Source organism: Macaca nemestrina, chromosome 6 (genome assembly GCF_043159975.1).
Source record: "Macaca nemestrina isolate mMacNem1 chromosome 6, mMacNem.hap1, whole genome shotgun sequence".
Lineage (NCBI taxonomy): Eukaryota > Metazoa > Chordata > Mammalia > Primates > Cercopithecidae > Macaca > Macaca nemestrina.
Genome location: NC_092130.1, coordinates 137,711,644 through 137,829,215, shown reverse-complemented (window position 1 = coordinate 137,829,215; position 117,572 = coordinate 137,711,644). Strand labels below are relative to the sequence as shown.

Here is a 117,572-nt window from a genome sequence, read left to right as displayed (position 1 = left end):
AAGGCAAAGGTACATCAAAGTGTTAAAATTATTTGAGTTTTCACATTTGTCAAGACCTTTCGAGACAGATTTGAGGTGCAGATATAGTTCATTTTTCTTTTCCCAAAAGGTATAGAAGCTATCAGTGTGCTTAGAATGCCAGTGAATTTGCTTGTAAAAGTAGAGGAAAACTATCTACTGGTGATAAACCGTATGTTGAATAACACTTTGTAGTTGGAAAGCATTTTATGTAGAACATAAAACAGCTATTAACAACTGATGTATATTTGCTTCCAAGTACTGAAGCAAACAATATTTAGTCCTCCAGTGTTCTTCTCTATTTCTACTGGAGTTTTAAGATAAGTCTACGGTATGAGCTACCAAGTTGGACAGTAGAGTGTGCAGTGATCACATAGAAATAAGTTCCAAGTGCACTGAGAATGAGAGGCTTTTCTATCTCCTCTACTCCACTGTTTCAACAATGATTCTCAGACATCAATTGGGTGTCCAACAATTCAATCTGACACCACCCAGATTTAGAGCAAGTTAAGTGCTCAGTACCACAAAATCGCCCGCACTTCAGACACCAGCCACAAATGCGATCAATAGGCTAACCGCGCCTCTGCCCAGCCAACTGTAAATTTGGGGTTCTTAGGCCTTCCCATCCCCTCGAGTTCAATAATGCGTTGAAACAACTCAGGAAGGCACTATACTTGGGACTACGGTAAGTATACAATTCAAGAACAGCCAAATGGAAGAGATGCACAGGGTAAGGTGGAAGGAGGGGGTTGTGGAGGAGAATAGTAGAGGTTTCTCTGCCCTCTCTTGGCATGCCACTTTCCCAGCATGTTGATGTGTTCAACTCAGAAGCTCCCTTACTGAGATTTTATAACCTCGACTGATTGAATTATTGGCGACCAGACTCAATCTTCAGCCCATTCTCTCCCTGGAGGTCTCAGGTGAGGGTAATAGTTGTAGCCCTTTAATATGGTTTAACAGTGTATTTTTTATTTGAAATTGGAAAATACCGATACTACAATTAAATTATATCCCAGTGAATTTTCAGTTTGCCTTAGGATGCCAATGTTCCTGAGTTGTTCAAGAAAAAAAAAAACTCTTAACAGATAGTGGTCTCAAATATGTAAATTGCTAGTTAGTGTCTAGTGAATTTTGAATGCTGAAAATAGCGCATACTGTGCCCTTAAGCCAAGGTATGAAACAAGGATTTTAAAACGAGTTTTGACCACAAGGTAAAGATCAAGGACAAAGGTACATTACCTTTCCTAGGGTTCCTCTAGTGACCCACGCCCATCTTGAAACTCTCTAGGGGCCCCTCTGCCAATAGTCATCTCATTAGCATAAACTGGTAAGGTCAAAAGGGGCTTGTAATGAATAACAAGACATTCTGGAAATTCCAAGAATTTTTGGAGCTGTGTGCAAGGAACCAGGTAGAAAAACCCAAATCCATTTTTTTGTTTTGTTTTTAGACAGCTTCACTCTTGTTGCCCAGGCTGGAGTGCAGTGGTGCAATCTCTGCTCACCGCAACCTCCGCCTCCCAGGTTCAAGCGATTCTCATGCCTTAGCCTCTTGAGTAGCTGGGATTACAGGCATGCGCCACCATGCCCGGCTAATTTTTGTATTTTCAGTAGAGATGGGGTTTCACCACATTGGTCAGGTAGGTCTCGAACTCTCAACTTAAGGTGATCCACCCACCTCAGCCTCCCAAAGTGCTGATATTACAGGCGTGAGCCACCGCTCTTGGCCTATTTTTTTTTTTTATTATATCACACCTATCATTTGAGATTGAAAAACTAAACTGAATACATTAGCAATGCGTTTAAAAACTAGACATCTTTTGGATATGTACAAAACCAGAAGGCTCTTGTAGTCTTACCAGTTTAAAAAGGCTGCCTGGCTGGGTGCAGTTGCTCACGGCTGTAATCCCAACACTTCGGGAGGCCAAGGCAGGCAGATCACCAGGTCAGGAGTTCGAGGCCAGCCTGGGCCAACATGATGAAACCCCATCTCTACTAAAACTACGAAATGAACCAGGCATGGTGGTGGACACCTGTAATCCCAGCCACTCAGGAGGCTGAGGCAGGAGAATCGCTTGAACCAAGAGATGGAGGTTGCAGTGAGCCGAGATGGTGCCACTGCACTCCAGCCTAGGCAACACAGCAAGACTCCATCTCAAAATAAATAAATAAAAATAAAAAGGCTACCATACTCAGATAATACTGAATATAGGAACCTTTTCATGAGAATTTGAATGCTTCTGCTCCCACTAGTTTGAACTTGGAATTAAAGATTTCATTGTTGGAAGGGTCCATGAAAGTTCTCTAACTACCCATTTCATAGTTTGAATAAGCCAACAGGCTTATTAAGCCATAGAGTAAGGCCTAAATGTAGATAACCTTTACCAATCAAGTGGATTTTAATTCACATTTTCAATTTAACATGGGTTGATTGTTTTAAACAAGTGATCCTATGATCATTAAACTAGTCACATAAAAAGTATTTTATAACTCTTACATGCAAAATTACAAACAACTGCCTGACCTACAAAGTTTAGCCTGATTTTGTTGGAGAAAACTTAATAGCTTTGAATTCATTAGGTTAACACTGACCTTTGTGTTAATTACATCAGGAGAGGGACGTCTAGACTGTTTCTCTTGTGTAATCTGCTGAGCTGTGCTATACCTCTTACAGGATTTGTCATAAAGGATTCAAATGAGAAGTAGGAATTAAAACAAACCCTTATCACCCCACCAGTTAATAAAATCCTTCATAGTTAGAAGCCTAGACATTTCTTACTTTAAAACCCATAAATACAGAGGCTGTCATAATAGTCTGAACTTAAAACTCTACTCCCTGACCTACAAATGTAACTTCATTAATTCCATCGACATGGTAAAGAAGGCAGCACATGAATTCAATCTTTTTCTCTTCGCCCTTCCTGCAATTCAATCTTTTTCTCTTTGCCCTTCCTGCAACCCAACATGTCCCTATAAATACTTTCTTTTTTTTTTTTTTAGACAGGGTCTCGTTGTGTCACCCAGGCTACAGTGCAGTGGCGCAATCTCGGCTTACTGCAGCCTTCACCTTCTGGGCTCAAGCAGTCCTCCCACTTCAGCCTCTTGAGTAGCTCTGACTACAGGTGCATGTACCACACTCAGCTCCTTTTTGCATTTTTTGTAGAAATAGTCTTTCTGTGTTGCCCATGCTGATTTAAATCTCCTGGGCTCAAGCACTCTACCCGCCTCGGCCTCCCAAAGTGCTGAGATTACAGGCAGGACCCCGGTGGCCAGCCAAATATGACTCTTAACTATTCAACTGAAGCAATATCCTCACCTTTACATTTGTATCAAAATGCAGTCTGGGAAAGAAAAAAATTATTGTAACATAATAGCTATCCTTTATGGTTTTGAATACATTTAGTTATCTCAATATCCTCATTGAAGTGACTGTATTATTAGCTATCAGTTTACAAACAGAGGAAAGGAAGAGAAGGAGAAGCTGAGAAACAGCTTGTTGGAAGTGGAGCCAATACTTGAATTGAGCAAGCCTGACTTCACAGACTACACTCTTGGTCACTAAAATAACTCTCTATGAGATTTCTTTGTAGTTGACTACATTGGATTACACAAAGCATAGGATAATCAGCTGCATTCTTTTTTGGAATCCATACCAGTTCTTGATGGAGTTGGAAGTGCAGGGGACAAGAGATCAGAAAAGCCGACAAGATACATGCAGCCAATTGCCTTTTAGTATCTTCTTGCCCTGAGACTACATCATTTAGGGAATGGTTCTCTAACTTTAGCAAACATCAGAATCTTGTTGAAACATGCATTGTTGGACCACACACCTGTTTCCGGGAGAGGGTGTCCAGGTTCTTGGCATCTTGAACAAAGAATTGGACAAAATGCACAAACAAAGCAAGGAAAGAATGAAGCAACAAAAGCAGAGATTTATTGAAAATAAAAATACACCCCACAGTGTGCGAGCAGGCCCAAGCATAGGGGCTCAAGAGCCCCGTTACAGAATTTCGGAGAATTTAAATACCCTTTAGAGGATTCCATTGTTTACTTGATGTATGCCTTATGTGAATGAAGAGGATGCAGTAAAGTTACAAAGTCATTTACTCAGCATATGCCCTATGAAGAGGATATTTCCTGTCATAGCTGACGTGTGAATTGGCCTTAGGTTCCCTGCCTCTAGACCCTATTTTCCTGTCTCATCTCCCCACTGAGAGATGTGATCCTCATAAGTCTTTATGGGAGGAGGAGGGACCTATGGTCTTTCTCCTGTAACTGCTACATGCTGGCTTGGGGTGTAGTCTCTACCTACTGGGGATAACGGAACTCTCGCTTTGCTCTGTCTAGTGGAGGCAGGGTAGCTTCTTTTTTTTTTTTTTTTGAGACGGAGTCTCACGCTGTTGCCCAGGCTGGAGGGCAGTGGCGCGATCTCGGCTCACTGCAAGCTCCGCCTCCCGGGTTCCCGCCATTCTCCTGCCTCAGCCTCCTGAGTAGCTGGGACTACAGGCGCCCGCCACCGCGCCCGGCTAATTTTTTGTATTTTAAGTAGAGACGGGGTTTCACTGTGGTCTCGATCTCCTGACCTTGTGATCCGCCCGCCTCGGCCTCCCAAAGTGCTGGGATTACAGGCTTGAGCCACCGCGCCCGGCCCAGGGTAGCTTCTTGATGGCCAGCGGTGGTTTCTTCACCTGGCACTGGCTGGAACCTTTGTTGTGTGATCAACTAAAGCTTCATAGTCGCTAGGCAAGAGGAAATGAATTTAATTAAAAGATTTAGGTGGGGCGCAGTGACTCACACCTGTAATCCCAGCACTTTGGGAGGCCAAGGCGGGTGGATCGCCTGAGGTCAGGAGTTCGAGACCAGCCTGACCAACATGGTGAAACCCCGTCTCTACTAAAAATACAAAAATTAGCTGGGCGTGGTGGCGCACACGCCTGTAATCCCAGCTACTCCGGAAGCTGAGGCAGGAGAATCATTTGAACCTGGGAGACAGAGGTTGTAGTAAGTCAAGATCGTGCCACTGCACTCCGGCCTGAGTGACAGAGTGAGACTCTGTCTCAAAAAAATAAAATAAAATAAAATATAAAAGGAGAGATTTGCAGGAAAAAAACCCCAAAACCTGGCTTGTTCTAGAATCTATGTGTTTCTTTAAAGTCTTAGCACAAGCAACTCCATTTTGATTTGGTTTGGTCTACTGGGGCCTAATATATGAGCTTAGTCCAAAACAATGGCCTCCCAGAATTTTGTTTAAAAAACCCCTTTTGGGGCAGGTTCTCACTTTGGTGAGAGTGTGACCAAAACTTAGGGCCTAGTGCCACTCTCAGTTACCATCATCTTGGGTTTCCAGTCTTAGAGCGTCATTTATAGGTTATGATGTCTTCCTGGTGGTACATATTTTTTCTTTTTTTTTTTTTCTTTCTTGAGGAGTCTTGCTCTGTCTCCCCAGGCTGGAGTGCAGTGGTGTGATCTTGGCTTACTGCAACCTCTGTCTCTCCGGTTCCCGCAATTCTCCTGCCTCAGCCTCCCAAGTAGCTGGGATTACAGGCGCTCACCACCACGCCCGGGTAATTTTTGCATTTTTAGTAGAGGATGGGGTTTTGTCATGTTGGCCAGGCTGGTCACAAACTCCTGACCTCAGGTAATCCGCCCGCCTCGGCCTCACAAAGTGCTGGGATTACAGGCATGAGCCACCACACCCATCCGGTTGCATATTTCTTTCAGCTCCTGTCATTCCAGTTGAAGAGCGATCATATGATGCTCTAGAGATGGCTGCATACAAGCATTTAAAACCTTTGAGAGAATACAGCACCCCAGGGAGACTATTATTATGACCATTGGGAGGATAATAGCAAGAGTTTGAAGTGTGCCCCTTACCTGAGGTTCCCATAAACCAAACCTAAAATCAAATTGATCAAACAATGACTTAACTAAGCAGTTTCTTCATTAATCTGCTACAACTGAATTTTTTTTTCTTTTTTTGAGATGGAGTCTTGCTCTGTCGCCCAGGCTGGAGTGCAGTGGCGCGACCTCCACTCACTGCAAGGTCCACCTCCCGGGTTCACGCCATTCTCCTGCCTCAGCCTCCCAAGTGGCTGGGACTACAGGCACTCACCACCAAGTCCAGCTGCCCAACTAATTTTTTTTGTATTTTTTTTAGTAGAGATGGGGTTTCACTGTGTCAGCCAGGATGGTCTCAATCTCCTGACCTCGTGATCCGCCCGCCTCCACCTCCCAAAGCGCTGGGATTACAGGCATAAACCACTGCGCCCGGCCTACAACTGAATTTCTATAATACTTAATGTTTTCTCCAAAGGCCATGAGTGGAGCAGCTGCACAGATACTTCTCTGTTCAGCTAATTCTATCATAACTTTCACAAGAGAATACAAAGTCTGTTGTGTAACTGTAACCTTTACAGTAGAATCTGCGTAGGCTGGGCGCGGTGGCTCACGCTTGTAATCCCAGCACTTTGGGAGGTGGACACGGGCAGATTACCTCAGGTCAGGAGTTCAATACCTGCCTGGTCAACATGGTGAAACCCTGTCTCTACTAAAAAAATACAAAATTAGCCGGGTGTGATGGTACGTGCCTGTAATCCCAGCTGGTCGGGAGGCTGAGGCAGGCGAATCACCTGAATCTGGGAGGCAGAGGTTGCAGTGAGCCGATAGTGCACCCATTGCACTCCAGCCTGGGCAAAAAGAGTGAAATTCCACTCAGGAAAAAAAAAAAAAAATTCTGCTATAGAGCCTATTATGGGGGATACATTTCTAATCATTGCCTTCTTGAGACAGAGTCTTGCTCTGTCACCCAGGCTGGAGTGCAGTGGCGACATCTTGGTTCACTGCAACCTCCACCTCCCAGATTCAAGTCATTCTCCTGCTTCAGCCTCCCTAGGAGCTAGGATTACAGGCGCCCGCCACCATGCCTGGCTGATTTCCATATTTTTAGTACAGACAGGGTTTCACCATGTTGGCCAGGCTAGACTGGTCTCAAACTCCTGACCTCAAGTGATATGCCTGCCTCAGCCTCCCAAAGCGCTGGGATTACAGGCAAGAGCCGTCATGCTTAGCCTTGGGCCTACTATTTTTTATCTATCAAAGTATAAGGTTATTCATTTATAAGGATGGCTGTAGACTTCTTCACAAATAAAAGTATACCCCATAAGTGCACATAACAGACCCCTTTCCACTTTTATTGTTCATAGAGGCATAAGCAATAAAAAAATATTCAGAGTTTCATGATAGAAGTCTTAATCTGTGAACTTGGGAAAAGTTGTTCACATCAAGGATGGCTTCTTCTTCTGAGGAGAAACTTCCCTGGTTAGTCTTATCCCAAGGGTTCCAAGGATGTACAGCTCCAAGAGCGTGGAGGGACCCTTCTTAGTTGTGAGATTATGAATCCACAGTTCAAGGTTCCAAGGTTTTGTTGTAGTATGGATGGCAAGAATAGTTTTTCTTTAATGTTCTCAGAAGGTTCAAACCATAAAAAGCTTTCTTTCCTGTTGAAAATACACTGTAGCATAATAATTTACCATTCAGCCTTCTTGCATGGGAGAGCTTGTATACCACCAGAAAACATACATTGAAAATAATAATTGAATGAAATCCCTTTATAAAATGTGTAAGGCCGGACGCGGTGGCTTGCGCCTGTAATCCCAGCACTTTGGGAGGCCGAGGTGGGTGGATCACGAGGTTAGGAGATCGAGACCATCTTGGCTAACATGGTGAAACCTCGTCTCTACTAAAAATACAAAAATTAGCCGGGCATGGTGGTGGGCACCTGTAGTCCCAGCTACTTGGGAGGCTTAGGCAGGAGAATGGCGTGAACCTGGGAGGCCGAGCTTGCAGTGAGCAGAGATTGTGCCACTGTACTCCAGCCTGGGTGACAGAGCAAGACTCCGTCTCAAAAAAAAAAAAAAATTTAAAAGGCCCATCAGGTGACCAAATATATCCTGAAGCTTTGTTTTTTCTATGAATATGGGATCACACGTTGGTTATAAACTATTTTAGTAACTTATAAGTCACAACACCAATGTATTCAAATTGGATCATTTTATCTTTTCCATGATGAGTCATACAATGCAGAACTATTAATAATAAAAGCATTAAGGACTCAGGAACTACAAGGTGTCCATCCTGGTTCTCCATTAATCCATGCTTAATTAACATTAGACTTGTATCCTCTTGAATACTACTAGTTTTTCCAAATTAGGTGCATAGCACTGATAACTGATGGATTATCATGGGTGATTTGACTTAGACCATGGAGTTTATCAAACTATTTGTTTGTTTATTTTCGAGACAGAGTCTTGCTCTGTTGCTCCGACTGGAATGCAGTGGTGTGATCTCAGCTCACTGCAACCTCCACCTCCTGAGTTCAAGCAATTCTCCTGCCTCAGGCTCCCGAATAGCTGGGATTACAGGCCTGCACCACCATGCCCAGCTAATTTTTGTATTTTTAGTAGAGACGGGCTTTCACCACATTGGTCAGGATGGTCTCGAACTGCTGACCTTGTGATCCACCTGCCTCAGCCTCGCAAAGTGCTGGGATTACAGGTATGAGCCACTGCACCCAGCCTAAATTGTATATTTAAACAATTTTAGTATCAGCTGGTTTAACATGAAAATCTGACAAAGTATTTCCTTGGTATTTAATTAATTTTTTTGTTCTACTTGGGTTAGTAGATTTATGCAAGGAAATTTGGTTATTTCTGTGGTTTACAATAACTTAACATAAAAACCATAATTATAATTGATAGCATATACTTAGACATTAGAATTTTAGAAATCCCATACATATTGAGTATACTTAATGTCAGTCCTCTGAGCCCAAGCTAAGCCATTGCATCCCCTGTGACTTGCACGTATATTGCCCAGATGGCCTGAAGTAACTGAAGAATCACAAAATAAGTGAAAATGCCCTGCCCCTGCCTTAACTGATGACATTCCACCACAAAAGAAGTGAAAATGGCCGGTCCTTGCCTTAAGTGATGACATTACCTTGCGAAATTCCTTTTCCTGGCTCATCCTGGCTCAAAAAGCTCCCCCACTGAGCACCTTGTGACCCCCACTCCTGCCTGCCAGAGAACAACCCCCCTTTGACTGTAATTTTCCTTTACCTACCCAAATCCTACTCACCCCATCTCCCTTCACTGACTCTCTTTTCAGACTCAGTCCGCCTGCACTGAGGTGATTAAAAAGCTTTATTGCTCACACAAAGCCTGTTTGGTGGTCTTTTCACACGGACACACATGACATTTTGGTGCCTTGACTCGGATCGGGGGACCTCACTTGGGAAATCAATCCTCTGTCCTCCTGCTCTTTGCTCCGTGAGAAAGATCCACCTACGACGTCTGGTCCTCAGACCAACCAGCCCAAGGAACATCTCACCAATTTTAAATCCGGTAAGCGGCCTCTTTTTACTGTCTTCTCCAACCTTTCTCACTATCCTTCAACCTCTTTCTCCTTTCAATCTTGACGCCACACTTCAATCTTTCCCTTCTCTTAATTTCAGTTCCTTTCCTTTTCTGGTAGAGATAAAGGAGATGCATTTTATCCACGGACTAGACTCAGGAAGACAGTCTTCCCTTGGTGTTTAATCATGCGGGGATGCCCACCTGATTATTCACTCACGTTTCAGAGGTGTCTTCCCACGCAGGGAAGCCTGCCTTGGTCCTTCACCCTTAGTGGCAAGTACTGCTTTTCTGGGTGGGGACAAGCACCCCCAACCCCTTCTCTCACTGTCTCTACCCCTTCTCTGCTTTTCTGGTGTGGGGCAAGAACCCCCAACCCCTTCTCGGCTTTTCTGGGGAGCAAGAATCCCCCGACCCCTTATCTCCATGCCCCGACCCCTTATCTTCACGTCCCGACCCCTTTCTCGCTTTTCTGGAGGGCAAGAACCCCCCAACCCCTTCTCTCCGTGTCTCTACTCTCTCTTTTCTCTGGACTTGCCTCCTTCACTATAGGCAACTTTCCACCCTCCATTCCTCCCTCTTCTCCCTTAGCCCGTGTTCTCAAAAACTTAAAACCTCTTCAACTCACACCTGACCTAAAATCTAAAAGCCTTATTTTCTTCTACAATGCCGCTCGACCTCAATACAAACTCGACAGTAGATCCAAATAGCCAGAAAACGGCACTTTCTCGATTTTCCATCCTACAAGATCTAAATAATTATTGTCGTAAAATGGGCAAACGGTCTGAGGTGCCTGACGTCCAGGAATTCTTTTATATATCAGTCCCTCCCTAGTCTCTGTTCCCAATGCAACTCGTCCCAAATCTTCCTTCTTTCCCTCCCGCCTGTCCCCTCAGTCCCAACCACAGGCGTCGCTGAGTCTTTCTAATCTTCCTTTTCCACAGACCCATCTGACCTCTCCCCTCCTCACCAGGCCGAACTAGGTCCCAATTTTTCCTCAGCCTCCACTCCCCCACCCTATAATCCTTTTATCACCTCCCCTCCTCACACCAGGTCTGGCTTACAGTTTAGTTCTGCAACTAGCTCTTCCCCATCTGCCCAACAATTTCCTCTTAGAGAAAGTGGCTGGAGCTGAAGGCATAGTCAGGGTACATGCTCCTTTTTCTTTATCTGACCTCTCCCAAATCAGTTAGTGTTTAGGCTCTTTTTCATTAAGTATGAAAAAACCAGCCCAGTTCATGGCTTGTTTGGCAGCAACCCTGAGATGCTTTACCTAAAAGGTCAAAAGGCCGTCTTATTCTCAGTATACATTTTATTACCCAATCTGCTCCCGAAATTAAATAAAGCCCCCAAAATTAAATTCCAGCCCTCAAACTGCACAACAGGACTTAAATTAACCTTGCCTCCAAAGTGTACAATAATAAAGTAGAGGCAGCCAAGTAGCAATGTATTTCTGAGTTGCAATTCCTTGCCTCCACTGTGAGAGAAACCCCAGCCACATCTCCAGCACACAAGAACTCCAAACGCCTGAACCACAGCAACCAGGCTTTCCTCCAGGACCGCCTCCCCCAGGAGCTTGCTACAAGTGCTGAAAATCTGGCCACTAGGCCAAGGAATGTCCGCAGCCCAGGATTCCTCCTAAGCCATGTCCCATCTGTGCAGGACCCCACTGAAAATCAGACTGTTCAACTTACCTGGCAGTCACTTCCAGAGCCCCTGGAACTCTGGTCCAAGGCTCTCTGACTGACTCCTTCCCAGATCTTCTCGGCTTAGCAGCTGAAGACTGACACTGCCGAGCACCTCAGAAGCCTACAGGACCATCACAGATACTCTAGGTAACTCTCACAGTGAAAGGTAAGTCCGTCCCCTTCTTAATCAATACAGAGGCTACCCACTCCACATTACCTTCTTTTCAAAGGCCCGTTTCCCTTGTCTCCATAACTATTGCGGGTATTGATGGCCGGGTTTCTAAACCTCTTAAAACTCCCCAATTCTCGTGCCAACTTTGACAACATTCTTTAATGCACTCCTTTTTAGTTATCCCCACCTGCCCAGTTCCCTTTAGGCCAAGACATTTTAACTAAATTATCTGCTTCCCTGACTATTCCTGGGCTACAGACACACCTCATTGCCGCCTTTTCCCCCAGTTCAAAGTCTCCCTTGCATCCTCTCCTTGTATCTCCCCACCTTAACCCACAAGTATAGGATACCTCTACTCCCTCCTTGGCGACCGATCATGCACCCCTTACCATCTCATTAAAACTTAATCACCCTTACCCTGCTCAACGCCAATATCCCATCCCACAGCACGCTTTAAAAGGATTAAAGCCTGTTATCCCTCACCTGTTACAGCATAGCCTTTTAAAGCCTATAAACTCTCCTTACAATTCCCCCATTTTACCTGTCCTAAAACCAGTCAAGCCTTACAAGTTAGTTCAGGATCTGCGCCTTATTAACCAAATTGTTTTGCCTATCCACCCTATGGTGCCAAACCCATCCTCAATACCTCCCTCCACAACCCATTATTCTGTTCCGGATCTCAAACATGCTTTCTTTACTATTCCTTTGCACCCTTCATCCCAGCCTCTCTTCGCTTTCACTTGGACTGACCCTGACACCCATCAGGCTCAGCAAATTACCTGGGCTGTACTGCCGCAAGGCTTCACAGACAGCCCCCATTACTTCAGTCAAGCCCAAATTTCTTCCTTATCTGTTACCTATCTCAGCATAATTCTCAAGAAAACACACATGCTCTCCCTGCTGATTGTGTCTGGCTAATCTCCCAAACCCCAATCCCTTCTACAAAACAACAACTCCTTTCCTTCCTAGGCATGGTTAGTGTGGTCAGAATTCTTACAAAAGAGCCAGAACTGTGTCCTGTAGCCTTTCTGTCCAAACAACTTGACCTTACTGTTTTAGCCTAGCCTTCATGTCTGCGTGCAGCGGCTGCCACTGTCTTAATACTTTCAGAGGCCCTAAAAATCACAAACTATGCTCAACTCACTCTCTGCAGTTCTCATAACTTTCAAAATCTATTTTCCTCGCCCCACCATCGCTCAAGACAACTCTTACGCTGATAAGGCAGCTAAAAAAGCAGCCATCAAAAGGCATCAGATCCCATCGCTCAGGACAATGCTTATGCTGATAAGTCAGCTAAAAAAGGCAGCTAGTGTTCCAACTTCTACCCCTCACAGCAGTTTTCCTCCTTCACATTGGTCACTCCCACCTACTCCCCCACTGAGACTTCCACCTATCAATCTCTTCCCACACAAGGCAAATGGTTCTTAGACCAAGGAAAATATCTCCTTCCAGCCTCACAGGCCCATTCTATTCTGTCGTCATTTCATAACCTCTTCCATCTAGGTTACAAGCCGTTAGCCTGTCTCTTAGAACCTCTCATTTCCTTTCCATCCTAGAAATCTATCCTTAAGGAAATCACTTCTCAGTGTTCCATCTGCTATTCTACTACTCCTCAGAAATTTCTCAGGCCCTCTCCCTTCCCTACACATCAGGCTCAGGGATTTGCCCCCGCCCGGGACGGGCAAATTGACTTTACTCACATGCCTCAAGTCAGGAAACTAAAATACCTCTTGGTCTAGGTAGACACTTTCACTGGATAGGTAGAGGCCTTTCCTACAGGGTCTGAGAAGGCCACCGTGGTCATTTCTTCCCTTCTGTCAGACATAATTCCTCGGTTTGGCCTTCCCACCTCTATACAGTCTGATAATGGACCAGCCTTTACTAGTCAAATCACTCAAGCAGTTTTTCAGGCTCTTGGTATTCAGTCAAAGCTTCATACCCCTTTCGGTCCTCAATGCTCAAGAAAGGTAGAACGGACTAATAGTCTTTTAAAAACACCTCACCAAGCTCAGCCACCAACTTAAAAAGGACTGGACTATACTTTTACCACTTGCCCTCTCAGAATTCAGGCCTGTACTCGGAATGCTACAGGGTACAGCCCATTTAAGCTCCTGTATAGACGGTCCTTTTTATTTTTTTATTTTATTTTATTTATTTATTTATTTTTGAGACGGAGTCTCACTCTGTTGCCCAGGATGGAGTGCAGTGGCCGGATCTCGGCTCACTGCAAGCTCCGCCTCCCGGGTTCACGCCATTCTCCTGCCTCAGCCTCCCGAGTAGCTGGGACTACAGGCGCCCGCCACCTCACCCGGCTAGTTTTTTGTATTTTTTAGTAGAGATGGGGTTTCACCATGTTAGCCAGGATGGTCTCGATCTCCTGACCTCGTGATCCACCCGTCTCGGCCTCCCAAAGTGCTGGGATTACAGGCTTGAGGCGGTCCTTTTTATTAAGCCCCAGTCTCATTCCAGACACCAGACCAACTTGGACTGTGACCCAAAAACCTTGTCATCCCCACTATCTTCTGTCTAATCATACTCCTATTCACCGTTCTCAACTACTCATAAATGCTCTGCTCTTATTTATACTGCTGGTTTACACTGTTTCTCCAAGCCGTCACAGCTGATATCTCCTAGTGCTATCCCCAAACTGCTACTCTTAACTCCCTCTTAAAGGTTAAAAGTCTAGTGTGCTCCATTAATTGCTGTGGGCCCCACAAAGGTATCTTAGGAATTCTAGATAAATGGAACAAATGATGGCTTGCTAGAAATGCATAGGAAACAAAATACCTATCCACAGAACCAAATTAGAGCCTTAACTATATTTTTTAAAAAGTTGTCAAACTGCTGATGCATTTCTCTATACTTCTTACTTTACTGTAATCAAGACTAAGAGCTTTAACTGTGAAAATGTTAATTAGCCAAATGTCTCCAATTCTCTATTAGGTTTTAAAGAACATTTTATTACATAAACGTTTCCTATAGTTTTCTTCCCTACTTAATGATTCCTTGCTACATTGTTTCATAAATAACCTTTTCACATCTGTAATTTGAACTAACTTTTGGATAACTTCTGAATTAGACAAAATGATTCTTTTTCTCACTAGTAACCCTTTCTGGCACATTTTGTAAACAGAATTATGTGTTAAGGAGAACTCTCATCCTTGGTAAGTTAAAACTTTTGTAAGACTCTAAAAAGCAAGAAATCCTGAACTATCAGATATAGGCATTTATACATAAGAACAATTCCACAATTTTAGAAACGTATGTCCCCATATCACAACCTTTTCTTTTTTTTTTATTTGAGATGGAGTCTCGCTCTGTTGCCCAGGCTGGAGTGCAGTGGGCAATCTCAACCCACTGCAAGCTCCGCCTCCCAGGTTCACACCATTCTCCTGTCTCAGCCTCCGGAGTAGCTGGGACTACAGGTGCCCACCACCACGCCCGGCTAATTTTTTTGTGTTTTTAGTAGAGACGGGGTTTCACCACGTTGGTGAGGATAGTTTTGATCTCCTGACCTCGTGATCCACCCACCTAGGCCTCCCAAATTGTTAGGATTACAGGCCTGAGCCACCACGCCCGTCCACAACCCTTTCATAATTGGAAATGACCTAGATATTAAATGAGCGTCAGAAATAACTCTAAGATTTTAATTTATGCAAAAAGTTTACCTAAAACATTTATTCCATTCACTGTACTCAATTCTTTCACCTTTTTTTTTTTTTTTTTTGAGATGGAGTCTCACTCTTGTCGCCAGGCTGGAGGGCAGTGGTGCCATCTCGGCTCACTGCAACCTCCGCCTCTCAGGTTCAAGCTATTCTCCTATCTTAGCCTCCCGAGTAGCTGGGACTACAGATGCGCGCCACCACGCCCAGCTAATTTTTTTGTATTTTTAGTAGAGACGGGATTTCACCATGTTGACCAGGATGGTCCCAATGTCTTGGCTTCGTGATTTGCCTGCTTCGGCCTCCCAAAGTACTGGGATTACAGGCGTAAACCACCGTGCCCAGCCAATTCTTTCACTTTTAACAAGGAAGCCAGGAGATATCAATTAACATGTAAAATGAACATTGGTTAGGTCAGAAAGGCAGGGGATGGGGCTTGGGGCTTCCAGGTCACAAGTAGGCGTGAAAGGAACGGTTGCATTCTTCTGAGTTTCTGATTAGCCTTTCCAAAGGAGGGAATTAGATATGCATTTATCTCAGTGAAATTGAACAGAATATGAGGCAGGCTTTCCCCAAGCAGCTCCCAGCCCAAATCTTCTCTTCAGCCTAGTAATTTTTGGGGGACCCAAGATATTTTCCTTTTATAAATTACTCTCATTCATCAAAAGAAAGCACACAAACCAAGATTATTTTGTTTTGGCTGGGTTTATAGTTTTATAACCTTCCATACCAAACACTGACATCTCAAAATATCTAGCAAAGACAAACATTACATTCAGACAAAATGTATGCTGGCAATTCTGAAGGCATTTTGTTTTTATTCCACCAATAATTTTAAAGCTAGCTTATATACACCATGGAATATTATGCAGCCATATAAAAGGATGAGTTCATGTCCTTTGCAGGGACATGGATGAAGCTGGAAACCATCATTCTCAGCAAACTATCGCAAAGACAGAAAACCAAACACCGCATGTTCTCTCTCATGGGTGGGAATTGAACAATGAGAACACTTGGACACAGGGTGAGGAATATTACACACTGGGGCCTGTCATGGGGTGGAGGAAAGGGGGAGAGATAGCATTAGGAGATATATCTAATGTAAATGATGAGTTAAGGGGTGCAGCACACCAACATGGCACATGTATACATATGTAACAAACCTGCACATTGTGCACATGTACCCTAGAACTTAAAGTATATATATATAAAAGAGCTAGCTGGTTTAGTTAAGTTATACTTAAGTCATGTGAACTTTAAAATTGCTTAGGCTTATTTACTTAATTTATGAGTACTCTTTTACTTATAAGCCACTTTTGGTAGATACAACATGTAACAATAAGTGTATATACAAATAAACACATCTAAACATGTATATGTACACACAAATGAAGATCCAATAGCTTGGAATCTTAGACATCAGCTATCATGCCTGTTGTCATGCCTTTAAGCCCAGCACTTTGGGAGGCTGAGACAGGTGGATCACCTGAGGTCAGGAGTTTGAGACCAGCCTGATCAATATGGCGAAACCCCTTCTCTACTAAAAATACAAAAATTAGGCAGGGCGCAGTGGCTCACGCCTGTAATCCCAGCACTTTGGGAGGCCAAGGCAGGTGAATCACGAGGTCAGGATATCGAGACCATCCTGGCTAACACGGTGAAACCCCGTCTCTACTAAAAATACAAAAAATTAGCTGGGCATAGTGGCGGGCGCCTGGAGTCCCAGCTACTCTGGAGGCTGAGGCAGGAGAATGAAGTGAAACTGGAAGGCAGAGCTTGCAGTGAGCCAAGATCGCGCCACTGCACTCCAGCCTGGGAGACTGAGCAAGACTCCGTCTCAAAAAACAAACAAACAAAAAGAAATTAGTTGGGTATGGTGGCATGCATCTGTAGTCCCAGCTACTCGGGAGGCTGAGATAGGAGAGTAGCTTGAACCTGGGAGGTGGAGGTTGCAGTGAGCCGAGATCAAGCCACTGCACTCCAGCCAGGGTGACAGAGTGAGAGTCCATCTCAAAATATATATATATAAAAATAAGTAAAAATAAAAACAGGGTCACTATGCTAGTTTTAATTCTTTCAGTTTAATTTTTATTGGATTTAACAGAAATAAGAAGGAAAGCAGAATACATTGCTAAACCTCAGAAGAAAGTTTTTCACCACAAGAAATATTAGTTCTTACAAGTTTCCTATAAACTTAAGGAAAAAGGGATTTTGATAATACTAGTTGTTGTAAATAAGTGATTCAATTTTAAACTATAAATTCACCCCCTGCTGTGAAAGATGCTGAAATCGGCACTCTCAAACTTCTACCTCTTGATTTAATTATATTTGCATTATCATAAAGTCAGTGTGCAGGTTAAACAGTTGATTAGATATAGTGCAAGAGAAAATTCATGAACAGAGGATAGATCTGAGGAAATTACCTAGAATGTAGCACAAAATGTAAAAATCTAGAGAATATGAGAAAAGACATGAAGTAGAATGAGAAGGTCTGACACGAATAGTATCAATTAGAGATTCCTGAAAGAAAGATAAAAGTTGGGAAGGGTTCTGTTGTTGGGAAGGGTTCTGTTATGGACTAAATTTTTTTTTTTTTTTTTTTTTTTTTTTTTTTTTTTTTTTTTTTGAGACGGAGTCTCGCTCCGTCACCCAGGCTGGAGTGCAGTGGCCGGATCTCAGCTCACTGCAAACTCCGCCTCCCGGGTTCACGCCATTCTCCTGCCTCAGCCTCCCGAGTAGCTGGGACTACAGGTGCCTGCCACCTCGCCCGGCTAAGTTTTTGTATTTTTAGTAGAGATGGGGTTTCACTGTGTTAGCCAGGATGGTCTCGATCTCCTGACCTCGTGATCAGCCCGTCTCGGCCTCCCAAAGTGCTGGGATTACAGGCTTGAGCCACCGCGCCCGGCCATGGACTAAATTTTTGTATCTCCCAATTCATATGTTGAAATCCTAACTCCCAATGTGATGGTATTAGCCTAAAGTCTTCAGTAACCTTGGGCTACTAGAACCTAGCATCAACTCTGCCTTGTGCATGCTCTTTCGGGTGTGATGGTGAGGCTCTATGTCACAGACAGCCTCTGTCAGATTGGGTGTTTGAGGCTCTTGGTTTCTAGGCAATTTCTCTATGAAATTTTATTCTGTGTATTGTCATGTTAATGCATTCAAGGGGTCTTTTATATCTTTAAAAATATGTAGAGTTTCACCCTGCATTCTATTGCTTTAGAAAGAAAATAGACTGATGGCGTGTACTGTTTTAAAGACTACTCTTAAAAAAGAACAAAGACAAAAACAAAACCTCTTGTCTTTTAAGGAGGGCATGTCTCTTTAAAAACAAATTTTCTCAAGAGAACCCTTGTTCTACATAAGTAGATGACCACTCTCAGAAGCCAAGGAAGCAATTGTTTTAGGTTTTTTCAATTTTCTTTCCAATCTCAACGGTCGGTGCATGGAGCTGTCCAAGGTTTTTATTTCTTCCCCTTCCCGTTCCTGACCCCTTTAATCATCACACAAACAGGCAGCAGAGAGAGTAATAATAAAGAACATCAACTCTGGAGTCAAACAAACTGGGTTAGAGTCCCAGAGCCAGCATTCAACAGTTGTGTGATCTTGATCAAATCCTATAACCTCTCTGGGCTTCAGTTTCTCCATCTATCAAAACAAGGATGACAGTAACAGTACCTAACCCATAGATTATCATGAGGATTTAGTCAGTTACTCTTTGTAAAAGTGTTTATTACAATGCCTGGCAAATAGCAAAAAAGGAAATTTGGGGTTCCCTAATTTCTACCATAAAAGAATTGTAGACATGGGTTGTTTTGCTACTTAACACTTTTGCTCTTGTAAATGTTGCTCTGGCAATCAATACAGGATGGGGAGCAGGAGGAAGTAGAAAGAATGCTCACAGAACTATGGCTTAGGGTGTCCAGTCCTGGCTCTGCCATTAATCAGCTGTGTGACCCTTGCTAAGTTAACTGACCCCTCTGAACTCTTTTTTTTTCTCTCTCTCTGTAAAAGGAAGGGCTTAAACTTCAGTAACTATAACCTGTATGTTTTAGTATTTTGCGAATCCCATTTCCAACTCTACATTCAATCCAGTGGCAGTATTTCTAGTTTGTAAACTAGAAAAACAATCTTTGGCATTTGAAGGTCACAACCGAGAGTATCTCCATAGCAGGAGATTAAGGAGCCACTGACAAAGTGGCACCAGGAGAACCTGATGTATGCCAGGAATCCAGGCAGAGGGTGGCATTAGCACTTCTTTCTGCAGAACCTAAACCCTGCCCGACTCACCCGGAGGAGCTGTCACAGTGGTTTGCTGGAAACCCCCTTTCTGTTGGGAGGATTACTGGGTCACCGTCTCCCAAGGACAAGGAAACCCTTGCTGAAGTGCTGGAACGGCTCGGCACGAGGCGTATGTTGGTGGGAGCTGTGTCAGCCCGCTTTCGGCCATGTAGCTGCTCCCATCCAGGCTCTAGAAGGGGTCCTGTTTGCGTCAGGCCCAACCACCCCCCTCCCCGAGCGACTGCACTGGGTGTCCCTGCGCCGCGCGTCCCCTCCCTCTTGCCCCTCCCTCCTGGCTGCCATAGAAGCCAGCCTACGAGGTCCAGGCCAGAGTCCGGGTGTCCTACCGGTCCCCCTGTCCCTCCTTCCCCAGGCCAGTCCCCTGCTCCGGATTGGTCCTTCAGGAAACGCTGCGGGGCGTCTCGGTCCCCGCTGCGGAGCCGGCCTAGGCCAGAGGGCGGGGTTTGCTCTGGGCCTCTGCAGGTCAGGTCGGCCGCCCCTGACAGCTCCGGGAGCCTCAGGCGCGACAGCGGCGCCCTCACCTCTGGACATCCACACACCGACCGCTCCTGCTCCAGCGGCAACCACCCCGCGCGCCTGGCCTGGGGCCGTGCAGCGAAGCCCAAGAGCTGGCCTCGCCACGAAGGTAAGCGAGGGGCTGGGGGGCTCGCCGCCAGCACCCCCACCCCGCCACCCTTCCTCTGATAGGCTGTAAACCTAGGTGGCTGAGGAGGAGGCGCCTCTCCTCCCCGCGACCCAAGGGAGAAAGGGAGCCCTGCCGGGGGGTGTCTGCGAAGTGGGGTCAGAAGAAGGTTAGGCGCTTTCTGGGGCGTCCCCCCACACCGGCCCAGGCCGATCCACGCGCGAGAGGAGGGGGCATTAGAGCCAGGGCAAGGGCGTGCTCGCTCGTGTGTGCCCGTGTCAAGTGCGGCGCCCATGTCTATGTGCGCGCGTGTGGGCACCCATGTCTCTGTATGGTGTCTGCGTGCCCGTCCACACGTGAGCCAAGGAAGGCATCTTAGCGCCTAGCAGTGCACACAGCGGGTGCGCTGGACCAGAGCCCTAAGGCACCAGCCCAAATCTGCAGTTTGTTACAAGGGCAGAGGACCTGCGTGACCTCCCCACGCGCGCCGGCCGGTGCTGGTGGTGGAGGGAACTGACAGCTAACGCCTGTGGCCCAGGAGAACAAAACCTCCCATTGCACTCCACGCCGCGACGCTCCCCAGCGAAAGGTGCTTCTTTTGGAAGACCGCACGAAGTAAGGAAGAGCCTCTTTTCCTCTTCCTGGATATCCCTCCAGGAATATTAGAAGCTCCAGGACTTCTTGATACGTCCAGGAAAAGATCGCAACCGGGTCATTAAAATATCGAATCCAACCAGCTTCCACGTGCCTGACACATCTGGGCAGATGGAGAAGTCAAGGCAATAAAGGTGCTTTTATCCCTAACATGGGCAGCGAAGATTCTGCTATCGGCACTTTTTTCCTTTCCGTTTTTTCCTTCCCTCCTTTTCCTTCTTCTCCCTCCCTCCTTTCCTCCTCCTTCTCCTCTCCCCTTCTTTTCTCCTCCTCTCTCCCTTTCTCCTCTCTTTTTCCCTTCCCTCCCCTGTTTTCGTCCTCCTGAGTAGACAAGAGGGCTCTCTGTCTACCCACCCTCCCCCACCCCATTCCTCATCCCTTTTCAAAATAAGAGCGAATGAATCACATTCTAAGCTCTTACCCGTGCAGTTCTGACAAGTTTGGAAAGTACACAAATCGCGTTTGCAATGGAGGCCGCGGGAATCCAAAAGGGAAACAAACAAAACCAGACGAAAAAAAATGATTCCAAAAAAGTGATTTCAAATTGGAATCTAAGGTGATTATTTGTTTATGGTAATAAGATTTTTTTTAATGTTTGAAAAGTATGTATCACACTAGCTTGCATCATCAGTATTCAATGTGATTCATAGAATCGCTTCAAAAGATGGTTTCTGCTAGTGTTGCAACGGCACTTCTAATTCTGGTTGTCATGGTTACTGAAGAAGTCGCCCTGCACTATTGAGAGGCTGTCTAGCTAGAACCAGGAACTGTTCTCCAGAGGACCTTCTCTTGTACCCTCGTGTAACCATGGTAATAACCGAGTTTATGAAAATGTACTTACTTTTTCCCTTAAAGTACTAAAATCCCATTGCATGTTGTTGTGTTTTTTTTTAATTTTATTTTTTTCAGAGTTTGCAGTCTGTGCAACACAGCTTTCTGCTCAGACAAATGAGAGTAAACACTGCCCTCCAGCAAGTTAAATGGCCCCAAATAGTCATGCGGCCCAGCTCTCTTCCCACAGCTCACTGCAGGAACAGAGGACAGAGCAGGGTGTTAGATGTTCCAGGAATCCTGGCCTGAGCCCAGATCGCCCTCTCCATTTAGCATTTACATTTGGAAGCCTAATTAGCTTTCTAATTATGAGATGGGAGAATGTAGGTGGGGGTCCTGGGAGAGGCTGGTGGGGAAAAAGCTGAATCCAACGCCCCATGGACTAGTGTTTGGTTTGCCATTGAATTTGCCTAGTAAACCCTCATGGGTTTATTTTTAGCTGGACCACTGTTAAATGGTAAACCTGGAAAAACCTTCAAAGAAGCCTCCTTCTGTGTTAGGAAAAAATGTGGATTGGATATTTGGTTTGAGGTGTGTGCTTTTTTTCTAAGTACATTTAAAATAAAGACAGGTTTATATGAAATCTAAATTCCCCAGTAATAACTACAGATAGGTTATAGAGCCCTTTATATTCTTGGTTTAACCCTAGGTTTTTAACCCTAGGTTTTTAGTTGAGAAGGCTTTATTTGGGGCAAACAGTGGTGCCATTTCAAATACTTTTATCCGCAAATGTTGGTTTCTTTAAGGAACCATAACTCATTACACATCCACAATTTCTGAGCTTCAAATTCTAACATTGATAGCATGTGATGGGACAGTTTGAAGCCCTCAGACTTACAGTTTTATTTTCTTTTTCTTTTAGAGACTGGGTCTTGCCATGTTGCCCAGTCATGTCTCAAACTCCTGGGCTCAAGAGATCTTTCCGCCTCAGACTCCTGAGGAACTGGGACTACAGGTGCATGCCAGACTTATTATACATTTTTTAAAAAAGAAAAGCAAAGATTTTTGTCTTAGTAGGTTAATGTTTTTAGTCACATATATAGTTTCATTTTGAGAAACTTAAAAATTAAAATATAACGTTAAATCCAACTTCATTCTTTGAATCTGATCACTGTATTTCTCTAGGGATTAAAGAGCTTTAATTCATTGGTTGATTTTCTTTCACTTGTTGAAGGGACAAACTGTTGATAAAATTTGTTTCATTCTGTATTTTGACATTTCCTATTGTCATTCTACAAAGAGGTCTCTAGAATTGAAGTTTTAATTTTCAGGAGAAGAAGAAAATATTCAAATTGCATATGAAGATAATAGTCTACAACTTGAATTAACCACATCATAGTTCTTAAATTACTTTCTCTCAAGAACTTCAAGGTTAGCTTAGCCATTATTATGCAGCATCCTGAGGAATATTAACCAGTTTTACAGATGGACAAGTTATGTTCAAAAGCCAAGTGATCATGCCTGTAATCCCAGCACTTTGGGAGGCCAAGGCAGGTGGATCACCTGAGGTTGGTAGTTCGAGACCAGCCTGACCAACATGGAGAAACCCCGTCTCTACTAAAAAAAATACAGAATTAGCCTTGCATGGTGGCACATGCCTGTAATCCCAGCTACTTGGGAGGCTGAGGCAGGAGAATCCCTTGAACCCGGGAGGTGGAGGTTGTGGTGAGCCGAGATCACGCCATTGCACTCCAGCCTGGGCAACAAGAGTGAAACTCCATTTCAAGGAGAAGAAAAACAAAAAAGCCAAGTGATAGCTCAGCGCCGTAGCTCAGGCCTGTAATCCCAATACTTTAGGAGGCTGAGGCAGAAGGACTGCTTGAGCCCAGGAGTTCGAGACCAACCTGGGCAACATGGTGAGACCCTATCTCTATAAAAAATTTGTAAAAATTAGCTGGGTGTGGTGGCGCATGCCTGTAGTCCCAGCTACTGGGTAGACTGAGGTAGCAGAATTGCTTGCGCCTGGGAGGTTCAAGGCTGCAGTGAGCTGTGATTATGCCACTGCATTCCATCCTGGGAGACAGAGAAAGACTCTGAATTAAAAAAAAAAAAAGGGGATTTCAGCTAACCACCTGGAAAATCGAGACAAAAATCTAAATTGCCTGACATGAGCATTATGAATATGAGCATTAGCCAAGACTTAGAGAAATGCAGGGTGTGGATAGCGGGAAGAATTTAAGATTAGAGAGCAAAATAAAACTGTTAAGGGGAAAAAACTAAAGAGAAAGCAGATTAATAGAAAGAAAGTAAAAGCGAAAACATCAAGTGTAAAGAGGGTTGCACAGAAGAAAAACCAAATTGCAGAAGAGGAAACTAAAAAGAACTCCACTCTTCATCTTCCACAGAGAACATTGATAGTTTTCCAGAAAGCAGTAAATACCCTATTTAGCAAAATCGTGTGACTTGGGAGGCCTTAGTGGCAGATCTTAATTTGTTCTGACTCCCTGCCACCCGTCCAAGTGGTGTGGGCTGAGGCAGCTTTCTTTTCAGGTCTCCCGAACTAGCTGCTCATTAGACCTTTTCTCCCTAATTCTAAGGCCACCAAGAAGCTTTCTGCATCTCTATTTGTTGGAATTATCTAGTTGGGATAATATATGGATACATTTGATTACATAATTGCATTGGAAATTTTTCTTTTTACTTTAAAAAGTATTTAAATTGTTATCGTCATAATGCTTTCACCTAATTTTATGAGAGTATATTAAAAGCTTATAACTAAAACCACAGTCCCAGTCTCCAGAGGCAATCATTTTGAACTCTTGGCTGTTTGATCACTTACCTCCCTATGTCTGAATAATTAGCTTATGTTGCTGTTTTTTGTTGTTGTTGTTTTGTTTTGTTTTTGTTTTTGTTTTTCTTGAGACAGGGTCTCACACCATTGCCCAGGGTAGAGTACAGTGGTGTGATCATGGCTCACTGCAGCCTTAAATTCCTGAGTTCAAGCAATCCTTCCCCCTCAACCTCTTGAGAAGGTGGCACTGTAAGTGCACGCTACCATGGCCATGCCCAGCTTTTTTTTTTTTTTTTTTTTTGGTAGAGACAAGGTCTCACTATGTTGCCTAGGCTGGTCTCAAACTCCTGGGCTCAAGCAATCCTCTCACTTTGGCCTCCAAAGTGCTGGGATTACAAGCGTGACCCACCATGCCTGGCCACTGGTTCTTGATTTATCAATTTTGGACAGAATCTATTGACTTATTTATTTATTTTTATTTATTTTTTTTTTAGAAACAGGATCTCACTCACCCAGACTACAGTGCAGTGGTACAATCATAGCTCACTGCGGCCTAGAACTTCTGGGCACAAGTGATCCTCTCATTTCAGACTCCAGAGTACCTGGGACTACAGGCATGAACCATCATGTCTAGCTAAGTTTATTATTTTTGTAGAGTTGTGGGGTGGGGGGCTCTCTATGTTGCCCAGGCTAGTCTTGAACTCCTGGCCTCAAGCCATCCTTCTGCCTTGGCCTCCCAAAGTGCTGGGATTACAGGCGTGAGCCACCATGCCTGGCCAAATTAGTTCTATTCTTGGCTAATAAAATATACCTTAGTCATTTTTAATCATGAAGATTTTTAAAGAGCCTTTTAAACTTTTTGGAAATTTGAAATGTAGCCAAATACTCCCTCAGATGTAATCAACAGCACCAGCCCTTGAGCTCCTATGGAACACAGAGGTACTGATTTTTGCACCCTTTATACTGCCTCAGTTTCCATGATCCATACTCCATACCCCCTCTCCCATTTTACCATTTCCCTGACCTACATTTCTCTTTCAGTACTTGCTTAATCATACCTGCAAATTCCTTCAGGCCTCATCTCCTTCCAGATGTTCTCTTTTGGGCCCCACCCTGTCTGCACCTATCTCTAGTTTAGCCTTTGGCCATTATATTTAGATGATCTGTTTATGCATCTACCTTGCCCCACTGGCTGTAGATTTAGTTATATCTACATTGTTCCTGGGAGTAACTTGTACACTTAAACATGGAGGACGGAGCTTAAAAATAATGTTTGTTGAACTGAACACTTCATCTTGATATTGAAGGAGTATTCCATAGTAGAGTAAGAGGGGTAGCAACCTCACATTGCTTAGAGTAGGGGTGAGGGCAAGGAAGTAGGGGTAAAACATGATCTATTTCTTTTCTTTCCTTTTTTTTTTTTTCTTTTCTGACGGAGGAGCCTTGCTCTACACCCGCACCTGGCCAATAAAATTTCTTCCTTCCTTCCTTCCTTCCTTCCCTCCCTCCCTCCCTCCCTCCCTCCTTCCTTCCTTCCTTCCTTCTTCTCCTTCCTTCCTTCCTTCCTTCCTTCCTTCCTTCCTTCCTTCCTTCCTTCCTTCCTTCCTTCCTTCCTTCCTTCCTTCCTTCCTTCCTTCCTTCCTCTCTTTCTCTCTTTCTCTCTTTCTATAGTGAAAACTGTCTTTATTTTTATTGCCTTTTATTTTCAACAATGATTACTTGAACTTAAAAAAAAAGAGCAGACTTTATTAACTAATGGTTACTTAAAAGTCAAACCTTTCCAGCCCACTTCATATTCTTTTTTAACCATTTTCAGACCATGATCTGTTTCTTACCCTCCTACTTTCTAGCAGCATCTGTTCAGGGGAGATTGCCTGTGGCACACACAGCTCCTGCTCATGAGACAAGGTGAAGCAGCCTCATCTGTTGTGTGTGAGGCACAGACTCTGAGATCAGACAGGCTTGGGCTTGAAATTAAACTTGGATGTTAATTGCCTATATGGCTTTGGACAAATTACCAAGCCCTTTTGAAGTTTAGTTTCTTCATCTGAAAAATGAGGATAATAGCAGGCACCTTTTAGGGCTGTTGTAAAGATTTTTAAAAATATGTATAAAGGGCCATGGATGGTGGCTCACACCTGTAATCCCAGCACTTTGGGAGGCCAAGGCGGGAGGATCACCTGAGGTCAGGAGTTCGAGACCAGCCTGACCAACATGGAGTAGAACCCTGTTCTACTAAAGATACAAAATTAGCTGGGCGTGGTGGCACATGGCTGTAATCCCAGGTATTTGGGAAGCTAAGGCAGGAGAATCACTTGAACCTGGGAGGCAGAGGTTGCAGTGAGCTGAGATTGTGCCATTGCACTCCAGCCTGGGCAACAAGAGTGAAACTCTGTCTCAAAAAAATGTATGTGTGTGTGTATATATATATATGAAAAATGTATATATCTATAAATGAAATGCCATCTCTACTAATATATATATATGTATAAAGTAGTTGAAATGAAATAATGATTATTCTTCTAAGTTAGGAATGCTTTGGGCTGCAATTAACTAAAAAATCTTCCTGCTTAGCTAGAAGTTTATTTTTCTTGCAAAAGAAGAGGTCTAGATAAGCAATTAATAGCTTTGTTTTAGCTGCCATCAGAGACCTAGTTTATTCCTATCTTTCTGTTCTGCTGTCCATCCTTTGCCCTCATATTTATCACTTCATGGTCTCTAGGTGGCTACTACTTCTCTGTAAGTTCCACATAGGAAGAAAATGAAAGAAGCTGCTCTAGCTGCAACTATCCCCTTTCAACAGGAAAGCACTAATTATCAGAAACACCAAACTAACGTCTTACTGGCCGAAACTGTGTCTCAGACCTATCCCTATCATTGAGGGAGAAGGGGAAACTGGGATCGCCAGTACTATAACAGAAGGTAAAGAAAGGAGAAGAGTTAGTAGTGATGTTAAGTGAACCAGCCTGCAGTGATGTCTGTCACACTATCATTTATTGATAGGGTGGCCATATGTCCCAGTTTGTCAGTGCAACCCTGAATTACACCTGTTGTCCTAATGTGATTATTATTATTATTATTTTTCGAGATGGAGTTTTGCTCTTGATGCCCAGGCTGGAGTGCAATGGCGCAATCTTGGCTCACTGCAACCTCTGCCTCCTGGGTTCAAGTGGTTCTCCTACCTCAGCCTCCTGAGTAGCTGGGATTACAGGCATGTGCCATCACGCATGCACAGCTAATTTTGTATTTTTAGTAGACCAAGTTTCTTGGTCAGGCTGGTCTTGAACTCCCGACATCAGGTAATCTCCCCACCTTGGCCTCCCAAAGTGCTGGGATACAGGCCTGAGCCACTGCACCCAGCCATCCTAGTGCAATTATTAATAGCACCTATTCTCAGAGATGTCTTGGTTTGAATGACAGATTCTATGTTCACCCTTCTTATTGAGCACTTGCTATTTATTGTAGGCTCTCATTAAATAGTAGTTATTAAAAAGACAGCTAGAACACAATTGTAAGATACACAACAAGTCAAGTTTACATGCGGTGATTGCCTGTATGGTACAGGCAGGAGGTACACTGAGTTTACAAGGGAGAGAAATGAGTATGAGTTGACAAAGAGTTGAGGTCAGCTGGTCTGGATGGAGAGGAAATATATGGGGAAGGTGTAACACCAAGGCGAGAGAAGTAACTGGGTTGGACACAGTTTAAAATATGCAAAAGTGGCTGGGCACGGTGGCTCAAGCCTATAATCCCAGCACTTTGGGAGGCCAAGGCAGGTGGATCACGAGATCAGGAGTTCAAGACCAGCCTGGCCAAGATGGTGAAACCCTGTCTCTACTAAAAACTACAAAAATTAGCCGGGCACAGTGGCAGGCTCCTGTAATCCCAGCTACTTCAGAGGCTGAGGCAGAAGAATTGCTTGAGCCTGGGCGGCAGAGGTTGCATTGAGCCGAGATGGTGCCACTACACTTCAGACTGGGCAACAGAGCGAGACTCCGTCTCAAGCCAGGGGCTTTTCTTTGAAGACTAACAACAAAGTTTTCATGCTGCCTTTGTTTGAATGATGAACACTTTGTAATATGAGGTACAATGCTAAGATATGATTGGGTCTAAGAGCATTCTTGGAACTGATGACACAAAATAAAACAGCCGTTCATATTTGTGAAGCCAAATTTTTTTTTTTTTTTTACTATTACAAAACCTACTACAAAAGTTTAACATGTGAGAAGAAAAGATATTTTTCTGGCCGGGCGTGGTGAGGCTGAGGTGGGTGGATGATGAGGTCAAGAGATTGAGACCATCCTGGCCAACATGGTGAAACCCCATCTCTACTGAAAATACAAAAATTAGCTGGGCATGGTGGTGTGCACCTGTAGTCCCAGCTACTCAGGAGGCTGAGGCAGGAGAATCACTTGAACCCGAGAGGCGGAGGTTGCAGTGAGCCGAGATCACGCCACTGCACTCCAGCCTGGTGACAGAGCGAGACTCCCTCTCAGAAAAAAAAGAAAAATATTTTTCTAAATTATTGTCTTGAGCCTATAGTAGATTGTGACCTTGAGATATTTGGTAATAAATCCTCCTCTATCAAGAGAAAATATTTGCAACTTCCAAATTTTCTTTTGAGTTGAGATTAAAGGAAAACATTTATGGTCATTAATTTTTTTTCTTAGCTTGACTTTTAAATCCCCCCAATGTTTTTTATTTTTATTTTTCAGAAACAGGATCTCCCTCTGTCATGCAGACTGGAGTGCAGTGGCATGGGCATAATTCACTGTAGCCTCAAACCCCTGGGCTCAAGCGATCCTTTCTCCTTGGCCTCCCAAAGTACTAGGATTATATTTGTTTTAGATATTTATTCCTTCTGTTAGGCTGGTTGGTGAGCTGATATAGCTGAAAGAGACAAAGTAAAGAAATTTGGTTCTAGTCTCATCCCTGCCACTAACTAGTAAGTCTCTTAACCCCTCTGGGTCTGTTTATTCCAATACAAAATGCGAGATTGAAAAATCCTACAAGTCCCTCCCCAGTGGACTCCTAAAAGTCCCTTAGTGTGCTTGGGTAATCAAGGGAAACTGAATTAGCCAGTCGGCTTGGAGCCTCAGGTTAATTTGGTTTAGTGAAGTATTAAGAAGTAAGATTGCAGAGGAAAACTGAGATAAGACCCTGAAGTGCCTCATATCCGGCTAAGTAAATTGTCATTTGTTTTTGCCATTTACTAAGCAGGATTGCAGAAAAGTCAGTGTGAAAACAGGTGTGCTGGATGGGTTGGAAGGAGGAAAGACTGACAAGGGATAAAAATACTTGTTTTATTCTGAGTTTTGAGCTATTTTACAATATTCAATAACCTCACAACATACCCGGTTCAAATGGCAGAGCAGTAGTCCCTAGAAAGCTTCACTGCCATGCTCAGCTTACGTGCTGCTGGCTCCATGTCCTGAGATTTTCAATGGCGCCTCACAGTACTCATCATCTGGACACAGTCTATTACTGGTTGCTCTTCAGCTCCAGCTTTTCGATGATTATTTTGCTTCTGCTGGAATGTTTGTTGGCAGCCTTTAGTTTTGCTCCTAACCACCTCCCACTATCCCCGCAACCCCACCGCCCCGCCATAACTCCTTCACTACTTAGCAGCTGCACAAGAAGACCTCCCTCCTAGGGTCCACTCAGTTCCCAGAAGAGCAATTCTTATTGCTCTAGGATTAAATTTATGCTACCGCTGTTAACATTTTAGGATATCTATAGTGTTAAATCAAGTTCAGCCTAAAGCTGCCTCCCTACATATTTTAAGTTTGGCCTAAAAGTTTATCTGAACATGGTGAACTATAACCTAAATGCACTTGTTAATGGACTGAAGCCTACTCTTGTGCCAGTCACTGAGTTTTGGCCAATGAAAGGTGGCCAACTTAGTCAAACCATGTTCAAATAAGGCAAATGTTGAACTGTGACCAATCCGGCTGTTTTTGTACCTCACTTCCATTTTCTGTGCATCACTTTTGTTTTTCTGTCCATAAATCTTCCACCACTTGGCTATGCTGGAGTCTCTGAGCCTACTCTGGCTTGGGAGGCTGCCCAATGCATGAATAATTGTTTGCTCAGCTAAACTCTGCTAAACTTAATTTGGCTAAGGTTTTTCTTTTAACAATAGTATTTTTACTAGTATACTAATATACTAATCTGTGGGGTTTCTTTATTGAACTATGGTGACATTACCAGAGGTAGTCTCAACTTTCCATAAAAAAATCCTTCCTTTGGCTGGGCACAGTGGCTCATGCCTGTAATCCCAGCACTTTGGGAGGCTAAGGTGGGCGGATCACTTGAGGTCAGGAGTTCAAGACCAGCCTGGCCAACATGGTGAAACCCTGTTTCTATTAGAAATACAAAAATTAGCTGGGCATGGTGGCAGGCGCCTATAATCCTAGCTATTCGGGAGGCTGAGGCAGGAGAATTGCTTGAGCTGGGGAGGCGGAGGTTGCAGTGAGCCAATGTCACGCCATTGTACTCCAGCCTGGGCAACAAGAGCAAAACTCTCAAGAAAAAAAAAAGTGCAATCCCTGACATGTTTATACTTCTTTTCCTTTTTTTTTTTTTTTGGAGATGGAGTCTCGCTCTGTCACCCAGGCTGGAGTGCAGTGGCACCCAGAAAGCAGAGGTTGCAGTGAGCTGAGATCTTGACACTGTATTCCAGCCTGGGCAAGAAGAGCGAAACTCCATCTCAAAAAAAAAAAAAAAAAAAGTGGTGTAATTTGTAATTTGTGTATTTGCTATCACTGATAGTTCCAATGGCTTTTTTTTTTTTTTTTTTTTTTTTTTTTTTTGGAGACGGAGTCTCACTCTGTGGCCCAGGCTGGAGTGTGGTGGCTCAATCTCAGCTCACTGCAACCTCTGCCTCCTGGAGGGTTCAAGAGATTCTCCTGCCTCAGCCTCCCAAGTAGGATTACAGGCACATGCCACCACGCCTGGCTAATTTTTGTATTTTTAGTAGAAACAGGGTTTCACCATATTGGCCAGGCTGGTCTCGAACTCCTAACCTCAAGTGATTCACCCGCCTTTGCCCCTCAAAGTGCTGGGATTACAGGTGTGAACCACCACGCCCAGCCTGATAGTTCCAATGGTTAATTCAAAAACAAGGCACAGGGCAGGTGCAGTGACTCACGCCTGTAATCCCAGTGCTTTGGGAGGCTGAGGCGGGTGGATCACCTAAGGTCAGGCGTTCAAGACCAGCCTGGCCAACTTGGTGAAATCCCGTCTCTACTAAAAAATACAAAAAATTAGGCGGGCGTGGTGGTGGGTCCCTATAATCCCAGCGACTTGGGAGGCTGAGGAACAAGAATCGATTGAACCCAGGAGGTGGAGGTTGCAGTGAGCAGAGATGGTGCCACTGCAGTCCAACCTGGGCAACAGAAAGAGACTCTATCTCAAAAAAAAAAAAAGGTCACAGCTGGGTGTGGTGACTCATGCCTGCAATCCCAGCACTTTGGGAGGTCAAGGCGAGTGGATTGCTTAAGCCCAGGAGTTTAAGATCAACGTAAGCAACATGGCAAAATCAAATATACAGAATTTAGCCGGGTAAGGTGCTGCTCGCCTGTAGTTCCAGCTACTTGGGAGACTGAGGTGGGAGGATCTCTGGAGCCCGGGTGGTCGAGGCTGCAGTGAGCTGTGACTGCACCACTGAACTCCAGCCTAGGTGACAGAGGGAGACCCTGTCTCAAACAAACACAAACAAAAAAACAAAAACAAGGCACGTCAAAGAATCTTCCTTTCTAATTCTCCTGCCTGCTCTTGCTACTATCACTGACTTTTGCCATCCCAGGCTGATGCTGGACTTCATGGCAGTGGCCTGTTTCATAGTGTTAGGTTCCACTACACACCAGAGGGAGGCAGCAAGTGGAATTGGGTGTAACTGGACCCCAGACTGGCCTTGTCACTCACTGCTCTCTGAGTTTTGACAAATGTCTCATCCTCTTTAGTAATCTCATCAAGGTAGTGAGAATTTTAGTATCTATCTTATAGAGTTTGTTGTAATGGTTAAATTAGTCACATAAGCATATGCAGCACAATGTCTGGTGTATAGTAAGTGCTTAATAAAAGTAGCTTTTAGTATACTTTCCCTGTTACATTGAATAAAATGCTAGTAACACTACTCTAACACCAACTAAAAGAATGGCTACTTCCAGCTGGGTATGGTGGCTCATGCTTATAATCTCAGTACTTTGTGAGGCCAAGGTAGGGGGGAACACTGGATCCCAGGAGTCAAACCAGCCTGGGCAACATAGCGAGACTCTATTTCTACAAAAAATACAAATTAAAAAAAATGGCTACTTTCAAATGTCCTTCAAAAGGTGCTATTGCTTTGTGGTTTACAGTATATCACCTTTCATAAATTACGTTTTACTTCTTGTTTGCTTGTTTTTGTTTTGTATTTTTTTTTTTTTTTTTTTGAGACAGAGTCTCGCTGTGTCGCCCAGGCTGGAGTGCAGTGTGCGATCTTGGCTCACTGCAAGGTCCGCCTCCTGGGTTCACACCATTCTCCTGCCTCAGCCTCCCGAGTAGCTGGGACTACAGGTGCCCACCACCACGCCTGGCTAATTTTTTGTATTTTTAGTAGAGACGGGGTTTCACTGTGTTAGCCAGGATGGGTCTCGACCTCCTGACCTCGTGATCCGCCCGCCTCGGCCTCCCAAAGTGCTGAGGTTACAGGCATAAGCCTTCACACCCGGCCTGCTTGTTGTTTACTACTAATATTTATTTGGTGCCTACCATATCCTAGCACTGCATACTAGGGAATATTAAAGATATGAAGATAAATAAGCAGCAGAAGGTCAGTCTTAGAAAGGCTAAACGTAATGGGAATGTAAATTTATACTCTGTCAGTTCAAAGTGTGAGCAGAGTTCAGTGGAAATACTGAGATGGAGCAATTAACTCTGGGTAAGTAGAGAAAAGAAAATACCACCGGGCGGGATGGCTCTATGCCTGTAGTCCCAGTATTTTGGGAGGCTCAGGAGTTCAAGACTAGCCTGTGTAACAGGCCACTCCCCCAGGCCTCACTAAGGCAGCAGCACAGCAGGCTTGACTTCATGCTTGGCGCCAAAGCTGGTGGTGAGACCATTCTAAAAAGCCTCCAGTCCATTTTCCAGAGTCGGGGGATGGCGGAGTTGGTGCACACCTGGAAGGACCATGGCTATTTAGCAACCTGCACAAACAAGAACAGCAGCTTTGCCAATTGGAGAATTTACCTACATGGATTGTGTTGCTGGACCTTCAGAGTTACGATGGTGACGCGCAAGGCAAAGAAGAGATCAACAGTATTTTGAACAAAGTAGAAGAAAGAATGAAAGAATTGAGTCAGGACTGTCCTGGGCGGATAAAGCGATTACCACACATAGTTGGAGGAGGAGCCATCAACAGATATTGGCCCATTGCCGATGGGCACCTGGTTGAATACGACATAGATTGAGGTGGTATATGATGAAGATTCATCTTATCAAAATATAAAAATTCTACACTCGAAGCAGTTTGCAAATATTCTCATCCTGAGTGGGGATGTTAATTTACCAGAGAGTGATTTGTTGTATACCTGGGCCATCATGGGCAGTGGCAAAGAAGATTACACTGGCAAAGATGTACTCATTCTGGGAGACAAACGCGGGGGCATATTGTGTGAAATAGTCAAACTAAAACCAAAGATGGTCACTATGGTAAAGCTTGACCAAATGGTGATCAATGGATGTAAGAAGTATATGTGAAAAACGTGTGGCGATGTCTTAGACAATCTTAAAGGAGGCTGCTATCAGGTTCTAATAGAAGACTGTATTCCGGTACTGAAGAAGTACGCCAAAGAAGGGAGATAATCTTATTATGTGATTAATGATTTGACAGCTGTTCCAATCTCCATGTCTCCAGAAGAAGATTCCACATGGGAGTTTCCCAGACTGATTCTTGACCTCTCAATGAAAGTATTGAAACAGGATGGGAAGTACTTTACACAGGGGAAATGTGTCAATCTGACAGAAGCGCTGTCACTCTATGAAGAACAGCTGGGGCGCCTGTATTGTCCTGTGGAATTCTCAAAGGAGATCGTCTGTGTCCCTTCGTACTTGGAATTGTGGGTATTTTACACTCATTGAAAGAAAGCTAAACCTTGAAGATGAATAGCCCCTAAATCACATGTGCTGCAAATGGCCTTCCTGACTGCCATATGTTGTACATGACATCAAAATGAGTCAGGTAATTGATTGTGAATTCCTCAAAGTTTTCCTTTTTTTAATTATTATTTTTAATTTAAAAAAGCAAATGGGAAATCTGTATTTTGATGAGCTTAGGGTGTTATTTTTTTGAAAGTCGGCTGAAGGATGGTTAGATAGCACAGCGAAGACTGCTAAATGCACTGACCCTTCCCGGAATGTGATTTTTGTTCCTTTTTATTTCTCTGTGGGCTTTTGTTTTTGTTTTTGTTTTGGTAGATCTTCAGTTTAGATGTTTGGAGGAATGAACATCGTTGTTTTGTGCTGAAGGAAAGATCTTGATGATGTTTCTTTCCCCAAAAGTTGACTTAGATATTAAAATTTGGTGCTTTCAAGAGAAAGTTAAAAAAATGAATAAGAATTGCTTCAATTAAAATTACAAAAAAGAAAAAGAAAAAAAGAGAAAAGCAAGTGTGGTTGGGTGCAGTGGCTCACGCCTGTAATCCCAGCACTTTGGGAGGCCGAGGCAGGCAGATCACAAGGTCAGGAGTTCGAGACCAGCCTGAGCAATATAGCGAAACCCCGTCTCTATTAAAAATACAAAAATTAGGCCGGGCGCGGTGGCTCAAGCCTGTAATCCCAGCACTTTGGGAGGCCGAGGCGGGCGGATCACAAGGTCAGGAGATCGAGACCACAGTGAAACCCCGTCTCTACTAAAAATACAAAAAATTAGCCGGGCGCGGTGGCGGGCGCCTGTAGTCCCAGCTACTCAGGAGGCTGAGGCAGGAGAATGGCGGGAACCCGGGAGGCGGAGCTTGCAGTGAGCCGAGATCGCGCCACTGCACTCCAGCCTGGGCAACAGCGTGAGACTCCGTCTCAAAAAAAAAAAAAAAAAAAAAAAAAAAAAATTAGCCGAGCCTGGTGGCAGGCACCTGTAGTCCCAGCTACTTGGGGGGCTGAGGCAGGAGAATAGCTTGAACCGGGAAGCGGAGGTTGCAGTGGGCTGAGATCACGCCACTGCATTCCAGCCTGGGTGACAGAGTGAGACTCTGTCTCAAAAAAAAAAAAAAAAAAAAAAAAAAGAAAAGAAAAAGAAAAGAGCAAGTGTGTTCCAGTAAGGGAAAACTGGGTATGTAAAGCCACATGGGCATGAAAGGATACGTTATGATAGGGGAGATAAAACTTAAGGAATAAATGTTATAGTTGAAGCAGCTCTCAGAACTTTCCTTCAAGGCTGGATATTTAACAGCAAGTCTTTGATCTTTGGGGGAAAGGGACTAGAGATGGTTGGAATCCTGGGTAAACACTGACCGTTTAGTATCCTAGAGGTGAGATTGAATTCACTGCTAATTAGTGTTGGTTTTGGCTCCCCTAGGGAAGAGTAAACATAAAGAAGGCAAGGAGCAGGAACTTGAGCAAAGGCAAGTGCGTGGGTGTGTACATTTCCAGAACTACTTGGAGAAATTGAGAAGTGCAAAGAAGGTCTTGAAAACAGAACAGGAATTATGTCTCATGCTTTAAAATAAAGTAAATTCTGCTGGAAGCGACTAACACATCATACCCTAAAAATAAAAACAGAGGGAAAATGAAGCCTCTTTTACTGTTGATGTGATCATTTTAACCTCGGCAGCCTTCCAAGGGAAAACCATAATCAGGTTGTTTTTATTGTTTGCGGGCTGGAGCAAATGCTGGTTTGTAAACATTGTAATGTATCCAACTCAATAGCCTTAGGAATGTCTACCCGCATTTGAGGTATGCTTCACTGGGAGCCCTAAGAGTGTTGTGCAAAAGCAATGGGGCAACTCATCAAACCCACAATATTTCAGAAATTTTCCAGCTAGAGAGGTGCTCTGGTTTAGGGGCACATTGAACAAACCTGCCTTTGTTTCAGGAGAAAACACTGGAAAGGGTTTTGCTTTTTTTGTTTGCTTGCTTTTAAATTTTTGTCCTTTCTTTTTCTTCATAGAACAGTTGTTTGTGGTGATTTTTTTGTTTGTGGTGATTTTTTTTTCAACCAAAAAAGGATGTTTATGAGAGAAGTATCTATTTCTGTATCTTCTGGTATCCACGCTACCTTTATTTATTTATTTTAATTTTATTTTATTTCTTTTGTTTTTTGAGACAGAGTCTTGCTCTGTTGCCCAGGCTGGAGTGCGGTGGCATGATGTCAGCTCACTGCAACCTCCGTCTCCCGGGTCCAAGTGATCCTCCCACCACAGCCTCCAGAGTAGCTGGAATTATAGGCGCCACCACGCCCATCTAATTTTTGTATTTTTAGTAGAGATGAGGTTTCACCATGTTAGCCAGGCTGGTCTTGAACTCTTGACATCAAGTGATCCATCCGCCTGGGCCTCCCAAAGTGCTGGGATTACAGGCATGAGTCACCACACCCGGCCCCATGCTACCTTTAAAAACATCTGAACAATTCAAGTCAATTCAGCCAGTGGTTACAGACTCTTCCCTGGTGCCCAGAATTTGAAATGAGTAAGATCAAGGACCTGCCCCACAGAAATGCACATTACGGTGGGGAGGACAAGTATGTACACAGTAACTGAAACACCAGACAGGATTTCAAGATGTTGGAAATACTAGAGGAAGAGCTGAATTCTGCTTGGGGTATTAGAAAGAGAAGAGACCAGGAGGGGAGGAGAAGGGAGGAGAGGAGAGGGGAGGAGAGGAGAGGGGAAAATTTAAGCTGAATTTGAATAATAGGTAGAATTTCAACCATTAGATGGTTGTGATAAGAAAAGGAATAAAATTAATCTCTTGTAAAGCAAGAATTTAAAACAAATTTTGTGCTCAGTAACAAAGTAAAACCAGTTTTTATTTATTTATTTATCCATTCCATAAACATGTATTGAGTATCTATGAGGTGCCAGGCACTGTTTAGAGATAGAGATGCGTAAAACATCTTCCCTGCCCTCAGGTGAAGAGAGATGTGAACATAAAACCTTATGCTACAGAGAGTCAATTATCGACAGAGGGGTGCACAAAATACTCTGGGGGCACCACGGACTGGAGGGAGTCAGAGACTTCACAGAGGAACAGAGACTTGGAGATTCAGTGGGGAATGGGATGAGGAAAACATATGCAGGGGGAATGTCATGTATTGTCAAGTACAAAGACACAGAAGCATGAAACTGCATGGGATTGTAGGGGAGCCAAGAGGAAAGTTCCCTTCACCCTCTGCAGGTTCACTGAAAAGTCACGGACATGAAGCAGATTAATAGGCGAAAAGGCATGCAAATTTGTTTCACATGTATACACGGAGGCTTCAGAATTAAGACCCAAACCCCCAGTGAGGTATAGAAGCTTATCTGCCATCACATCTTGATGTTACAGAAAGAGTGGGGACTTGGATCTGTGTGTGGTGGCTCACACCTATAATCCCAGTACTTTGGGAGGCAAGGCTGGCGGATCACTTGAGGTCAGGAGTTCAAGACCAGCCTGGCTAACATGGTGAAATCCCCATCTCTACAAAAAATACAAAAATTAGCAGGGCGTGATGGCAGATGCCTGTAATCCTAGCTACTCAGGAGGCTGAGGCAGGAGAATCACTTGAATCCGGGAGGCAAAGATTTCAGTGAGCCAAGATTGCGCCACTGTACTCTGGACTGGGTGATAGAGTGAGAACCTTTCTCAAAAAAAAAAAAAAAAAAGGAAAAGAAAAGAAAGAGGAAAAAAAGAAGACTTGGATCGTGGCAAAAGAGATTATGGGAGGGGGGAGAAAAGGAATTCTGTTAAGGGGCAATGAACCGATAGGGAACAGAGATTAACTTGTAAATAGGTCTCTTTGACAGTGGAAGGTTCTGGTCTGCTCAGTTGTGGTTACGTTCTTACTCTTGTAGTGGGGGAAGAAAAAACAGTTGTTCTCCTTGGTGGGTCTGGATCTTAGGCAGATAGGAACTTCAGCTTTCCGAAAGAAGTTGTCTGTCTAAGATCCATACCCAGCAAGGTCTTCGGGAACGACCGTGGGGACTTGGGGGAATGTCAGTGAGACCTTGCAGTTTCTTCAGTTCAGCATGTCAATGTCTCATATTTTGGAATATTGTCTGTTAAGCCCCAACAGGATGTTTGTGAGACCTCAAGTACTTGGAGACATCTCAAATATAGGGCATATGGGGGGGCAGGTGGGAACAGGGGAGATGAGAAATGAAGCTAGAAATAAAGCCAAGAACTAGATCTTGAAGAGCTTTCTAGACCATACAGTGGAAATCTAATTTTATCCTATAGGCATTTTAATGAAGGATTTTAAGCAGGGCAGTACTATAGTAAAATCTACATTTTGGAATAATCACACAAGTGGTTTCCTGGAGAATAAAATTGAGCTGGACAAGATGGGAAGTAGGGAAGCCTGCTAGAAGGTTCTTTCAGCCACCTAGGCACAGGATGGGATTAAGACCATTAGAGTCCATCACCCTTCATCAAACCACACATGCAACTCAAAATTCAAGCAAAGCTAACCATGTAAGACTAACAAAAACAAAATTCGGATTTTTCTTAGGATGATTACCTAGATGCATTGAGAAGTATATATATTGAATATAAAAGTATTTTAAGACTTATTTCCCCTTCTCTTGGATACCTCTCATCTGCTGGTGCCTTAAAGCATGTGCATCTCTACCTACTGTGGGATCCCAGGATGGAAATGTAAAAGGATTGGGGTGGTGTGGAAGTGGGAGGATCAAAAGGATTGGGTGAGGGGAGCATAGAGGCCAGGGATGGCACCTAGGTTTCCTGCTTGGCCAACAGATAGCACATCATTTTTGGGTCTCTGTTCCTTACCCTTCCCAACACATGGCAGAGGCCTCCTCCCAGACAGGAACGGTCCCAATCTGTTCCTGTTGCAGAGGCCCTCTATCCTTTGAGCTTAGTCCAGGCTCCAATAGGGATTTTTAAATACCCTCACGTGAGGACCAAAAATAAATCCCTCCACAGTCTTCAAAATGCTCAGGACCAGAGTCAGCCTGTAACATACCGTGGTTTCAGCACCATTGTTATGAGGCTGCAGAAGCAACCCTGGGGCTCAGGAGAGGAGGGCTCAGCAGGACTTCCTCATTCCTTCCTCCCATTGCTAGTCCTCCTCCTTTTAGTGGCTCCTGTGTACGAAGATAACCCAGTCCCCTTAGTCACTCTGGGATTGTGACTCAGTGACAAAAGGAGAGGATGCAGCCTGATAGACACCAACTCTACATGTCTGGGAACAAGGCCCCAGGCAGCAACTACATATATCACTGGGATTGCTCCTGAATGTTCTAGAGCACCAAAGACTCTGTTGGGAAGCATATTCTCACCATGCACTTGGGTCTAGTGTTCATTGCACTGTTTTCTTTCAACAGCCTCAAAGCCCTAACTTCAAGAGCAAACAAAAGCAAATTTAGAATGTATCCCAGATATACTCTCAATTATAGCTTTAGCTTCCCCTCTGTGTTCACCCAGGCGCAGAGTATGGGCTCCCAAATGTGCCATTTACTGTTTTTCATCAATATTTAAGCATCCACCTTTGCTAGAGGGTGTCCTCAGGCAACGGGTAACTATGCCACCATTTCATCCACTTATTTGGTGCCTGATATCATCTTTTCTAAGTCATCCTGTTTCTGGATTCAAAACTTTGAAAAAAATCTCCATTTTTTTCTTCTTTCTTTCCTTCTTTCTCTTTCCTTTCTCTCTCTCTCTCTCTCTCTCTCCCCCTCCCTCCCTTCCTTCCTTCCTTCCTTTCTTTCTTCTTTCTCTTTCTTTTCTTTTCCTTTCTTTTCTTTTCAAGATGGAGTCTCATTCATTGTCACCCAGGCTGGAGCGCAGTTGGCTTGCTGCAACCTCCACCTCCCAGGTTCAAGTGATTCTCATGCCTCAGCCTCCCAAGTAGCTGGGATTACCAGCATGCATCACCACGTCTGGCTAATTTTTTTTTTTTTTTTTTTAGACGGAGTCTCACTGTGTCACCCAGGCGGGAGTGCAGTGGCACATTCTTTGCTCACTGTAATCTCCGCTTCCCAGGTTCAAGTGATTCTCCTGCCTCAGCCTCCCGAGTAGCTGAGATTACAGGTGCCTGCCACCACGCCCGGCTTATTTTTGTATTTTTTAAGTAGAGACTGGGTTGGCCAGGCTGGTCTTGAACCCCTGACCTCAGGTGAGTTGCCCACCTCGGCCTCCAAAAGTGCTGGGATTACAGGCATGAGCCACTGCCCCGGCCAATTTTTTATTTTTAGAAGAGATGGGTTTCACCATGTTGGCCAAGCTGGTCTCAAACTCCTGATCTCAAGTGCTGCCTGCCTCAGCCACCTAAAGTGTTGAGATTACAGGCAGGAGCCACCATGCCTATCTCGCTCGTTCTTTCTTACTTTCTCTCTCTCTCTCTCCTTCCTTCTTTTCTTTTCTTTCTTTTTTTTTTTGTCTTACCTTTTTACCCAGGCTGGTCTTGAATACCTGGCCTTAAGCAATCCTCCCACCTCGGCCTCTCAAAGTGCTGGCATTACAGGCATGAGCCACCACACCCAGCCAAAAATATCTCAGTTTTGGAATGCTGGACTCGACCATCCCAGGCAGCTGAGCCAGTTTACTGTATCAGGGAGGATTCACTCACTTTGACATACATGGTTATCAGAGACAGGCCACATTCCCAGATCACAGTAGAGATATATGCATATTTTTAGCCCTTAAACCAAGAAAATCTCTGTTGTAATTATAAGTAGGCAAAACAATATCATCATCAACAATAAAAACACACCCAGAAGTATACATTGTAAACTTTGAAAAAACTTGAATTCTCCACTTCTACCCCAATTTCATTTCCCTCCTTCCTGGCAACAACTGGGCCTTCATTTGTGCAGAACTTTTCTTGAACTTTGCGAATATCTTTCCTTATCTATGACTAGACGTCCAATTACATGAATAGTGACTATCATGAAACTCTCAGAAATGTGCCTATTTTGTGGACTTCATGGTTATTTAACTTACACCCTCCTTATCTTCACACTTACAAATAATTCTTAAATTTCAAGCTAAAGTTGTACAGAGGTGGGGGTAGGTGTGAACTGAGAATCAGAAACCTTCTCCATGCATACTTCTAAATATTTTTATGTTTAGGCTGTGATCTTTTTGTGGTTTTCTGCATTTAAATAATATCCAGTCTCTAGAGCTCAAGCTTTGCTCATGAGCTGCCCTGTGATTTGACAGGTCTTCATTATCTGCTTTCACTTACCTCCTTGGGGAAATGTTTTCAGCCAGAAATACCGGGTCAGTTAGCAAGTACTATGGAACAGTGTGTAATTCTCAGAACTGGCTCCCAAAGCCCTCTGGCTCCCTGGTGAGCAACACTTAAATGCCTCTCCAACATTGTGTAATCACTTCTTCAATCAGCTGCACATCAGTTCCCACTCTGGGGAGGGAAGTGTGCCTAATTTCATTTGCCTTTCTCTTCATCACTCATGAAGGATGAAGGTCTTCTGTGCAGATGCCTCCTGAGCCCAGCAGTTCTTGGAGTAGTAAAGGCTCAGCCAGCAAAAGGCCCGTCCATTTTTCTTTTTTCAAGATGGAATCTGGCTCTGTTGCCCAGGCTGGAGTGTAGTGGCGTAATCTCAGCTCACTGCAACCCCTGCCTCCTGGGCTCCGGTGATTCTCCTACCTCATCCTCCTGAGTAGCAGGGATTACAGGCGTGAGCCACCATGTCCAGCTAATTTTTGTATGTTTAGTAGAGACAGTGTTTTGCCATGTTGGCCTGGCTAGTCCCTAATCCCTGACCTCAAGTGATCTGCCCACTTGGTCCTCCCAAAGTGCTGGGATTACAGGCATAAGCCACCGTGCCTGGCCCCATCTTTTCCTTTTAACAAGCAGTTTACTTTGCTTTCCCAAGCCAAGTAGACCTGCATGAGCTTTGACTTCACGATTCTTGTTCTTCAGTGGATTTATGTTATTACTTACTACGTTCCCTTCAGATATAGGGCCAGTTTGGATTTGACGTATTTTCTCTTCATGTAATGACTGCAGATACCTACATAATTTATGGTTTTCCTGGCTCCCCAGGAAATATATCACTGGAGAGGCAGGCACTCCCCAGAGGCTTTTCTGTTTCCCATCATGATGAATATTTATTTGATTTGAAAAAACCTACTTATTCTTTTGATCTTGGTGTACATATAGGTATATACCAATAAGAAATGTAAATACCCTTTATTGTCATTTTATTTCCTGAGTAGCATTTTAAAATGTAGTATTGTTTTGTATGGACTAAATAAGGCTTTTTCTGAAGACCCCAGGCATGGTTTTCTGTGAAGTGAGTTGAGGAAATGGAAACTGGTGAGTCTGACTCTGTGTTTGCTCAGGGCTGGTACTCAGTGAGCCCCCTATGAATTTTGAACAGTCATTCATGATAATCGAGGAAAGAAAAGCTGTATCAGGAGAGAAATCAGATGCGATGAGCATGAACACAAAAGGGCTGCCCCTTTTTGGAAGAGGTGAGCAAGAAGTGTTTTGGTTACTGCGGACAAGTCATGGAACCTTTTTGTCCTTTGTCTCCTAATTCATAAAGCAAGGAGGTAGGAGGAGAGAAGCACTGAGGTGTCTTCAATTTCTTGCCTTCCCTGATTGTATAAGTCTTTATATTTTGGACAGTTTAAGCAAAGACCAGTGGGCAGGATCTAAATAAAAGTATGAAAATGGAGATAGCTGTTGAGAATGTAAGCTGGCTGGAAAATGTGGGCAGAGATGGGAATGACAGAAAGAGAACATAAATGGTCTGGAATCAGAAAGTTATATTTAATCCGAAAATGTGGTCAAGGTAGGAAAAGGATTTTGGGGGCAGCTGGCTGGATGGTTTGCATGAAGTGAATATTTTCTAGTTTGACATTTTAATTCCTTTGGTTATTTTAACAGCTTTATTGAGATATAATTCAGATACCATACAATTCACTCATTTAAAGGATACAACTCAATGGTTTTGCATATTCAGAGAGTTGTGCATACACCACCACAATCAATTTTGGAACATTTTCATTACCCTAAAAAGAAACCTTGCTTTGCTTAGCCAGCTTTACCAATCTCTCCCCTCATACTCCAGTCAACCATGAATCTACTTTGTCTGTATAGATTTGCCTCTTCAGAACATTTTATGTAAATGGAATCATACAGTGTGGTCCTTTGTGACTGGTTTCTTTCACTTAATGTAATGTTTTCAAGAGTCATTTATGTTGTAGCATGTATCAGTACTTCATTTCTGTTTATTACTGAATAGTATTCCATTGTATGGATATATTACATGTATTTATCCATTCATCAGTTGATGAATATTGGATTGTTTCCACTTTTTGGCTACTATAAGTAAAGCTGCTATGAGCACTCATGTACAAGTTTTTGTGTGGACATGCAAAAAAAAAAAAAAGTCCTGCACCGTATTACATTCCAACCAGCAGCATATTAGGGTTTCAGTTTCTCTACACCCTTGCCAACACTTGTTATTAATTATCTTTTTTATTCTAGCCATTCTAGCAGGTATGAAGTAGTATCTGACTGTGGTTTTGCATTACCTGATGGATAATGATGTTGAACATCCTTTAATGTGCTTATTGATCATTTGTTTATTTTCTTAAGAGAAATGTCTATTCAGATCTTCTGTCTTTTTTTTTTTTTTTTGAGATGGAGTTTTGCTCCGTCGCCCAGGTTGGAGTGCAGTGGCACTATCTTGGCTCACTGCAAGCTCTGCCCGAGTTCAAGAAATTCTCCTGCCTCAGTCTCCCGAGTACCTGGGATTACAGTTGTGTGCCACCACGCCTGGCTAATTTTTGTATTTTTAGTGGATACAGCGTGTCACCATTTTGGCCAGGCTGGTCTCAAACTCCTGACCTCAGGTGATCCACCCACCTCGGCCTCCCAAAGTGCTGGGATTACAGGCATGAGCCACCGTGCCCAGGCCTCTATTTCTTTTTTGAGACTGAGTCTCGCTCTGTCGCCCAGGCTGGAGTGCAGTGGCTCGATCTGAGCTCACTGCAACCTCTGGCTCCTGGGTTCAAGTGATTCTCCTGCCTCAGCCTCCTGAGTAGGTGGGATTATAGACACCCACCGCCATGCCCGGCTAATTTTTGTATTTTTAGTAGAGATAGGGTTTCACCATGTTGGCCAAACTGGTCCTGAACTTCTGACCTCAAGTGATCGGCCTGCCTTGGCCTCCCAAAGTGCTGGGATTACAGGCGTGAGCCACCGTGCCCAGCCTCCTCTGTCTATTTTTAATTGGGTTATATGTTAGTATGTTTTGCATTGCTATAAAGGAATACCTGAGACTGAATAATTTATAAAGACACCTATTTTGCTCACAATTCTGCCAGCTGTACAAGAAGCATGGTACCATCATCTGCTTAGCTTTTGATGAGGCCTCAGGAAGTTTGCATTCATGGTGGAAGGCAAGAGGAGCCAGTGTGGCACATGGCGAGAGAGGGAGCGAAAGAGAGAGGAGGAGGTGCCATGCTCTTTAAAACAACCAGCAATCCATGAACTAATAGAGCAAACTCACTCACTAACACGGGACAACATGAAGCAATTCATGAGGGATCCTTCCCCAGGACCCAAATATCTCCCATTAGGCCCCACCTCCTTCAAAATTGAAGATCAAATTTTTCTTCTTCTTCTTCTTTTTTTTTTTTTTTTTTTGTGACAGAGTCTCATTCTGTCTCCCAGGCCCCAGTGCAGTGGTACAGTCACATTCACTGCAGCCTCAACTTCTCAACTCAAGAGATCCTGCCACCTCAGTGCCTCCACTCCACCCCCTATGAGCTGAGACTACAGGAATGATATGGTTTGGCTGTGTCCCCACCCAAACCTCATCTTGAATTGTAGTTCCCATAATCCCCATGTGTCATGAGAGAGGCCAGGTGGAGATAATTGAATCATGGGGGCAGTTTCCCCCATCCGTTCTTAGGATAGTGAGTGAGTTCTCATGAGATCTGATGGTTTTATAGGGGACTTTTCCCGCTTTTGCTCAGCACTTCTTCCTTGCTGCTATCATGTGAAGGAGGACATGTTCGATTCCCCTTCTGTCATGATTGTAAGTTTCCTGAGGCCTCCCCAGCCCTGCGGAACCATGAGTTATTAAACCTCTTTCCTTTATAAATTACCCAGTCTCAGGTATGTCTTTATTAGCAGCATGAGAATGGACTAATACAAGGCATGAACCACCACACTGTCTAATTCTAACAATTTTATTTGTAGAGACAGTGTCTCACTATGATGCACAGGCTGGTCTCAAACTCCTGGGCTCAAGTGATCCTCCCACCTCAGCCTCCCAAAGTGCTGGGATTGCAGGTGTGAGCCACCATACCTGGCCCAGGGATCAAATTTCAACATGAGATTTGGAGGGGACAAATATCCAAATGATATCAGGTGATATTAAAACAATTATTGAGTTGTGTTACTTACAGATTCCATATACAGATACAAGTTCCTTATTAGACACACAATTTGCAAAAACGTTTCCTGTTCTGTGAATTATCTTTACACTTTCTTGATTGTGTCTTTTTCTTATTTTTTATTTTTATTTATTTATTTTTTTTTGAGATGGAGTCTGTCTCCGTTGCCCAGGCTGGAGTGCAATGGCGTGGTCTTGGCTCACTGCAACCTCCGCCGCTTGGGTTCAAGCGATTCTCCTGCCTCAGCCGCCCGAGTAGCTGGGACTACAGGTGCATGCCACCACACCTGGCTAATTTTTGTATTTTTAATAGAGATGGGGTTTCACTATGTTGGCCAGGCTGGTCTTGAACTCCTGACCTTGTGATCTGCCTGCTTCGGCCTCCCAAAGTGTTGGGATTACAGGCGTGAGCCAACGTGCCCAGCCAATTGTGTTCTTTGATACATACGATTTTTAAATTTTGCTAATGCCCAGTTTATGTGTTTTTTCTTTTATTGCTTATATTTTTGGTTTCACATCTAAGAAATAATTGCCTAATCCAAGGCTGTGAAGATTTATGCCTGTGTTTTCATCTAAGAGTTTTATATTTTTAGCTCTTACATTTAGGTCTTTGATGCATCTTGAATTAAATTTTGTTTATGGTCTAAGGTAAAGGTCTAAATTTACTCTTTTGCATGTGGATATCTCTTTTTTTTTTTTTTTGAGACAGAGTCTTACCCAGGCTGTAGTGTGGTGGCACCATCTTGGCTCACTGCAACCTTCACCTCCCAGGTTCAAACGATTCTCCTGCCTTAGCATCCCGAGTAGCTGAGATTACAGGCACTCACCACCATGCCTGGCTAATTTTTGTATATTTAGTAGAGACAGAGTTTCATTGACCAGGCTGATCTCGAACTCCTGACCTCAGGTGATCCGCCTGCCTCAGCCTCCCAAAGTGCTGGGATTACAGGCGTGAGCTACCGTGCCTGCCCCACGATGGCTCTCTTTAATTATTTTGTAGTTATATATTTTTATTTTCTTAACATTTGCTCTAAGGCATACAATATACATTTTAACTTAATCAAAACCTAGTTTAGTTTTATACCAACTTCATTTCAGTGGGATCCAGAAACTTTATTCGTTTGTAGCTCCATTTCCTCCTTTCCTTTGTTACGCTATTATTGTTATATGTATTACATCTGTATATGTTAAAAATATGACACATAGTTATAATGATTACTTTGTATAACAGTTAAGTGCTTTGAAGAAGCCGAGAGAAGAAGGTAGTAAGCATAGGGGGGATCATGAGAGAAGAAGGCAGTAAGCATAGGGCGATCATGATAAGCCCTGAGAGTGCAGAGATGCCCTCTGCTTTGCCCTCATGACATCCCCTCTCCTGGAACAGTGTCTGCCACATATTGGTGCTCACTTGATACACAAATGAATGAATGATGATTTCCATATAGACATTAATACATAAACTCCCAGCGAGTCCCACTAAGGTGTGGAGATAAATAAGTAAGAGATTAAGAGAATACTGTTAAGTGAATTGTGGTGCTGTTGGGGCAGAGAGAAAAGAGCGTCTTTCTGATTTGTCAAAAGAAAAGTCTTAGGCCTGGTGCTGTGGCTCATGCCTGTACTCCCAGCACTTTTGGAGGCCGAGGTGGGCCGATCACTTGACGTCAGGAGTTTGAGACCGGCTTGGCCAACATGGTGAAACCTGAGCTGGGTGTGGTAGCGCATACCTGTAATTCCAACTACTCCTGAGGCTGAGGCATGAGAATTGCTTGAACCTGGGAGGCAGAGGTTGCGGTAAGTCAAGATCGTGCACTCCAGCCTGGGTGACAAGTGACACTGTCTCAAAAAAAAAAAAAAAAAAAAAAAAAAAAAAAAAAAGAAAAGGGGAAAAGAAAGAAAAGAAAAGGAAACCTTAGACAAATTAAAGAGTTTCATTGAGCAAAGACCGATTCTCCAGTTGGGCTGCCCCCAAATCAGAACAGGTTCAGAGAGGCTCCAGGGCAACTGTGTGGTCAAAGAAGATTTATGAACAGAAAAAGGAAAGTAATGCACAGAAAACGTGAGGCACAGAAATAGCTGGATTGGTTATAGCTCAGCGTTTGCCCTATTTGAACACAGTTTGAACAGTTGGCTGCCTTTGATTGGTTGAAACTTGATGATTGGCACAAGGGTAGGTTAATCTGTTTATGCATTTAGTTAGGTTACAGTTCACTATTACAGAGAAACCATTAGGCTGAACTTGGAATATTTAACCTGGCAGCTTTAGGCTAATCTTAACAGACTCAAGTAGCTCCTTGAGGACAGGAACTATGTCTTATGCATTTTATGACCAGCACAATGCTTGGCATATAGTAGATGCTCAGTAAATGTTGAATAAACGGATGAAGCATTCTGTGGCTAGTGCAGATCTTGGAGGATGAGGCAAGAGAGTTTCAGTCCCTTTGCTTCCCAAGTGGACAGACACTACCTCTGGCTCATCTCAGTGTCTATTATGGCTCTACACTGGTGCTGTTGCTGGGGTCCTGAGGCCATCTATTTTGTTTGTGAAAAAGTTCTTTTGGCCTTGCCTTATGTCGTACATTCCCCAGGGGACTGTCAGCTCCCTTTGTGAATTCTGAGCAGGATGTCCAATCACTGAAGGATGAGAAATACAATCTTATGGTTTAGCACAGAGCAGAGGGAAGACAGGATGAATTCATAATAATCAAATTGGTGGGTTGCTGGGTGGGCAGTGAGAAGAGAAAGAAGAAAACTATTAGTGATAGACTAAGGCAACTGAGAGAAAACCTGTGGTATTCCACATTTATTTACTCATTCATTCACTCCTGAAACATTTATCAAAAGCCTACTTTGGGCCGGGTGTGGTGGCTCACACCTGTAATCTTAGCACTTTGGGAGGCCACAGTGGGAAGACTGCTTGAGCCCAAGAGTCAAAGTCAATACTGGGCAACATAGGGGGACCCCCATCTCTACAAAAAATGAAGAAAAAAATTAGCCAAGCATGATGGTTGAATGCCTTTAGTCCCAGCTACTTGGGAGGCTGAGACCAAAGGATCACTTTAACCCAGGAGTTCGAGGGTGCAGTGAACTGTGATCTTGTTACTGCACTCCAACATGGGCGACAGAGTGACCCTGTCACTTAAAAAAAAAGAAAAAAGAAAGCCTGCTTTGTACCAGGCTAGAGACAGCATATAACAAAGTGTTCAGCTTACCTTACACTAAGTATTAAATCCTGGACTTTAAAAAAATGTTAGGTTGTGCTGGGCACAGTGGCTCACGCCTGTAATCCCAGAACTTTGGGAGGCCGAGGTGGGCAGATCACGAGGTCAGGAATTCGAGACCAGCCTGACCAACATGGTGAAACCCCATCTCTACTAAAAATACAAAAATTAGCCTGACGTGGTGGTGCATGCCTGTAATTCTAGCTACTCGGGAGGCTGAGGCAGGAGAATTGCTTGAGCTTGGGAGGTGGAGGTTGCAGTGAACCGAGATCACACCACTGCATTCCAGCCTTGGCAACAGAGTGAGACTCCATCTCAAAAAAAAAAAAAAAAAAGTTAGGTTGTTATAAAGGCATTCAGGAAATAACTATATGGCACACAGTGGTGCTCAAGAATCCTGAGGCTGGGGCCTCCCTGCCTGGGCTTGAATCCCAGCTGGGTAGAGTTACCTGATAGCATCTCCCTGTGCTGACTAAAGCTCCCTGTTCTGAAACCTAATATATTAGCACCTACCTTCTAAAATTCTTGTAAGGATTAAATAGTTAATACATATACAGTATCTAGAATAATGCCTACCACATAAAATGTATATATAAGAGCTAGGTATTATTGACATAATAATTATTATTAAGGGCCAGAGTAGGTCATTGAGATTATTCTCTAAATTTCAATAACATTTTGGATATCTCATTTTCCATATTGCCTTGCTACCTAGACATTTTCATAGTAACAGCCATGTATGTATGTATCTATCATACAGCTTGAGCTATTAAGAACCAACAACTCTCTTCTTATTAATGTTACTTTCCTTTTGTTAAATGATTACCATGGCAAAGAGCTGTTTTCTGCCTTTGAAAAATCAGCTTCACTCCAGAGGTTACCAGAACAGAGAAGAAAATCTGATAGGTGGGAAACCTTTGAGCCCCTAGGTGGATGATTCAGAGGTCAGGAAAGCAGCTGCTTTTGTTTCAAATTAGGTTGATATAAATTAATTCCTGCCTGAGATTTCAACGCTTTGGCAGATCAATGGACTTAGGGATCAAAGGCATCATAGGTGATGTTCTAATGTAAATGTATGAGCCTTTTAAAACACTAATTAAAGACTGTCCCTAGTTTGCAAAAATAGCAGCATCATGAAAGATTCTTTTTGAGGCTTAAAAAAAAATCCGTTGATTAGAAAGATGCAGTAGAAAGGTTGAATATATGACTTTATTTTCATCATAGAATACAAGAACCTATGCACTGTCCCCTCGTGCCTAACACCCCCGGTCGAAGTGTCCCATAATCCACCTGCACTGCTTGGACTCCTGAAGTACAATCCATTTGTACAATTAAGATTTGGAAGGCTGAGGCAGGAGAATCGCTTGAACTCGGGAGGTGGAGGTGGCAGTGAGCTGAAATTGTGCCATTGCACTCTAGCCTGGGAAGCGAGCAAAAAACTCATCTCAAAAAAAAAAAAAAAAAAAAAAAGCCAAAAAAAACCCCAGATTTGTTTTACTGTAGAAATAAATTATCTGTTCCAGTCAATTTCCTTAGTAGAAACACAGAATGTACCGTTGTCCCTCAGTAACTGAGGGATTGGTTTTTTGACCTAAAAGGAAGAAGCTGAGACAAAATTAATATAAGTAGAGGGTTCATTTGGGTCAAGCTCAAGGATTACAACTCGAGAGCACAGATTCAAGTTGCCCTGAAAATACATTCCGATTAACAGCAATAACAAGTGAATTTTTTTTTTTTTTTTTGAGACAGCTTCTCGCTCTGTCACCCAGGCTGGGGGGCAGTGGCGTGATCTCGGCTCACTGCAACCTCTACCTCCCGGGTTCAAGCAATTCTCTGCCTCAGCCTCCTGAGTAGCTGGGATTACAGGCATCCACCATCACACCCAGCTAATTTTTGTATTTTTAGTAGAGATAGGATTTCACCTCTTGACCAGGCTGGTCTTGAACCTCTGACCTTGTGATCCACCTGCCTTGGCCTCCCAAAGTTCTGGGATTACAGGCTTGAACCACCGTGCCTGGCCACAAGTGGATTTTTAAAAGGGGGACAGATACAAATAGAGTGGGCTGATACAAAGTTGTTTTCCAGGGATTCTCATTCATTTACAGAAATAACATTGATTTGCAATTGACTATATATTCTTCAGCTACAGTGTCAGGTTTATAGTGGCCAGTGTGGAATTATTAGTTCAATTTTTAGCTTCTTGTGGCAATAGCAAGCAGTGTCAAGAGATGATTGCATATTGCACCACTACACTCCAGCCTGGGCAACAGAACGAGACCCTCTTTCCAAAAATAATAATAATTAAAAAAAAGAGATAACTACATAGCTCAAAAAGGCATGATTACTGTCTTATTTTAATATCTCTTTGGACCTAACAATTAAAAGGACTTGCATTCCTCAGATAAAAGTTATTTTCTTTTTTTTTAAAGTTGAACAATTTTAATTAAGTTACTCGTAAGCAGTAAAATTTTATGCAGTTTCATGAAAAGGCCCGTGTTTTGCATGCCTAAATGATTTTTCATTGTCTTTACTTGAAGGTTTTGAAGATAGGAACTTCTCCTGAATCATTCTAGTGGTTGAATAAAGTACATATTCTGGGGTGCTACTCACAGTGAATTTATGGCTTGTCCAAATAAATTTACTAGCAATAGGTGATTTTTTAGGGGGATCTTCAGTCATACAGTGAAGCCAATGAAGCCACTCAAGAGGCACCAGGCTTCCATCCACATCCCAGGATGTGCTTCTGCCATTCATTTCAGTAGCATATATAACCTCTCTGTGATGGCCAGAAAACCACTTGTTGTCTTCATAGTATTTGTTTCCTTATTTGTCTTCAAAGTCAAAAAGGGTCACCACCCTTAAGAAGCTGACAACCTGACAAGAGAGACAGCCTGATATAAAAGTCATAACTGTATAGAGTTGTGGAGAAAATCACAATGCTAGCGGCAGGTGTTGGAAGTACAAAAGAGAACTCTACCTGGTTTATGGTGAGTGGGTCGGTGAGGGAAGCTTCCTGAAAGAGGTATCACTGAAATGAGTCTTAAAGGAGCAGTAGGAATTTGCAGAAGGTGGGAGCATGCCTGGTGCCTTCAAGTAAGAGTAGAGGAGACCAGCATGGCTGTAGTGTAATTTCTTTTTTTTTTTTTTTTTTTTTTTTTTTGAGACTGAGTCTGGCTCTGTCGCCCAGGCTGGAGTGCAGTGGCCGGATCTCAGCTCACTGCAAGCTCCGCCTCCCGGGTTTACGCCATTCTCCTGCCTCAGCCTCCGGAGTAGCTGGGACCACAGGCGCCCACCACCTCGCCCGGCTAGTTTTTTGTATTTTTTAGTAGAGATGGGGTTTCACCGTGTTAGCCAGGATGGTCTCGATCTCCTGACCTTGTGATCCGCCCGTCTCAGCCTCCCAAAGTGCTGGGATTACAGGCTTGAGCCACCGTGCCCGGCTTGTAGTGTAGTTTCAAGGGTGTGATTGAGAATGACTTTAGGAAGGATGGGGACCATGTTGGGCAGGGCCTTGAATGCCCTTTTAAGGGTTTTAGCTTTTACTCTAAGTGAGATGGGAAGCCATCAAAGGGTTTTGCGTAGAGAAGTGACATAATTTGACATTTTTAGAAGGATCTTTCTGGATGCTTTGTTTGAAACAAGCCCTGTTAAAGGTGGGCAGGAGGCAGGGAAGGACAGAGGCTGTAATGGGATCAAAAGCCAGTGGTGGCTTACACTTGACAGTGAATGACTGTATTCTGGAAATATTTTGAAGGTAGAGCCCATGGGATTTCCTGACAGATTGGGGTATGAGAGAGAAACAGGAGTGAGGATGTTTGACTTCAGCTAGAAGGATGTGTTGCCATTTACCAATATGGGGAAAACTGTGAGAGGAATAAGTCTGGAGAAGAAAATCAGAAGTTTAGTTCTCCTACTTTAAAGTAAATATGAGAGAGTACTCCCCAAAGGATGGTAGTTTTTCCTAAAGAGGAACTAGATGGAGGACATAGTGAAGATAAAGTCATCTTCTCAGAGTCAAGTATAATGCACTCAGCATGATGCCTGTGATGGCAGGTAGAGTGGGTGGATGAAGCCCTCAGTGCATGGAACCTGCTCTCAAGAACAGCTTGTGAGGAGGCTTAACTCACACAAATGAGTTAGAAAGATATGAAATCAAGGACCAGATTATGGGATACAGATCTCAAGTGGCACAGGATAGTAGCAGAGGGAAATGTGAGTGTGGTAGTCAAAGTAGTCTGAAGTAGTCAAAGAAGGCCTCTAGAAGGCAGTGGGGGCAGGAGCCGTCCTCACAGTATGGGGACGACTTGGACAGAGTGGAAAAGAGTCAAGATTGTGAGAATAAAAAGTTTCCATTTGGGGCACAGATAATCCGTGCCTGACTGGAAGAGTTGCTGGGAGGATTTTAAAAGAATTTGTTCATTAGGCGTGGTGGCTCGCACCTGTAATCCCAGCACTTTGAGAGGCTGAGGAAAGCGGATCCCCTGAGGTCAGGAGTTCAAGACGAGCCTGACCAACATGGAGAAATCCTGTTTCTACTAAAAATGCAAAACTAGCCGGGAGTAGTGGCGCATGCCTATAATCCCAGCTACTTGGGAGGCAGCGGCAGGAGAATTGCTTGAACCTGGGAGGTGGTGGTTTCGGTGAGCCGAGATCGCGCCATTGCACTCCAGCCTGGAGACAGAGCGAGACTCTGTCTCAATAAATAAATAAATAAATAAATAAATAAATAAAAATAAAAAATAAAATAAAAGAATTGGTTCTTGGCACATAATAGGCACTTGATAATAGATAGCTAACAATATTTCTTATACTGGGGGAATAGCTGGAGATAGAACTGTGTAAAACTCTCTTGAATTCAGCCCGCCTTCCACATCCCTGTGTTTCCTACAACTTTACTACCCTTTGCCCTTTTTCCTCTCTTGGGTTGTCCTCTAACACTGCCAGTAGAGCACCTTCAAATGTGACTTTCTAGGTTATCTCAGGGGAGAAAGGGAATTGGGCTATGCTATTTCACAAGTCCATCTAGGGTTCATTATGGGTTTTTTACATTTGTGATTTATTATGAGTTTTTACTATTTTTATGGATTTTATCAATCTCATCCATGTGGATACTACAAAGGTCCAGAAGGGGGCAATGTGACACTTGGATTTAAGAGGTTTTTTTTCCACAAATGTTTTGGAATTCATCCCATATTGTCTAATCCACGATTTCAGAAGGGCAGGGCTGGAATGATCTGTAAACATCATAGGGTCCAACACTCTCACTTGCCAGTAAAGATACTGAGCCCAGAGGGTGGAAAAGACTGGCTCAAGGTCACAAAGACATTTTGTGGGAAAGCTGAGACTGTAATCTTGTTCTGACCCTGAGTCTGTATTATTCCATGACCTCACTTGGTTGTTTAATTTGGGGAAATCTCCCTCAAAAGCAGAGATTCTTAAAACTGTGTCATCTACTGATAACTTTTAAAGGACTAAAATTCTCATAACTCCTTGGTTGAGACCTTTTTTTTTTTTTCTTGACTCCAGTCACCCAGGCTGGAGTGCAGTGGCACAATCTTGGCTCACTGCAACTTCCGCCTCCTGGGTTCATGCCATTCTCCTGCCTCAGCCTCCTGAGTAGCTGAGACTACAGGTGCCCGCCACCACACCCAGCTAATTTTTTGTAGTTTTAGTAGAGACAGAGTTTTACTATATTAGCCAGGATGGCCTCGACCTCCTGACCTTGTGATCCGCCCACTTTGGCCTCCCAAAGTCCTGGGATTACAGGCGTGAGCCACCATGCCAGGCCGAGACCTATTTTATTATAAATAAATATAAACAAAAATTTTACGTTAAAGATACTCAAAATGTACAAATATAAAACTCCAATTTAAATGTATTTTTCCAACCAGGTGCTGTGGCTAACTCCGGTAATCCCAGCACTTTGGGAGGCCGCAGCAGGCAGATTACTTGAACCCAAGAGTTCAAGACTAGCCTGGCCAAAATGGCAAAACCCTGTCTCTACTAAAAAAAACCCCCAAAATCAGCTAGATGTGGCAGAGCGCATCTTTGGTCCCAGATACTTGGAAGGCTGAGGTGGGAGGCTCTCTTGAGACCAGGAAGTGGAGGGTGCAGTGAACTGAGATCATTCCACTGTACTCCAGCCTGGGTGACAGAATGAGACCCTGTCTCAAAAATAATTAATTAATTAACTTTATTTTCCTTAAAGCTTGTATACATATAAAGCAAAACAAATTTTACTGAGTTAGGTACAAAAAAAACCTTCAAACCAATGAAATTTAGATTAACAGTATTACACGAAAGTGTAGATGATATTGTTTTGTTGAAATTAATTTGCTACTCATAAGTGAATGTAGTACTTTTTAAAACAATGACACACTTACTTGCTTCACCTTAGTTTCTTTAACATGACCAGTCCTCAACAAAGATTCTTGGGCCGGTTGTGGTGGCTCATGCCTGTAATTTCAGCACTTTGGGAGGCCGAGGCAGGTGAATCACCTGAGGTCAGGAGTTCAAGGCTAGCCTGGCCAGCATGGAGAAACCCTGTCTCTACTAAAAATACAAAAATTAGCTGGGCGTGGTGGTGGGAGCCTGTAATCCCAGCTATGCGGGAGGCTGAGGCAGGAGAATCACTTGAACTGGAAGGTGGAGGTTGCAGTGAGCTGAGATCGTGCCATTGCACTCCAACCTGGGCTACAAGAGCAAAACTCCATCTCAAAAAAAAAAAAAAAAAAAAAAAAGATTCCTTAATTTAATTTGCCTGAAGGTATAAATAATTGGAAATATTTTGATGTATCAGAAAACTAAAATCAGGACTCTGTCATTGGTCCACTGTACTTTATATCTACCTATCTAAATCTCTATAGGCTATACAGATAGATGTAGACAAGACAGATAAAATTTGTCTCTATTTATACATATTTATCAATATCAACCTATATCTGTATCTTTTTTTTCTTTTTTAAACTTTAGCCTTTTTTTTTTTTGAGATGGAGTCTTGCTCTGTTGCCCAGGCTGGAGTGCAGTGGCACAATCTCAGCTTACCGCAACCTCTGCCTCCTGGGTTCAAGTGATTCTTCTGCCTCAGCCTCCCAAGTAGCTGGGACTACAGGCTTATGCCACCATGCCCAACTAATTTTTGTATTTTTAGTAGAGACAGAGTTTCACTATGTTGGCCAGGGTCTCGAACTCCTGACCTCGTGATTCACCCGCCTTGGTCTCCCAAAGTGCTGGGATTACAGGCGTGAGCCACTGTGCCCAGCCTAATTTTAGCCTTTTTTTTCTTTTTTTTTTTTTTTAAAGAATGAGTACTTCCCTTGAAATATCTCTATCTTTACCTGTAGATAAACATATACTGATTACATATAAATTTCAAGTTATAAAACTAATTATACATGTTATAAAACATTTAAACAACCCAGAAACAAATGGAGTAAGAAATGAAAGCCCTCTTGCACAGACATTAGGTTGCCATAACAAAGGTTGAAACAAGAAAGGCTTAAAGAAGATAGAATCATATCTCTCAGGTCATAATATGCAAGGTAGCAATCCTGGGTTGATCTGATGACTGTGTAGCGATGAGTTTAGGCTCTTTCTCTGTGGCTCTGCAATTCTCAGCACATGGCTTCCATCTTGGTCCAAGGTGGCTGTTTCCATTTACCCCACTGTGTCCACATTCTAGCTAGTAAGAAGATGGGAAGAAGGAAGGGGCGGGAGGTCATGCTTCTTTTTTTAAGGTCACAACATGGAAGTCACATATGTCACTTCTGCTCACAGCCCATGACTGGAACTCAGATACATGGCCAAACTAAGCTATAGCCAAAACTGGGAAATACAGTCCTCAGTTGCATAGCAATGTGCCCAGCTAAAACTTCTCTGTTACAGAATAGTGGTTTTCAAATTTGGCTGCACAACAGAATCACCTGGAAAACTTAAACAAATAGACACCTCCTACTCCACAGGCCAATTCAATCACAATATTTGGGGAGCAGGGCCTAGACTTCTGCATTTTTTGAAGGCTGTCTGGTGATTTTCATGTAGGTTAAGGCTGAGAACCACTGCTATAGAAGAAAGAACAGATGAACGGGGGACAACTAACAACCCCTATCACACTCATTTTCACTCCTCCAAAATTCTGTACCTCACACTCCCTCCCCATTTGTCACCCACTAGTTCAACCTACATTTTGCTAGAGCTTTTTTTGGTGCATGTACAAGTACACACTACATACATGTGCACATGGTCTGTCCTGACACCCAGGAGTGACTCCAGCTTTTCTATATGGGTGTGTCTTGGAATAGTAATATTACAAGAAGAGGCATGAGCCTCTGTATTTGCATGGCACTTTACACTAATAAAAAAATATATTGTTTTCTTGGCTGGTTGCTGTGGCTCACACCTATAATCCCAGCACTTTGAGAGCCTGAGGCAGGGGGATCACTTGAGCTCAGGAGTTCAACACCAGCCTGAGCGACATAGTGAGACCCCATCTCTACAAAAATAAAAAATTAGCTGGGCATGTTGGCACAAGTTTGTTGTTCCAGCTACTCAGGAGACTGAGTTAGGTGGATTGCTTGGGTCCAGGATTTCAAGGCTGCAGTGAGCCATCCTCTCATTACTGCAGTCCAGCCTGAGTGACAGAGTGAAACTCTATTTCTCTCTTTATCTATCTATATCTATATATCTATATTTATACATATATAATTTTCTTATCTATATCAAAGAATGAGGGCTAATGAAGAATTTGTGGTGGTGCGAGAGCTAAAGCCGTCTCTTGGTTTAGCCCCGACAAGCGTCATAACATTGAATCATTTACCTTTTCCCAGTGGTCTGAAATGCCATCTTTATTACATATTAAATTTCCATATATATGAAGATTTTAAAAAAGTATTATTTATTCTGTTAGTTCAGATTGTTACTGCATATTTGTTCACTTTTTAAAAATATTTATTATTATTATTATTATTTTTAAAGACAGGGGAATACTTTATTCAAAACCCATCACAGAAATGGACAGTTTGGGTCTGCAAAAGCAGTCACGTTTTAAAGCATAGGTCAGTAATTGTATATTAGAGCATACACTGCTACATACAAATTAACTGATCAGACCACAACTTTTCAATGTTTAAAACAGAATAAGCTTCCCTGTAAAAGCAGCACCTTTGTGACATTTTTACTTTAGTATTCCTCTCTTTCTTCCTCACCTTCTCCTTCAACAGGATCCACACCAACCTCCTTATAATCCTTCTCAAGGGCAGTCATGTCCTCACTGGGTGGTGAGGATGGAGTTGTAGGACTCAACTACAGCTGTGGAAACCTGGGGTGCTGAGTTAATGGAGAACTCCAGCTTGGACTTCTTGCCATCATCAATTGGGAGTTGTTCCATGAGCAGGGAGGTGAACCCAGAAACAATTCCTTCACCAGAGCTGTGGAAAACCAAGAAGCCCTGGAGAACCATGCACTGGTCAGCCAGTTTACAAATTTGGTCCAAAACGAGGTCAGTGATCTCCTGGCCAATGGCATAGTTACTGGCAGCATCTTCCTTGCCTGTGATGAGCTGCTCAGGGTGGGAGAGCTGGTGGCAGGTGCCAGTGCAAACTTCATCATCAATTACCATGGGTTCCAGATCTAGAAACAATGCCCTGGGCACGTGCTTGCCGGAGCCCGTCTCACTGAAGAAGCTGTTGAAGGAGTCATCTCCTCCCCGAGTGGTCTTGTCACTTGGCATCTGGCCGTTGGGCTGGATGCCATGTTCCAGGCAGTAGGCCTCCCAGCAGGCATTGCCAACCTGGACATCAGCCTGGCCAATGTGATGGAGATGCACTCACGCATGATTGCTGCTTCGCGGCTGCTTGAGCAGATGGTGGAGACAAGGAGGAGAGGTTGTTGCTTCTTACAGTGCGACTTTTAGGTGGTTGATGTAAGAGAACCTGCCTGTTATTTTCTTTCCTTCTTCTAAGGCAAGAGTGACATTTTAAAAAAAAACAAAAAAAACCTTAACCTTCCTCTTGTCCCTAACTACTGCCACCTCTCACTTACCTCCAGTGCTGGGTAAATATTTAAAAATTATCAGATGGATTGCTTATTCTGTGTGAAGGGATCACTTACCAGGTATGAGAGGCTCCTAATAAAGGTTTCAAATCCACTGGAACGTTTTATGATGATAAAACTAAGAGCTTTTGTTCCACAACACTCTTTTCCTTATCCATGGCCATAGCCTTGAGGCCTGTTACCCTGATAGACTTTCTTGAGTTTTGCTCAAACAGAAAACGAGGTTTTTCTAACATCCGCTGAGGGCATCACTCAAGTGTTCTCTGCTTCTTAGTGTGCACACTACATTGGAGCTGAATAAAGTTACAAGGCAGCAAAAAGCAGTTTCTGCTTTGACTTACAAATATTTTTAATGCCCTAAAAATAAACCATGAGCTGCAAACGGATATGAGTGTTCCCGCACTGTTTCTTAAATTAGTTATTTCTGAGCAGATGAAGAATACATTTTGTTTTGCTGCTCAGGTCCACCTTCTTGTGATTCAGTGCATGATTCCATTCAGTATCTTAATGCTATCCCTTTTGTTTGGAGGCAGGCATAGGTCCTCAGAGAAGATGGGAAGATTTATGTTTTGAGAATGAATTATAAATGAGATTAAAATTTTCATTGCAGAAACCCAAGTTTCTGCAATGTTTCTATTGGGACATGACTTCATTCTCTTCTTCAGATCTTTGAAATTCATGGTTTCACATGTTGTAATGTCTACTTAAATACACAGTTTTCACCTTCATGGAGCTAACAGTCAAGAAATCCAGGGCAACTGCCTTAACTTCAGATGGTTTTAGTTTTGGTTTTGGTTTTGGTATCTGTGAAAAGGGAATGACAATACCTCACTTTACAGAGCTGTCATGTTGTGTCATTCATTCATTCAGTCAGTCATGCACGCATTTAATGAGCACTGTTGCCTGTTGTAAAATGAGTAACATTTTATTACAAATATTATATTTTTTGATGTGGTTAATTTTAACAATTATTTTAAAAATTGTATTATAAGCAATTTTAGATATACACAAAAATTGTTTACAGGACATTACAACCCTCATGTACTCATCACCTAGTATAAAAAATTCCCAGCTCATGGCTAATCTTGTTTAATTTAAACTCCTATTGGCCAGGCATGGTGGTTCACGCCTGTATTCCCAGCACTTTGGGAAGCTGAAGTGGGCAGATCAACTGAGGTCAGGAGTTGAAGACCAGCCTGGCCAACATGGGGATGGGAATTTATTTCATTTTATTTTATTTATTGTGTATTATTTTGACACAGTCTTGCTCTGTCACCCAGGCTGGAGTGCAGTGGCGCGATCTTGGCTCACTGCAACCTCTGCTTCCTGGGTTCAAGCGATTCTCCTGCCTCAGCCTTCTGAGTAGTGGGGATTACAGGCATCTGCCATCACACCCAGCTAATTTTTGTATTTTTAGTAGAGACAGGGTTTCGCCATGTTGGCCAGGCTGGTCTCAAACTCCTGACCTCACATGATCTGCCCTCCTTGGTCTGCCAAACTGTTGGGATAACAGGCATGAGCCACCATGCCCGGCCTCCTATTTTAAAGCAAATTCCAGACATATTATTTTGTCTGACAATAATTTTTAAGGATTAATGTTTGATCCCATTCAAAGCTTAATGAAACATTTTTAATCATTTTAAACTGCATTTATAATTTGTTTCATTTCCTTTTAAAAAACTTTGATAGCAAAAATGCTTCCAGAATACTAGTAATTCTTACAAATATAATGATTTAAACATATAGACAAGGGTGAACCTTAAGCTCTTTTAAATACATTTAATTCAGTGCTATTTTAAAACAACAAAACTTCAACTTAAAATCACAAATCTAAATTATCCGATTTTTCATTTTAAATTAGAGTCACAAAACTATTTTGTTACTTTAATATGCCAAGTTCTCTTCACATAACAAGTACATTGAAATACAAATTTCATACAAGTTCATCAAGACAAAAATATTAATACCGGAGGGTTTGAGTCTCTTAAGCATTTCTGTTTTTAACACTAAATCTTTCCAAGGTTAAGAGATAATTGTTAAACTATTACTGTGTCATCCCAGACCCCACAGGTGGGTAGCTCCTACCTCATGTGCTGCATTGGTGGATTAAACTCAACTATCTATTTTCTGTTTCATTCTATACTGAATCATTTTCATAATCTTCCTGTTGGGACCTAAATTCTTACAGATGTTTGACAACTTTGTCCACCTCTGAGGTTAGAGTCATAAAGAAAATGTCAATGACAAAAATGTATTCAACAAGGATGAATTAGATGGTTAAATAAACTTGGGGAACGCTGAATTAAACAGACATTTGTTTGTGCATGTGGTTTTAAAACTACAAGACTGTAAGGTACTAACGCAAATATCTAAGAGGGGTATAATGTGCAGCAGTTCCAGATGTATTTGACTATGGACCTATGAACTATTCCCTCCCCATCTTTTTTTTTTTTTTTGGATGATTCTCCCATGAAACCTAGAACAGAGCCTGGAAATGACCAACCTAGAGGCCAAATCCAGCCTGACACTTCAGTTTCACTTGGCCAGTGTTTTAAAAGTATTTAATCTACACTTTTAAAATTGATAGTTGATGGGCATGGTTGCTCATGCCTATAATCCCAGCCACTTTGGGAGGCCAAGGCGGGTGGATTACTTGAGACCAGGAGTTGCAGACCAGCCTGGGCAACATGGCAAAACCCTGTCTTTACAAAAAATAACAGTCATGGTAGTGTATACCAGTAGTCCCAGCTACGCAGGAGGCTGAGGTGGGAGAAACACCTGAGCAATGGATGTCAAGGCTGCAGTGAGCTGTGATTGCAGCACTGCACTCCAACTTGGGTGACAAAGTGAAATCCTGTGTCAAACAAAAAACAAAACAAAATTTGAAAACCACCAAAAAAACATAAACATACAAAAAATGGAGTTACCAGGCATGGTGGGTGGATTGCACCTCTAATCCTAGCTACAGGGAGGCTGAGGCAGAAGGATTTCTTGAGACCAAGAGTTCAAGACCAGCCTGGGCAACATAGTGAGACCCTGCCTCTTAATAAAAAAACAACTGGGAAATAAAAATTTAAGCGAGTTTACCAAAAAATTCTTAATTGCCAGTTTCTTTTCAAGAATTATAAGATCTGGCAAAAGTAAATCTGCATTTTGGCATGGCTGCCCTGGCTAGAGCTGAGCAAGGGCTGCCTTACCACACCAGGCATAGGCACTGCACTTGGTCACTGACAGAACTCCTGCACTGTTCTCCTAGGCATTTGAGTCTGTGGCGTTGATGGCAAAGGGATCCTCAAGTGCGGTAGAAGTATATATGGGAAGAGCTGACGTAAACCCATCAGACTAGATGGACTGTCCCTGGATGCTGGGTGCGAACTGGATGGGGGTAGACCTGGGCTGAGGGCCTCCCTCTGAGACCAAGTAGGGGAGAGATGGTGTCACAGAGCAGAACTGCTGTCCTAGAAACCAGCCCACACTGACTGCTTTTCCATTTGCTTTGGAATTTCCCCCACTGCACCGCATGGTAATCTTGACATGTGTGTTGAGAAATAAAGAGCTGAGGTAAAAGCAAAGATGATGCAAATAATTTCAAAATGGTAAAATAAACTTTCAAATGAGATGAATTTGCTAATTATTCTCCCTGAAGGTGCACCTGCCCAAGAAAGATTATAACTGAGGACTGGCTGTCTTGAACCTTGTTGCCACACACAGAGAAAACCCAGCTTTTCTTTCAAGGAAACCAATGCCTGACCTTGCCAACCAATGAAAAGGTTGCCTAAGAGCCTTGCCCAGAAGTTTTATCAGTTAAACTCAGACAGAGAGAACAAAGGTGAGATGGTTTTCATTGATACTATTTTTACAGTGGGTTATAAGTCAAGAAAATGAATTACCAAGTAAGCTCTGTTTTCTTTCATCTTATTTAAAGGATTGCTATATAGCAACAGCAAGCTAATAATTAAGGACCATTTTACCTCCTCCAGAGGCTTTGATCTGCAGTGATGTGACTCCATAATTTGGTCTGGTTGAGTTTCTAAGCTCTCATTAATGTCCATAAAAATCGGGCAAAATCTAAAGGGCAAAAGGCAAAAGAACAACAACAAAAAACTTACTTACATCTGAAATTTGGTTTTCAACTAGGTACGTGTGATCACTTCCATTATTTGCTTTGCTTTTAACATGATGAAGCTTAATGTTTTGGACTCTACTAGAAAGTAGTCAAAAATATATACTATTTAGAGCAACCCCACAACCTGTGCTCAGAACTCCTATTTCTAGATTTCTAAGGAAAATCTCTAGGAAAAAAATTATGCAAAATAAGAATGAATTTTTAAATACCCATAGATGCACACACCCAAACAGGATTTATCTTTTCTTTGAGCTTTTTTCCTTCTACTTTTTTATTCCATTAGAATGTGTGAGAATTCAGAATTTTTTCTCACTGTACTATTTTTTAAATTTCTGAGATTCGCTGGCAATTCAGGTACAATAGAAACAATATGTTTTACTTTATTGGGAGCATAATAGTGTAATGGGAAATTCTAATAATTAGATGTTGGACTTTCTGAATTGATTACCCAGTTTTCGTGTCTTCTATATTGCTTATCTTTTCTAGATTTTTCTTTCACAATTCTTCAATTTAATTCTTTAATTTCCAAGACAGCTCTACAGCTCTTTCTTGTTGTCTGAATTGTCTTTAAATTTTTTTTTTTTTAAGCATTTGTTCTGGTTTTATGGGTCCAATACCTTATCTTTTATCTTCTGCTTCCTCATGGCTCTCCATTTCCTTCAAGTTCCTTTTTGTTGTAGAGTTTGTTGTTTAGGTTGAGCAGGGTTTCTTTCTCTCATTTTGAAGCCTTTCCTCAGATGTCTCAGGCCTCTTGACTGAACATTTATTCATTCATTCATTCTAAGCAGAAGGCACTGAAACTTGGTTGGAAGCTCCCTGCGTGTGCATGAAACTGGCACCTGGAGGATTGTGCCGTAGATGGCTATGTGGCTTTTTTGATGGAGAACTTTCAAACGTAGGTTTCAGAAAGTCTTTTCTCTTGAGTTAGTCTATCCAAAAGAGGAGTAGCCAGCCTCGAGGTTTTTATGCTTGTTTCCCTCCATTCTGGAAGCCGAGAGTGCAAGGAGAAGAGAATGAGGGATTCTACAACACAGACTTGTTTTTTTTTTTTTTTTAATGTTCAGTAAAGATGCAATTTTATTTCTTTTTTTTTTTTGTGACTAGAAGTCTGAATTTTTTTTTTTTTTTTTTTTTTGAGACGGAGTCTCGCTCTGTCGCCCAGGCTGGAGTGCAGTGGCCGGATCTCAGCTCACTGCAAGCTCCGCCTCCCGGGTTTACGCCATTCTCCTGCCTCAGCCTCCTGAGTAGCTGGGACTACAGGCGCCCGCCACCTCGCCCGGCTAGTTTTTTTGTATTTTGTAGTAGAGACAGGGTTTCACCGTGTTCGCCAGGATGGTCTTGATCTCCTGACCTCATGATCCGCCCGTCTCGGTCTCCCAAAGTGCTGGGATTACAGGCTTGAGCCACCATGCCCGGCCTGAATTTTTTTTTTATTGTTATTATACTTTAAGTTCTAGGGTACATGTGCATAACGTGCAGGTTTGTACAACACAGACTTTTGCCTAATCATCTGACCTGTGCCTTGTGTTCCTGAGCTGGGGTGGGGTAGAGAAAGTAACAACCTATCTTTGAGGAGGGAAAGGCTGGTGGGGGCGGGGGGGAGGGTCTCACTGCTCTACCTTCAAACAATTTCCATGATTTTGATCCTGCTTTATTCCTCTAACCTTTGAGGTACTTGGTCTCTTATAGTTTGAAGCCTTCTTGAGCACTCAGAAAGGTGAATCTCATTGGTATGCCCTTATGTATGAATTTAGGTTGCAGTTTTCTTCTTTGTCTTTGCAAATTGCTTATCATTAATTTTCTTTCCATCTCTCCATCTCCCCCAAAACGTACTGACATTTCTCTGCTGCTATCTCATCTCTTATTTTTATTTATTTTTTTAAGTTGGAGTTTCACTCTTGTTGCCCAGGCTGGAGTGCAATGGCACAATCTTGGCTCACTACAACCTCCACTTCCCGGGTTCAAGCGATTTTCCTGCCTCAACCTTCTGAGTAGCTGGAATTACAGGCGCCCGCCACCATGCCGGGCTAATTTTTTTGTATTTTTAGTAGAGTCGGAGTTTCACTGTGTTGGCCAAGCTGGTCTCGAACTCCTGACCTCATGATCCGTCTGCCTCGGCCTCCTAAAGTGTTGGGATTACAGGCGTGAGCCACTGCGCCTGGCTTTTTTTTTTTTGAGATGGAATTTCACTCTTGTTGCCCAGGCTAGAGTACAATGGCGCAATCTTGGCTCACCACAACCTCTGCCTCCTAGGTTCAAGTGATTCTCCTGCCTCAGCCTTCTAAGTAGCTGGAATTACAAGCATGCGCCACATGCTCGGCTAATTTTTTGTATTTTTAGTAGAGACGGGGTTTCACCATGTTGGTCAGGCTGGTCTTGAACTCCTGACAGGTGATCCACCGTGCCTGGCCTCCTCTCTTATTCTTTTTATCCTCACGGGTTTGTACCTTTCCTCCTCTTATTTTGTCATTTTTAGGTTTTTTGGTTTTTGGAATAAAGTAGAAATAAATGAGATCATTAAATTTATATTTCACCAGAAGTCCTGAATTATCTTTTTATTTTAAAAGCAATCCATTAGATATTAGAGAATCAGGTATGATAATTTCCCTGTGTAACCAAAAGTAAAGCAAACTTATTGTACACCAACTATGTAAGGTGGCAACACATTAAATGTTTTTAATTGCTTCCTTTTTCTTTTCTTTTTTTCTTTCTTCTTTGAGACAGAGTCTTGCTCTGTTGCCTAGGCTGAAGTGCAGTGGTGTGATCTTGGCTCACTGCAGTCTTGACTTCCCAGGTTCAAGTGATTCTCCCACTTTGGCCTCTTGAGTACCTGGGACTATAGGTGTGTGCCACTCAGCTAATTTTCTTTGGTTTTTTTTTTTTTTTTGGAGAGATGGGGTCTCACTGTGTTGCCCAGACTGGTCTTGAGCTCCTGGACTCAAGCCATTCTCCCGTCTCGGCCTCCCAAAGTGCTGGGATTATAGGTGTGAGCCACCACACCCAGCCTGTTTTCTTTTTAAAGGTAAATATACGCACATGAAAAAAACGTAAATCATATGAAAAAGTAAGCAGTAAAAAGTATATGTTTTTTTGCACTCCATTCCCCTGTCCAACAAGTCCCTTCACCAAATGCAATAACTCTACCTGTTTTTAGGGATTCCCTCCGCTGTCTTACACTTTTTTTTTTTTTTTTTGAGATGGAGTCGCTGTTGCCCAGCCTGGAGTGCAGTGGCGTGATCTTAGCTCACTGCAACCTCCGCCTCCTGGGCTCAAGCGATTCTCCTGCCTCAGTAGCTGGGATTACAGGTGTGTGCCACCATGCCCAGCTAATTTCTTTGTATTTTTAGTGGAAACGGGGTTTCACCATGTTGGTCAGGTTAGTCTCAAACTCCTGAGCTCAAATGATCCACCCACCTCAGCCTCCCAAAGTGCTGGTATTACAGCCATGAGCCACCGCAACTGGCCCTTTCTTATACTCCTGATTATCATTTTATACACACTCTTCCCACCTCTTAACTGTATATCTTGGATACTGTAACTCATTCTTTTTCACATCCATCTTTATGTCAGAAATACACATCTTTGCATATGTGTGCAAAGAAAAATTCTAGAAGTAGAATTGTTGAAGCAAAGAACACATACACTTGTAATTAATAGTTATAGCCAAATTTCCTTCCAAGCAATTGTACCAATTTATACTTCCAGTAACAATGAATGAGAATTCCTGTTTCCTCATACTATCTCTCACCAGTGCACTATCAAAATTTTTTTGCAGCTTTCAAATTTAATATGTGAAAAATCTAGTTTCAGTGTAGTTTATGGGTATTTCTTTAATTATAGGGTTGAGTATGTTTTTATATATTATGGAATCATTTGTATTTTCTGTGAAATGTCTGCTCATGTTCTTTATCATTTTTCTTTTTTGGGAGGATATTGGTATTTTTCTTTCTTTTTTTTTTGAGACGGAGTCTCGCTCTGCCTTTAGGTTGGAGTGCAGTTGTGCTATCTCGGCATTCGGCACTGTCTCGCCTCCGCCTCCTGGGTTCAAGTGATTCTCCTGCCTCAGCCTCCTGAGTAGCTGGGACTACAGGTGTGCACCACCACGCCCAAAATATAATATTTTGTATTTTTAGTAGAGATGAGATTTCACCATATTGGCCAGGGTGGTCTCGATCTCTTGACTTCGTGATCCCCCACCTCAGCCTCCCAAAGTGCTGGGATTACAGGTGTGAGCCACCACGCCTGGCTGGATATTGGTATTTTAAAAATCAATTTCTAAAATTCTTTATTTAGAAAATTGTTTATTTTTTATTTGTTTATTATATTTGTTGGAAAGCTTTCCCTATAAGGTTATCATTTGATTTTTGCCTGTTTGTTTATGATACTTTTGGGCAAACAGAAAATTACAGCTTTATGTAGTCAAATTCAATGTTTTCTTTTACGGCCTTCGCTGAGATCATAAAAAAAATTCTGATTTTTTTCTAGTATTTCATTTTTTTGTTTATTTTACATTTACTTAGATGATTTATTTGGAACTTATTTTGAAGTAGGAGTGAGATAGGCGTTTGGCTTTTCCCCCAATTGGTTTGCTAGCTGTCCCAAGTTGCAATTCATCCTCAATGCAAACCACAGCAACATCTGTAAAAGTGTAACAAAAACACTTTATCTGATCTAAATGGAAGATTAACTGTCTCCTCGACCACTAAGGCAAGACAATTGGTTCAAGACCGTTTTGCAAGAAGTTTCATTTGTAGGTGTAGGGTACATAATTCAAGACAGAGACTGATCATATTTGGCAATTGTATCTGAGTCCTCCCTCTCTGTTGAATTGGGAAGGGAGGGAGAGGAATTCCTGGGAGGCACCTGAAGTCTCAAACTCTACTGTAAATCCCAGGGCCTGAATAGAGCTCAGGATATAGAGCCCAAATCAGGAAAGTTGGGAAACAGGAAAGCAGAGAAAAAGCCCTGAACCAGCAGCTGGGCAGGAGATGGAGGGGAGCAGATGCAGAGGGAGGCAGGAGGCCCGGGCGCCTGTGGGGAGCTGATTCTTCCAAAGTGGCAGGGATGGGGGAGACTTGCATTTCTAAGCAGGTGTGCCACAATTCGCAGGGGGATGATGGACTTTGGACTAAGCTTTTACCTCCACAAGAAGATGGGGCCAGGAATTCTAATAGCTAGTAAAGGGTAGCCCAAATCTTAGAAATAGGGACTGAAATAAGCTGTCTGAGACGATTAAATTCTGGGATAGTGTTAGTAGTTAAAAAATAAAAATATTTGCCTCTACTAAGTCATACCTAAGTGTAATGGTGGGTTAGGTGGTAAATTAGTTCATTCCTTCTTCAACAAACTTTTATCAGCTACTGTGCAGAACTCCCAGAGACAGAGGGAAGAGTAAAGCACAGGTTCCTGCTCACCTGGTGCCTTTTTCTTTTTGTTTTTGAGACAGAGTTTCACTCTTGTTGCCCAGACTGGAGTGCAATGGCACGATCTCAGCTCACTGCAACGTCTGCCTCCCGGGTTCCAGCAATTCTCCTGCCTCAGCCTCCCGAGTAGCTGGGATTACAGGTGTGTGCCACCATGCCCGGATAATTTATGTATTTTTAGTACAGATAGGGTTCCTCCATGTTGTCCAGGCTGGTCTCAAACTCCTGACCTCAGGTGATCCACCCGCCTTGGGCTCCCAAAGTGTTGGGATTACAGGTGTGAGCCACTGTACCTGGCGCCCTCCTGGTGCTTTTTTGTGGTCCAAGTACATTAGTAACAATCACAGCATGGTAATGAGGACACAAAGCCAGTAAGTTCTTCACAGAGTCTGTTAGAACACAAAGTGATCAAGTACTACATTCTATGGAAAATCCATATTTTCTTTTGCCTTAGGTTAAGCTAAAGTTTCTTGCAGAATTACTACTTCATTCTAGTCTGTCATAAGCTGCATGGTGTTCTTCTGCCAGGAATCTGGGGAGATCTAGTGCCACTTGGCCTTCACAGAGATTCTTAACCACCTGATGGGTTTCAGAATGTCATCTTAAAATCGGATGCAAATTGTATGGGTGAGGATTATTTTTTTTCCCTGGGGATAGAGTCACAGGTTTTGTTAGCATCTCAAAGGAGTCTGTGACCTCAGGATGATTAAGAATCAGTGATTTTGGCTAAGTACAGTGGTTCACACCTGTAATCCCCACACTTTGGGAGGTAGACGTCGGTAAAGAAAATAAAGAAGAATCAGTGACTTAGATTTTCTTCACTCTAATTAAGAACCTTTACCTTTTCTGTTTTGTTTTGTTTTTTTTGAGACAGGGTCCGGCTTTGTCGTCCAGGCTGGAGTACAGTGGCTTGATGTCAGCTCACTGCAACCTCTACTTCCTGGGCTCAAGCCATCCTCCCACCTCAGTCTGTAGGTGTAGCTGAGACTACAGGCACACACCCTGCCAAGGGGTATACCACCACAGCCTGCTAAGGGGACCTTTATCTTAAAAATGTTTTTAAAAAAACATCCTAACAGTCTCTAACCTAGAGATGTGCTTAGTTACTGATACCTGGTCCCTTTTAAGCCTATGTTCTTCATCCTTCTTCCAGATTCCTTTCTCCCTATCCAGAAATAGGAGCAGTACTGGGCATCAACCTCCTCTTTACTTCCCTTATTTATGTTTATTTGGCAACCCCCTACTTAATCTTAAGTATAAAGTTAGGAAGCCTTATTTATGCTTAATTGTAATAATGTGATATTATTGAGCAGAGTTGGAAATCCATACATCCAAGGCAGTCTTTCACATTTTCAGTCAAATTTTTGGTTTGGAATGCTCAACTCCAAAAATCAAGTTTAACACACATTTTCTTAGTAAACACTTTTATACGTAAGAACTTATACTCCATTTTGAAGGAGAGAGGAGGAGAGCAAGACATACATATGAGTCAAAACCAGTTCCCACCTTCATTGAGATGGGACATTTTGGAAAATGCACGAAGTGCTGTGGGAATTCAGAGAGGAAGAGTGTATTTCCTGCTGGAGAGTGCAGAAAAAAAATCCGGAAGACATCGTAGCTGGGGCAGCATTTCTTATCACCAGCAATGCTGTAAACCCTCCTTTTCCACATCTTCAAAATAAGGTGCTGGGCCTAGACACTGACACCTGCTCAGAAAAATTCAAAAAGTAAATGTAAGAGGAAAAATCAGCCTTTATCATAGAATGACATAGAAAGAAAGAATGGAAGCAACTAGTGTAGGACAGGTTGTACAAGAACAGAAAGTAGTAAAGGAGATAAAATATTACTATTTGAATACCTATGAGAAATTTTGAAAACAAATAGTAATCCAGAATCTTTGTCATCATTGCTATCATATTACTTTTAAAATTTGGTTTTAAAGCAACACAAGGCAATATGCATATTTTCTTAAACTTTAAGAAATAGAAAAATTGTTTTGCTGGAAATATGTACAGACCCTAGGGGCTTTTCTAAAATGTAGGTTGAGAGGTATGTGTATATACTCTTTTCTTCTTACTAGAGCACGTGTAATCAAGCATCTACTACTGATATGAGTCATAACTTAAATTTGTGGAGTACTTTTAGATCAATGCTTACAAAGCAGTTTCACATTCATTATAAATCCTGTACAGTACATTAGCATAGGCTAATAATTTTCTTACTCTCTATTCTTAGGTTGAACCAGCCAAATTTTCGAGACAGCTCACGGCTTAGAGGAAGGCTCATCTAAATAAAGGCCAGCTAAAGTGACATTGCAGGGATTAAATCCTTCTCTGGCTGCCTGTGTGACCAGAAGGCTTATTTGCAAGTTTCTTCTTTCCCGGGGTTCAGATTATTAGGTCTCCAGGGCCCTGCGGCTTGACAGCAAGAGAAGCACGAAATGAAGGTCAGAGATGAGCTCCCGCAGCAGGGTCTTGAGATCCTCCCAGGGGCATTTACACACCAGAGTGCAAGATTCTCTGGCCATCAAGGGGAATAGCAAACAGAAGCCTTTGTCCTGGGGCACAGCCACCTACCACAAAGCATCAGACTCCACGTCTGGCCAGAAAGTTCCTGGAGTCCCATCAGGGCAGTGGGTATGTAACGTGTGCCTAATTGTACAGCTAGAGCTTGCAAGTTCAATGTGAGGGAAGGTGGGAAATGATTTGAGTGAGGTGAGCAGCTCCTGGCTGGGCTGGGCAGACTCAGCTACCACCTTCACTGCCCTCCTCTCACTAAACCCGAGAGGGCGGCTGCTCAGCTCTCAGGAAAACTCTCTTGAACCCTGGGCACCTGCTGTCCTCAGTTGGCATCTCCCACCCTCTGAGCCTCTTCTGCTCCTGCACAACCTGCCCTTGATCGGTGGCTCTTTGCTGAGATGGAGACGTGAGCCACCGTGGACGATGACTGCAGTGTATACAAATGGAGGCGGCCTGGTGAACCCCCACTATGCCCGGTGGGATCGGCGCGACAGCGTAGAAAGTGGCTGTCAGGCCGAGAGCAGCAAGGAGGGAGAGGAAGGACAGCCCCGCCAGCTGACGCCCTTCGAGAAACTGACACAGGACATGTCCCAAGATGAGAAGGTGGTGAGGGAGATCACTCTGGGGAAACGGATAGGCTTCTACCGAATTCGAGGGGAAATCGGAAGTGGCAACTTCTCCCAAGTGAAGCTCGGGATTCACTCCCTAACCAAAGGTAGGATCCGACTTCCCAAGGGTCATCCCTGGCGGTATTGGGACCTAGTGTAGGCGCAGGGTTAGGTGGCCAGGGCTAAGGAAGCAAGTAAAGTGACCTCAGCGGAGCCCCTGCAAGGCTCACATCCTGTGCCAGCCGCCTTCTGTGATCTTCTCAGTTAATTTCCACAGTAAACATGTGAGGTCAGTATTTTTTTTCCATTTTGCAGATAGAGAAACTGAGATCCAAAGAAGGTAAATGTATCTTCAGTTCAATCATAGAGGTTTTTGACTCCAAACACCCTTCCACCATACTATGCATATAAACCCACTCAAACATGAGAAGAATCTCTCCTCTCTGGTGAGGCCTTCGAGAAGTGGAGTGGAGTATGGCTTGGAAACAAGCCACCTCATCTCCCAAGCCCATATTTACAGTTTCCATTTATATTTGTGTCTCAGTGACAATGGCACAGTGCAGCACAGGAGACCCTCCGGATGGGCACTGTCTCTGGAGAGCGGGGTCCAGTTTCCCTTCCATTTGGAGGCTGCTACTTCTGTCATATTTGAGAGAAAGGGATTTGATCTCAGGACCTTTTCTGTTCAGTCCACCCTGTCCTAGCTCTCATTGTTTGGCTCCTCACTCCACATTTGCTTGGCTACCGGACACTCTGAGATTCTGGACTAGCAGTGCCCAGCACTTTGGCCTCAGGGAGAAACCATATGGAGAGCCCAGCACCCTTCTGCTGCTCCGACCCCACTGTGGGCACTTCCCCAACTTAGCAGAAGTCTGGGGATTATCATAAGGGACTTACAAGACAGAAAAAGAACACTTTATGACTTGGCATAATTTACTGAGTCCTAAAACCCATGGACTCTACCGTCTCCCGAGAGTCCCTGATTTACATTTTCTCTGCTTGGACTCAGTCAGCCACCATGTCTCCAAAACCTCTCTTTTCTTATATTAGAGTTGTCTTTTGCTTCCTTTTCTTCTCCAACCCCCAATCCCATGCCCCTCCAATCCCTTTGGTTGGCCTTTATAGAAAAAGCTCCACACACGTGTGCATACATGTACCTCCCCCTGGCAACTGACCCACACACTCCCAAGTCACTGGAGTTTCACATCTTCTGTACTCTTGTTCTGAAGCCTGTGTATCTGGGTTCATGTCTTCACATCTTGGCTACTCTACTTACTCGTCTGGGTAAATTACAGTACTTGTCTGAGCCTTACATACCTCACTTATAAAATGTAGCCAATAACCGTGCTTACTTCATAGGGTATCATAAGGATTAATAAGTGCTCAACAAATGTTAGTTAGTGGCATCATTTTGCAGTTGCTTAATAAGTCTTGCCTTGCCTTTGTGCAACCGAAGATCAACTAAAGTATCTTTATCAGAAGTTCATTCCTGCCCATCCCAATACACAAATTGAGATCAATGCAGCTGCCATGCCCTACAGCCATAGTTTTCAACTGACTGCACGTTAGAATTACCTGGGAAGGTTTAAAAGAGAATTAGTGCCCAGAACTCACCCTCAGAGCTTCTGATGTGATTGGTCTGGAGTGGGACTGGGCATGGGTAGTATTTGAAAACTCTCCAGGTGATTCTAACTAACATGTAGCACTAAGAAATACTTGCCTACAGCAACTTGCACATACTGCAGACAGCTTTTAAAATAGTACTTTCTTGGTAGTTGCCACAAATGGATAATCCAAGTATTATTTGTATTTTAAAATCATTATGAGGTATTGTGTCAGGTTTCCATGCCATGTTTAACTTTCAAATTTCATTTCACTTGAGAGAATATTCATTTATTATTCATTTAGGTGAACAATAGAAGCACTATATTAGGCCTTGGGGGATATAAAGATGAAATAGATACAGCCTTTATCCTCCAGGATAAGGGAAAAGAAGAGGTGTACAAATAAGTATAATACAAACCAGAATTTGAAAAACATAGAAGAGAAAAGCTATGAACTTAAAGGAAGGAAAGAGACTCTTCCACCTTAGGAATACGGTGAAAGGCTTTAAGTGAAGATCAAATTTGAGCTACACCTCAGTGAAGGATAGGATTTTGGATAGGAAGTGACTATAGGACAGAGGAGGGTTAGGGGTTAGCTAGAGGAGAATATGAATAAATGCATTAATGTAGGGAAATGACATATATAGTACAGTTACCCTAACAGTAGGGGAAGTAGGGTAAAGGGCTGGAAAACTTAGCTGTGGCTGAATCATAGGGGACTTTGAACATTATCCAAGGATTTTGGATTGTTTTTCTTACAATGAAGACTTTAAAATTTTTGTGATTAGAATTGGGCTTTTGGAAGGTTAACCATATAGTGAGGAGAATGAAGGCTGAAAAACAAGAGATGCAGGAGACAGGGAGCTATCAGGAATCTATGGTGATGGTCCAGCCACAGGGAAGAATATCCTGAGCTAGGTGAATGTCAGTCAAAATAGAAAAGAGGAAGGAGCTGGCCATGCCAAAGAGAAGAATCTGGAGGATTGGTGTGTTAGTCAGTGTTTTCCAGAGAAACAGTACCAACAGAAAAGAGAGAGAGGCGGAGGGAGAGAGAGAGAGAGAAAGAGAGATTAAGAGAGAGAGAGAGAGATTGAGAAAGAGAGAGACATTTACAAGGAACTGGCTCACACAATTATGGAGACTGCCCCCAAGATCCACAGTCAGCAAGCTGGAGGCGCAGGAGAGCCAGAGGTATAAGTTCCAGTCTGAAAACCAACAGACTCAAGACCCAGGAAGAGTCACGTTCAGCTTGAGTCTGAAGGCCAAAAAAGACCAATGTCCCAGGTAAAGGCAGTGAGGCAGAAGCAGTTCTCACTTACTCAGTCTTTTTTTTTTTTTTAATTAATTGTTTAATTAATTATTTTTGAGACTGAGTCTCGCTTAGGCTGGAGTGCCTATCCTCCACCTCCCAGGTTCAAGTGATTCTCCTGCCTCATCCTGAGTAGCTGGGATTACAGACATGAGCCAACTTGCCCAGCTAATTTTTTATTATTTATTTATTTGAGACAGAGTCTCGCTCTGTTGCCCAGGCTGGAGTGCAGTGGCGAGATCTCGGCTCACTGCAAGCTGTGCCTCCCAGGTTCACGCCATTCTCCTGCCTCAGCCTTGCGAGGAGCTGGGACTACAGGCGCCCGCCCCCACGCCAGGCTAATTTTTTGTATTTTTAGTAGAGACAGGGTTTCACCGTGTTAGCCAGGATGGTCTCAATTGCCTGACCTCGTGATCTGCCCGCCTCAGCCTCCCAAAGTGCTGGGATTACAGGCGAGCCACCGTGCCCGGCCCTTACTTAGTCTTTTTGTTCTATTCAGGTCTTCAACTGAGAAAACACCTACACAGACACACCCATAATAATGTTTAACGAAATGTCTGGGCACTACGTGGTCCAGTCAATTTGACACATAAAATAAACCATCACAGTTGGTAACTGATTGGATGTAGAACTGAAGATGGAAGGATGGAAGAAGGCAATGACCTTGCTTTAGTTGACTGTGTGAACCAAAACAAGGGTGATGCCTTTAATAGGAATAGGAGAGAGAGCAGATTTGGGAGGGAAAAAGATGACTGAAAACACTGACATCCAGAAGGAGCTGTCTACTGGGCATGCTCCAGTCGCGGACATGGGCATGAGGTCAGAACAGGATTTGCATTAAGATGATTGTGGAAATGGATGCAATCACTGAAGGAGACTGTGGAGAAGGGTGACGAGCAACCTTTTTACACTTAGTAGCTAGTTCTACATCCTAGTTGACATTTTATATATGGATTTTTGTTTTTGGTTTTGTGTTTTTTTTTTTGAGATGGAGTCTGGCTCTGTCTCCCCTGCTGGAGTGCATATACGAGCAATCTCAGCTCACTGCAAGCTCTGCCTCCCAGATTCACGCCATTCTCCTGCCTCAGCCTCCTGAGGAGCTGGGACTACAGGCACCCACCACCACGCCCGGCTGTTTTTGTATTTTTAGCAGAGACGGGGTTTCACCATGTTAGCCAGGATGGTCTCGATCTTCTGACCTCGTGATCTGCCCGCCTCGGCCTCCCAAAGTGTTGGGATTACAGGGGTGAGCCACCGCGCCCGGCCGGATTAGTTTTAAATATGCTAATGGAATAATTCACTGTTGCTTCATGAACACTATGATTTTTCAATGTCATTATAGATATTTTTCGATATCTGTATATATGTGTATATATTATCCATGTATGTGTATTTATTATCTATACTCTCATCTTTTAAAGAGGATATATTGTTTCACATATAGCTGCAGCATAAATTCTTTAACTTAGCCACTATTGGTTAACATTTGGACCATTTCTACAGTTTTGCTGTTAGTTATAATGCTACAGAGATTATTCTTTTCTATGCTTCTTTGCATATACGTATGTTTTCTCTCAGCATACATTCCTAGAAGTTAGCTGTCTTGGTCAGAGGGCGTGCATTGAAAAAATTTAACACATAGCACCCAAAGAGCAGCTTTTGAATCCTTACTCATAGAGTACATCTATCTGCAATTCAAATCTCATACGGACTAATGTTGCTTTTCAGTAGTCTAGAGCCAGCATGAAAGACAAGATAAAACACATAGGGCGATGAAAGGCCAAAAATCGAGACAGAAGATGTGATTTGGAAGATTACAAGAGAAGTTGGATAAAGCCAAACAAGGAGAGTAATTTAGAAAAAAGTGTCCAATGCTGCAGAAGGGTCACAGAGCTACAGTCTGAGCAAAGCCTACTGCACAAGTGTGGGTTTAGATGTTAGATTCCAATAGAAGGGAAGCAGGATGGGACAGTAGGAAAAGTGTGGACTTGGGGACCAGACAAATTTATCTGGAATACTCATTCAGTAACTTATAGGCTTCTGACTCTAGGCATATTAATCTCTTTGGTCCTCAGTTGCCTCAGCTGTAAAATAGAGAAAAAGGTTTTTAGAATTGTTGGGGAAATTGGAAATAATATATGTGAAGTACATGACATATATACCACATATGTACCACTCAAAATGGTAGCTGTCATTGCTATAACTTTACTTTTTAATTAAACTTATTTCAAAGGGTATTTAATGTTATTACAATAACAAAACACCAGTATCACTTACTATTAATAGAAGGTGATGGTAAAAATAAATATAATGCAAACAAATTAAAAAATATTAAAGGAAAAATACCAAGTAACAAAGTAATTTTTAAAACATGCTAACAATCAATCTCAGACTTTCTCTTTGCCTTAATTAGGAGAATTAGAGGAGAGCTGAAATGGGAATCCTGTTTTAATGCTTTGATTCAGTGCTATTTAAGGCTGTTTCCATGCCCTAAAATCATTTCAGTCTCGTGAGTCTTAAAGGTTCCACTTTGGGAAGCACTGACATCATCTAGTTCTCCCATGTTTTACAAATGAGGAAATGGAGACTCAGATGAGGCTGTCCCAAGGTTTAGAACCTGTTCACAGGAACTCACATGGAAGGAGGTGTATTGAGTACAGGAGAATTCTATGTACCCACAGCAGGGAAGTAGGGCTGGGTCTTAAGATGATATTCTTTCGATCTTCACTTTCTCTGGGGCTGTGTGCTTTCTCATTTCTACTTTTCTTGATGAATTTGTTCCATCCTTGTACCTCTTTCTGCAAAATGGTTTTCCACACTTAATTATCAGAAGGTATATATGGCCAAAAATGGTTGTTGCCAGTCCCACAGCTACATAAACTCTCAGCGTTATTGACCATCTCCATCCCATGTGTTTCATTCTGTTTCAGTTCAAATTTTAAAGAGATATATATACTTGATTACTAGCCAGTTGACAAGGAGCTACCTTTGAGTCAAGGGCATGCCCATGTCAGTGAGCTGTAGCCCTTTGAGTCACGTGGGCCACTACTGTCTCAGCAGAGCCAAAGGTCCAAAGAAGTGTCTCTGAGAAGGGAGAAAATTGACAGACATATCCACCATAGAGACATTAGCTAGCTAAGCCGAGAAGTTTCTACAAGCTGGGAGCAAAACAGTGTCCAATTCTGTAGACAGGATATTATGTGAAAGGACAGAAAAAAAAGGTGGAATAATAATTGGTGTTTATATACTGACTTCTCGGGTTCCAAAGACTTCTTGTCTGTTGTATTACAAAATTAACTTCATACTTGTCCCCATGAGTTTCAGAGAGCATGGCATTTTCCTGCTGTGTGGGTGTGAGTGGGTGCCTTGTGTGGCCTCACTGACATGCCCTCCTTATACCGAACCTGCTACAGAGTAGCTCTGTTTTCAAAGAGACAGTCTCACCCGCTGGTTCTGGGACAGTGTGTGCAAAAAGGGCAGGAAAATAGTGGTTTGTACATATATGGCCCCTCACCAAACCAACTTGCCCAGAATTGTCATCAGCTTTTCTAGGAATATAAGGACAGTTTGAATAAGATAATAGAGAAGATTCGCAGGAAAGCAGACAGTTTCAATGCCAGGAGCAGCTCCCAGGACAGTAGTCTAAAAAGTTAAAAAAAAAAAAAAAAAGAAAGAAATACAAATCACCAAGTACTCTGGATCTCTACAAAGGAGGCTCCAATATGGGTCCCTGCTGGCCGGGGTTTATTTTTATAGCTCACAGTTTGGAATTCCCTTGTGCTCTCCAAGCTGATAGGGAAGGTTGAGAGTCATCATGAGCCCCCTTTTAGGTTGATTAGAAATTTCTCATAAGGGATGATGCACTTGGCTTCTGAATATTTTATGTCCCATCTGTTGTTACAAACAAAAGAAGTGGCAGTGGATGTGGGTGTTTTTTTTCTGTTGCTGCCCTTCCGACTTCTTCCTTCTGTTACTCTAGTCTCATGTTTCTAGGACCCTTTCTTCCTCCCACTTTACTTATCTATTTATCTATTAATTCATTCTTTCCTTCCTTCCTTTTTTTGTTTTCTTTTGAGGAAGAGTTTTGCTTCGTTGCCCAGGCTGGAGTGCAGTGATGCGATCAAAGCTTACTGCTGCCTTGGACTCCTGGGCTCAAGTGACTCACCCACCTCAGCCTCCCAAAGCACTGGGATTACAGTGTGAGACACCGTGACTGGCCTTCATTCCTTTATATATATATGTGTGTGTGTTTATGTATATATATGTTTATGTGTATATATCTGTTTATGTATATATATAGTTTAATGGAAGCAGACAGGAAACAATTGATAGGTACTGTCCACAGTAAGGCAGCAAGAATGTGCTTACCTGTGCCCAGTGAATCCAGGAAGGGTCTATTGAGCAGGAAAGGCTTGCGATGGGTCTCGAGGTCTGAGGAGCAATTTCACAGGAGAAGGGGGAATGAGAACTCCAGAAAGAGAGATAGGGTGTAAAGTACATAGAAGCATGAACCAGTGTGGGGAGTATTTGGAGATTTAAAAGTAATTCAGCAAAGCTAGAGCATGAGGTGCACCCACAGAGTCATGGGAAAGAGATAAGGTGGTTGGGGCTTGATCATGGAAAATCTTCTTGGATATCTGGATTTTGTCATTTAGGTATTGGAAAGCTATTGAAGAGCTTTTTTTTTTTTCTTTTTTTCTTTTTTTTTTTTTTTTTGAGATGGAGTCTTGTCCTGTCACCCAGGCTGGAGTACAATGGCATGATCTCGGTTCACTGCAACCTCCGCCTCCCAGGTTCAAGCAATTCTCCTGCCTCAGTCTCCCGAGTAGCTGAGATTACAGGCACACGCCACCACAGTTGGCAATTTTTTTTTTTTTTTGTATCTTTAGTAGAGATGGGGTTTCACCATGTTGATGAGGCTGGCCTCGAACACCTGACCTCGTGATCTGCCCACCAGTCTCCCAAAGTGCTGGGATTACAGGTGTGAGCCACTGCACCCAGTCGTTGGGGAGCTTTAAGCAAGCCATCAATGCAAGTGATTCATATGATTTTATTTCAGTGTGGAATGTGAATTGGAGAGTAAGGAGAGTCAAGGAAGTCAGAAAAAAATGTTAGTCAAATGGTCCAGATGGATGATGATGTTCATCTCAACTAAGGAGAAGTGGCAGTGAGAACGGAGAGAAGGGGATGCATTTGAAAAATGTCTTAGGATATTGGAAAACCTTGTGATCAATGGCATGGGTGAGAGCAGCACGGGACATAGGAGAGGAAGAATTGATGATGACTCCCAGTTTCCAGTTTTAGTGCTTTGCCAGTAAATAATTACAGGAGAAGTGGATTTGAGAGTAAATTTTTGGAAGCACTGACCTGGAGGTGTATGGAATTCATGAAATGAATGGGTCTAGCAGCTTTATTGGAGCCCAAGAGAAAGTATGATATGTAAAGATTTGCATCTTAACAAACTCTGGGATGTAGTGAAAATCTTGGGAGTCCTAGTTACAAGCTCCTTGGTGTTAGACGTTTTATCACATTGATCCTTAAAGTTCCTCCATGTGTGTTATAAATAATAAACCCTCGACAAATATTTGGTGATTAAGTTAGTATAACTTCTCATGAAAAGCCAGGAGTGGTGGAGGAAGAAATATTCGAGGGAGCAATGCATAGCAGCACCTTCTGGTAGGTGCTGTATGCTATGATCTCCCTGGAGGACAGGGCTGGAGCACGAACTCAGTCTGTAGCAGAGCTGCATAAAGATAGCCCAATGGTTTTGTCTTGTTTTGCTTTTTCTAGAGATGAAGTCTCAACTATGGTTGTCCAGGCTGTTCAAGAACTTCTGGGCTCAAGCAATCCTCCTGCCTCAGTTTCCTAAGTAGCATGGGGGAGAGCTATGCACCACTGCACCTAGCTGCTCACTGGTTTTAAAAAAGTGATTCTCCCCTCTTGAATACGTTCATTAAAACAGCAATTTGAAATTGTATTTTCTTACTTTAAAAATGGTTAGTGATTTTGGGAATTCACCCTAAAAATAAATCATATATTGGAAATACTATAACCAAAAAAATGTTCATTGTTGTGTTATTTATAGTGTTGAGAACTAGTAATATCTTATGGGATCCAATGATATAGGAATGGTCAAGTAAAGCATATACACTGGACAGAAGATTCCATAGCCATGAGAAATCATGATTGTGAAGACTCTGTGGTAACATGGAAGATGGGCAGGACATGAGAGTAAGTGAAAAGCCAGGTGCAAATCGAGTGCACACTATGATGATAATACTCTGGGTTTTTCAGTGAGATTATTCATTCAACAAATACTTGTTGAGCACCTACTATGCAACAGCCACTATTCTAGGGACTGGTGATACAGCAGTGAACAAAATAGACAGCAATCTCTGTCCTTATGGAACTTACACTCTAGTGAGAGAGAAGGCAGACAAAAATAAATGTGTAAAATATTTATTGTATTATGTAGTGATAAGTGATAAGAAAGAAAAGAGGGCCAGGCGTGGTTGCTCACGCCTGTAACCCCAGCACTTTGGGAGGCCAAGGCGGTCAGATCACGAGATCAAGAGATGGAGACCATCCTGGCCAACATGGTGAAACCACGATTCTACTAAAAATACAAAAATTAGCTGGGCATGGTGGTGTGCACCTTTAGTCTCAGCTACTTGGGAGGCTGAAGCAGGAGAATCGCTTGAACCCAGTAGGGGGAGTTTGCAGTGAGCCAAGATCGTGCAACTGCACTCCAGCCTGGTGACAGAGCCAGACTCCACCTCAAAAAAAAAAAGAAAGAGCAGGAGGGGAGATAGAAAGCATTGAGGATGACAGTTTTTAGATAAGTTGGCCAGGATAGCCTTACTGAGAGGTGATATTTAAACTGAAAGAAATGAGGGAAATGGCTATGCATGGGGGAACTCCATCAAGCAGAAGGCATAGCAGGCGTAAGAGTGCCCAGATGGGAGATGCCTGCAGTACTCTTGAAACAGCTGAGGGGAAAGGACAGAGAGTAACAGGGAACAGATTGTGGAGGACCAAGTTTGTCAAAGTAAGGAGTTTGGCTTTTCCTGGAATTTCGCAGGAGCCATCAGAGGGAACCAGGGATTTCACAAAGGGAACCAGGGATTTCCTGGGATTTCACAGGAGCCATCAGAGGGAACCAGGGAGTGACATGATCTGGCTTATGCTTTAACAGGATCACTCTGGTAGCTTTGTTGAAAATAGACACAGAAGGCAGAAAAGGAGAGATCAGTTAGAAGCCTATTGTATTAATCCAGGCAAGAGATAAAGGTGGTTTGAACTAGGAAGGTAGCAGTGGAATGCTGAGAAGTGGTTGGAGCTTGGCGGTATTTAAAAGGTTAAAGATAGCAAGACTTGCTAACAGATTGAAAGTGGAATATAAAAGAGAAAAGTCAAATACTCAGAAGGTTAGGTAAACACAAGAACAGTTTACATTGACTGCAATGGGGAAGATTGTAGGAGAAGCAGGTTTGGGTCAGGAGAAATCAAGAGCTCAGTCTTGAGCATGTTATGTTTGACATGCCTATTACACATTTATGACACTACAGAGCAGACATTGTGAGTGCCTCCATGTCCCCTTGGGTCTTACCATTTCAGTGCTTGCAAGACTGACTTTCAACTGCTAGTCTCTCTGTCTCTCTGCCTCTGGGCTTTCTCTAGCCACTGGAGCCTACTCTGCATGTATGGTAGCCCAGAAGTACAGAATGCACTTCCTGGTGGAGTGGCCAGTAACCACTGACTGGTAGGAGTTAATGTAAAAATACTGCAGTTCTCTCACTCTCCTAACAATGAAATTAAGGCATAACTCTTAGCAGAATTTACTGGACACTTGTTTAATAACACCCTCTATGGGCTGCCTTTCTTGTCTCACTTCCCCATTCTTCTACTAGGGTTTCTAGGATCATCTCCCTCACAAAATGCTTGCAGTTGAACCTCTGCCTCAGAGTCTGGCTCTGGCCGAACCCAAACTAAGACAACACCCAAGTGGGCAGGGTATTTATGTGTATAGAATCACCAAGGAGGTGATTGTATAGAAGAAGTCTGAGGACTAAGCCTTCAGGTATTTAACATTGAAAAGGAGGCTAGGGAGATGAAAAGGAGGATAAAGAGTTGAAAAGGAGGCTAGGGAGATGAAAAGGACACAGCTAAGAAGTCTTAAATGAAGTGGCGAGAAGTAGGAGAAAAGCCAGAAGTGTGGATTGTCCTAGAAATCAAATGAAAAAGGTAATTTTAAGAGGAAGATTGAAGCCTGAGAACTGCTCACTGATTTTATCAATTTGGAGGTCATTGGTGACCCTAAGGAGGGCATTTTTAGTAGCGTTATCTCTTGGGTTCAAGAGAAGATAATGAGGGGAGAATTGGAGACAGTAAAGTGACCAACTCTTTTCTTTTTTTTTTTTTTTGAGACGGAGTCTCACTCTGTTGTCCAGAGTTGGATGGACTGCAGTGGTGTGATCTCGGCTCACTGCAAGTTCCGCCTCCTGGGTTCAAGTGATTCTCCTGCCTCAGCCTCCTGAATAGCTGGGACTACAGGTATGTGCCACCACGCCCGGCTAATTTTTTGTATTTTTAGCAGAGACAGGGTTTCACCATCTTAGCAAGGGTGGTCTTGATCTCCTGACCCGCCTTGGCCTCCCCAAGTGCTGGAATTACAGGCGTGAGACACTGCGCCTGGCCTTGACCAACTCTTTAAAGAGGTTTTACTATAAAGAGAATGAGAGAAAGAGGTCTAATGCTAGAGGGGGAAGTGGAGTCGAGAGAGGCTTTTTTGTGATTTTTTTATAACTTTTTTTTTTTTTTTTTTTTTTTTTTTTAAGCCTGGCATGGTGGCACGTGCATATAGTCCGCAGCTGTGCTGGGAGGATTACTTGAGCCTAGGAGTTCAAATCTAGCTTGGGAAACATAGCAAGACCCTGTCTTTAAAACCAAAACGCAAACCAAAAAAACCACACACATATAACCTTTTTATGTTTAACATATATCAATACCAAAAAAGTATAAAAATCATAAGTATTCATTTCATAAGTATCCATGGGTAATATTCATTACCCATGGAAGCGCCACCAACATCAAGACAGAGAACACTTCTGGTACTCAGAGCGCTGCCCCCACCTGCTCATCATTCTCCATTCTATTCTCTACATCCTCATGTGTAACCACTATTCTGACTTCTAATACCACAGATTGCTTTTGACTGTTTTAAACTTTACATAATGGAATCATCCAATACATATTCTTTTGTCTTACTTCAATTATCCAATTTTAAGTTTGTGACTACCATCCATACTATTTTATGTAGTTTAGATGTTTCATGCCCATTGCGATATATACATTGGCATTCATTGTATGAATGTACCACAATTTATTTATCCATTCAACTGTTGATGATGTGACTAATTTCCAGTTTGGGGCTATTATGAATAATGTTGATGTGAACATTCTAGTACAAGTCTTTTGGTAAACTTTTTTTTTTGAGGCAAGATGTTGCTTTGTCACCCAGGCTGGAATGTGTGGCACAATCACAGCTCACTGCAACCTTGACTTTCTGTATTCGAGTGATCCTCCCACCTCAGCCTCTGGAGTAGCTGGAACCACAGGGGCATGCCATTATGCCCGGCTAATTTTTAAATGTTTTGTAGATGTGGGGTCCTGCTATGTTGCCCAGACTGGTCTCAAACTCCTGGGCTTGAGTGATCCTCTTGCCTCAGCCTCCCAGAGTGCTGGTATTACAGGTGTGAGCCACCGAGCCTGGCTTGTATGCATTTTTATTGGGGAATTTTTACTTATAAATTTTTTTCAATGACTTTTGGGGTACAAGTGGTTTTTGGTTACAAGGATGAACTGTAGACTGGTGAAATCTGAGATTTTAGTGCACCTATCACCTGAGTAGTGTACATTGTACCCAATACATAGTTTTTAATCCCTCACCCCCTCCTACCCTACTCCTTCTAAGTTTCCAAAGCCCATGCCTTTTCATACACATAGCTTAACTCTCCTTTCTAAGTAAGAACACACAGTATTTGATTTTCCATTCCTGAGTTACTTCACTTGGAATAATGGTCTCCAGCTCCATCCAAGTTGCTGCAAAATACATTATTTCATTCTTTTTCATGGCTGAGTGGTATTCTATGGTATATGTACCAGGTCTTCTTTACCTACTCATTGGTTGGTTGGCATTTAGGTTGGTTCCAGATCTTTGCAATTGTGAATTATGCTGCAATAAACATATGCATGCAGGTGTTTTTTGATATAATGACTTCTTTTCCTTTGGGGAGATACCCAGTAGGGGATTGTTGGATTGGTAGATCTACTTTTAGATTTAGATTTTAATTTACTTTTAGATTTTAGATTTAGAAATCTCCATTCGGTTTTCCATAGAGGCTGTACTAATTTGCATTCCCACCAGCAGCGTATAAATGTTCCCTTTTCACCACATTCATGCCAACAGCTAGTGTTTTTTTGACTTTTGAATAATAATCATTCTGGCTGGGGTAAGGTGGTATCTCACTGTAGTTTTAATTTGGATTTTTGTGATGATGGTGATATTGAGTGTTTTTCCACATGTTTGTTGACCATTTGTATGTCTTCTTTTGAGAAATATTTATTCATATCATTAGCCCACTTTTTGATGAGATCCTTTTTGTTTGTTTGTTTGCTAATTTGTTTGAGTTCCTTGTAAATTCTGGATATTAGCTCTTTGTCAGATACATAGTTTGCAAATATTTTCTCCCATTCTGTGGGTTGTCTATTTGCTTTGATGATTAGTTTTTCTGTTGTGCAGAAGGTTTTCAGTTTAATGAGGTCTCATTTATTTATTTTTGTTTTTGTTGCATTTGCTTTTGGGGTCTTAGTCATAAATTCTTTAAGTCAATGTCCAGAAGAGGTTTTCCTGTTTTTTTTTTTTTCCTGTAATTTTTGTGGTTTCAGGTCTTAGATTTAAGTCTTTAATCCATATTGAGTTGATTTTTGTATAAGGTGAGAGGGATCCAGTTTTATTCTTCTACATGTGGCTATCCAGTTTTCCCAGCAACATTTATTAAATAGGGTGTCCTTTCCCCAATTCATGTTTTTGTATGCTTTGTTGAAGATCAGTTCGCTGTCAGTTTTAAAAAAAGAGGAAAATCTATGAGTCTTTTGAAGGAATCTTTAGGGTTTTCTAGGTATAGGATCATATCATCAGCAAACAGAGGTGGTTTGACTTTTCCCTTTTCCAATTTAGATGTCCTTTATTTCTTTCCCTTGCCTGATTGCTCTGGCTAGGACTTCCAGTACTATGTTGAATAGAAGTGATAAAAGTGGGCATTCTTGTCCTGTTCCAGTTCTCAGGGGGAATGCTTTCAACTTTTCCCCATTCAGTATGATGTTGGCTTTGGGTTTGTGATATATGGCTTTTGTTATTTTGAGTTATGTTCCTTCTATGCCTAGTTTGTTGTCATTGTTTTTGTCATAAAGCAATGCTGGGTTTTGTCATGACATTGTTTTGTCATAGAGCAATACTGGATTTTACTGAGTGCTCTTTCTGCATCTATTAAAATGATCATGTGGTTTTGTTTTTAATTCTGTTTATGTGATTTATCATATTTATTGACTTGAATATATATATATTTTTGCAGATTTTTTTATTATTTTACTTTAAGTTCTGGGGTACATGTGCACAATGTGCAGGTTTGTTACATATGTATACATGTGCCATGTTGGTGTGCTGCACCCATTAACTCGTCATTTACATTAGGTATATCTCCTAATGCTATCCCTCCCCCTTTCCCTCACCCCATGACAGGCCCCAGTGTGTGATGTTACCCACTTTGTGTCCAAGTGTTCTCATTGTTCAATTCCCACCTATGAGTGAGAACATACGGTGTTTGGTTTTCTGTCCTTGCGATAGTTTGCTCAGAATGATGGTTTCCAGCTTCATCCATGTCCCTACAAAGGACATGAACTCATCCTTTTCTATGACTGCATAGTATTCCATGGTGCATATGTGCCACATTTTCTTAATCCAGTCTATCATTGATGGACATTTGGGTTGGCTCCAAGTCTTTGCTATTGTGAATAGTGCCACAATAAACATATGTGTGCATGTGTCTTTATAGTAGCATGATTTATAATCCTTTGGATATATGCCCAGTAATGGGATGGTTGAGTCAAATGGTATTTCTAGTTCTAGACCCTTGAGGAATCGCCACACTGTCTTCCACAATGGCTGAACTAGTTTACAGTCCCACCAACAGTGTAAAAGTGTTCCTATTTCTCCACATCCTCCCCAGCACCTGTTGTTTCCTGACTTTTTAATGATCACCATTCTAACTGGTGTGAGATGGTATCTCATTGTGGTTTTCATTTCCATTTCTCTGATGACCAGTGATGATGAGCATTTTTCATGTGTCTGTTGGCTGCATAAATGTCTTCTTTTGAGAAGTGTCTGTTCATATGCTTTGCCTACTTTTTAATGGGGTTGTTTGTTTTTTTTTCTTGTAACTTTAAGTTCTTTGTAGATTCTGGATATTAGCCCTTTGTCAGATGAGTAGATTGCAAAAATTTTCTCCCATTCTGTGGGTTGTCTGATCACTCTGATGGTAGCTTCTTTTGCTGTGCAGAAGCTCTTTAATTAGATCTCATTTGTCAATTTTGGCTTTTGTTGCCATTGCTTTTGGTGTTTTAGACATGAAGTCCTTGCCCATGCCTATGGCCTGAATGGTATTGCCTAGGTTTTCTTTTAGGGTTTTTATGGTTTTAGGTCTAACATTTAAGTCTTTAATCTATCTCGAATTAATTTTTATATAAGGTATAAGGAAAGGATCCAGTTTCAGCTTTCTACTTATGGCTAGCCAGTTTTCCCAGTACCATTTATTAAATAGGGAATCCTTTCCCTATTTCTTGTTTTTGTCAGGTTTGTCAAAGATCAGATGGTTGTAGATGTGTGGTATTATTTCTGAGGGCTCTGTTCTGTTCCATTGGTCTATATCTCTGTTTTGGTACCAGTACCATGTTTTGGTCACTGTAGCGTTGTAGTATAGTTTGAAGTCAGGTAGCATGATGCTTCCAGCTTTGTTCTTTTTGCTTAGAACTGTCTTGGCAACGCAGGCTGTCTTTTGGTTCCATACGAAGTTTAAAGTAGTTTTTTCCAATTCTGTGAAGAAAGTCATTGGTAGCTTGATGGGGATGGCATTGAATCTATAAATTACTTTGGGCAGTATGGCCATTTTCACGATATTGATTCTTCCTATCCATGAGCATGGAATGTTCTTCCATTTTTTTGTGTCCTCTTTTATTTCACTGAGCAGTGGTTCGTAGTTCTCCTTGAAGAGGTCCTTCACATTCCTTGTATGTTGGATTCCTAAGTATTTTATTCTCGTTGAAGCAATTGTGAATGGGAGTTCACTCATGATTTGGCTCTCTGTTTATCTGTTATTGATGTATAGGAATGCTTGTGATTTTTGCATATCGATGTTGTATCCTGAGACTTTGCTGAAGTTGCTTATCAACTTAAGGAGATTTTGGGCTGAGACAATGGGGTTTTCTAAATATACAATCACGTCATCTGCAAACAGGGACAATTGGACTTCTTCTTTTCCTAATTGAATACTCTTTATTTCCTTTCATTGCCTGATTTCCTGGCCAGAACTTCCAACACTATGTTGAATGGGAGTGGTGAGAGAGGGCATCCCTGTCTTGTGCCAGTTTTCAAAGGGAACTCTTCCAGTTTTGGCCCATTCAGTATGATATTGGCTGTGGGTTTGTCATAAGTAGCTCTTATGATTTTGAGATACGTCCCATCAGTACCTGGTTTATTGAGAGTTTCTAGGATGAAGGCTGTTGAATTTTGTTGAAGGCCTTTTTTGCGTCTATTGAGATAATCATGTGGTTTTTGTCTTTGGTTCCATTTATATGCTGGATTACATTTATTGATTTGTGTATGTTGAACCAGCCTTGCATCCCAGGGATGAAGTCAACTTAATCGTCGTGGATAAGCTTTTTGATGTGCTGCTGGATTCAGTTTGTCAGTATTTTATTGAAGATTTTTTTACATCAATGTTCATCAGGGATATTGGTCTAAAATTTTCTTTCTTTGTTGTGTCTCTGCCAGGCTTTGGTATCAGGATGATGTTGGCCTCATAAAATGAGTTAGGGAATATTCGTCTTTTTCTATTGATTGGAATAGTTTCAGAAGGAATGGTATCAGGTCCTCTTTGTACCTCTGGTAGAATTTGGCTGTGAATCTGTCTGGTCCTGGACTTTTTTTGGTTGTTAGGCAATTAATTATTGCCTCAATTTCAGAGCCTGTTACTGGTCTATTCAGGGATTCAACTTCTTCCTGGTTTAGTCTTGGGAGGGGGTATGTGTCCAGAAATGTATCAATTTCTTCCAGATTTTGTAGTTTATTTGCGTAGAGGTGTTTATAGTATTCTCTGATGGTGGATTCTATTTCTGAGGGATCGGTGGTGATATCCCATTTATCATTTTTTATTGCATGTATTTGATTCTTCTCTCTTTTGTTATTTGTCTTGCTAGCAGTCTATCAATTTTGTTGATCTTTTCAAAAAACCGGCTCCTGGATTCATTGATTTTTGATTTTTAAAGTTTTTCTTGCATCTCTATCTCCTTCACTGCTGCTCTGATCTTAGTTATTTCTTGCCTTCTGCTAACTTTTGAATGTGTTTGCTCTTGCTTCTCTAGTTCTTTTAATTGTGATGTTAGGGTGTCAGTTTTAGATCTTTCCTGCTTTCTCTTGTGGACATTTAGTGCTATAAATTTCCCTCTACACACTGCTTTAAATGTGTCCCAGAGATTCTGGTATGTTGTGTCTTTGTTCTCATCGGTTTCAAAGAACATCTTTATTTCTGCTTTCATTTCATTATGTACCCAGTAGTCATTAAGGAGCAGGTTGTTCAGTTTCCATGTAGTTGAGTGGTTTTGAGTGAGTTTCTTAATCCTGAGTTCTAATTTGATTGCACTGTGGTCTGAGAGACAGTTTGTTATAATTTCTGTTCTTTTACATTTGCTGAGGAGTGCTTTACTTCCAACTATGTGGTCAGTTTTATAATAAGTGCGATGTGGTGCTGAGAAGAATGTATATTCTGTTGATTTGGGGTGGGGAGTTCTGTAGATGTCTATTAGGTCTGCTTGGTGCAGAGCTGAGTTCAATCCCTGGATATCCTTGTTAGCTTTCTGTCTCATTGATCTGTCTAATGTCGACAGTGGGGTGTTAAAGTCTCCCATTATTATTATTGTGTGGGAGTCTGAGTCTCTTTGTAGGTCTCTAAGGACTTGCTTTATGAATCTGGGTGCTCCTGTATTGGGTGCATATATATTTAGGATAGTTAGCTCTTCTTGTTGAATTGATCCCTTTACCATTATGTAACGCCCTTCTTTGTCTCTTTTGATCTTTGTTGGTTTAAAGTCTGTTTAATCAGAGACTAGGATTGCAACCCCTGCTTTTTTTTTTTTTTTTTTTCAATGTGCTTGGTAGATCTTCCTCCATCCCTTTATTTTGAGCCTGTGTGTGTCTCTGCACATGAGATGGTTCTCCTGAATACAGCACACTGATGGATCTTGACCCTTTATCCAATTTGTCAGTCTATGTCTTTTAATTGGAGCATTTGGCCCATTTCCATTTAATGTTAATATTGTTATGTGTGAATTTGATCCTGTCATTATGATGTTAGCTGGTTATTTTGCTCATTAGTTGACGCTGTTTCTTCCTAGCATCGATGGCCTTTACAATTTGGCATGTTTTTGCAGTGGCTGGTACCGGTTGTTCCTTTCCATGTTTACTGCTTCCTTCAGGAGCTCTTGTAAGGCAGGCCTGGTGGTGATAAAATCTCTCAACATTTGTTTTTCTGTAAAGGATTTTATTTCTCCGTCACTTATGAAACTTACTTTGACTGGATATGAAATTCTGGGTTGCCGAGACCAGCTCAGTTGGGGAGACCCTAACCCAGTGGTGCTAGACGAATTAAAGACACACAAACAGAAATATAGAGGTATGACATGGGAAATCAGGGGTCTCACAGCCTTCAGAGTTGAGAGTCCCGAACAGAGTTTTACCCACATATTTATTAACAGCAAACCAGTCATTAGCATTGTTTTACTCACATATTTATTAACAGCAAACCAGTCATTAGCATTATGAGATATTAAATTAGCTAAAAGTATCCTTTATGGGAAATGAAGGGATGGGCCAAATTAAAGGAATAGATTGGGCTAGTCAACTGCAGCAGGATCATGCCCTTAAGACACAGTTCACTCATGCTATTGTTTGTGGCTTAAGAATGCCTTTAAGCAGTTTTATGCCCTGGGTGGGCCTAGTGTTCCTTGCCCTCATTCCTGTAAACCCACAACCTTCCAACTTGGGCATTAGGGCCATTATGAACATGTTACAGTGCTGCAGAGATTTTGTTTATGGCCAGTTTTGGGGCCAGTTTATGGCTAGATTTTGGGGGGCTCGCTCCCAACATGTCCCTCTTCTCTGATTTGCAAAGAGATAAAACAAAGGGCAACTTTGTCACGGTGAGTTACTTCTCGCAGGAGTCGGGATCCATATCTGCAGACTATACAAAGACAAACAACTTAGATTAAAAGCACAGTCATCATTGAAATCACAGAGCTTCCAAGTGTTTTTATCCATTTTAGTGGGTTACTACCTGCTAATTTGTCTGCAGCTCCTTTAAGCACTCCAGTTCCTGGCATTAGGGTCAGGTGTGCCTCAGAGGCTTTAAATGTTTGTTCTTTTAATTTTGCTATAACCAAAAACAAGTTTGTAGAGTGTCCTTCTAGATGCTTTCCTATTCTTTCCAAAATTTTGATCTTATTAAGAGTATTTAATTGTTTCCACAAATCCTTATGTTAAGCTCCTAGAGCAGGCCATATTGAGGTTGAGGTGTCACTATACTGCCATAGTTCCAGATAATAGGAACTTTTGCCGTACTTCTTATCATTTCTACCATCTGACCATTTTGTTCAGCTCATCTGAACATAGTGTGACTGTGGCACACAGACTGAGAGGTGCAATTCAAGCTAAACATCCCCTTAGGGGACCAATTAATAATGATTCCATAGGAATCGTTGTGCAGCACCTCTGCCTGTTCTGCAAAGCAATCTTCCTAAACAAGTATGCTCGTGTTTTCTAATTGGGTCCAATCTTGTTTACAAATAGGTTTTTGAGGGCGGTATGCCTCAATTATAGGAACAGATTTATTATGGTAAATACTGAGATCAGAAAGCATGTGTAACTGTGTCATGGAGAGATTGCATCCAGGCATTATTACCAACCCTTATTGAACAAATACTCATGGCAGTGGTGATAACCGCTATCATAGCTACCATTAAATTATTCATTGTGACTGGTTGTCCTGCTTTCCTCAGGTTTTCTTCTGCCATCTGTGACAACTTCTTGATCTGCCCCCAGGTGGGTGGCTGTGTTCAACGGGTGTTGCTCGTGACAGTTGGGGTCCTCTTAAGCATCAGCCTTGACATGGCTGCACCCGGGGGGTCCTTGGGATCCTCCCGGAGTCTCTTCCTCGGCATCTGGCTCATGATAAGTTTTCAGATGTCTTTCAGATATCCAAATTGGCTGTTGATTTTGGCCTGGAGAAACACAAGCATAACCTCTACCCCAAGTTATTATTTTACCTATTTCCCAACTTTTTGTTATCAGATCTCTCCACCAAATCAGTTGTTCTGTTTCTGTCTTTGCACCTGGTTTCTGTAGATGCTCTTCAGCTGCTGATAACGTCTGGCCTTTGGGCAGGCTCAAAAAATTTAAAGTTAATAGTGCTGGGTTCAGTTGCATTTATGGGGTTCCATATTCTCTATCTCTCCCTTTCTGCTTTTGCAACTGCTGCTTTAGGGAGAGATTCATTCTTTCCACTATGGTTTGTTCTTGAGAGTTGTATAGGATACCAGTAATGTGTTTAACATTCCACATAGAGAAAAATGTAGCTAGAGCTTGGCTAGTATAGCCTGGGGCATTATCTGTTTTAATAGAAGCTGGAATGCCCATCACCACAACACACTGCAAAAGGTGATGTTTAACCCAGGTGGAAGACTCTCCTGTTTGGCATGTAGCCCAGACAAAATGAGAAAGGTGTCCACAGATACATGTACATAAGCTAGTCTCCCAAACGAGGGAACATGTGTGACATCCATTTGTCAATTAGAGTTAGGTTCCAGTCCTTGAGGATTAACTCCTCCTGTAAAAGATGAGGAATGTACCGTTTGGCAAGTTGGGCATCACTGGATAATAGCTTTAGCTTCTTTCCAGGTAATGCTGTGTCTGTTTTTGAGACCAGAGGCAGTAACATGGGTTAAATTGTGAAAGTGTCTAGCATTAGATATTGCATTAGCAACTAGGCCATCAGCCATTTGATTCCCTTCAGTCAAAGGTCCTGGAAGAGGTGTATGAACTCTAATGTGAGTGATGTAAAAAGGATGCATTCTACTCCTAACTGCTGTTTGCAATTGGGTAAAGTCATCAGTTGTTTATCTGTATGAAATCGTAACCCAGAATTTTCAATTAATTGTGTAGAGTGAACCACATATGAAGAATCAGAAATCACATTAATAGGCATATCAAAAGTAGTCAATACCTCAATTACAGCTACAAGCTCTGCTTTTTGAGCTGAAGTATAGGGCGTCTGAAAAACTTTATTTTTTGAGCTAGAATAAGAAGGTTTACCATTACTAGACCCCTCTGTAAAAATATTCTTAGCACCTTCAATTGGTTTAAATTTAGTTAATTTAGGGAGAATCCAATTAGTTAATTTCAAAAATGGAAACAGCTTCGTTTTAGGAAAATGATTATCGAGAATACCCACAAAGTCAGCTACATGGGTTTGCCAAGTAAGACTATTTATAAAAGCTTGCTATATTTGTGCCTTCGTGAGAAGGACAATAATTTTTCCAGGATCATATCCATGTAATTTAGCAATCTGAGTTCTCCCAATCCCTATCATAGTAGTGATTTGATCTAAATAAGGAGTTAGAGTCTGTGTAGTATGTGGAAGAAAAAGCCACTCTACTAAGTCCTGTTCTTGGGCAATAACACCAGTAGGTGAATGCTGAGTTGAAAAAATTAGCAAATCTAGAGTCTTCTCTAGATCTATTCTATTTATCTGAGCTTTATGGACATGCTTCTCCATCAGTTGTAATTCTGCCTCCACCTCTTTTGTTAATTGCCGAGGGCTAGACTAGGATTTCCTCTAAGGATAGAAAACAGATTACTCATGGCATAGGTAGTAATGCCTAGAGCAGGTCATATCCAATTAATATCCCCTAGTAATTTTTGAAAATCATTTAATGTTTTTAATTTATCCCTACGTATGGTTACTTTCTGTGACACAATGGTAGTGTCATTTACTAAGGTCCCCAAGTAGGAGTAAGGAGTAGTAGTCTGAATTTTGTCAGGAGCTATAATTAAACCAGCGCAAGAAATTGAATATTGCAAGTGATCATAACATGGGAGTAATATTTCTCGAGTAGGGGCAGCACAAAATATATCATCGGTATAGTGAATAATGTAGCACTGTGAAAATTTTTTACGAGTAGGTTCAATTGCTTGCCCCACAAAAGTCTGGCAAATAGTTGGACTCTTTAACATGCCCTGTGGCAACACTTTCCAATGATAACGCTTAGCAGGCTGCATGTCGTTTACTGCAGGAATTGTAAATGCAAACTGTTCATAGTCTTGCTCAGTTAAAGGGATAGTAAAGAAACAGTCTTTTAAATCTATGACTATTAAAAGCCAATTTTTTGGAATTATAGCAGGAGAAGGCAATCCTGGCTGTAATGCTCCCATAGGTTGTTTAATGAATTGATAGCTCTTAAGTCAGTTAACATTCTCCATTTACCTGATTTTTTCTTAATTACGAAAACTGAAGAATTCCAAGGGGAAAATGTAGGAGCTATGTGCCCATTTTCTAATTGTTCAGCAACTAATTTCTCTAAAGCCTCCAGTTTTTCTTTACTTAGCGGCCATTGTTCTATCCGAATTGGCTTATCTGTTAACCGTTTTAAAGGTATAGGTTCTGGAGGCTTAACAATGACCACCATCAAAAATTATTTCCTAATCTTGGGTGGGAACTTTGTTTTTCCACTTGAAGCAGTTCTTCCAAACCTTGCAAATTTCTTTCTAGTCCCATACCAGGGACATACCCCGTTTCATGCATTGTATGTTGACTGAGGGCTGTATAATTGTTCTGGAATTAGAACTTGTGCTCCCCATTATTGTGATAAATCTCTTCCCCATACATTTATAGGTACAGAAATTATAATTGGTTGAATAGTCCCAGGTTGTCTGTCGGGCCCCTCACAGTGCAAAATATAACTACTTTGATATAGTTCAGCAGCTATACCAACTCCAACTATGTTAAATTGAGTGGGTTGAATTGGCCACGTGGATGGCCAGTGCTGTAGAGAAATGATTGAAATGTCCACTCCTGTATCTACCAAACCTTTAAATTTCTTTCCTTGACTAGTTATTTCACAGGTAGGACGTTTATCAGTAATTTGATTTACCCAATAAGCTGCTTTGCCTTGTTTATTTGTGTTTCCAAATCCACCTGTTCGTTTGATTTCACTTTTTCCTGTTCCCACATATGACACAACCAGGAGCTGTGCTATGTGCTCTCCTGGCTCTGCTTTTCAGAGAACAGAAGTAGATATAACAATTTGAATTTCCCCATTATAATCTCAATCAATGATTCCTGTATGTATTTGTATGCCTTTTAAACTTAAACTAGACCTTCCTAAAATTAATCCTATTGTCCCCACTGGCAAGGGTCCACAGACTTCTGTTGGGACCTTTTGCGGGGGTTCCCCAAGCAGAAGGCTCACAGCTTTTGTGCAGCATAAATCTACTGTGGCACTACTGGCTGTGGCAGGGGACAGACATTGTACAGGGGTGAGGGAATGGCCTGAGCTGGAAATGCCCTGCTTTAGAACGGGGCCTGGGACAGGCCCCTCATGGCATTTCCTGAAATTGAGTTCCCTTCTTTAGCAAACTTAGAGTGACACTGATTAGCCCAATATTTTCCTTTTTTACATTTTGGACATATTTCAGGCTCAACAGTATTCTTTTTTCCCCTATCTGGCAGCCTGACTTGCTGATTTTTTCTACATTCTTTTTTAGTATGACCATGTTTCCCACAGTTAAAACGAGCTCCAGGAAATGGAGTATTTCCTTTATCCACTCTCAGTCCTGCCATTGCCTGTGCCAACAAAGTAGCTATATGCAGATTACCTGCGATACCATCACAGGCCTTGACATTATCAACTAAATGTTCTTTCCCTCTACTAGATTGCAGAGCAGCCTGGCAATCGGGATTAGCATTGTCGAAAGCTAATAACTGCAGCACTATATCCTGAGCAGCCGAATCTGCAATCATCTTTTTAAGAGGCTCTTGTAACCGAGCTATAAAATCAACATATAGTTCTCTTGGTCTCTGTTTTATAGCACTAAAGGAAGGGTATTGTTCCCCACCTGAATTGATTTTTTTTCCCAAGCTCTAATGCACACCCCTCTAAGCTGTTCTATGGCATCATCCTGCGTGACCAGTGTTGCATCTAAACCAGCCCAGCCGCCAACCCCCAAAAGCTGGTGTGCAGTTATATTAATTTGAGGTTAGGCCTGGACATTGTGACCAGCCTGAATGGAAGCTTCATCTGCCCACCATGTTTTAAATTGTAAGAACTGAGCAGGAGTTAGACAAGCTCGAGTAAGAGCATCCCAGTCAGTAGGAATCATCTGACTGGAAACAGTAACATTCTTTAACAGTCCCATGACAAAAGGAGAACATGATCCATACTGACTTATTGCTTGTTTTAATTCTGTATCTTCCTTTCCTTTAAAAGGAAAAGGCTCAAATGTAGATGTAATATTTCTCTGTTGATCTGGGGGGTGTATTCTAATACGAACTGCCAAGCCTCTAAATCACCCTCTTGTCTAGCTTGCTGAATTCCTGCCTGAATAGAACTAAGAGGCATCGCTTGAGGTGCTGCTTGAACAGTCACTAGGGCAATGACTTTTTGCCCAGTGTCCTCTGGAAAAGAAAGATCTGGGGGGTCATTTTCTTCAAAATATTAATGAGGGGGTGCAGAAGGGTAGGGATGAACCTGTCCTTCCTTTGCCACTTTAGCTTTAGCTGGCAAATAAACATGCTCTGTAACCTCTTCTGTTACTTCTCTATACTCTCCATCCTCCTCATCAGTATGAAAAAGTTCCAAGGTGAAAAGAACCAGACCCCAAGCCTGTCCCATTGTTACCCTGACACTTCTGAGCTCCCCTTCTTACTCACCACGGGGATTGCTTTAAGAATACTCAGGTGTCCTCCAGCTAGTTTTCCATTCCAACTGTCACTCCAGCAACCCTTCGACCTGTATTCGAGCTCCCATGAATGGACACCACTTGCTGAGACCAGCTTGGTCAGGGAGACCCTAACCCAGTGGTGCTGGAGGAATTAAAGAACACAAACAGAAATATAGAGGTTTGAAGTGGGAAATCAGGGGTCTCACAGCCTTCAGAGCTGAGAGCCCCAAACAGAGATTTACCCACATATTTATTAACAGCAAACCAGTCATTAGCATTGTTTCTATAGATACTAAATTAACTAAAAGTATCCTTTATGGGAAATGAAGGGATGGACCAAATGAATGGAATAGGTTGGGCTAGTTAACTTCAGCAGGAATACATTCTTAAGACACAGATTGCTCATGCTATTGCTTGTGGCTTAAGAATGCCTTTAAGCGGTTTTCTGCCCTGGGCAGACCAGGTGTTCCTTGCCCTCATTCCCATAAACCCACAACCTTCCAGCTTGGGTGTTAGGGCCATTACGAACGTGTTACAGTGCTGCAGAGATTTTGTTTATGGCCAGTTTTGGGGCCAGTTAAACTTCCTGGCTAGATTTTGGGGGGTTTGCTCCCAACACTGGGTTGGAAATTCTTTTCTTTAAGAATGTTGAATATTGGCCCCCACTCTCTTCTGGCTTGTAGAGTTTCTGCCAAGAAATCTGCTGTTAGTCTGATGGGCTTCCCTGCTTCCCTTTGTGGATAACCCAACCCTTCTCTCTGGCTGCCCTTATCATTTTTTCCTTCATTTCAGCTTTGATGAATCTGACAATTGTGAGTCTTGGAGTTGCTCTTCTTGAGGAGTATCTTTGTGGCATTCTCTGTATTTCCTGAATTTGAATGTTGGCCTGCCTTGCTATGTTGGGGAAGTTCTCCTGGATAATATCCTGAAGAGTGTTTGCCAACTTGGTTCTGTTCTCCCTGTCACTTTCAGGTACACCAATCAGATGTAGATTTGGTCTTTTCATATAGTCTCATATTTCTTGGAGGCTTTGTTCATTTCTTTTTACTCTTTTTTCTCTAAACTTCTCGCTTCATTTCATTTATTTGATCTTCAATCACTGATACCCTTTCTTCCACTTGATCGAATCAGCTACTGAAGCTTGTGCATGCATCACATAGTTCTCATGCCGTGGTTTTAGCTCCATCAGGTCATTTAAGGTCTTCTCTATGCTGCTTATTCTAGTTAGCCATTTGTCTAATCTTTTTTCAAGGTTTTTAGCTTCTTTCTGATGGATTTGAACATCCAATCAGAAGTTTCTTATTACTGATTGTCTGAAGCCTTCTTCTCTCAACTTGTCAAGGTCATTCTCCATCCAGCTTTGTTCCATTGCTGGCAAGGAGCTGAATTCCTTTGAAGGGGAAGAGGCACTCTGATTCTTAGAATTTTCAGGTTTTCTGCTCTGGTTTCTCCCCATCTTTGTGGTTTTATCTACCTTTGGTCTTTGATGATGGTGATGTACAGATGGGGTTTTGTTGTGGATGTCCTTTGTTTGTTAGTTTTCCTTCTAACAGTCAGGACCCTCAGCTGCAGGTCTTTTAGAGTTTGCTGGAGGTCTACTTCTGACCTGTTTGCCTGGGTATCACCAGTGGAGGCTGCAGAACAGCAAATATTGCAGAATAGCAAATGTTGCTGCCTGATCCTTCCTCTGGAAGCTTCTTCTCAGAGCAGCACCTGGCTGTGTGGGGCATCAGTTGGCCCCTACTTGGAGGTGTCTCCCAGTTAGGACATTTGGGTTCAGGGACCCACTTGGGGAGGCAGTCCGTCCATTCTCAGATCTCAAACTCTGTGCTGGGAGACCTGCTACTCTCTTCAAAGCTGTCAGACAGGGATGTTTAAGTCTGCAGAAGTTTCTGCTGGCTTTTGTTCACCTATGCCCTGCCCCCAGAGGTGGAGTCTACAGAGGCAGGCAGGCCTCCTGGAGCTTCGATGGGCTGCACCTAGTTCAAGCTTCCCAGCTGCTTTGTTTACCTAGTCAAGCCTCAGCAATAGTGGATGCCCTTCTCCCAGCCTCACTGCTGCCTTTCAGTTCAATCTGACTGCTGTGCTAGAAGTGAGTGAGGCTCCGTGGGCATGGGACCCTCTGAGCCAGGCACAGGATATAATCTCCTGGTGTGCCATTTGCTAAGACCGTTGGAAAAGTGCAGTATTAGGGTGGGAGTGTCCCGATTTTCCAGGTACCATCTGTCATGGCTTCCCTTGGCTAGGAAAGGGAATTCCCTGACCCCTTGCACTTCCTGGATGAGGTGATGCCCCGCCCTGCTTTGGCTCACATTCTGTGGGCTGCACCCACTGTCCCACAAGCCCCATGAGATTAACCTGGTACCTCAGTTGGAAATGTAGAAATCACCCATCTTCTGCATCTCTTATGCTGGGAGCTGTAGACTGGAGCTGTTCCTATTCGGCTATCTTTGAACCTTCCCCATGACTTGCATATGTTAAACCTTCCCTCTGTCTCTGGGACAAAGCCCATTTGATCATGATGTATTATCTTTTTGATTTGCTGTTGGATTCTGTTTGCTGGTATTTTCTTGAGGACTTTTGCATCTATGTTTGTCAGGAATATTGATCCGTAGTTTTCTTTTTTGTTATGTCATTTCCTGGGTTTGGCACAGGGTGATACTGGCTTCATAGAATGAGTTTGGGAGGATTCTGTCTTTCTCAATCTTTTTGAATAGTTTCAGTAGGATTGGTTCCAATTCTTCTTTGACTGTCTGGTAGAATTCAGCTATGAATCCATCTGGCCCTAGGCTTTTTTGTTGCTGGCAATTTTAATCAGTAAATTTTACTTATTCAGTCTCACTGCTGGTTATTTGGTCTGTTCAGGATATCTATTTCTTCCTGATTTAATCTGGGAGGGTTGTAAATTTCCAGGAATTTATCCATTTCTTCTGTTTTTTAGTTTGTGTGAATAGAGGTGTTCATAGTAATCTCAAATGATCTTTTGTATTTCTGTGGCATTGGTTGTAATGTCTCTATTTTCATTTCTAATTGAACTTATTCACAACTTCTGTCTCCTTAGTTAATGTAGTTAATCGTCTACCAATTTTGTTTATCTTTTCAAAGAACCAGCTTTTTGTTTTACTAATCTTGTGTAATATTTTTGTTTTAATTTCATTTATTTCTGCTCTGGTCTTTGTTATTTCTTTTCTTCTCTAGCTTTGGGTTTCTTTTGTTCCTGCTTATTTAGTTCCTTGAGGTGCAGAGTTAGGGTGTCAAGTTGTGACCTTTCAGACTTTTTGATGTAGGCATTTAGTGCTATCAACTTTCTTCTTAGCACCACTTTTGCTGTATCTCAGAAGTTTTGATAACTGTGTCATATTATCATTCATTTCAAGTAATTTTTAAATTTTCATCTTGATTTCATTGTTAACCCCAAAATTAAACAGGAGCAGATTGTTTAATTTCCATGTATTTGTATAGTTCTGAGAATTCCTTTTGGAGTTGGTTTCTAGTTTTATCCTACTGTGGTCTGAGAAGATTCTTGATATGATTTTGATTTTTAAAAATTATTGATACTTGTTTTGTAGCCAATCATATGGTCTATCTTGTAGTATATTCCATGTGCTGATGAGAAGAAAGTATATTCTATAGTTCTTGGGTCAGATGTTCTGTAAATATCTGTTAGGTCTATTTGTTTTAGACTATTGTTTAAGTCCATTGTTTCTTTGTTGACTTTCTGCCTCGATGGTCTGTCTAGTGCTGTTAGTGCGGTCTTGAAGTATCCCACTATTATTGTGTTGCTCATTATATCTTTCTTTAGGTCTAGTAGTAATTGTTTTATGAATTTTGGAGCTCCATAGTTAGGTACACATGTATTTTAGATTACAATATTCTCTTGTCAGATTAATCCTTTTATCATTATATACTTGTAACCACCTAACAGGTTCTTTCTGCCCACTGCACAAGCAAAATCAGTTCATGGCATTGTGGTGAAGAAAGAGTTTAATTGATGCAAGGCCAGCCATGCCATGTGGTCAAACCAGGATGGAGTTTTACTCAAATCAATCTCATCAAAGGCTTGTACATTAGGGGTTTTTCAAAGACAGTTTGGGGGAAGGGATTGGGCTGACCAGATGAGGGGCTTACTGCTAATTGTTTGGGTTGGAGACGAAATCACAGTTGAAGCTGTCCTCTTATGCTGAGTCATTTCTGTGGGACCACAGGAGTGGTTGGTGGGTCCATATGGGTCCAAGTGAAGCCATCTGTGTCAGACATGCAAAAAACCTGAAAAGATATCTCAAAAGGCTAACTTAGGTTCTATAACAGTGATGTTATCTGCATGAGTAATTGGGGGAGTTGTATATCTTGTGATCTCTGGAATAATGGCTGGCAATCATTTATATCCACACCTTAGCAGATTTCAGGCTCTTCTCCTCCTCCTAAGTCTGGTGGTCTCTCATTAGCTTTACAAAGGTGGTTGAGTTTTGGGAAAGATTATTATCATTTAAACTACAAATTAAATGTCTCCCAAAGCTAGCCAAGCCTAAGCCCAGGAATAATTAAGGCAGCCTGAAGGCTAAAGGCAAGAGGGAGGTTGGTAGATCAGTTCTCCCTCACTGCCATAATTCTCTTAGTGACATAATTTTTGCAAAGGTGGTTTTATAATGACCTTCTTTGTCTTTTTCTTTTTTAACTGTTGTTGGTTTAAAGTCTGTTTTATTTGATATAAGAATAGCTACTCCTAGCCAGGCACGGTGGCTCATGCCTGTAAATCCCAGCACTTTGGGAGGCTGAGGCAGGTAGATTACCTGAGGTCAGGAGTTCAAGACCAGCCTGACAAAGATGGTGAAACCCCATCTCTACTAAATTTACAAAAAAATTAGCCAGGCGTGGTGGTGGGCACTTGTAATCCCAGCTACTCAGGAGGCTGAGGCAGGAGAATTGCTTGAACCTGGGAGGCAGAGGTTGCAGTGAGCCAAGATCACACCTTGCACTCCAGCCTGGGCAACAAAGTGAGACTTTGTCTCAAAAAAAAAAAAAAAAAAAAAAAAAAAAAAGAAAGAAAAGAATAGCTACTTCTACTGGCCTTTGGTTTCCATATACACAGAACATCTTTTTCCACCCCTTTACCTTGAGTTTATGTGAATCCTTATGCATTAGATGAATCTCTTGAAGGCAGCAGATATTTGGTTTGTGATATTTTATCCATTCTGTCAATCTATATGTTTTAAGTGGAACGTTTATGCCATTTATGTTTAATATTAACATTGAGATGTAAGGTACAATTCTAGTCATCATGTTGATTATTACCTGGATCCTTGTGTGTGTGTGTGTGTGTGTGTGTGTGTGTTATTGTTTTATAGGTCCTGTGAGTTTTATGCTTTCAAGAGGTTCTATTCTGACGCATGTCAACTTTCAAGATTTAGAACTCCTTTTAGAATTTTGTGTATGACTGGTCTGGTAGTGACAAATTCCTTCATCATTTGCTTGTCTGGAAAAGACTTTATTTCTCCTTCATTTATGCAACTTAGTTTTGCTGGATACAAAATTCTTGACTGACACTTATTCTGTTTAAGGAGGCTAAAGATTGGACTCCAATCCCTTCTGGCTTGTAAGATTTCTGCTGAGGGGAAGACTTTTTATCAATGGCATAAATGTGTGATGATGGAAACAATCCAGTGGGAAGAGAAAATCAAAGATGCAGGAGAGAAGAAAAAAAAACATTTTTGGAGGGCTGCTCTTTAGTATATGAGAGCAGATGGAATCTATTCAACATATAAAAGAGTCTTAACTAGGCCTTAGATAAGAGTAGGAATTGTTTATCCAAAGTAAAAGGAAGGACGACAGATTCAGGTAGGTTAGAAGACATGGTGGGAAGGACTTGAGGATATTCTCCTCTATTGCTTACTTTACTCGATAAAGTAGGAAGCAAGGTTACTAGCTATGAGTGAGGAGTGGAAGAAGGCATTAGAGACTTGATGAGAGAAAAGAAGCCATGAAAGAGTTATTCAAAAGTGTGTGAAGTTTATTGGACTAGGGAAAGAATGTCTGCCAGGAGCTTTAAAAGGCCACCTGAGGTTAGTGATCAGAAATTCAAAGTGAGACAAGCCATTATATTCAACAGCATGGGTGCAGGCAGAGAGCAGTGGGAAGCTGGATTTAACCAGAGTCATGGTTTAGCAAAGTGAACACAACAACCTGGGAGAGAGACAGGGGAACTTAGGGAGTGCCCAAAGGCATTATAACATTAATAGAGATCCTCCTCCAGTGAATGTCACCAGCCTCTCAGTTGCTCAACTGAGAAACCTTGACCTTTTCCTCAACCCCTAACACCCAAACACCAAGTCCTATTTATTTCACCTCCTAAATATCTCCTCCTTTCCTCATTGGATTAAGCTACTGTAATTTGTCTTCATGTTTATATCATTTCCCCCATAGCAGCCAGAGGTGATGTTTCAGAAATTGCAAGCCTGATCGTGTAACTCCCTGCTTACAAGTTTCCAACAGCTTCTTACTGCCCTTAATGTGAAATGACTCACAATACCTTGGCTATGGCCAACTCTCCTGCCTCTTTTTTGGCTTATATTTTTCCTTCTTCCCCATATGGCAGCCCTACTCTCTTCTTTCAATTCTTCAAAGTCAGTCATCTCTGAGGGTGCATATACCCCCAGAGGATGCCCAAGATGATTCACTGGGATGAGGGAAAAAATATTAGAACTTCCTTCTATATTTATTTGTGATTACATATTTTTAATTTCTGTGATTATATATATTAAAAATGTGTAAACCAGTAGTACATGGATACACTTTATAAATACATATACATATATTAGAGTAGTGCTCAAAAATGTTTTATTATGCACATGCAGTTGTAAGAATATGTACAGAGACCACATGGACCATTTACCTAGTTTCACACAAACTTGCATCTTTCAAAACTATGATCATAACCTTGATATTAATATTGATTTAATTCACTGATCTTATTAAGATTTTCCCAGTTCTTGTATTCATGCGTGTGTACGTATTTTAACTCTATGGAATGTTATCACATAAATAAGTTGTTATATTCACCACCACAGTAAAGATACAGGACAAGTCCATTATTACAAGGGCACTTCAAGTGGCTCTTCTATAGTCACCTCCTAACCCCCATACCCTATTCCTGACTCCTGCCAGCCACTAATCTGTTCTCCATTTCTATAATGTTGTCATTTCAAGAAAATTATGTACAAGAAATCATGCAGTAGTAACCTTTTAGGATTGGCATTTTTCACTCACCATACTTCTTGGGCAATTCATCTAAGCTATTGTATCAATAGTTGGTTCATTTTTATTGCTGAGTGGTATTCCACGGATGAAGGTACCACAATTTGCTTAACCATTCACCAGCTGAGGACATGTAGATTATTTCCAGTTTGGAGCTATTATTCATAAAACAACTAATGATGTTGAATATTAAAAAAAATGTTTTATTGACAAAGGAAGACAATCAAAAAAGCTTGTAGACCATAACCCTAATGTTTCAGGTCTTTCTTACCTCAAGATCTTCTGTCTTACCCATCTCTCCTTTTAGAACCTCTCCCTGCTTTTCTCTAGCTAACTCTTGAACTCCAGAGAAAGTGTTAAAAGTCTTCCCTAACCCCCAGACCAGGGGTACCTCCACCTGTTTTATGCCCCCAATGCCCCTGGCACTTTCCCCCCGAAGCCCACTGTACCTGATATTTTCTATCTGCCCCTCCAGATCTACTCTCCACCCTTCTTCATTCTGCTCTCAGCCCAAGACTACAACAAATCTCCTTAGTCCTCTGGGTTCCAGTTGACTTTGATTTCTAGGGAGCCCTTGCAGGGGAAGGAAAGAGAGAGAGGGCCTAATCTTATTCCCCCAGCCCCTCACTGTAAGGCTGACTCAGGAAACTTGTGTGTCTAGAAGGAAAGCCTCAGCTTCCCTCTACACAAGACTATCTTCCTAGGTTTTAATATCTGCTCCCTTCCCTTTGTCCCCTTGGTCCTGTAGATGTATTTTGCTTGGTCTAATCTAGGTTTTGAAATTTGAATTATTTGTCGACACTTAATAATGGGAAGATTTTGCATAAAATTTCAGATGTCTGGCTTCTCTTGAAAAGAAATCAGAAGAAGGTTTGACAACACTGAGCCTGCATTCCAAATAGTAACCAAATAGTGTGGCCTTGAGTAGAGCCACCGCTTCCACTGGGGCAGCTACTCTTAAGGATTCACCATCACCAGTGACTCCCTGTTGCATACAATAATCTTGCTTTGCTCTTACCACCCTGGCACTGGGAGTCATGGTTTAAAGAATGTGTTGCCTGCTAGGTAGGTCCTGTGTCAGACTTCTCATCAGATTTGGAGAAAGGGCATGGCTGGCCTCTCCCATCTGTCTGCTTTACTCTCTCTCCCCTTGCACCACCTACAGCGTCCTCTCTCTGGGATTTCTATCATTCTATCATCCCCTCCTAGACCCCACTTGCTCCTAGGCTTGCTGCTCCTCTCCACACTTCTCACACCCTGCCAGAGTGCCTTTTTTTTTTTTTTTTTTTTTTGAGACAGAGTCTCACTCTGTCACCCAGGCTAGAGTGCAGTGGCGCAATCTCGGCTCACTGCAACCTCTGCCCCCTGGGTTCAAGCAATTCTCCTGCCTCAGCCTCGCAAGTAGCCAGGAGTACGGGCAGCTGCCACCGTGCCCGGCTAATTTTTTGTATTTTTAGTAGAGGCAAGGTTTCAGTTTCACCATCTTGACTAGGCTGGTCTTGAACTCTTGACTTCATGATCCACACGCCTCGGCCACCCAAAGTGCTGGGATTACAGGTGTGAGCCATCACACCCGGCCCAGAGTGCTCTTCTTAAATGGGACTCAGATTACAACCCTCTCTCTTAAAACCTTGCTAGATTTTCTCATTGCCCTATAGTTAAAGCCTGCATTTCTAAATCAATCTCCTGGCTTATCTGACCTTTACCTACTACCAGGCTGATCTGGGGCCACTCCTCCTCATTCTGCTTTTCCAGAACAGTGGGTTCCTCAAGTACACATCTAATGTCTTGCCTGGGCAGCATACTTGCCAAGCTCCTGGGCCAAGTATGAGGCCTCTCTCCTCAATTCCTGGTCACAACCTAAGCGCCCTTACCCAGATAGTGCCTTTCCATTCTATGTCTGTATCTCTTCCTAATAGGTGCTGTACTTGTAAGAAGGGATTTTTTTTCAGTCTTTCTGTCATTGGACTATGAGAACAGTGTTCATCTTTTTCACTGCCTGATTTATAGTAGGTGCTCATTGAACATTTATTGAAAGAGCAGATTTAGAGATCTAGCTCTTCATGGAATAGCAGTTTCTACCACTTAGTGACAATGTGGAATACCAGGGCTTCTAAAGTGTTTAGTATGATCATACATTTATGCTATGAGGCCTGCCTGTAGGGTGATTGCACACGAGGTGAGGCCATCGGGGCACCTACGGCAGAGGATTTAAGGAAGCTTTCACCCTTACAATGCCTCTCCTGCCACACTCTAGACCTGGCTCTGGGAGGGAAGCCTTTGCTAAGAACCATGAAAGGAAAAGAGAAAAAGAAAATTAGGGTGGTGCTAAAAGGAGATTTGTGATGGCAGCCTGACACCCACCACCTGATTCTTGAACACTCACTGTGGATAGAATGGTGTATGGTGGCCACAGGGAGGAGAGGGCAGCAGAATGATGATACCTTAACTGACACCTGAGTATGTGATGGGAGAACTGAGGAGAAGCAGGGGGGTTCTTCTACAGGAAATTGAAGGGTGGAATTCATTATTCTAGCCCTTAAAACAACAGCTTACCCAACAGGTTACACAAAACCAGGTTTCTGTTTCAGATAAACAGGTAAAGGAACTCTTAATCCTAAAGACTGAAAAGTAGAAAAGAAAGGGAAGAAGAGTGCCCCAGGATTGCCATTGCAGGTTCTTTTTTCTGGGGCTGATTGCCAGCTGAGCTTATTCAAACCCCAGAGCAAACATTCTGCTCCTGCTCTCGTAGAGCCGCCCTCCTGCCACTCAGTATTGCCTCCTGCGATGAAGGGCTGGCTCAGCAGACACCAGTGAACCCTTTTCCATTCCAGAAGCCCCAGTGGACCTACTTTAATATACCAATAACACTCCTATTTTAAACTAGCTGTATCTATTTTCGTGCTAATAATCACAGTGCCAAAGTTCTTTAAAGCAGTTATTTTGTAAGTAGGTCAAACAGGTACTTTGGGATCCTGTTCTGTCTGTTTACTGGCCGGGTAACCTCTTTGTTATCTAATTCAAAGTCCGGTACGGTTTGAACCAAAACAAAAAATGAATGATGTTTCACTTGTAGTCAAGATTCATTCATTTTCTAACATTAATCATTTTCATTACACAATAAGTCTATATTCATGACAAAAAAATAGAAAATACAAATAAGCAAAACTAAATTGAAAGGAAAACTATCTGTGATCTGCCAATTAGAAAATCTCTATTCTAAACATTTTGGTAAATATGCTACCAGATTTTTATCTATGCAAACGTGTATTTGTATTTTTCCTCACTTGTCTATTGAACACCTTTTCATCTTAATTAGTTAGCATCATTATTTTTGATAGCTTCATGGTGTGCCGTTATAAAATTAGATGTACCACACTTTAAGTATCTCTCTTGCTGGATACTTAAGCTATTCCCAATATCACAGAAGTCTTTTTATACATACATCCTTGTACATGCATCAGATTCTTTAAGATTGCCAAAGGTGAAGTGGTTGGGTCCCAGGGTGCAACTGTTTTTTAGCATTTCAATACATAATACCAAAGTACAGTCCAGAACCATTGTACCAACTAATGCTCCCACCAGCAGCACATTGCAGTGTTGATTTCCTCCTGGTCTCACCAGCACTCTGTCAACACTGGGTACTGGTGCGTCGTGTACATGACATTATATGCCAGGCACTGAGAGTGAATTAAAACAGTTCATGTTGGGAATGGGGCAAGAGAGGGAGATAAACAAGGGAGTTGACATCTACAGACCAGTTAGCTGACATTACAGTACATTAGAGCTCCAAATGCACAGAATCTGAACATCACGTTCATCCTAGGACAAGTGTTACAGAGGCTTCCTGAAGAGGTTCATTCTGAGGCTCACCTTGAAGGATCATCAGGAGTTAATGATGAGTGTATTAAGCCATTCTCGCATTTCTATAAAGAGATGCCTGAAATTGAGTAATTTTTTTTTTTTTTTTCTGAGATGGAGTCTTTCTTTGTCACCTAGACTGGAGAGCAGTGGTGCGAACTTGGCTCACTGCAACCTCTGCCTCCCCAGGTTCAAGCGATTCTCCTGCCTCAGCCTCCCGAGTAGCTGGGATGACAGGAACCTGCCACCGGGCCTGTCTAATTTTTGTATTTTTAGTAGAGATGGGGTTTCACCATGTTGGCCAGGCTGGTCTCAAACTCCTGACCTCATGATCCTCCCGCCTTGGCCTCCCAAAGTGCTGGGATTACAGGCGTGAGCCGCCGCACCCAGCCAAAATTGAGTAATTTATAAGAAAAAACTGTTTTATTAGCTCATGACTCTGCTGGCTGTACAGGAAGCGTGGTGGCATCTGCTTCTATAGAGGCCTCAGGAAGCTCCAATCATGGTGGAAGGTGGAAGGCACATCACACTGTGAAAGCAGGAGCGAGAGTCAGGGGAACATGCCACAAGATCCCATCACTTTTAAAGAACCAGATCTCATGTGAACTCAGAGCGAGAGCTCACTTATCACTAAGGAGATGGCCCAAGCCATTCGTGAGACATCGGCGCCCATGACCCAAACACCTCCCACCAGACCCCACCTCCAACAGTGGGGATTACATTTCAATGAGATTTGGGTGGGGACAAATGTCCAAACTATATCGATGAGTAAAGAACAAGAGTAAGGAACAGGGAAGCAGTGATGGAGAGAATGATCCAGGTAGAGAAAAGTTTCCAGGCATGAATGTCCAGCACCTTTTCAGGGAGCAACAAAAAGTTCTGTAATGGTTGCAATAAAGGGTGCGTGGGGTGTTGGGGATGGTGGACAGGAATGATGGACAGTGAGGCTGATGAGATGCGCTGGGTCTCATCAAGAAGTGTCCTCCGGGCTTAGCAAAGGAGCTCTAACTTTATCTGGAAACTTTCCTTGGGAGGCAGGATTTGGCATCAAAACCTGTGTGTGGAAGACTCACACTGATCCAAGGGAAGGGCACTGATGCTGGGCTCAAGCATTGCTTTGCCATTCCCTGATGAGCTCTGTGAGCTTGGGAATGTGTCTAGTAAAGGAAAGGAGCTGATCCAGGTCCTCTTGAATTCTGGCACGGTTTTTTACTTTTTTTCCTTGCAGAAAAGGTGGCCATTAAGATCCTGGACAAGACCAAGTTAGACCAGAAAACCCAGAGGCTACTATCCCGAGAAATCTCCAGCATGGAAAAGCTGCACCATCCCAACATCATCCGCCTTTACGAAGTCGTGGAGACCCTATCCAAGCTGCACTTGGTGATGGAATATGCAGGGGGTGGGGAGCTGTTCGGAAAAATTAGCACTGAGGGGAAGCTCTCTGAACCAGAAAGCAAGCTCATCTTCTCCCAGATTGTGTCTGCCGTGAAGCACATGGTGAGCAGGGGTGACGAGTGAGAACCTTGTTCCCATTCCACCGACATTGGGAGAACAGGGCTTTAGGTTACCAAGCCTCAAGTGTCCCAGAGGGCTTTTGTCCTACAAAGCAGACAGTAGTCCCTTCTGAGAGTCAGAAGTCTGGCTGGGATCATGCTCCTTGCCTGTGAAGCAATATCCAGGGATGTCCAGTTACACATCAACCTCCTAGCTTCTGCAGATGTTGGCAGGACTCACAGGGAGCATCTGATGAATATCGCCCACTCCCTGGCCATACCCATTTCTCCAACCTCATCTTCCACTATCTGGATAGCTGGCTCCTCACTGCTTCTTGGTTTTGCTTTCCTATTTCTGTCTAGGATGCCCTCATATGACATCTCACATTCTAAATCCTATTCATACTTCATGCCCAGCTCAGTTCATTCTCTCTCTCTTTCCCACCCCCCGCCCCATGTGTGTGTATGTGAGAGAGAGATGTTCTTCAATCTCACATCAGTAATACTGATCGTTTGCCTTCAGTAAGATCCCCTAGCTCTTATTGCCTCTGTGCCCAGTAGATTAACACTTGGTTCTTCCTTCTTTCCTTCGTTCCTTCCTTCCCTCCTTCCCTCCCTCCTTTCTTCCTTCCTTCCCTCCTTCCTTCCTCTTTCTTTCTCTTTCTTTCTTTCTCTTTCTTTCTTTCTTTCTTTCTTTCTTTCTTTCTTTCTTTCTTTCTTTCTTTCTTTCTTTCTTTCTTTCTTTCTTTCTTTCTTTCTTTCTTTCTTTCTTCTTTCTCTTTCTTTCTTTTCTTTTTTTTTTTTTAGACAGTCTTGCTCTGTTACCCAGGAGTGCAGTGGCATCATCCTGGCTCACTGCAACATCCACCTCCTGGGTTCAAGCGATTCTCCTGACTCAGCCTCCCAAGTAGCTGGGATTATGGGCATGTGCCACGATGCCTGGCTGATTTTGTATTTTTAATAGAAATGAAGTTTCACCGTGTTGGTCAGGCTGGTCTCGAACTCCTGACCTCAAGTGATCCACCTGCCTCGGCCTCCCAAAGTGGTGGGATTACAGGCGTGAGTCACCGTGCCTGGTTGGTTGTGTCATTCTTATTTTAGTTCTTTGGTTACTTCTTTAGATAAATCTGGACTCCTAATGCACACTCTATAGTTCCCCCAAGAACTGGCTCTTTTGCTGCCTCCTTATTTTTGGCCATATTGCTGGCCATACAGGAGGAACCTGACTTGCAGACCTGACTATCACTTTTACTACCAAAAGTTTTGGTCAGTCACCCTCTTTACTCAGATCCCAGTTGAATGGATCTGTCAGAAAAGAGACACTTGTCTAGGGTCTGTATTAGTTAAGAGGCTATTTGTAATTCGCTTCTCGGCCTGCATGGTTGTGGGAGCAAGAACGGGATCAGTGAGCCACAGTGAACCCCATTATATGCCAGGCACTGAAAAAGTCAAATAAAACAGTCCATGCTGGCAATGGGGAAAAGAGGAAGAATTTGCAAGGGAATTCATGATGTAGAGGGCCCAAAATAGCAGTAAGGAAGGAGAGGAGGAAGAAAAATAAGTGAGCTAGGGAGAAGAACTTGACTGTAGTGGTGGTGGGTGTTTCAGACCTGTGATATATGACCAGTCATCATTTAAGTGGCTTTGGGCTGTGGTGAGCTTTCCCAGGGCCAGAGAATAAGCCAGATCCATACCAAGAAATAGAACAGATGGGCAGAGTCTTCCACATTCTACTTGGAAGAGTAACCTGGTGGGAGAATAGAAGAGAATCCAGCAATAGAGGGTACAGACGTTAGTCTTCAGCAGCTCTACTCCCTGCCATTTCTCCAACTCTTTGCAAACAGGAAGTGTGTTTCATAGCCATAGATCCACATCTTATTGAGTTTTTTAATATGTCAAGACCATGCTGAGCACGGTTCTCATCACATATAGTTGGCATCACATATAGTTCTCACCACAGCCTATGGTTATCAGTATCCCACTTTACGAAGAAGGAAACTGACATTCACAGTACCCAACTGGTATAGTTGAACCTGGAATTGACCAGACTGTCCCCTCCAAAGCCTGGATTCTTATTCCAGGAGGGCCATCAAGAAAGGTGACAAACACAAAGCCATTTTCCCAGAGCCCTTGGGACTGAACAGGTCAAGGGTCCTCTGAAGACTGTCTGGATTCAGGATGCAAGGGTGGGAGTGCAGCACGTGCCCACAATCCACAGTGTGTTCTGTGGCTAGATCCTTGCCAAATGCAACCACCTCCCTTCTGCTGAATTCTGTAAAGATAAAAGAGTCTACGCCAAAAAGCATGGCCGGAAAGTTAGGGGAGGGCTCCAAGCTTTCCTGGTCTTGGCCCTGGTCAAACGATCCATCAGCCAGAAAAACCCATGTAGGACCTCAACAACTAAGGATTACTATTTCATTGTATTTCAGAATGTGTAGTTTCATAAGATCTGGATCTTATTTCTGGTGTTAGTTTCTCAGTCCACATGTGTGGAACAGACTCCAACCCTTACCACACAGAATAGGAACTTTGGTCTATTTGGGGAGATGTGGGCATTACATTGGGCTAAAAGTTATGACAGCGTTTGCTATCACGACTTAAGTTGATCCTCACTGAATTTGTTATTCCACCATCATTATCTCACTGTTTCAGAGCAACTTATACATTTTTTATTTTGGCATTTTACTGTAAAAATGACTGTTCTCTATGTCTTCTTCCACAGCATGAAAACCAAATTATTCACAGAGATCTGAAAGCAGAAAATGTATTCTATACCAGTAATACTTGTGTGAAGGTGGGCGATTTTGGATTCAGCACAGTAAGTAAAAAAGGTGAAATGCTGAACACTTTCTGTGGGTCTCCTCCCTATGCTGCACCTGAACTCTTCCGGGACGAGCACTACATCGGCATTTACGTGGATATCTGGGCCTTGGGGGTGCTTTTGTACTTCATGGTGACTGGCATCATGCCATTTCGGGCAGAAACCGTGACCAAACTAAAAAAGAGCATCCTTGAGGGCACATACAGTGTACCGCCCCACGTGTCAGAGCCCTGCCACCGACTCATCCGAGGAGTCCTTCAGCAGATTCCCATGGAGAGGTACGGGATCGACTGCATCATGAATGATGAATGGATGCAAGGGGTGCCATACCCTACACCTTTGGAACCTTTCCAACTGGATCCCAAACATTTATCGGAAACTGGCACTCTCAAGGAAGAAGAAAATGAAGTCAAAAGCACTTTAGAGCATTTGGGCATTACAGAAGAGCATATTCGAAATAACCAAGGGAGAGACGCTCGCAGCTCAATCACAGGGGTCTATAGAATTATTTTACATAGAGTCCAAAGGAAGAAGGCTTTGGAAAGTGTCCCAGTCATGATGCTACCAGACCCTAAAGAAAGAGACCTCAAAAAAGGGTCCCGTGTCTACAGAGGGATAAGACACACATCCAAATTTTGCTCGATTTTATAAACTGCACTAGACTGCTTATAATTAACCGAGATCATTATTGCTGCTTCTAAATTTTTTTCAAGGACAACTTGAGTGGAGACATTTTTGTAATTTTTAAATAAACTTAAATTTGAGATATGCATTTTTTTCTCCAAAAGGTCTATTAGCTCGGATTCTGGCTTGATTTGGGATCTTGTTTTATTATCAAATTTCAGCATTCATTCAATCAAGAAATATTTTTCCAGTGCCTCCTGTGTGCCAGACACTATTTAAGGTGCTACAGAAATAGCAAGAAATAAATAGGCAAGGTCCCTCCACTCATGTGTGGGACATTCTAGCCCAGGACAAAGGTACTAACAAGTACATTTTTTAAAAAAGAAAAAGATCAGTGATAGATGCTATGCAGAGAATTCAAAAAGGGTGATCTGATATCAGAGGCTTGCTACTTTGGATTAGTCGTTAAGGAAGGTCACTTTGAGTACGTATCAGTTTAAGATCTGAATGAGAAGCAGGAGTGACTCTTACAAAATGCCAGAGCATTCCAGGCAGCTAGGGGTTTCAGACTCAGTTCCCCTCAAAACAGAGCCTAAGACAAATGATTCCATGTAGAGCAGTTTATTTGGGAAGTGATCCCAGAGCACAGGAGTGAAGTACCGGGGAAACAGTGAAAGCTAATACACAGACACATTAGCAAGTTGGCTAGTGCTACAGTTTCTGGTACTTGGTTTTGCAGGATCCTCAGAGGAGCCTGATGAAACACATCTCAGGTGTCTGCCCTGGGTATGGAAGGGGAAAGCATTTAACCATAAGCTTTTGCTCACCGCTGATCAAGGGTGGCCCTTGGTGTCATTTGCCCTGCACTTCCAGATTGGGCTGTGTGAGTGCCAAGTGGGTTCCCTATGCTTCCCTTGCCTTCATGTCAGAGAAGTCTTGGAGCAGGAGGGAAGAGGTACACCACCAGTATGATACCTCCTTTCTGTGCCTGCTTGTCCACTGGCATGGGGAGCCCAAAGTGACCATGTGACACTTGTAGATTTCAATTCACTGGAACCCTTATCAAGTCCCCTGATGAAAGCATCCCTGATCCCCTGGGAACCAAACCTTTTAATTTAGCCTGGATTGTAGAAAAAAAGAATAGAAATTAATCAAGTGCGTCACCAATTGCGTGATGGTGACAGGGGTCAATCTACTTCCACCTAGTGGTTTCCAGACCTGTGTGTTTTAATGATAGGGACATGTATCAGTCATTATTAAAGCACATTACCGAATCCTGGAGGACAGCACCCCAACCCTGCAGGCTGCTGTCTCATCTCCGGTGTCTTAGCTGAACCATTCCATTGTTCTGCTTATGTTGGCTGCTTCTGGTGTTGAGGTAAGATGAGGGGATCCCGTTGTTATGTGCCCATCGCACCACTTCCTTTATCCAAAAAGTGGTCCTTGAGGCAATGTTTGAGATATCATAACAGTGAATCAGGTATTCTGTATGTCTTAGTGTGCTTGTATGGAAAGACACATTGCCGGCAGAAAAGGCAAACCCGTACCCTGAGATGTCAATTCCAATAAGGATGACTCATTCCTGGGCCCATCTGAATTCGTGACTCCATGGATCTGATAACGCCCAGCTCATATGTTAACAGCTCTGTTTACCTAGTCCTTGGTATCTCATAATTTGGTTCTCAGCCTCCACTGGGGCCCAGTAGCACATCAGGAGTCTGAGTAGTTCTCTGTTGCAGGAAGCATGGCGTTACTCCAGGATCCTACAGAGTTGTGCTGTTATCTCCTATTGGGGCTTTCCAGAGGTCCCGCACAACATTTTTAACTGCCACATACACGGCCTGAATAGCAGTTTGTTCAGAAGCCAAAACTGCTGTAATCTTTTTTTTTTTTTTAAATGGGATCCACTTGAAACTGGCATTAAATGGGTGAGAGGAATACACCAAATACAATATATGTGCTTCCAAAGTCCAGAGGGACCTACTAAATCCTATGCTTCTATCTTAGTGTTAAGAGGTTGGAAGATACAAGAAATTGTTCTTTACTATAGAAGAAATATCTAGGCATGCCTCAACTCATTGGTCTTCTAAACTCTTCATCAATGTGGCATGCCCCAGATTCTTCATAGAGTCTATAATCCACACTCCGGCACATGTAAGCCTTACTAGGGCATTTGTAATACTTGCCGCTTCCTGATAGCCAATTCCCCTAGCATGCTGTCACAATATAGTGGGCTGGCATGATGTCCTGTAGAATGTAAAGATGATCAAGGTCCTTTTGGATTATATTGTGATATAGAAAAGGAGATTTAAGATTTTTGGGGGCAACAGAGTAAATGAGAATCGCCGTCCATCCCAGAGAAATGTGAACTGCTTTTGATCCTCCTTTCTGATGGAAATTTAGAAGAGTGAATTTGCCAAATCAATAGCTGCATATCAAATGCCAGAGGATGCCAGTAAAGATACCACATCCAATACAGCAGCTACAACTGAGACTAGCAGTAGTCTGCCATCATTCTCCATTATCTATCTGCTCTTTTTCAGGAGTCTGATGGTAACTTAAATGAGATTATGATGGAGCCCATTACGCTTGCATCCCTAAAATTTTTTGATGGTGACACTGATGTCTGTCATTCCTCATGTGGAGTGCTCATAATTTATTAACATGGCCAGGGAGAGGTTTCCTCTTCCTCCCATAATGGTTGTTACTTCACAGGTCTAAGACCTCCACGGGGATCTAAGTATATTGATCCCAAATATATACTTAGAGATTGGGAAAATAATTGCAAAATGGGAACCATTATGTGATAGACTGGCCAGGACTCCCTTTATCATATGGTTTCCATAACCCCTCATCTACATACAAAGCCATAATAGTTTCCAGTTCTGAAAAATTCTGGGCATGTACATCATATATACTTGTGAAAGCAAGGCCTTTCCTCAAGACCAGTCCTCCTCTTCATTGTGCACTGGATCTGTAAATTGACTTAGATCTAGAAGCTGATGAAGAGACCGTGATTTTCCCATTGTGACAGGCTACCTTAGCTTTACGCTCACCAGTTTTCCTTGTTTTTTCTTTTTTTGGTCATACTAGTCAAGTAACATACCAGTCAGCTGTCTCCCAAAATTCCATGATTTATTAGCCATTGTCACAAAGCCCTGCAGATCAAGGCAGCCTGATTGATTTCCACTCCAGCCTTACTGTTTATTTTATTGTGTCCACCTTGCCTCTGACATTTAAGTGATAATACATGACCTCTACCATTCTAGTCTCATCATCATCTCCACTGATGATATCATGCTCAATTCCGTGGCAGCATTTCTTACCATCAACACCTGCCTGCAATGGGCAGCCACCATTGAACTTTTCTCAAGTGCTGCCACAACGCTCACCAGTGCATTCCTTTTTTTAAAAAATTATTTTTTATTCATACACAATTGTATGTATTTATGGGGTACATGTGATATTCTGATACATGTATACAAGGCATAATGATCAAATCAGGGTATTTAGGATACCCCATAACCTCAAACATTTATCATTTTTTGGTGTTAGGAATACTTCAACTTTTCCAGCTATTTTGAAATATACAATAAATTATTATTAACTACAGTCACCCTGCTGTGCTATCAAATAGTATAACTTATTCCTTCTAACTGTATGTTTGCACCCATTAACCAACCTGTCTTCATCCTCCACCCCTACCATCCTTCACAGCTTATTAGCACCATTCTACTCTCTACCTCCATGAGATCAACTTTTTAGCATTTATATACAAGAACATGTGATATTTGTCTTTCTGTGCCTGGCTGATTTCACTTAACCTAATGACCTCCAGTTCCATCCATAATGCTGCAAATTACATGATTTCATTCTTATTTATTTTTTTGAGACAGAGCCTCACTCTGTCGCCCAGGGTGCAGTGGTGCCATCTCAGCTCACTGCAACCTCTGCCTCCCGGGTTCAAGTGATTATCCTGCCTCAGCCTCCCAGTAGCTGGGATTACAGTCGCCTGCCACCACACCCAGCTAATTTTTGTATTTTTAGTAGAGACGGGGTTTCATCATGTTGGCCAGGCTGGTCTCGAACTCCTAGCCTCAAGTGATCCACCCACCTTGGCCTCCCAAAGTGCTGAGATTACAGGCATGAGCCATCACCCCCAGCTGATTTCATTCTTTTTTATGGCTGAATATTCCATTGTGTTTATATACATTTTCTTTATCCATCCATCCATTGATGGAAACTTATGTTGGTCCCATCTCTGCTATTGTGAATAGTGCTGCAACACACATGGGAGAGCACAGGTATTGCTTTGATATACTCATTTCCTTTCCTTTGGATAAATTCCCAGTAGGTGGACTGCTGAATCCCACGGTGGTTGTATTTTTAATTTTTTCAGAAACCTCTATATTGTCTTCCATAATGGCTGTACTAATTTACATTCCCAACTGTGTATAAGAATTCCCTTTTCTCTAGAAAAATACAAAAAGAAAACAAAAATTTCCTTTTCTCTGCATCCTCACCAGCATTTGTTATTGTCCTTTTGATAATAGTTATTCTAACTGGGGATGAGATGCTATCTCATTGTGGTTTTGATTTGCCTTTCCCTGATAATTAGTGATGTTGAACATTTTTCCACTCACTTGGCCATTTGTATGTCTTCTTTGGAGAAATGTCTTTTT

General features: G+C 42.5%; 1 protein-coding gene and 2 pseudogenes across 8 annotated transcripts; 2 read left to right on the top strand and 1 right to left on the bottom strand.

Moving 5' to 3' along the window:
- Positions 1-19,523: 19,523 nt before the first annotated feature.
- Positions 19,524-113,030, top strand: LOC105487472 (NIM1 serine/threonine protein kinase). Of its 8 annotated transcripts, none has more exons than XM_071098966.1 (7): positions 19,524-19,874; positions 22,219-22,311; positions 62,574-62,756; positions 68,500-68,618; positions 70,712-71,710; positions 109,181-109,449; positions 112,168-113,030. In XM_071098966.1, the coding sequence occupies exons 5-7, from the start codon at positions 71,419-71,421 to the stop codon at positions 112,915-112,917; spliced, it is 1,311 nt and encodes a 436-aa protein (XP_070955067.1). In that variant the 5' UTR covers positions 19,524-19,874; positions 22,219-22,311; positions 62,574-62,756; positions 68,500-68,618; positions 70,712-71,418; the 3' UTR covers positions 112,918-113,030. The 8 variants fall into 8 exon arrangements, with proteins under 8 accessions (XP_070955067.1, XP_070955065.1, XP_011749225.1 ...); XM_071098965.1 differs by lacking the exons at positions 19,524-19,874; positions 22,219-22,311 and adding exons at positions 58,164-58,373; positions 62,853-63,064; XM_071098964.1 differs by lacking the exon at positions 22,219-22,311.
- Positions 30,907-47,539, top strand: LOC139363886 (spermine synthase pseudogene; annotated as a pseudogene).
- LOC105487473 (tubulin alpha-1C chain pseudogene) lies at positions 58,143-58,708 on the bottom strand (annotated as a pseudogene).
- Positions 113,031-117,572: the final 4,542 nt, after the last annotated feature.

Bases quoted from the DNA above. Each gene is read 5' to 3' on its own strand.
- LOC105487472 (XM_071098968.1), top strand. From the start codon at position 71,419: ATGACTGCAGTGTATACAAATGGAGGCGGCCTGGTGAACCCCCACTAT. The intron at 71,711-109,180 runs GTAGGATCCGAC...TTTTCCTTGCAG, and splicing joins GATTCACTCCCTAACCAAAG to AAAAGGTGGCCATTAAGATC. The intron at 109,450-112,167 runs GTGAGCAGGGGT...CTTCTTCCACAG, and splicing joins TGTCTGCCGTGAAGCACATG to CATGAAAACCAAATTATTCA.